This window comes from Sus scrofa, chromosome 13, assembly GCF_000003025.6.
Source record: "Sus scrofa isolate TJ Tabasco breed Duroc chromosome 13, Sscrofa11.1, whole genome shotgun sequence".
Lineage (NCBI taxonomy): Eukaryota > Metazoa > Chordata > Mammalia > Artiodactyla > Suidae > Sus > Sus scrofa.
The window spans coordinates 193,768,425-193,912,603 of record NC_010455.5 but is presented as its reverse complement, the minus strand read 5'-3'; the positions used below and the strand labels follow the sequence as shown (position 1 = coordinate 193,912,603).

The following is a 144,179-nucleotide window of genomic DNA, read 5'->3' as shown; positions in this document are numbered from 1 at the left end:
TTAAATATATGTATTTTATTTTCTAAAAAAAATAAATAATTCAAAGGTTTCCTTTTTCAAAAAAAAAAGCTCCCCTAACACCCCACTCCTGCCCCCTCCCCCTTGGCAACCACAAGTCTATTCTCCAAGTCCGTGATTTTCTTTTCTGTGGAAAGGTTCATTTGGGCCTTATATTACATTCCAGATATAAGTGATATCATATGGTATTTGTCTTTCCCTTTCTGACTTTTTTCACTCAGGATGACAGTCTCTAGTTCCATCCATGTTGCTGCAAATGGCATTATGTCATTATTTTTTATGGCTGAGTAGTATTCCATTTTGTATATATACCACATCTTCCTAATCCAATCATCTGTTGATGGACATTTGGGTTGTTTCCATGACTCAGCTATTGTGAATAGTGCTGCAGTGAACATGCAAGTGCATGTGTCTTTTTTAAGGAAAGTTTTGTATGGATATATGCCCAAGAGTGGGGTTGCTGGGTCATATGGAAGTTCTATATTTAGTTTTCTAAGGTACTTCCATACTATTCTCCATAGTGTTTGTAAAAGCATACATTCCCACCAAGAGGGCAGGAGGGTTCCCTTTTCTCCACACCCTCTCCAGCATTTGTTCTTTGTGGACTTATTAATAATGGACATTCTGACTGTTGTGGTGGTATCTCATGGTATTTTTGATTTGCATTTCTCTAATAATCAGGGATGTTGAGCATTTTTTTCATGTGCTCATTGGCCATCTGTATATCTTCCTTGGAGAATTTTCTATTCAGGTCTTTTGCCCATTTCTCCATTGGGTTGTTGGCTTTTTTGCTGTTGAGTTGTATAATTTGCTTATATATTCTAGAGATTAAGCCCTTGTCGGTTGCATGGTTTGAAACTATTTTCTCTTATTCTGTAAGTTGTCTTTTTGTTTTCTTTTTTGTTTCCTTGGCTGTGCAAAAGCTTGTCAGTTTGTTTAGGTCCCATCGGTTTATTTCTCCTTTTATTTCTGTTGCTTTGGGAGACTGACCTGAGAAAGTATTCATAAGGTTGATGCCAGAGAATGTTTTGCCTATATTCTCTTCCAGGAGTTTGATGGTGTCTTGTGTTATATTTAAGTCTTTAAGCCATTTTGAGTTTATTTTCATGCATTATGTGAGGGTGTGTTCTAGTTTCATTGATTTGCATGTAGCTGTCCAGGTTTCCCAACAATACTTGCTGAAAAGACTGTCTTTTTCCTATTTTGTGTTCTTGCCTCCCTTCTCAAAGATTTATCGACCATAGGTGTCTGGGTTTATTTCTGGGTTCTCTATTCTGTTCCATTGGTCTGTCTGTCTGTTTCAGTACCAGTACCACACTGTCTTGATGACTGTGGCTTTGCAATATTGCCTGAAGTCTGGGAGAGTTATGCTCCCTGCTAGGTTTTTGTTCCTCAGGATTGCTTTGGCAATTCCAGGTGTTGTGTGGTTCCATATAAATTTTTGGATTGTTTGTTCTATTTCTTAAAAAATGTCATGGGTAATTTGGTAGGGATCACATTAAATTTGCAGATTGCTTTAGGTAGTTTGACCAATTTAATGACATTGATTCTGCCAAAATGGAGTTTGGACTATCTTTCCATTTCTTCACATCTTTTTTAATTTCCTTGATGAATGTTTCATAGTTCTCAGCATATAAATCTTTCACTTCACTGGGCAAGTTTATTCCTAGGTATTTAATTTCTTGTGGTATGATTTAAAAGGCATTATATTTTTGTATTCTTTTTCTAATATTCCATAGTGAGTATGCAGAAATGCAACCAATTTCTGCATATTAATCTTGTATCTTGCTACTTTGCTGAATTTTTTGATCAGTTTGAGTAGTTTTTGTGTGGAGTCATTAGGGTTTTCTATCTATAATATCATGTCATCTTCATACAGTGACAACTTCACCTCTTCTCTTCCAAGTTGGATACTTTTTATTTCTTTTGTTTGTCTGATTGCTGTGACAAGGACTTCCAATACTATGCTGAATAAAAGTTGTGAGAGTGGGCATCTTTGTCTTGTTCCAGATTTTAGTGGGAAGGCTTTCAGCTTTTCTCCATTGAGTATTATATTTGCTATGGTTTGTCATAAATAGCTTTTATTTTGTTATGTTCCTTATATACCTGCTTTGGTAAGAGTTTTTATCATGAATGGATGTTAGACTTTGTCAAACGCTTTTTCTGCATCTATTGAGATGATTTTGTGGTTTTTGACTTTTCTTTTGTTAATGTGTTATATGGCATTGACTGATTTATGTATGTTGAACCATCCTTGTGAACCTGGGATGAATCCGACTTGGTCATAGTGTATGATTTTTTTATATGTGCTGGATTCAGGTGACTAAAATTTTGTTGAGAATTTTTGTGTTTATATTCATCTAAGTTATTGGCCTAAAATTTTCTTTTTTTGGTGGTGTCTTTGAAGGAAAGTAAGAAAATCTTGACTCTTCTTTTAAATAATGTGTTTGAGCCTAAATGACAAATAGGAAAAAGCAAGCAGATATAGGAAAGGTTTAACATACTCGGAAAACATAGAAACCATAAAGCAAAACTAAACATTACATTCACAAAAAATAAAAAGAAAAGGAAACAAGCATAAAATAGATGGAAATAATCCAAAGGGGGAAAAAAAAGGAACAAAGGACAAACATAAAAAAAATCAACTGGAAGACAAGATTTAGAATTGCATAAATACATATTTATCAATTATTACCTTAAATGTCAATGGTCTGAATGCTCCAGTCAGAAGATATAAAGTGACAGCTTGGATAAAAATCAATATCCTAAAATATGCTGTCTACAAGAGACTCACCCTAGGGGAAAGGACACATATAAATTGAAAGTGAGGAGATGGGAAAAGATAGTTCATGACAATGGACAAGACAGGAAAGCAGGAGTTGCAATACTCATATCAGACAAAATAGACTTCAAAATGAAGGCATAAAGACAGACAAAGAAGGACACTATGTAATGATAAAAGGATTCATTTAAGAAGATATTACGGAGTTCCCGTTGTGGCGCAGTGGTTAACGAATCCGACTAGGAACCATGAGGTTGCGGGTTCGGTCCCTGCCCTTGCTCAGTGGGTTAACGATCCGGCGTTGCCGTGAGCTGTGGTGTAGGTTGCAGACGCGGCTCGGATCCCGCGTTGCTGTGGCTCTGGCGTAGGCCGGTGGCTATAGCTCCGATTCAACCCCTAGCCTGGGAATCTCCATATGCCGTGGAAGCGGCCCAAGAAATAGCAGCAACAACAACAACAAAATGACAAAAGACAAAAAAAAAAAAAAAAAAAAAAAAAAGAAGATATTACAATCATCAATATATATGCCCCTAATACAAGAGCACTCAGATACATACAACAAATACTAACAGACATAAAAGGAGAAATTGATAGAAATACAATAATAGTAGGAGACTTTATCACCCCATTCACATCAATGGACAGATCCTTTAGACAGAAAATCAATGAGGCAACAGAGATCCTAAATGACAAAGTAGAAAATTTAGACTTCATTGACATTTTCAGGACATTACATCCAAAAAAATCAAAATATACATTCTTTTCAAGTGCACATGGAACATTCTCAAGAAATGACAACATACTGGGGCACAAAACTAAACTGAATAAATTTAAGAGTATAGAAATTATTTCAAGTATCTTCTCTGACCACAATGGTATGAAAGTAGAAATCAACCACAGGAAAAGAAATGAGCAAAAACTACATGGAGACTAAACAACATGCTACAAAAAAAAAAAGTCATGAGGAAATGAAAAAAGGAAATTAAAAAATACCTTGAGACAAATGATAATGAAGACAAAATTATTCAAAATCTATGGGATGCTGCAAAAGCCTTCCTTAGAGGGAAATTCATAACGACACAAGCCTTCCCCCCAAAAAAGAAGAAAAATCTCAAATCAACAACTTAACTCACCACCTAAATGCATTAGAAAAAGAAGACCAAACAAAACCTAAAGTCAGCAGAAGGAAGGAAATCATAAAGATCAGAGAGGAAATCAATAAAATAGAAATTCAAAAGAAGAGGAATAAATCACTAAAACCAAGAGCTGATTCTTTGAAAGGGTAAACAAAATTGACAAACCTCTGGCCAGACTCACAAGGAAGAGGAGAGAAAAAACCCAAATAAACAAAATAAGAGATGAAAAAGGAGAAATCTCAACAGATAATGTAGAAATACAAAAACCATGAGAATACTATGAACAATTATTTTTGACAACCTAAAGAAATAGACAATTTTCTAGAGACTTAATAGCCTGCCAAAACTGAATCAAGAAGAAATAGATCAACTGAACAGACTGATCAGCAGAAATGAAATTGAATATGTAATAAAAAAAAACACTTCTTATAAACAAAAAGGCCAGGACCAGATGGCCTCACAGGCAAATTCTACCAATCACACAAAGAACTTATACTCATTCTTCTTAAACTTTTCCAAAAGGTTGAAGAAGGAAGACTCTCAAAGGCATTCTATGAAGTCACCATCATCCTAAAACCCATAATACAGCCAATTTTAAACCTTCCCGGAACTTCTTTTACAGGACAATCCAGCTGACTTTAGGTTTTCTTTCTCTAAAAGAACTTCTCAAATAATTTTATCTTTCTCTATGTACCTGTATACAACATATGCACATGTAGAAGTACACACACACACACACACACCACACACACACACACACACCTTGCAACTATGATGAAAGGGTAAGTTTTCTAGAACCATGATGTAATCTTTTTTTCACTTATCGTCTACCTTTCTAAAAGTATGATAAATTACCTTTTATATGATAGGAACTGAGTAATACAAAAAAGAGTAATTCAGTAGATGACAGCCATCTGGAATATTGAAAGAGACTATAAGTGCAATATGTTCCACAGTTGTAGGAATGTAGGAACACTTAGTTGAAAGGTTCAAAAACAAGCTTGGAATAGAGATACAAATTGCAGTTTTAGAAATAATTAGATGATCTTTCTGTATAGTATGAATGTTCATGAAAGGCAGTAATGAGAAGAAAGTTGGGCTTGAATATAATATAATAGAATTTTATCAAAACAATATACAGGAAGATAGAATGTTATTTCAAAGAGAAAACAAACAGAAGGATGGTCAAATATTTGTTGTTTTCTCTGAATAAATTGTTTCAAAAGTATATAAATATATTTGGTAATTTTATTTTTTGTATGCTAGTTTATTGAATTTTGTAAATAAATAAAACATGCTATTTTGCACTAATTAAATTGAACTTTATTGCATGCAAAATGAAGGAAATATCATATGACAAATCCAAACCCTCAGACAATGATAGGAATGAGCTTCCTGATGTAAGAGATTCAAAGATTACATTTTAAATGTAGAAACATGGGTAGTCATTAGCTTTGAACATAATACCTGTTTTTCCATATAAAGACTGGTTCTTATACACAACAATTAAATAAATTCCAAAGAAAATTGACTTCATGCATGTTTGGAACTACCTTTAATAATAAAGTTATGGCTGATTGGTTCTATTATTAATAAGAGATTTTTTTTCAAAGACAGTGAAGCTCTTGTGTTGTGGTTTGCCACGCATTTAACTGAAAATGTAAAAATAAACTGATTTATTTGCAGTCTTCATTCTCAGAACATTTATTTCACTATTAAACCAAGTCTTCAACTCTTGACCTGATGAGTTACTATGGCAACACCTACAGTGGCTTTATTCAGCCTTCGATTGTCTGTGTTATCATTATGGATCCGGTCATGGCTTTGGAGGCTATAATGGTTCTGGCTGTCCCTCCCTCTATGGAGGAAATTACTGGTCCTTTAGATTTCTCTTTGATGATACCCTAAACTCCTAGATGCTGCATATAGTCATGTGCTTAACTCTGCTTGCATGTTCTTCTGCATCATAAGTCTCATATTTGATTTATCTTCTCTGGCTTGTAGCTAGTTATATGGCATCCAGTTACAAACAAATAAACAAAGCTGGGCACTGATTAAAGATAGTCATAAAGTTTTTATTCACTATACTAAGGTAGGGGAAAAGTTTTCATAGAAGTGAGCTGAATTCCAGTCTACACAGAAATGACAGCATATTTTAGAGAGAGAATTCGAGAATAAAGAAAAGGAATGAGCATAGTTTTGAACATGGATGAGCAGATGAATGGAAAAGTCCAAAAAGCAGGAAGAGAGGGTCAGAAAATGTGATTAGGCTATCTGAGTTTTTTCAGTGGTACTTATCAGAAGGAAAAACAACCTTTCAAATCTTTAGGGAAAAAAGGCACTTTTGCAAATTGTATCAGGCACCCTGATGAAGTTGGGCCCTTGTGCTCCTGTAGAGACTGAAGGCAATGCAAAACCGTGTAGGTACATCTCAAAGAGATTGCTCCTAGGTCCATGAGGAGACAGTCCTTGGTTGTAGAAGACACATCTGACAGAGAAGGGACTCACAATCACAACTTTTTAAAATAAATGCTTCTGAGAAAAAGTTATTTAGGGCCTAAGGTCAGCTTTTGGCTAGAACAAACTAACTTTTTTTGGCAGCATTGAATTTTCTCAGGCAGACACTTTAGGAAGACTGAGAGTTGCAGTTCCTAAAGGTCAAAGCTGAGACTTAGTTCAGAAGGAAGCTCAGATGAGCCTGAATAATGTTTGGTCAAGAAAAGAATTTTTGTCACAGGCAAGCCTACTGATGAGAATATGCACTCTTGAATGAACGCTAGTGCAAATTGTGTTAGAAGGATCTCATGCCTCAAACATCCTCATGGATTGCTCTATCAGGAAAGTGTTCTATCATCCCTTCATTGTCAAACACGGCTTAATCTTGGTGTCTCTACTATGTATTCTTTGATGATTAATAAGAAATGTCCTTAGATCTCATAGAAGAAAATGCTTTATTATTATTAATTCTTCTAGGTAAAGTTCCACGTACAATAAGCTTTAAATTACAGTAGAATTTTAAAAATTTTTATTATTTGATTCCTGTTTCATGTATTTCCTTTTTCTTTTTAGGGCCACACCTACAGCATATTGAAGTTTCCAGGCTAGGGGTCAAATTGGAGCTGAAGCTGCTGGCCTAAAACAAAGCCACTGCAAGGCCAGATCCAAGCCACATCTACAACCCATACCACAGCTCACGGCAACGCTGGATCTTTGACCCCTGAGCAAAGCCAGGAATCCAGCTTGCATCCTCATGAATACTAGTTGGGTTTACAACCCACTGAGCCACAATAGGAACTCCTCATATAATTTTTATTATAACTTTATTAAAATTTACTGGAAAATGTATTTATATTACTTATATATTCCTTAGGTATTTCTTCATTATTTTTTCCTTCTTTTGAATGATTTCTTTTTCTTCTGAGTGTCTATACTTTTCAAAACATAGGTCAAAGTCTGCTCCCTCCATTGACTCGAAGTATTTTCTTTATTATAATTACACTTTCCTCAATACTTGAGTATATTTTTATCTATACTTCTATCATTAAATGCATAAATGTTGACATCTATTCACATAAATTTTATTTTTCATTTATCTCCCAAATTGGAATGAAATGTGTTGAGATAGGACATACTTCTTTTTTAATTCCATTTAATTTAGTAGGCTCAGTACTTTTTTTCTACTGCATTATAATGACAATAGTAACTATTGGGATTACTAAAATTAACAAGCTAAAATCCAGTATTTTTAAAAGAATTAAATACTTTGAAATTTTTCAGGAGAGAAAATACATAGCAGGAAAATCAGTTTTAATATAATAAATTTTAATCTTAATATTGGATAAAAACTCTTCACAGATGTGAAGCCTCAGTTAAGTATTGCAAAATGTATCTCATCCTTGGCAAATAAGAAGGTTGAACGAAATAAGATGTGCTTATTAGCAAGAGAAGTAGTGTCCAGGCATGAGCAATGCAAAATATTCTGTATAATTATGGTATGGTATAACTTTCTTCATCAATAACTGCACCATAAAATTAGTAAACCTTTGGATCACATTATAAAGCCTTCCACAATCTGACACCGAAGCACCATCAAAGTATAGGTTCTACAAAGGTTAAAATCATAATTTTTATAAAAAGAGCTAGTAAGCATGCACAGTATTTTATTTTATGCATTAATCAGTAACCCAACAGAGGGGCAAATTTGATTCAAAAGAACACATGCAAAAATTGAGATATTTGTTATTAGCAAATAAAATAAATATTGAGATAACTAAGTTAGACAAAAATTACTAATTTGCAAATGGGAAATTTATAATTTTTGGTTTTTTCTAAACTCATGAAGAGTATCATCACAGTTTCTCAGTTTTACAGTTGGAGAATGCTGGGCCTTAATTCACTATTCAAATAAAATTTTATTGCACTAGAGAGTCAGATGACCCTCAGGTGAGCCATCCTGTGCCTGTATTAAAGGATGAGTACAGGGCACCCAGTTTCTATTCTGGCATGTAAAGATCTTGGAAGTCTTTGGACAAAGTGAGAATGATTTTTTTTTAGATTCTTAGGAGAACTAAAGTCACCAATAAAGCTACCACCCAAAATCTGGAGAGACAAGTATATGCAGAAAAATACAGCCACCCAAATCTGCTTACGTGGAGCAGAAACTGCACAATTCATAAGCTGATGGGAACACTTACATGGTAATGCTTTTGTGAATTTCTAGAGGCTGGGTGCAGAAGGGAGAAACTACTGGGAGAACAATGTGTGGAAGTCCTCACTTTTGGGGCTTTCCCTTCAAGAACCTCACCAAAATTTCACTGTGAAAACAAGAAAGATCCCTTCTTGATTCTGGATGGTATGGGGAAGAGTCTTCATAATGAAAGATGCCCAGAATTTTCTAGAGTAAAAAAAAAGACCTAATCTCCAGGAGAAAAAAAAAATAAAAGTAAAAAATAATAAATAAAAATAAAAACCTTGCCAGAGTGCAATTCTGAAACTTTACCCCAGGAGAGGGAATGAAATTCTCATGACTCCAGCTTCCTATACCCTTCTTATTGTACTGAAAATAGTGGAGGAAATACAAGAGTCAGGGCTTCAAGGAAATAGATGAGGAATGCTGCAATCAAGGAAGAGAGTGGGGGAAAAAAGCAGGAAGCTCTATAACTGAAGAAAAATTTAAGAAGGGTCATAGCACTAAGAGCAGTCCTTGTAAAAACTGAAATTTAATCAGAACTTTGTGGAATGGTCCATTTCCTCACATCTTACCACAAACTATTGTATTGAAGGGCTTCAATGTAATAAAGTGGATTCAAACTGAAAGAGGTATAAGACACAGATTCTCTCTGAGGAGGGATATATAGTAAAAACCAAGGTCTAAAGGGATGACAAAAAAAGGATGCTAGAGGAATCGGAAGACTCTGGCATCTGTAACTCCAGCAAACATTTAAAAAACCAATCCCTATGAAGATATAGTCATCAAAACAGTATGGTACTGGCACAAAACAGAAACATAGATCAATGGAACATGATAGAGAGACCAGAAATTATAAACCCCAAAACCTAGGGTCAACTAATCTATGACAAAGGAGGAAAGAATTTACAATGGAGAAAAGATAAACTCTTCAATAAGTGGTTCTGGGAAAACTGTGGACAGCTACATGTAAAATAATAAAATTAGAACACTCTGTAACACCATACATAAAAATAAACTCCAAATGAATTAAAGACCTAAGTGTAAGACCAAATACTATAATACTTTTAGAGGAAACCATAGGCTGAGAACTCTCTGACATAAACCGCAGCAATATTTTCTCAGATCTAACTCTGAGAGCAATGAAACTTTTAAAACAATAACAACAACAAATAGGACCTAATTAAATTTAAAACTTTTCACAGCAGAGGAAACCATAAACAAAACAAAAAGACAACCCACAGAATGGGAGAAAATATTTGCAAATGAAGAAACTGACAAGGGATTTAACTCCAAAATATACAAACACCTCTTTCAGCTCAATATCAAAAAAACAAACAACCCAGTCAAAAAATGCGCAGAAGATCTAAAAAAGCATTTCTCCAACCAATACATGATTTGGCCAAAAGCACAGGAAAAGATGCTCAACATTTCTGATTATTAGAGAAATGCAAATCAAAACTCCTATGAGCACCTTACACTAAGAGAATGGCCATCATTAAAAAGCCTACTAAAATAAATTCTAGAGAGAGTGAATAGAAAAAGGAACCTTCTTATGCTTGCTGGTGAAAATGTAAGTTGGTTGCAGCCACTATGGAAAGCAGTATGGATGTTCCTCAAAAAACTAAAATATATAACTACTATATGATCCACCAATATAATTCCTGGATGTCTATCCAGAGAAAACCACAATTCAAAAAGATATATGTACCCCAGTATTCATTGCATCACTATACATAATAGCCAAGACAAGAAAGCAACCTAAATATCCACTGACAGAAGAATGGATAAAGAAGATGTGGTACATATATGCAATGGAATATTACTCAGTCATAAAATAATGAAATAATGTCATTTGCCATATGGATGGACATAGATTTTCATACTGAAAGAAGTAAGTCAGGCAAAGACAAGTATCATATGATATCGCTTATATGTGGAATCTAAAAAAGGATACACAGGAACTCACTTGCATAACAGAAACAGACTCACAGATTTTAAAAAACTCATGGTTACCAAAGGGGCCAGGTGTGGGGGTGGGTAAGGGATGGACTGAGGGCTTGGGATTGGCATAGGCACACTGAGGTATATGGAATGATTGGTGAAAGGTGACCTGCTGGATAGCACAGAGACTCTACATAATATACTTTGATAATCCATGTGGGAAAGAGAGTGGATGTGTGTACATGTACAGCTGAATCACTATGTCGTACAGCTGAAATCACCATAACCTTGTAAATAAACTATACTTCAATAAAACATAAAAAAGCCCTTAGCCAGATTAGCATAAAATATAGGCCTTTGATAACATTACAAGCCTATTTCCCTCAATTCAGTCCTTATCAACTATTAAATCATGACTGACTTTCATCAGAGAATTGCAAGGAATGACTGAAGGCAAGAAAAACAAATTCTGAATAAAGCAATGACCTCAACCAGATTTCAATAAGACATAGATGGAATTAATAAACAAGAAATTTAAATAACTATGAACAATCATCAAGTATATTAATAGTAAAAATAGATGAGTAATCTAAGCAAAGGTAGAAACTTTAAGATGAGAACAAAAATAAATGATAGAAATAGAAAATATAGTAACAGAAATTAAGAGTGCCATTGCAAAGTTTATCAGGAAATTTAACACAACTTAAGGAAGAGTCAGTGAGCTTTAAGAAAGAAAATAGAAAACAACAACAACATGGAAAAAAAAATCCAACTAGTGTGGAATATTAAAATGTGTAATATAAGCATAATTGTAATATCCTATGAGAAGAAGAGAGTGAAATTGGAAATAAAATATTTGAAGTAATGATCAAAATAGTTGAAATTTCCAATATTATTAACACACCAATTTATAGATCCAGATCATTTGAGAATACACCAGAATAAAATAAACAAAGCAAAATAAACAATCAGCAAAAACTGCATTTCCAGGCATATCACCTTCAAATGCAGAAAGCTGAAAAGAGACAGAATTTTTTTTAGAAAAATAAAAGCATCTTACTTCTAAAGGAACAACATTATATATTACAGCGGGCTTCTCATCTGGAATTATGTATGCAAAAGAAGAGTAGTGTAAAGTATTAAAGTGTTGAAAAACCAATTAACCTAAAATTCTGTACCAGAAATCACCCTAAAAAATGGAAGAAAAATAAATATATTCTTAAAAACTGAAGGAATCCATTACAAGGAATCTACTCTCCAAGAAATGTTAAAAGGTTCATGCATAGAAAACATGATAAAGGAATTTGGATCTACCTAGAAAGGTAGAGTTGAAGAAAGAATGTAAAGGAAGAAGAATCAAACAAGATAAAATAAAATCTTTGCATTTCTTATCTTTAACTGATCCATAATGTAACTGTTCACTTAAAGCAATGATGGTAAAAATATATTGGATAAAATAGCTTATGGATAAATGGAATCTTATAGGAAACAGGAGAGGAAGATATAGAACACTCTGCTATTAGTTACCTATAGTACATGTGAAGTGGTAGTGTTATCTGAGTAATGACAATAAAGGCAAAAATAAACGAATGAGAACTAATTAAACTTAAAAGTTTTTGCCCAGCAAAGGAAACCTTAAACAAAACAAAAAAGACAACCCACAGAATGGGAGAAAATATTTTCAAATGAAGTGACTGACAAGAGATTAACCTCCAAAATTTATAAACACTACCTGCTGCTCAATACCAAAAGAACAAACAACCCCATCAAAAAATGGGCAGGAGCTCTAAAGAGGCAATTCTCCAAAGAAGACATAGAGATGACCAAAAAAACACATGAAAAGATGTTCAATGTCACTAATTATTAGAGAAGTACAAGTTAAAACTACCATGGGGTACCACTTTACACCAGCCAAAATGGCTATCGTCAAAAAGTCTACAACAATAAATGCTGGAGAGGGTGTGGAGGAAAGGGAACCCCCTTACACTGCTGGTGAAAACATAACTTGGTGCAACCACTATGGAAATCAGTATGGAGATTCCTCAAAAAACTAAAAATATAATTATCAATTGATCCAGCAATCCCACTCCTGGGCATCTATCCAGAGAAAATTGTAACTCGAAAAGATACACGTACTCAAGCATTCATTGCCACACTATATACGATAGTCATGACATGAAAGCATCCATCAACAGAGGGGTGGATAAAGATGTGGATACACAGTGGAATATTACTCAGCCATAAAAAGGAATGGAATAATAGCATTTTCTGCAACACAGACTGAACTAGAAATTATCGTACTAAGTGAAATTAGACAGTGAGATACAACTATGTTATGCTATCACTTATACGCAGAAACTAACAAAAGAATACAATGAACTTTGCAGAACAGAAACTGACTCACAGACTTTGAAGAACTTATGTTTACAAAAGGAGACAGGTTAGGGGGGATTGACTGGGGGTTTGGGATGGAAATGTTGTAAAACTGTGTTATAATAATATTGTATAACTATAAATATAATAACCTAAATGTCCATCGACAGAGGAGTGGATCAAGAAGATGTGGTACATATACACAATGGAATATTACTCAGACATTAAAATGAACAAAATACCAGCATTTTTAGCAACATGGATGGACTTAGAAATTATTATGCTAAGTGAAGTCAGCCATACAATGAGACACCAACATCAAATGCTTTCACTGACATGTGGAATCTGGAAAAAGGACAGACTGAACTTATTTGCAGAACAGATGCTGACTCACAGATATTGAAAAATTTATGGTCTCTGGAGGAGACAGTTTGTGTAGTGGAGGAATGTGCTTGGGTTGTGGAATGGAAATCCTGTGAAATTGGATTGTGATGATCATTACAGAACTACAGACGTGATAAATTCATTTGAGTAATAAAAAAAAATAGAATGGATAAGCAATGAGTTCCTACTGTATAGTACAAGGAACTATATCCAGTCTCTTGGGATAGAACACAATGGAAACTAGAATGATAAAGAGAATGTCACTATATATGTATTTTATATACACACACATATATATATATGACTGTGTCACTATGCTGTACAGCAGAAATTTGCACGACACTGTAAATTAACTATACTTTAATAAAACGTTTTTAAATGATAAATGGGAAAACAATGATGCTAAAGGAATTCCATTTTTAGTGCATTCTTAACAGATTTAGAGAAATTCTTTCAGAAATGTTTTTTCTCCTAGTAAATAGTTTGAGGTTTAAAGTTTAGGAAATCCTTATCTATATATACATGTTTTCAATGTGTTTAATGTATGTGTGTACATATATATCTTTATTTGTAACTATCAAGGATTCGGTCTTGCATATCTTTCTTTAAAATATTTGTATTTTATACTTTTGTATTTTTGTATTTTGTATTTTATTTTATAATTTCTTTTTTTTGTTGTTCCTACGGCCGCACCCATGGAGGTTCCCAGGCTAGGGGTCTAATCAGAGCTGTAGCCGCCGGCCTATGCAGAGCAACAGCAATGCCAAATCTGAGCCACATCTGTGATCTACACCACAGCTCAAGGCAATGCCAGATCCTTAACCCACTGAGCGAGGCCAGGGATCAACCCACACCCTCATGTTCCTAGTCAGATTCATTAACCACTGAGCCATGATGGGAACTTCAGTATTTTATTTTATAATTTCTTACTCTGTAGATTGAGTTGATCCTTTAAAAGGTATCTTTACATTTTTTTCAAATTTTTCACCTATGATTCTATTCTAGATTTATAAATTGGGTTTATTTTCTGAAAGAATTGGAGTAAAATTAATAATATTTCTTGTATTAATTAGAATTATTTAAGTAATTGCTAAACTTCATCAGTAAAAATACAGGCCAGGAATTTTCTTTGTTAGAAGTCTGATTTTTTTTCCTACATGTTTTATTTCCTTAACAGATATAATCTTTAATATTTTTATTTCCGTTTGTGTAATTTTAGTAAACAACTTATTTTGAAGCATTAATTGACTTCTTCCATGCAGTGTATTTCAGTATAGAAGTCAGAACAGAGCATTTGATCTCTATCTCATTTGGTATTAAGAAAGCCTTTGGAAAATCAGGGTCTGTCTTCTATTGCATTAGTTTTGTCTGGGATGAAACCAGTACTGTACAAATGTTTTGATCAATTGGTCGATATATTGACCAAGCTCAATAAAATCCGAAATTGAGACTGTAGAATAAAACAGTGATACGAAGTATATTGTGACTTTCTAAGTCATCATAATTATCTTGAAGCTATGTGAAAATCTCACCTCCAAAAAACTATGTTTCTAGTCACTAAGTAGCAGGTTCTCAAAAATGAAACAAGTGGATATCAGGGAGTGGGATATCAAACATTCCATTAATATTATGCGGAAACCCTTAGCAAATATTTAATTTGTTCATTCTTTGGTGATGCTAAATTTGAAAAATGTGTTCAAATTTTTAAAAAAATGACATTAGTGATATTCATAATTAATCTCTCAGAGAAATCACTATGACTCACATTGTCTACAACTTCTTCCCAGTTTCTTTTCAAGAAGATCAATAGAGCCATTTATTTTTCTTCAGCATGGTAACATAATCCTGGATGCCAGAAAGCAGTTCTAAATTGCCAGAATGCGCTCCTGAATTTTGTGAAGTTATTGCAAAGGAATGTTAGCATTTATTTAAATGGAGTGCCATCAGTTTTTGAGTAGCCTGAAAAATAGGGACAGGGAGCATTTATTTATGTTTTGGTTTTTTACCTTTCCTTTTCTAGGTCTTTTCAGTTTGGAAGTGCATTCTTTAAACAGCAAGATTTTAAATATTATCTCTTAAAAATGAAGAATTCTATGCTGGACATTTTAAACAAGATTGGTTCCATGTTTGCTTCAAACTGCACAAAATCAAATGGAATGTGTTTGTATTTCAATGTTTGTAGATATTTTACAACTTAGTGATTAAAATTTCCAATGAATAGTGGGTTTAGGAGTAAAATTAGTACCCCGCTTACCCCAAATAATAAGAAATAGTCATCATTATGAAAAGAATAAGGGCAGAAAATATTCACAGCAGAGAAATATTATCTTCACGGTGTTGTCAGCCACTTGCCTGGACTGCAGAGATTCTCAGAAGCCTAAATTGGTGGAGTTTATGCCAGTCCTTACGTTTAAATTGCCAGAATGCACTCCTGAACTTTGTGAAGTCTTTGAAGTTTCATATAATATTTCTTATTATAGACACAATTTAATCAGAGTCCTAATTGAGCTTAGAAATATATTTAAAAGCTTTATTGTGATGGAAAATTACTCGATGCGTATTAAACAAAACAAATAGCCAAAACATGTGGTTCATGAAATTTCTTCTGAGGATGAAAAATGAGGTAGGTCTTAATGATTTACCACACCCATAACTTAGGTTATAAAAACCTCTGCACAAGTGTTAAGATCCATTCTGAGGAAACACACCTTCAATAGCAAACCAAGCCTTTAACTCCGCACACCATAAGCTACTATAGCAACTACTGCAAAGGCCTAGGCTACAGCTCTGGATGCTTCGGTGGCCTGAACTATGGCTGTGGTTGTGGATGTGGCAAATTCCACAGACTGGACTATGACTGTGGCCAGAGAGGCAACTGATATGGCTTTGGCTATGGAAGATACAGACACAGCTGCTGTCACCCATTGGGTTGTAGAGGATATGGATTCTCCAGCTTCCACTAAAATTCTTACAAATCTAACATTTAGGTCTATGAGTAGACTTGCTAAATCTGACTTCAACCATTGGGATAACCATAATTATGCTAAGTCCATTTGTTTGCATCTAAGACTTTCAGTATGTTATAATTATGCAATTTTATATTCATGGTTATCTCTTTAGTTTCCCTAATAAAATCTCTTAATTTGAAACAATAAAGACAGATTTTGATTCATTTATTCTCAATTACAAGATAAACAACAAAGTATAAATACTACTCAAGTTTAAATGAATATTTTAATTAGCTTATTTATTTAAATATTTATGTCATAGACAGAAACATAAAAAGAACAATAACTTTAGATTAAAATGAACAATTAATCAAATATAACTATTAAATTATTTCCTTGATTTTAATTAGATAATACTTAACATTCATTTCAACATTAAAAAATTCAACTTTAAAAATTTTGAACTACATATCTATGATAACAAATAAAAAAGGATTTATGTTTTACATTTTATACAATTTTATTTATCAATGAAGTCCAAAATATATAAATAATCCACCCCTTCTTCCAAAATTTGTCCTTATTCAGAACTTTTGTGGTAAAAAAAGAACAGTGGTAGACTCCAAACTTCAACCATTGGGATAACCATAATTATGCTAAGTCCATTTGTCCATATTTTTAAAATACATTTCTTGATTATATATCTTTATTTTTCTGTTTCCTGTCATAAAATGGTTATTTTATAATCCTACTGAAAGCACTGCAAGTTAGTTAATTAAAACATATGTAGTATTAAAAATATAAATTGATTTAGATTTTTATTAGTTACTGTTCTTCTGTAGCACACAATGATATCTTCTTACTATCATCATCATCATGACATTAAAGCCTTTTACAATTATAAATGGAATGTAAACACCTAGTTATAACCAAGAAATAGATCACTCTGCAGCTTTACTTAGGGGGGATCATCAAAAGAGTTTTTTTTTGAGAGGGGTGACAATTTCAACCAATTAACACACACGGAAATGCACAGATTTATTATTGGTGTTTCTCATAGTGGATGTATGAATGGTACAATGTAAATATATAGGCTTTTCAAACTTTAAAAGCATATTCAGGTGATGGCATAAAGTGAAATTTGTTTGAGTTGGTGAAATCTAATAATATAAGAACAAGACAAAGTGATAGGTGAACAAAGTATTACAGATTGTGTAGAGCTGCCCCCTACAGTGCAGAAAAGGAAACTGCAAATGTTTAAATGACTTGCCTAGAGTTGGAAACACAAGTATCAGAACCAAGATCAAAAAACAGTTCAGGAGTTCCCGTCGTGGCGCAGTGGTTAACGAATCCGACTAGGAACCATGAGGTTGCGGGTTCGGTCCCTGCCCTTGCTCAGTGGGTTGACGATCAGGCGTTGCCGTGAGCTGTGGTGTAGGTTGCAGACTACGCTCTGATCCCGCGTTGCTGTGGCTCTGGCTACAGCTCCGATTCGACCCCTAGCCTGGGAACCTCCATATGCGGCGGGAGCGGCCCAAGAAATAGCAACAACAACAACAAAAAAAAAGTAGTTCATCTGAATCCTGGTGTTCTACTCCTTTCTGCTGGTTCTTTTCATTGTATATTTAAAAATTGTAATACTGTCTTGAAAGTTCTCATCATATTTTCATGAACAGCTATAATTTTATAGCTAAATTTTGGGGGATTAATTCCCTCAGATTAACTACCTTATTGTATTTTCTTTTACATTTTTATTGTTACAATTTTATTTTATTGTATATAATTTCCTACTTCTCATTTCTAATTTAGTTTTGCTTCAAGGCAAATGAAGAACGGATAATGTTAAAGCTCAGATCTCAAGATCATGGCTTTTTATTAGTTTTGTATTTGTTTAAATTATATGAATGAAGTTAGAAAAAAAAGATAAAACTCAGCCATTTCTGGTCACTTGTCCTATCAGATGTTTTTTTTTATAAAAAGGTCATGGTAGATAAAGTTTGGTAATTCCATTAAAAGAACTTTTACCCAAATAATTAAGCTCCATTTGAAAATATTCTATTCTTACAGAGGTTAATATCTTCATAAACTGAGGAAGGCGTTACAAAGTTGCAAAGAAAAACAATATTAAAAATAAATTAGAATGGAAAAATGCATATGTGGTACTTTTAGTTTAATATAATATTTTTGTAAGCTACATTTTCATATTATATTGACTCATGTCTGAGTTATAGGAATGTATAACAAAAGTTTCCTTTTTATGTAGGTAGAGCTATTACTTATATCAAGTGAAAGCACATTTTCTTCTTTTCTATCCATTATTAACAAATTTTTCAGAATGTATTTCAAAGAAAACTTTCTAAAAATGAAATGATGGAAAAAAACAATCATCGTTCAATCTATTTAGGGTCTGATAACTAAGCATAAGACACTATTTCTCTAAAGAAATATGTATTCCTCGTTTTTCAATGCATATTTCAATTTTGATTATTTTTTCACTTGGGAAAAATAAGACATATTTTTTCTATGTATTCTATAATATTGTAGTGTTGATATTTTACTGACAATGATCACTAACTCGCTTTATGCAAAACTCTCACATTTTATTCCTTGAAACTCTTTTGCTTTTTATTTGACTTTTGAAGTTTTCCATTTATACCTTGTTTAGTGTTCTGTCTAAGGGAATGCATTCTTCTCTATTCCAAACAAACAAAACTAGCCATTAATCACTCTTAACTTGATGTGGCTGAGTTATATGGACAAAATGTGATGTTTTTAATCCAGTCTGAATTGTTTGTGATTCAGTGTTTCAAAAGGATTCCTTGAGAATAGAAATTCAACTTACCAACTCTTTCTAGTTCAATGAGAAATAATGATACAGTATTTGGATGAAAGAGATATGGTGGGTTATTGTGTCCCGAAAAATTTAGCTTGCTATGGCATAGTCAGAGTTGCCGATTTTAGTAGTCACGATAGTTACTGTAATTTACTTATACTTTATTTATTAGCTCTATAGACAATTTTAATTCCCTATACTGCTCTTTAGAATTGACACATCCATTTTAAGAAATTCATCTTTGATAAAAGTACCTGGAAATCTTGCAAAAGTGTAGCCGTATGTTCACAGATCATGTAAATTAAATAAGTTTTGTGGCCCAAGTTAAGGGACAGGTGCTATTTGGAGATTAATCAAGTATAGGGTCAACCTCAGACCTCATTGACTAACTCAGTGAAGCATTCCAAGAAATCTAAACGAAATGGTCTCACATTGGAATTCCCTCTGTGGCACAGTGGGTTGAGAATCTGACTGCAGCAGCTCAGGTCCTTGAGAGGAGTGGTTCTATCCCTGGCCTGGCACAGTGGTTTAAAGGATCCAGTGTTGCTGCAGCTAAGGCCAGGATTTGGTTCTTGGCCTGGGAACTTCCACATGCCAAGGTTGTCATCATTAAAAAAAAAAAAAAAAAAAGTCTTCATGTAATATTTCTTCGTTCTATGTAATTTCAACATTGCATCTTAATTTTCAAAACTTTCAAGATTTTTTCATATTTAGGATACTCTTTAACTTTCAGAAGGCTCTAGGAGTTGTATGTTTTTAAAAATAAGAACTTTACAAACAATTAACAGGTTAGTAGGGAGTAGTTAGAAATTGCCTGAAGATAAACAAATATAGGACATACTCGTATAAACAAAAGGAAAGATATTATGGTGGATATGAAGAAGAGGTAAAAAGAAAGACATTTATTGGAACACCCAAAGGAAGACTGGGTTGGGGAGAAATATTTTTAACTTTAAGATTTTACCTGTTTGTTCATGGAAGGTAATGAGAGGGAAGGGAAGAATAATGGAAGATAAAGAAGGAATGAAAATAGAGATCATATATGGGTAATTGAAGAAGGATAAAGAAGGGAGAAATTGACTGGGTTGTGCAAAAACAGATGCAGACACAGTTTGCAGTTTTAGTAAGCTTTGAATAGAACCAATTATAGAGGAAGGTTTTAGGATTTGAATTGAAAATTGAACTGCTACTCTGATACTATTCTTTTGAGAGGAATTTTGTGCCATCAATTCCTGAAATTAATTTTTCCATGTTTTGCAACTGCAAAATTCTGAAGCTGTGTGCAAAAGTCAAAAATTTTAAAGCTTATTATGATCTAAATGCTAAAAATCAACATAGGCCTTCTTTCTTTAAATTTCAAAATTTTTCATATCTTCTGAATAGAGGCACTTTTTTCAGTCTTTACCCCAATAAATATAAGTGTTTTCTAAAAAAACATAGATTTAACATATGTAAATTGAATAAATATCTGTGAATTTAGTCGGGTATGGATAGGGCTATTCATTCAGTAGATGACAGAATGGAGGAAATGTTTAATTAAAAAAGGACTGTCATCAAGTACAAATGATGTAATACACCTGATAACAACAATTTAACTTAAATGTTGGAATGTACACATTTTGAAGAGTGAGGTATTTCTTCCCATAAAATCAAACCAACTGGCTCAAGGACATCCTAAATAGGAAGCTAAGTAAGCTGAACTATGTTAATGAAAATAAGGCCTCTCTCTGTGTCAGGAGACAGCAGGTTAATGAGTTATAACATTATAGCTAATATGCAGAATGACACATAGGAAGGCAATACACACAGTTTATCACATGTTCTGACCAGGGTGTATAAGCATCCTTCTCTTCAAGCTGACATCCATGCTTAGGATCTTGTGTTGAACAGCAAACCAAGCTCACAGCCCCCACCAGTCTGATACCATGAGCCATTATAGCAACAATTATGGGGGTTGGGCTTCGGCTATGGCGGCTTTGATGGCCTGGGCTTTGGTAATGTTTTGGATATGGCAGTTTCCAAAGACTTGGCTATGGCTGTGGCCATGGAAGCTATGGATATGGTTCTGGTTATGGAAACTTTGGATATGGCTACAATTGTTGCCCATCCTTCTGTGGAAAATATGAATTTTCCAGCTTCTAGTGAATTCTATCCTAGCAGCCCAACATTTGAGGCCATACAAGGATTTTATGGCTAAAATAGCTATACCAAACAAGATTACCCAGGATCAAACCAAGATCAAAAGTATTTAAAAATCTAAATTTTAGGAACTTTTATTATTTCATAATTGTCTACTTCTGATCTCTTAATGTCTCTTTTTTTAAAAATAATGATTTTTATTTTTTCCATTATAGCAGGTTTGCAGTGTTCTGTCAATTTTCTTTATTTGTGTTTTCCATAATTGTGGAATTTCTCTATTGCTTCTGCAATAAATTTTTCTAAGTTAAAACAGCGTCCATGCCTTCTATTTTGAAATTTAACTTAAAATATCAAAGTGGGGAGTTCCCGTTGTGGTGCAGTGGCTAACATATCCGACTAGGAACCATGAGGTTGTGGGTCCAATCCCTGCCCTTGCTCAGTGGGTTAAGGATCCGGCATTGTGGTGAGCTGTGGTGTAGGTCGCAGTCGTGGCTCAGATCACGCGTTGCTGTGGCTCTGGAGTAGGCTGGCAGCTATAGCTCCGATTAGACCCCTAGCCTGGGAACCTCCACATGCCACGGGAGTGGCCCAAGAAATGGCAAAAAGACAAAAAAAAAAAATATATCAAAGTGAACATTTGTTATTGAACCCAATTAACAATAAAAAAAAACTACTCCATGAATATCTAAATTAATAGGAAATCTTACGCTCGCCCATAGGGCTAAATAGATACACACAAACCACAGCACTTAGTTGAAATAAGATTTTTTTTCTCCAAACAATAAACCAGATCTTATTCAGTGCTTTTAGTTGCACAACATTGGTATTTAAATCTAGCACTGAGAGTAACTTTATATATTTTCATATCTAGAATAACATGGAGGATAAATATTTTACTATTTTGTTAAAAATGATTTTATTTAATGCTTTTATTGATAAGAAAACAGAGAGATAGAATAAAATGTATTTGAAAATATATACTCAAAAATTAACTTTTTGTGAATCTCAATCATGTTTTCCTCATGGTCTGCCACAGTGTGACATGACCTTGTTTTTCAATATTATAAGCACACTGAAATATTTTGCCATTTGCCAGGGAAACTGAGGGAGCAGTTTCCATTCCTGGCCTTGCTCAGTGAGTTAAGGATCTGGCATTGCCGTAAACTGTGGTGTAGGTCGCAGACACGGCTTGGATCTGGTGTTACTGTGATTGTGGCATAGGCCAGCCACTGTAGCTCTGATTCCACCCCTAGCCTGGGAACCTCCATATGCCACAGCATGACCTAAAAATAAATAAATTAATTAATTAATTAATTAAAAAATAAAAATCACTGTGGTGTAGCCGCAGATATGGCTCAGGATCCTACGTTGCTGTGGATGTGGCATAGGATAGCAGCTACAGCTCTGATTGGACTCCTAGCCTGGGAACTTCCATATGCTGTGGGTTCAGCCCTAAAAACAAAATTATTATTATTATTTATTCATTATTATTGTTGTTATTACAATGCATTTGAAAGCCTTAGACTTATTTACTGAATATGTAGATGGATTTACTCAGCCAGATACTATCCTTTTAGTCAATTCAGGAAAAATACTGTAGCTTCACAGTAAGTAGATCGAGGTAGGTGTGTTTAGGGTGACACCATTGGAGACCTATAATCTTTAGTTTGACTAAAACATAATTTTGAACGAAAATGTTTTACTCCCTAACTGGATAATAGTGTTAGAGCCTGAAGAAAGAAAGAAAAACAAAAATCAAAATAACTATTTGGAAAAACTATTTGGCATTCTTAGTAGAATAGAACTTTATCATATTATTATTATTTTTTATTGGTACATTATATTGATTTGTCTCAGAATAAAGAAGAGCTTAGAAGAGCTCCAACATTTACTTCCAGGGAAAAGCTGTTACTAGTCCAGAGTAAATGCATCACAGAATCATCAGCCTCACAACTGAGGGAAGATAATCTAGAATTAAATAGGCAGACTATGACATCATTAAACCTGTTTGATTTATTTCCAATTTTATGGCTTCCTATTGACTTAATGAGAATGAAATATTCAATTTAACAACGGTCTTAAGATGAACAATGAAAATGGAATAAATTCTGAAAAGAGCAGGCAAAGGGATTAAGAAATGACATGAGGTAGCCAAGAGTTTCTTAAGACAAAAAAGCATTAAAGATAAAATTAAAAACTGATAAACTGGAATTCTTTTTTAAAAAGAAATTTAAAAATTCTGTTCATATATAGACATCACTTTAAAAGTACATAAATCATCTAGAGAGAATTTTTTTTTTCCCTTAGCCATAGCATATGGAAATTCCTGGGCCAGGGACTAAATCTGAACCACAGCTTCAACCTACACCACAGCTGTGGCAATGCCAGATCCTTAAACCCAGTGGGCCACAGTGGGAACTCCAGAGATAATATTTCTAAAACATAGATCTGAAAAAATACTTATACCCAAGTACTCAACAAATCAGTACTCAAATATTACAAACTCAAGTAAAAATGAACAAATTACTTGAATCACCCCTTCAAAAAGTTTATCTACCTGATCAATAAACATACATAATGGTGCCTAATATTATTACTCATTAGTTAAAAGCTAAGTTAAAACAATACTCAGATATTACCACTTTCCCACAAGAATGATTATGTTAAATAAGCTGAAAATAACGTGTCAAAGATTTAGAGCAGCTGAAACTTACATTACTGGTGGGGATGTAAACCTCACAATTATTGCCGAAAATTATCGATAAGATTTACTAAAGCCGTTGTCGAAATCTAGAAGAATACTTATCTCTAGCGAGTGATATTGACAAAAAAGGAGTGATAGAGTCACTTTAGGCATTAGGACATACTTGGTATGGGTAGTGTATGTCTGGTTGCAAGAATTCATCAAATTTTACACTGAAATTTATATAAAATATAGTTCATTATTATGTTAAAAAAGAACCAAAGCAAATGAAATGAAGGTTATGGGTGTTCCTCTAAATTCAGAAAGCCATTTGCACGTATTCTTCCTTTAAATCTTTATTGTTTAGATGTGGTCACCGAGTTACTCATGCCTGTCAGAAGCAAAGAATTAATTCATCCTTTCAACACTTATTTGCGGTGTTCTTATTGCATGGTAGTTTTTGGCAGAGGTAAATAAATCCAGCTGGGAAAATGCATCATTTGAAAATTATTTATAAGACTAAAAGAACATGAACACTGCATTTGATGTTATGTAAAATTCATAACTTAAGGACTAGATCCAAATGTTAAGGGCATAACTAGAAGAAATTACAAAGGTTTAGGGTCAGCTTTGGCTATAAGTGGCTAACTTCTTAGGCGTGGCTGAGGGACTTTTGCTCTCAATTGTCTTTTTTCACCCCTTATTTTTTAACATTATATCTACAATTTGGAGATTCTGAAGATATTTCCAATGATAATGTTATCTTATTGAACTTGACAGAGCCCTTAGATTATATTTTCTTCTAAAATCTAAGATCTTAACAGACTTTTAATACCTTAGTGGAGATTAATATGGTATTTCCTGAGAAGAAGAGGGGAAAAAAAAGAACAGAACAGACAAAAGGAATACAATGGGAAAACTGTAGAGATACAATAAAAAAGAAGTGAAAGGGATTAACTACAGATTGAATGAAAATCGATGAGTGTCAAAGAGAAATTTTACATACTTTACAATTTTATCTAGCTACCATAGTCTAATGGCTAATGGGAGACTGAGGACAGGATGATGTTTTAAAAGATATTGTGACATTTCTATTAGAATGGCTGAATTTTAAAACTCTAACAGCAAATGCTGGCATGTTTGTGGAGGAACAGAAACTCATTTATTGTTGATGGCAATAAAAAATTTTACAGCAAATTTGGAAGACTGCCGAGACCAGCTCAGCAGGTTAGGGCTGGAGAATGGGTGCTGTGAAACTTAAGGAAAAAGTTAACATTAAACAAGACACAGAGGTATTTATCTTAATTAAAGGTGGGAATGGGAGACTCAAGGTCTCAAGGACCAAGAGCCCCACCTCAAGAAACCACACTGCTTTTATTGTGCTCTTTAGGATTACATCAAGTGAGGAGGGGGTTGTAGGTGCAGGATATAGGGTTTTTTTTTATTATTTTAAAAGTTTTTTTATTATTTTAAAAGTCACATATCTGGTAGATGGTTAAGCTTTTACTCTGACCTTTAGGAATTTAACAATCATTAGCATTTGAGGAAGACTGGCATTAGCTATCTATGCATAGCATCTAGAGAATCATCACTGTCCTATCTGTAGCAACACAGCATGCCTAGGTTTGCACCTTGGTTCTCTTTGCTAATTCATATTCTGCTAATGACTGCTCATAAACCAGTTGGGGTCATGAGGTTCCTCTTTCTCTTATTCTTAAGAGAACGTATCATGCTGTGTAAACCGTGTGCCTAGACCAGGACATCATGTCCTCATTCAGCTGACCATATGAATAACTTTTGCCTTTAGGTCTTTGTGCTTAAGCTTAAGTCATTTACCAGCACTGCGACTGTTTTTCGAGCAGGAATATGGAGTAAAGTAAAGCAGAACAAGATGGAGTTTTCAGCAAAGAGGCTAAGAAAATATTGTAGAAACATGTCTCCTGACAAAAGACAGACTGGCAGGGGTTTTTTGTTGTTGTTGTTTGGTTTTTTGCTCTTATAAAAAAGATCAAGGAATCATTCTCCTTGATATTTACCCAAATATGTTAAAAACTTATGTCCACACAAAAACCTGAACACAGATGTTTATAGAAATTTTTTTTTTTTTTGTCTTTTTGTCTTTTGTCGTTGTTGTTGTTGCTATTTCTTGGGCCGCTCCGCGGCATATGGAGGTTCCCAGGCTAGGGGTTGAATTGGAGCTGTAGCCACCGGCCTACGCCAGAGCCACAGCAATGCGGGATCTGAGCTGCATCTGCAACCTACACCACAGCTCACGGCAACGCCGGATCATTAATCCACTGAGCAAGGGCAGGGACCGAACCCGCAACCTCATGGTTCCTAGTCGGATTCGTTAACCACTGTGCCACGATGGGAACTCCAGATGTTTATAGAAATTTTAATTGTAATTGTCAAAACTTAGAAGCAATCAACAGCAATAAGTGAATGGATAAACAAACTGTAGTGCATCAGAGATGTAATATTACCCAGTGATAAAAGAAATGATCAAGTCACAGAAACATATGAAGGGATCATAAAAACTTATTGCTCAATGAAAGAATTCAATGTGAAATGGTTAAATACTGTATTATTCCAACTATGGTATTCTGGAAAAGAAAAACCAGGGAGACAATAAGAAGTTAGTGTTTGCAAGAGTCTGGGGAAAACGAGGTAAGACTAGGTGAAGCATAGAGAGTTTTTAGGGCAGTGAAACTATTCTGTATTATACTATAATAGAGATTAAAGACACACATTTGTCAAAATCCATAGATTAGTACAACACAGAGTGAACACTAATCTAAACTATATAGTGTAATTAGTTATATATCAATATTGGTTCATTAATTATACCTAATATACCATATTAATTCAAGATGTTTAATAATAGGGAAAATATGTACATGTGTGCATGTCTGCGGGGGGGGGGGTGGTGATTATATGAACTCTACACTTCCTGCTCCGTTTTTCTATGAAATTAGAACTATTCTAAAAACCAAGTCTATTAATAAAAAAAAACTCATATAATATGTTAGATATATGGGTGAAGAAATGGGAGGAGATGGTGATTGTAAATATGGGGAGGAAGATGTAATCTCTACTTTGGAAGCACCTTGGATAAATGTTATGCTAAAGAAGATGATCAGGATTCAAAAATATAATTTTAATATAGTTTTAAAATACAGCTACTTCTGAAATAAATCTTTTTTTTTTTTTTTTTTTTTTTTTGGCTTTTTGCCATTTCTTGGGCATAAGGAGGTTCCCAGGCTAGGGGTCTAATCGGAGCTGTAGCTGCCAGCCTACACCAGAGCCACAGCAACACGGGATCCGAGCTGTATCTGCGACCTATACCACAGCTCACCGCAACACCGGATCCTTAACCCACTGAGCAAGGGCAGGGATCGAACCCTCAACGTCATGGTTCCTAGTTGGATTCGTTAACCACTGTGCCACGACGGGAACTCCTGAAATAAATTTTTGATGACTGTGATTTGCCAGAAGTTTCTGAACAATTTCTTTCATGCTGGTCAAAGCCCATGGAAGTGTACAAAACAGAGAATGAAGAGTAACTATGATCTTACTTAATATTCATATATTAATATTTGCTCATCAATTGTAAACAAGGAAATTTTTTATTTTTCAAGTAGCATGAAAATAAAAAATTACGTCTGTTATGTTGGTCAATGCTCTACAATCAAAGAAAAATAGAATTTTTTTTCTAGAGTTCCTTACTAGTGTTCATAATATTCAAACTGATTCTTCCTGGCTCTCAAATGTTTTCGTTTTCTTATTTCTGAAAGAGATAATTCAGTTTTTTGGATAGAGCAATGCAATGCTTTAAAATGGTGTGACAAATTATAGATCTTTGAATTTGACAAATTTCTTTGATTTAATTTGTAAATGAAGTATAAAAAACAGAGATGAAGAAATGTTTAATTAAAAAACACATTATCAAATATGATTGCTACACCTAGCTATGAATTCTATTTGATGTCTGCTATGTCTAGACTTTGAAGATACAGAATCCCTTTTTGTAAAATGATGCACTAACTTTTTCAACCAGTTGTCTTGAGGTATAATTGACAAATATAATGGTGTATATTTAAAGTGTGAAAAGTGATGATTTGATAAAGCAATGCAATAAATCATAAGGAACACTCTAATTAGGCAACAAAGTGATCTCAAATATTTTAATGACCGTGAGGCCTTCTCCCTTTGTCAAGGGACAATGAATTAATGAGTCGTGTAAAGTATATGTAATAAAATAATGACATAAAAGAAGGGTATGCATGTGATTTATCACATACTCTGACCAGGGTATATAAGCATTCCTTTACACACTGACAATCACACTCGAGATCTTGTCTTGAACAGCAAAAACCAAACTCACCACCCAGCCTGACTACCAGGAGCCATTACAGCAACTGTTACAGAGGCCTGGGCTTTGGCTGTGGTAGCTTTATTAGCCTGAGCTTTGGTAATGGCTTTGGATATGGTGGTTTCCGCAGACTGGGCTGTGGCTGTGGACATGGAGGCTATGGATATGGCTCTGGTTATGGAAACTTTGGATATGGCTACCATTGCCATCCATTCTTCTATGGAAGATATGGATTTTCCAGCTTCTACTGAAATCCTACCCCAGGAGATCAATGTCTGAAATTACAGAGGCCTTCCAAATTTGATCTCAGTAACTGGACAACAAAGCTCACGCTGAAATTATTTCCACAAAATGTTGTTTCTCAGAATTTTGGACATTTTTCAATTGTCCCTATATCTCCATCATAATCCTAGAATCCTCTAATTTTGCTTTTATAACTGACTATCTGTTCACTTTCTAATTAAAATATCAAATTTGAAAACAAAATATGTTTTTGTCTTGTTTATGAAATTCAATTATGTGTAAATGATAATGACTTCAATCTATTCAATTGTCAATAATGTACAGTATCTCCTAGGCTTAGAATCTTTTTTTTTTTCATATACCTTACAAGCATCCATACAGATAAAAAGATAAAGACAAATAATTCTAGAATAAAATGATAAAAATTGAAACTATAATGATTTAATATTTTTCATATCTTTCTTTTATTTAGATAATATTCAGATTTAAGTCAACAAAAAAGCAATGTCAATTTAACATACCTTTATAAACATTTATCAAATACATGTTTTTTGTCTTTTTAGTGCCACACCCATGGCATATGGAAGTTTCTGGGCTAGGGGTCAAATTGGAGCTGTAGCTGCCAGCTTATGCCACAGCCACAGCAATGCAAGATCCAAGCCACGTCTGTGGCCTACACCAGAGTCCATGGCAACCAGCTCCCCGACCCACTGAGTGAGGTCAGGGACTGAACCTACGTCCTCATGGACACTAGTCAGATTCGTTTCCACCATGTCATAAAGGGAACTCCTGGTTTATTTTAATTGTTATTTCTATTGACTTGGGAGACTGACCTTTGTATGGTTGATGTCAGAGAATGTTTTGCCTGTGTTCTCTTCTAGGAGTATTATAGCGTCTTGTTCTATGTTTAAGTATTTAAGTAATTTTGAGTTAACTTTTGTACATGGTGTGAGGGTGTTTCTAGTTTAATTAATTTACACACAGCTGTCCAGTTTTCCCAGCACTACTTGCTGAAGAGACTTTTTCCTATTTTATATTCTTGCTCCCTTTTTCAAAGATAAATTGACCTTAGGTACCTGGGTTTATTTCTGGGCTCTCTATTCTGCTCCATTTGTCCATATGTCTGCTTTTGTACCAGTACAACACTGTCTTGATTACTGTAGCTTTGTAATGTTGTCTGAAGTCTGGGTGAGTTCTGCCTCCTGCTTGTTTTTATTTCTCAGGATTGCTTTGGCAATTCTGAGTTTTTGTGGTTCCATACAATTTTTTTTTATTTTTTATTCTAGTTCTGTGAAAAATGTCATGGGTAATTTGATAGGGTAATTTAAATTTGTAAATTGCTTTAGGTAGTATGACCACTCTAATGGCATTGATTTTGCCAAATCAGGAATGTGGGATATCTTTCCATTTCTTTGAATGCTCTTTAATTTCCTTGATTAGTGTTTTATGGTTCTTGACATACATCTTTCACCTCCTTGGTAAGTTTTATTTCTATGTATTTATTTCTTTGGTTGCTATTTTAAAAAGTATTGTTTTTTTTTTCTATTCTCTTTCTAATATATAATTGTTAGTATACAGAAATGCAACTGATTTCTGAAAATTAAGCTACTTTGCTGAATTTGTTGATCAGTTTGAATAGTTTTTGTGTGGCGTTTTTAAGGTTCTCCATATATAGCATCTTGTCCTCTGCATATAGTGACAATTTAACCTCCTCTCTTCCAGTTTGGATACATTTTATTTCTTTTGTTCATCTGATTGCTATGGCTAGGACTTCCAATACTATGTTGAATAAAAGTATTGAGAGTGGATGGCCTTGTCTTCCAGATTTTTGCTGGAAGTCCTTCAGCTTTTCTCCACTGAGCATTATATTAGCTGTGGGTTTGTCATAAATAGTTTTCATTATGGTAAGATATTTTCCCTCTAGACTCACTTTGTTACAAGTTTTTATCATGAATCAGTGTTGGATTTTGACAAATGCTTTTTCTGTATCTATTGAGATGATCATGTGGTTTTTGACCTTTCATTTGTTAATGTGGTGTATGATGTTGATTAATTTGTATACATTAAACCATCCTCATCAACTTGGGATGAATCTTACTTGATCATAGTGTATGATCTTTTTTATATGTTCTTGAATTCTGTTGTCTAAAATTTTCTTGAGAATTTTTGTATTTCATAGAATTCGCTTGTGAAGACATCTGCTCCTAGACTTTTGTTTATAGGGAGTGTTTTTATTACATATTCTATTTCATTTCTAGTGATCAATCTGTTTAAATGAACTATTTCTTCTTGATTCAGTTTTGGTGGGCTGTATGTCTCTAGAAAGTTGTCCATTTCTTCTAGTTTGTCAAATTTGTTGTCATATTCACAGTATTCTCCATGCTGGTTTTTTTTTTTTTTTTTAATATTTTTGCAGTAGCCATTGAGATTTCTCCTTTGTCACTTATTTTGTTTATTTGGGTTCTCTCTCTCTTCTTGGTGGGTCTTGGTGAGTCTTACCCTTTCAAAGAACCAGGTCTTGGTTTTATTGATATTTTCTATTGCTTTTTTTTTTTAATCTGTATTTTATTGAATTCCTCTCTGATTTTTATGATTTTCTTACTTCTGCTGACTTTAGTTTTTGTTTGTTCTTCTTTTTCTCATTCTTTTAGGTGGTAGGTTAGTTTCTTGATTTGAGAGGTTTTTTTTATTTTTGAGGAAGGCCTGTATTGGTATGAACATCCCTTTAAGAATTGTTTTTGTAGCATCCCATAGGGTTTGAATGGTTATGTTTTCATAGTTATCTGTCTCAAGGTATTTTTTTAATTTCCTTTTTGATTTCCCTGTTGACCCATTGGTTTTTATAATACGTTGCTTAATCTCCAGGTAGTCAGTTTTATCTAATTTATCTTCCTGGTGTTAATTTCAAGTTTAAAGCCATTGTGTTGAAAGAAGATGCTTGATAAAATTTCCATGCTCTTAAATTTGTTGAGATTAGTTTTGATCCCAATATGCGGTCAATCCTAGCTAGCATTCCATGTGCCCTTGAAAAGAATGTATAGTCTGGGTTTTTTGTGGGGTTTTTACTTTTTGATATAATATCCCGAAAACATCAATTAAGTCTAGTTGACCTATTTTGTCATTTAGGATTTCTTTTGCCTTACTGATTTTCTATCTTGGGGATATGTCCATTGATGTGAGTGGGGTATTAAAATCTCCTACTGTTATTGTACTCCCATAAATTTCTGCTTTTATGTCTGTTAGTATTTATTGTATATATTTGGGTGCTTCTATATTACGGGCATATATATTGACAAATAAATATCTTCTTGAATTGATCCTTTTATCATTAAATAATGCCCTCCTTTGTCTTTCTTTATGGCCTTTGTTTTGAAGTCTATTTTGTCTGATAAAAACATTATGATTCCCAATTTCTTGTGATTTCCATTTGCATGAAATGTCTTACTATGACTTCACTTTCAATTTATATGTGATTTTTGTCCCAACGTGAGTTTCCTGCAGGCAGCACATTGTAACTCTTTTTTTTTTTTTTTTAATCCATACGGTCATTATGTCTTTATTTATTTATTTTATTTTTTTGCCTTTCTTTTAGGGCTGCACCCACAACCTATGGAAGTTCCCAGGCTAGGGGTGGAATTGAAGCTGTAGCTGCTGGCCACAGCCAAATCATAGCAACTCAGGATTCAAGCCACATCTGCAACCTACCCCACAGCTGATGGCAATGCTGGATCCTTAACCCACTGAATGAGGCCAGGGATCAGACCCACATCTTCCTGGATAATATTTGGATTCATTACTGCTGAGCCACAAGAGAAACTCCTTACTATGTCTTTTGATTGGAGCATTCAGCCCATTGACATTTAAGGTAATTATCCATAAATATGTATCTATTGCCATTTTAAACCTTTTTTCCCCAGGTGATTTTATGATTCTCCTTTGGTTTTTTCTTTTTTTTTTTTTTTTTTTTGGTTGAATAATTTCCTTTTATTTTATGCTTGTGTCCTCTATTTGTTTTTGTGAAGGTATTTTCATTTTTTGTGATTGCCATGTTTCTCAAGTATGCTTACCCCTTCCTATATCTGCTTGCTTTAACCTGACAGTCATACAGGCTCAAACACATTTAAAAAATTCTGGATTTTCTTACTTTCCTTCTCCACATTTTATGATTATGATGTCCTTTTTTACACCTTACTGTTTATCCTTCTGCTGTTCTTGGTGTTTATTTTCGCTTTTACAAATAAGCGATTTTTTTTTCTTTTAGATCTGTATACTGGCTTATTTAAGTGATTACTTTCCAGTTTTGATTTCCTCCATCTTATACCTTCTTACTTCTTTCTTTTTAGAGGAGACCTTTCACTATTTCTTTTAAAATGTGTTTATTATTGTTGTATTCTTCTACTTTTTTTTTTTGATTGTTGTTGTTTTTGGAAAAATTCTTTATTTCTCCTATTTTAATCGATAATCTTGCTGGGTAGAGTATTCTAGGCTGGAAATTTTTCCCTTTTAGAACTTTGAATATATCTTGCCACTTTCTTCAGGCCTACAGTGTTTCTGTAGAGAAATCAGCATTTTGGGGGTTCCCTTATAATTATCTATTTGTTTTCCTGTTGCTGCCTTTAGAATCTTCTTATCTTTAACTATTGACATTTTTGTTCTAATATGTTTTGGTGTAGTTCTGTTTGTGCTCAACTTGTTTGGGGCCCTCTGTGCTTCCTGTATCTTGATATCTGTTTAATTTAGATTTGGAAAGTTTTAACCAAATTTTTTTATTGTTATTTCCCACAAAACACTTTTTTTTCCCCCACTGTATAGTATGGGGACCCAGTTACACATATATGTATACATAATTTTTTCTCCCATTGTCATGCTGCATTGTAAGTATCTAGACATATTCTCAGTGCTACACAGCAGGATCTCATTGTTAATCCATTCCAAAAGCAATAGTTTGCATCCATTAACCCCAAGCTCCCAATCCCTCCCACTTCCTCCCCCTCCTCCTTGGCAACCACAAGTCTATTCTCCAAGTCCATGATTTTTTCTTTTCTGTGGAAAGGTTCATTTGTACTGTATCTTAGATTCCAGATATAAGTGATATCATATGGTATTTGTCTTTCTCTTTCTGACTTACTTCACTCAGTATGAGAGTGTCTAGTTCCATCCATGTTGCTGAAAATGGCATTATTTTGTTCTTTTTTATGGTTGAGTAGTATTCCATTGTGTATATATACCACATCTTCTTAGTCCAGTCATCTGTTAATGGACATTTGGATTGTTTCCACGTCTTGGCTATTGTGAATAGAGCTGAAATGAACATGCAGGTGCATGTGATAGTGAAAATACAAAATTTCTTCAAATATATTTTCAATCCTCTTTTCTTTTTCTTCTCCTTCTGGAATCCCTAATATGCAGATTGGTCTGCTTTATATTCTCTCATAGATATCTTTATTGATTTCATGGTTTGTTTTTTTTTTTAATTTGATTTTCTGTCTGCTTTCCTGATTGGGGGATTTCCATTATTCTTTCTTTCAATTCATATTCATTCCTGAGCATTAGTCATTCTGCTCTGCAATGCTTTTAACTCAGCTTGTGTCTCTGCAAATGAATGTTCTATTTTTTCTTGGCTTTGCCTTATATTTCTAGTTCCTTTCTAAATTAATCTACATTATTGTTCATATTGACTCTTAATCCCTTTGGTATTTTCGCTATCTCCTTTTTAAAATCAGTGTCTGTTAGACTGCAGAGGTCTATTTCATCGTTTTCTTCTTCAAGGGAACTCTCCTATTCTTTTAACTGGGAATAGTTCCCGAGCTTCATCATTTTGCTTATATTTTTAATATTCTGTGAGTTTAAGGAAAACAACTACCCATATTTTTATTATTCTGTGAGTTCGAGGACTATTTATATGCAAGAGCATCCCTGCATATGTTGTGAGGGCTTACCATAGCTATATCTATCTCTATTTCTATCTCTGTCTCTATCATCTCTATCTCTATCTCTATCTATATATTTGCTTGAAGGCTGATTTTGTTTTGGATGCTTGCTGTCCCTTTCCTCAGTGTGTGCAGGCTGTTATCCCCTTGATAGGACATGTGCTGGTCTATGACCTGCATGTGCTTCTAGGGAGATGGAGGCAAATGGCAGGGCCTGTAGCTAGGCCCTCAACAGTGGCAAAGACCCATGGGGAGGTGACACAGGCAATTCCTGGTTGCTGGATACTGAGAAGGGACATAGACCCTCAGGGAAGTGTAAAGCAGAGCCCAGAGGCTTTGGCAGTTGCCCACAGCAGGGTGTGTGCATATCCAGGGAATCGAGGGCAACAGGTGGCATTCAGTTGCAGTGCCCTCCTCTGTGGCCACCCCTGAGGTGACTGGGGCCATGGGTGGTACCTGTTCATGGACTTCTGTTGATGGAAGGCATGACCATTTCTGGAATCTGAGATTGCTGTGCAGTTTCCCCCCACAGCCTATAGCCCACACAAGAGTTGCCCTGCTGCCTGAGAGCAAGCAGTGTGCACAAATATATTCCCACACCTCCTCTTCTTGCCTTCCCCAATAGTGGAACTTTGCTTCTCCTGTGGGCCCAGGCCTCCTCCCAAACTCCCTCTGCAGCCCACGGAGCACCCCTCCCTAATCCCTTCAGGCTGTCTCCACACAGCTAACCCTAGTTCTCCCCTCAGAACTAACCTCCAAAACCTGAGTCTCAGTGCCCAGCTCTTTCCTGAGTTTCTCTGGCTGTGGTGTCTGGGCTGGTGGTACCCATGGTCTATGTGATGCTGTCTATGCTTTGCCTTTTTCAGCCAGGCTTCTGTGCTTTTCTCTGAGGCTTTGAAGTTCCCCTCTATCCCTGCTGATTTCACCATCAATTAGGTGGCTTCCCAGGGTATGGATTCCTTTCCTCTTTCTTAGCTCCCTCTCAGGAGTGCTAATCCTATCCTGATTCCTTTATTCCTCTTCTCTCTCTCTCTCTCTTTCATTTTTGCTTTTTTACTACCCAGTTATGTGGAGGATTTTGGGAAGTCTAAGGTCTTCTGCCAGTATTCAGTAGATGTTCTGTGTGAATTGTTCTACATGTAGTTTTTTTTTTTTTTTTGATGTATTTGTGGGAGCAGGTGAGTGTCACATCTCTGCTCCTCTGTCATCTTGATCCCCACAAATTTTCTTGTATTAAGATTCATTCTTAGTAACTTTCAAATATGCAATACATTATCAACTGTAGTCGTCATGCTATACATCACCTCCCCGTGATGTATTTTGTAATTGGAAGTTTGTTCTTTTTGATCTTCTTTGTCCATTTTGCCTACTCTTCTAGCTCCCCTCTCTGCTGGCAGCTACCAATCTGTTCTCTGTACCCGTGAGGAGATATTTTGTTTAAATTGGTCAAAACTCACCAAATATTTTTGACTCAGTCAAATGGTAGTATCACAAACAGACATTAAATGGCAGATATGCTATGTAACTCATCTTGCAACTAAAAATAAAAAAAAAACAGAAAAATATTTGGCTTCTTTAGAGATATACTGGCTCTAGTAATATCATTAGCCTAATCTATGTGCAAAACACAGCCTCCTTCTTAAATGTACTTTCCTCAATCTTACAGGCAAATGGGGTGTCTTCAAAGTTTTGCTCAGTTTCCATGAACATAGTTGAAGTTATGGGGGATGTGGAAGAGGATCCCCTTCTTAAACAGAATTACTATTTTTATAACAGTTTATTGTTATAAAATACATAAAAAAGGAAACAAGTTCAATTTAGTTTTACCTAAATTTCATCTATATCTGTATATCTGTCCATTGTATCTATATATGGGTATCTATATTTATATAAGATCAAAGTCTCCATTTGAAATAGGCTTAATCTACATACGGAAATGTTTGCTCAGGCATTAATTATCACCTATCCTTTCAGTCAATTCAGTTCTGGGTGTTGCAGGGTCTCAAGATACAGAGCACAGGAGATACAGTTGTGTGGCCCAATTTGTTGCACAATTAATTAGATAATAGTTCCACAGTCTATTAGACATGCCCTGTAGTTCTAAAAATGAAAATAGCTAACAATGTCATTAGATTTAGAAGGATTATATATGACAGTCCTATTAAAATGCATTATCATATTTTATTGCATCCTATTTTATGATTTAATTAATTTTGTCTAAGTGAAGGAAAACGTTTTGAACTTATGGCGGGAGTGCCCTGAACTCCCAAATAAAGGTTACAATTTGGTCAATAGGAGGATATATTCCCATTACATCACACATCAACAGGGGATCTGAGCTTCACAACACATTGTCTTCTTGAGTAATAAAGAATTGTCCAAGTTTTGGGGTTCACTGAATTAACAACCAAAATTCACAAAAGAAATATATAGGACTTAATTTCAAAAATAATTAGTATCTGAAGAATATTATCAAGAATATTACCATTGTTTTATATTTTAACCTCCAAAAATCAAGAAAATATATTTGGTTCATATATTTCACATTCTTGTATCACAATTTTTTATTCTTAATTATGTATTTATATATTACTATTTTTTTCTTTGAAAATACATAAATAAATGATGGCATATTTCATTATTGAGCTTTTAAAAAATTTCATACAATCTATTGGATTTTTATCTCATGTGAACATAGCTATTTGCACTGGAAATAAAAACACAAATTAGCCCTTATCACAGTTGATCTAGCAGATTTATTTAATGATTCATCACAGAATTCTCAAACATAGATTTATTTGATGGTTGGACTTCAGAGAAAAAAATAGATTTGCCAACTCTTTTCTATTTCAGAATAAAAGAAATAAAGATGAAATAATTTTTGATAAAGGTAAAAACAAGATTTAACAGTAGAGTTGATTATTCCTTTGGGTTAAGTATTCCTTTAAAATCCAAAATCTATTTGAGTCCATAATTCATCTTAGAGGATTATTGTAAATTATGGCATGCACAATTTATTTTTTCAGTAATTAAAGAAATAGTTTTGTTTGGAGAAACAGTAAAAAAGTTCAGTTAGGAAAATGTATTATCAAAAATGTTATAAAATAAAAGCTTTAACTCAAGAAGATATTTCCACCCCCATGTCTATTGCAGCATTATTTATAATAGCCCAGATATGGAGTCAATCTAAATGCCAATAGACAGATAAGTGGAAAAAGAAAATGTGTTATTTATACAAAGTGAAATATTACTCAGCCATAAAAAGAGGGAAATTGTGCTACCTGCAACAACATAGATGGACTCTGAGGGCCTTGTGTTAAACAAAATAAGACAGAAAAAGACAAATTGTATGATGTCACTTTTACATGGAATTAGAAAATACAAGCAAAAGCAAGAGCTCATAGATAAGGAGAACAGATTGATGTTTAGCAGAGGCAGGGGTGAGGGGTGGGCAAAATGGGAGAAAAAGGTCAAATAGGACAGATTTCCAGTTATACAATAAATAAGTCATGGCGATGTAATGTGCAACATGGGGCCTATAGTTCATAATACCACAAGGCATATCTGAAAGTTGTTAAAGTAGTAAATCTTAATAGCTTCCATCACAGGGAAAATACCAAAAACTGATGATGGGTTTAACTTGGCATCATGATGGTCACACTGTGTATAGATATTGAATAGCAATATTGTACACCTGAAACTAATATAATAATATATGCTAACTGTATCTCAATGAAATATTATCTATAAACCTCAAAACTAATCAAAACAAAGCAACAATAACAAAATAAAACTGAATCCTCAGTAATACATTTAAAGTCATATAAATAAATATGTTGGTAAAGACCCAAGTCCAGCATATGGTCACCTTCAGTGGAGCTTGAACTTGGGTTGGGTTTACTATCTTCACAGAGTGAAAGGAAAAACTGAGGATGGCCAACTACCTCCATAACCTTGCCTACTACCTTAGTCTTTTTATCACTGCACATTCATTTCTGAAGATTTTTCAAGGAATCAGAATTTTAAGAGGCCCTATTCAAAAGAGTGTATGGTTTGAAGAGCATAGAAATATTTTTCTTTAATTTAATACCTTAATGAATAAGTAATTTCTTATGAATAAGTATTTGCCGATTGTCTGAGAGAAAATGAGGGGCTGGGACACAAAGAGTAGGTAAACAAAATAAAAGAACAAAAATATTATCATAACTTTAGAGATATAAGTAGAAGGATGAAATACTGGTTGGAAAAAGTGGGGAAGAACAAACGATTTAGGGGGTGTGAGCATGTTTTGAGAATAAACATAGAATGAAATTTAAGGAAAGATTTGATAAGAGAAATGACATATAGATTATGAAGAGGAGCAAAGTATAAAAAGGTAACTGTACAGCATGGAATCAAGATAATCTGCATTTTTAGATCATTTTCTAGGTATTAGCCATTCTGGAAAAGTGAATGATGTCATAAAGAGAATATTTTTTAACAGTTTTCAGACTGGTTGTAAAATGAGGTCGTTCCCTTAGTTAGTTTCTCGTTCCTAAAGTAAATTTTACCATGCTGATAAACTAAAAAGATGTTTTATAAGATGATATGTAAAATCGAAATGGTTTTCTGTGCGTGTGTGTGTGTGTACACATACAATTGGGAAATAAATTTGATATTTATTCTAAAAGTTCCTAGATTTATGAATGTTAACATTGATATGTGTATTTAAATCTAGATGGAATTAATACACAACAATTCAATGAATGCTATTAAAAAGAGAATGAGAAAATATTTAATGAGAAACACCATCAAATATGAGTAACGTAATATGCTTAGCAGTGAAGAATTCTATTCAGGGGATTTTTTATTTTGCGACTTTGATGACAGATTGTTTTTTTCAGTCTAACACTCTCCCAACTGAGCTACTTAGGCGCCCTTAGATTGTTTTCTTATTAAAAAAAGAATGTAATGAGTTCAAGGGAATTCTAACTAGACAGCTAAGCAAGCTCAACCATTTTAATAAATGTGTGCCTCTTTTTGCTGCCAGCAAAGAGATGAAAAATTTGCCTCAAGTACTGAATAATTTGGAATGATGCAAAAGAATGGCATCAAGTTTCACCACATGTTCAGCTCACATGAGCATCCCTCTACGCATGCTAGCATTCACACACAGGATCTTGAACAGCAAACTGAACTCACCAGCCCTGACACCATGAACCATTATAGCAACTATTATAGCGGCCTGGGTTTCCTCTATGGAGGCTATAGCCATGGCTGTGGATATGGCATCTTCCTCACATTGGGCTATGGCTGTGGCTGCAGAAGCTACAAACACAGCCCCCTTTGTGGAAGCTTCAGACATGGCTGCCATTACTGCTCATTGTGCTGTGGAGGATACGGATTCCCCAGCTTGTACTAAAATACCGCTCTAGTGACTTAACATTTGGCTAACATGAGTGGACTTGACACAAATGAGGTAACCCTGGGCCTATTTAGCAAGAGAAATTTAAGAATTTCAGAGATTTGGAGTTCCCATCGTGGTGCAGTGGTTGGCAAATTCGACTGGGAACTGTGAGGTTGTGGGTTCGATCCCTGGCCTTGCTTAGTGGGTTGAGGATCCGGTGTTGCAGTGAGCTGTGGTGCAGGCTGTAGACGCGGCTCAGATTCTGCGTTGCTATGGCTCTGGCCTAGGCCAGCAGCAACAACTCCAATTAGACTCCTAGCCTGGGAACCTCCATATGCCGCGGGTGCGGCCCTAGGAAAGGCAAAAAGACAAAAAAAAAAAAAAAAAAAAAAAAGAAAAGAAAAGAATTTCAGAGATTTTATTATTTGTAATCATGCCTTCCTCATGTCTCCTGGCATCTGTTAGTTTGGGCTAGTTAATGTTGAAAACTAATAAATGATCTAATTCAAAATAGAAAAAAATAGCTCTTTTGGGTTATTTGAAATCAGTTATGTGTGTATACCTACAAGTAATTTTGCCATCTGTCATTTAGAAATAAAAGGTTATCTTTTCTTATCTTCTTTAGATATAACTATTTATAGTTGCTAGCCATCTATATTATTAAAACTGTAGTCAGAATAAACTTTTATTCCACAAATCTTATAATACATATTGCTAAATTTTTAGAGAAAGTAAACTCTTGTTCTGTGAATCTTTGGATTACATGTTATCTTCCTTTATTCATAATCTTCTGTTTTCATCTAGTTTATGCATGTAAAACAAGACTGATTTTAATGACCTAAAAGTCATTGAAAAACTGAATAATAAAATGTACACTTTGGACATTCAAGTCATTTTATCTCCCTTGTCCTTTTATGGGAACACTACCTTTCATCTCCATCAGTATTAGACTGAAATATTTGTAATCCAGTAAGAACAATAAAGAAACAGAAATATCATTGGAAGTAAATCATGTTTACCTCCAATTGAACAAAAATGTTATTCAGTAATTTTTAAAAAATTACATAAAGAACTTCAATAAAACATTATCCCTTCAAAATGATCACTTTATTGCAATATAAGAAATAAGGAATATGATAGGAAAGATACCAGATTTCCTAAATTGTTATGCTAAAACTGAACATCTTCAAATAATAATATAAGCCTAATGATATTTTGTATAAGCTGGGCAAATTAAATTTTTAAAAAACAACAAAAATGAAATTGTAGAGTTAAAAACATGAAGAGAATGTTAAAACTCTGCAATGCAGTCTCATAATCTTGGAGAAAGGGTATCTCAGAATAAATAATTTTCCCTTGAAAATTAGTGATAAGACTAGGGTCCTAGGACCACGATACTATGTTGGCACTCTATGTATTTTTTCCTTGAAGCATGTCAAATAGACCATTTAAAAATTCTAGCCATGGTTAGAAGAAGAGCTAAATTACAACTGATTTTATGAAGATTGGTCCCTTTACTTAGACTAACACCCATGTTCTTTAGTGTTTTTATGGTCCTGAGGTAGAAAATTGTACTTAAATTTCTAGTGCGTTTTAAACATGAATCAACAAAGAGAAATGTTAAAACTCAACAAATCAAATAAAAACAAAACAGAAAACCCCATGATCTCTTCTTTAAATCAGTGCTGTCTAGGGGTTGTACCCAGCATCCTAGGGGGCTGAGCAGGGGAAATACAGCATTTACACTATTGAAGGATCAGACTCCGTAGTTTGACCCAGTAGAACAGGATTTCTATTTGCATTTCATTTGGCTAATATCTCCAAGGACAGTTTACATGGGGCTGACAAGTAGTAATCAATACAATTATTATTGCTGTTGACATTCTTAGCATAATCAATATTATCATAATTGTGTGTTAAGATTTTTTCGATCTGCATCTGAGGTAAGAGAAAATGTTTTGAATTTATAGCAAAAGACTTCTTTAGTTCCAGAAAAAAAATGTAAAAACATTTTTTACTCCTCAATCCATCAATATGAATAGAAGCATAGGTCATGAGTTAAAATTTTACTATAATATAGGGAATTATATTCAGTATCTTATAGTAACCTATAATGGAAAAGAATCTGAAAAAATAATATATATATATAATATATATAACTAAATCACTTTTCAGTTGAAACTAACAAATCATTGTAAATCAACTATACTTCATTAAAATTATAAAAAAATTAAAATTATCTATTTAAAAACAAAAAAAAAACCTTAAAAAACATAACAATCCAAATTTGCTTTTGCTCTACCAGTTGGATAGAAAAATAATTCCCAATGTGGCTTTTTCTTTTGTGCATGTAGGAAAAAAAATACAAACAGATTTATTCCATATTTTCATACTGTTTTTTCTTGCTTTTGCAGCTAATGGACATTTATAAAATATGCATACCATAGCCATGAGTTTTTTTTTCTTTGAAAACACATTTTATTTTTGTCTTTTGTCTTTTTAGAGCTGTACCCGTGGCATATGGAGGTTACCAGGCTAGGGGTCTAATCAGAGCTGTTGCCACTGCCCTATGCCAGGGCCACAACAATGCCAGATATGAGCCACAGCTCACGGCAAATCTGGATCCTTAACCCACTGAGCAAGGCCAGAGATTGAACCCACAACCTCATGGTTCCTAGTCAGATTAATTTCTGCTGCACCATGATGAGAACTCCTCTTTGAAAACACAGTTATTATTTATTTTTATTGAAGATTTTCATTTGTATCCGATATATTTCCATATGTAGAGTAGAGATAATCTTATACACTAAAAACAAACAAACAAACAAACAAACAAAAAACAAAACCCAGATCTTAATCATGGTCACATACTCCAACAGAACTATATAAGAGTGTGAAATCCTTAATGCTGTGTAATTTATTCATATTTACAAATGATTTGTTAAAATAAAAATATTATTTTTTTCAATTGGTTGATTTTCTGAAATGAGGAATTAGGGAACAAAATAAAAAAATTAGAGTAGTATGGAGATTAAAGGCTGATACTGGGTTAAATGTTACTCTGTAACCAGAAAGCCTATTGGAACTCATGTCACTCTTAAAATATTTCCTAGGATATCCAATGAATTTCTCAGGTTATAATATGTATATTCCTAGTTTTAATGTCCAAGTATAATTCGTTAAAAAATAGTGTTGCTAGGTTTGTTTAGACACTAGGGTCAGGTGACTGAACAAAACCATCAAAAAAATGTGTCATCCAATTATTACTTATAAATCTCAGCAAAAGTGATTAAGATGACATAATAGAACGACTGGAGCTCAACTTCTAATTACAACCAAATGCTGAGCAATGTTCAACCAAATAGACTGGAAACTTTCAAAAAGATATCCTACTCCAGAAGACAAAGTGGAGGCCACATCAAGAGGCAGGAGGGGCAATTATGTACTATAGGCAACCCCATACCTCCAGGGGGAAAGCTCCACAGACTAGAAAGTAGCTGTATCACAGGAGTAAGAGTTCTGAGCCCCAAGTCAAATCCCCATGCCTGGGGATCTGGCACTGGGAGAAAGAGCCCCTGGAGCATCTGGCATTGAAGACTAGTGGGGCTTGTGTGCAGGAGCTCCACAGGACTTGGGGAAATGGAGACCTCATTCTTGAAAGGCACACACAGACTTTCACATGTACTGGGTCCCAGGGCAAAGCAAAGTCTCCATAGGAATCTGGGTCGGACCTGACTGCAGTTCTTGGAGGATCTCCTGGGACAACAGGGCGTGATTGTGGTTTGTTGTGAAGGAAGGGCTTTGGAGGCAAAACTCTTGGGAATATTCATCAGTGTGCATTTCTCTGGAGGTGGCCATTTTGGGAAAACCTGGCCCCACATCAGCTCATTAGTGCTGAGAAGCCCCAGGCCAAACAACAATCCAGGTGGGATCACAGCCCCATCCATCAGTAAACAGGCTGCCTAAAGACCCACCAGGCATGAAGCTGCCTTTAATCTCACCCAGAGACAAAGCTCCACCTACCAGAGAGATAGGAATCAGCCCCACCTGCAAGTGGGCAGGCACCAGTCCCTCCCATCAAGAAGCCTACAGCAAGCCCCTGTACCAACTTCAGCCACAAGGGGGGCAGACACCAGAAGTAAGAGAGGATACAACTCTATTGTCTGCAAACAGGTCACCACCAAAAAACCTATAAAAATGGAAAGGCAGAGAACTACAACTCAGATAAGAGAGGAAGGAAAACAAAAAACAAAAAACAGAAAAACAGCTAAGTGATCAGGAGATTATCAGCCTCCAGGAAAACAACTTTAGACTATTGATGCTGAAGATGATGCAAGATATTGGAAATAAACTGGAGGCAAAGATGGATAATTTACAAGAAACACTGAGCAAAGAAATACAAGATATAAAACTTAAATAAGAAGAGATGCGAAATACAATAACTGAAATAAAAAATTCATTAGAAGCAACCAACAGCAGAATACAGGAGGCAGAAGGATGATAAGCATGGTAGAGGACAGACTAGTGGAAATCACTGATGCAGAACAGAAAAGAGATAAAAGATTGAAAAGAAATGAAGAAAGTCTCAGAGAACTCTGGGACAAGACTAAATGCATCAACATCCGTATTATAGGGGTGCCAGGAGGAGAAGAGAGAGAGAAAGGGACAGAAAAAGTATTTGAAGAGATAATAGCCAAAAACTTCCCTAACAGGGAAAAGGAACCACTCACTCAAATCCAGGAAGCACAATGAGTACCATATAAAATAAACCCAAGGAGGAATACCCTGAGATACATATTAATCAAATAACCAAAATTAAAGACAAAGAGAAAATATTGAAAGCAGCTAGGGAAAAGAAACAAATAACATACAAAGAAACCTGATAAGGTTATCAGAAGATTTTTCAGCATAAACTCTGCAGGCCAGGAAGGAGTGGCATGATATACTCAATGTGCTGAGAGGGAAAAAACCTCTAACCAAGATTATTTTACCCAGAAAGGCTCTCATTCAGATTTGAAGGAGAAATCAAGTTTTACAGATAAGCAAAAGCTAAGAGAAATCAGCAACTCTAAACCAATTTTACAACAAATACTAAAGGAAATTATCTAGGCAGAAATGAAAAGACCACAACCAGAAACAAAAATACCACAAATGACAAGGCTGACCAGTAAAGGCATATAAACAATAAAGATATGAAATCATCCATGCACAATTATGCTACCAAAATCAGAAATCATGAGAACAGGAGGGTATAAATGCAGGACACTGCAAATGTACTTGCAATTAAGAGACCAACAACTTAAAACAATCTCATATATATATATAGACTCATATCAAAACTGGAGGGTAACTGCAAACCAAAAATCTACAATTGATACACAAAGAAATAAGAAAAATCAACTCAAATACACACTAACCATAGTCATCAAACCACAAGAGGAGAGAACAAGAGAAAAAGGGAAGAAAAAGAGCAACAAAAACAAATCCAAAAGAGTTAACAAAATGGCAATAAGAGCATACATATCAGTAGTTACTTTAAATGTGATGGAATAAATGCCCCAACCAAGAGACATAAAATGGCTGAATGGATAAAAAAACAAGACCCATATCTATTCTCTCTTCAAGAGACCCATTTCACTTCTAAGGACACATACAAATGGAAAGTGAGAGGATGGAAGAAAATATTTCACCCCACTTACAGCAATGGACAGATCATCCAGACAGAAAATCAATAAGAAAACACAAGCCCTGAATAAAGCATTAGACCAGATGGACTTAACACATATTTATAGGACATTCCATCCAAAAGCAACAGAATACACATTCTTCTCAAGTGTACATGGAACATTCTCTAAGATTGATCACATCCTGGGCTACAAATCAAGCCTTTGTAACTTTAAGAAAACTGAAGTCATGTCAAGCATCTTTTCCAACCACAACACTATTTGACTGGAAATCAACAACAAGAACAAAAATGCAAAAGACACAAACACGTGGAGACCGAAAATATGCTACTAAACAACGAATAGATCACTGAAGAAATCAAGGGGGAAATTGAGAAATACCTAGAAGGAAATGACAACAAAGATATGACAATCCAAAACCTAGGGGATGCAGCAAAAGCCGTTCTAAGAGGAAAGTTTATAGCAATGCAAGCCTACCTCAGGAAACAAGAAAAAGTTCAAATAAACAAGCTAACTTTACTTCTAAAGCAGCTCAAGAGAGAAGAACAGACAAGATCTGAAGTTAGAGGGAATGAAATCATAAAGATCAGAGCAGAAATCAATGAAATAGAAATGAAGAAAACTATAGAAAAGGTCAATGAAACTAAAAGATGGTTCTTTGAAAAGATAAAATTGATAAACTCTTAGATTTATCAAGAAAAAAAAGATAGAGGACTCAAATCAATAAAATTAGAAATGAAAAAGAAATAACAATGGACATTACAGAAATACAAAGGATCATAAGAGACTACCATATGCAACTACACAACAACAAAATGAAAACCTAGAAGAAATGGACAAATTCTTAGAAAAGTACAATCTTCCAAGGCTAAACCAAGATGAAATAGAAAAGATGAATGGACTCATCACAAGTACTGAAATGAAACTGTGATTAAAAGACTTCCAACAAATAAAAGTACAGAACCACATAGCTTCACAGGCAAATTCTATCAAACATTTAGAGAAGAGCTAACAGCTATCCTTCAAAACTATTCCAAAAAGTCGCAGAGGAAGAGACACTCCCAAACTCATTCTATGAGGCCACCATCACCCTGATACCAAAACCAGACAAAAAATCACATAAAAAAAGAAAATTACAGGCCAATATCACTGATGAACATAGAGGCAAAAGTCCTCAACAAAATACTAGCAAACTGAATCCAACAATATATTAAAAGAATTGTATATCATGATCAAGTGGGATTTATCCCAGGGATGCAAGGATTCTTAAATATCTGCAAATCAATCAGTGTGATACACCACATTAACCAACTGAAGAATAAAAACAATATGATCCTCTGATAGATGCTAAAAAAGCCTTTGACAAAATCCAATACCCATTTCTGATAAAGTGGGCATAGAGGGAACCTACCTCACCGTAATAAAGGCCGTATATGACAAAACCAGAGCTAACATCATTCTCAATGGTGAAAAGCTGAAAGAATTCCCACTGAGAACAGGAACAAGACAAGGATATCCCAACTTTTGCCACTACTATTCAACATAGTTTTGGAGGTCCTAGCCATGGCAATCAGAAAAGAAAAAGAAATAGAAGGAATCCAAATTGTACAGGATGTAGTAAAACTATCACTATTTGCAGATGACATGATAATATACCTAGAAAATCCTAAAGACACTAGCAGAAAACTATTAGAACTCATCAGTGAATTTAGCAAAGTTGCAGAATACAAAATAAATACACAGAAATTGACTGCATTTCTATATACTAACAACAAAAGATCAGAAAATGACATTAGAGAAATAATCTCATTTACCAATGCATCAAAAAGAATAAAATACTTATGAATAAACCGACCTGAAGAGACAAAAGACCTGTACTCTGAAAACTATAAGACAGTGATGAAAGAAATCAAAGTTGACACAAACAGATGGAAAGACATACCATGCTCTTGTATTGGAAAAATCAATATCATCAAAATAACTATACTACCCAAGGCAATCTACACATTCAGTGCAATCCCTATCAAGTTACTAAGGACATTTTTCACAGAACTCAAACAAAATATTTTAAAGTTTGTTTGGAAGCACAAAAGACCCAGAATAGCCAAAGACATCCCAAGAAGGAAAAATGGTTATGGAGGAATCAGGCCCCCTGACTTCAGATTATACTACAAAGCTACAGTCACCAAAACCTTATGGTACTGGCAGAAAGACAGAAATATTGATCAGTGGAACAGGATAGAAAGCCCATAATTAAATCCTCACACTACAGTCAACTAAGGCTGCACTATGTGGTTTCAGGGGTTATGGACATGGCTTTTGTTATGGAGTCCACAGATATGGCTGATGCCACCAGCCACTGTGCTATGGAGGATATAGATTTTCTGGCTTCTCCTAAAGAAAATGCTGATATTGGATGCAGAGGAAAAAACCTCCAAATTTGTTTGGTCCTGTCTTATGCTTTTATCCTCAATATATCCATCCTATTGATAGCATTTATCAATGGTTATATTTCTCCTAAGAATATTTCTCCTATCTTTCTCCTATCTCTTAATTTACCTACTAAATGCATAGTTGATATGCATATACATTCTAGTTGATATCCTTATTTTACTTACTCTTTTGGACACCATTACCATGATACTGTCATCATTCTAGTAAGACCGTATGAAAAACTTGTATTTTGCTTTTGTCTAATAAATTGATTAATTAAAATATAAGTGGTTTTGTTCTTTTGGATGCTTTTAATTTTATTATTTTAACTTCTTCTTTTGCAACTGATACAAGTTACTTAAGAAGCAGTGAGGCCTGTGGTGACATGATATAGTAAGATGCAACTGTTTCTAGTTCACCACGTTATATAAGCATGAAAACACTTAGAGTATCAGGTTAACAATAACTGAAAATGAAATAATTTGTCCCTATTATTCACTTAGGATATCAGTCCCCTAGAATGTCCCTCAAATGTTCCCAGAATTATTAAGCATTGTGTTGTTCTCATATTTACATTCATGGGCATTCTTCTGTGTGACATTGCTGTTAGCTGGATATCTTCTTTTTTTCCCTAAGACTTTATTTTTAGAGCAATTTTATGTTCACAGAAAAACTGGAAAGAAGGTACTATGATTTCCACATACTCTCTGCTCCTACAAACTATCAACATCCCCTATCAGAGTGGTATATTGACTACAACGGATGAATCTGCATTGACATATCATAATCATTCGAAGTCCACACTTTACCTTAGGGTTCATTCTTGGTGTTGGACATGGTATGGGTTTGTACAAACACACAATGACATGTAGCCATCATTATAATATCACATAAAGTATTTTCACTGTCCTAAATATCTTCTGTGCTACTCTTATTCATTTCTCCCCCCACTGAACAGTACTTGGTACTACTGACCAGACACGCCTTTGCTTTTTTTCCAAACTTTTATTTCAGAGGAGGGAAAGGAGAAGATGGAGAAGTAACTCATTTCCTGGGAAGGAAATACATTTCTGTAGTTGGATCCTCTGACGACTATTGTCCCTTTAGGGCTGGTCCATCTAGCACTGCCAAGATGCACTGCCACCATGGGTGCAGTGTTCCACAGAAAATAGGAGTGGGAGATCTTTTCTGATTTCTTTTTGCACTCTATTTAAAGGCTCTTAATATTCTATACGTTTTTGCATGAATAGATAATGGTACTGTAGTAACAAAAATGCTTTATTGATGAGTCTATCATGGCTGCCAACTCTGGCTCCATTACTCAAGGTCAAGGAAACTGGTTGGCTCTTTTTTCCTTCAAGAAGTATTCTCTCCCAGAGAATTCCTAAGTTTCTCTAGAGGGACTTTCTTTTGGGCTTATTTCTTCATTCACCACTTGAACAAGTCTTTTGGAACAAAACCAGTGAACACAGTTTGAATCCTCCTCTCAAAAGCTATTTAGCCAACTTTTAAATGGCCAGAGCAGCCTCTTTCACTAGTTTGTCTGGTGTGACCAGACATGTCTGAATACAGGGAAATTCATAACTGGACACCTATTACTTATCTCTTGAGAAATTCTTTTTGTCTTTCTGTAAATCTAAAGAAAGAACATTAGCGTATAAAAATGGCTTACTGAAAAACTGTTACTTTTTCACTTATACTGTAGTTTAGATTTCAGATAAAAAAATCGAATATGGGAAGCAAAAGAAAAAAAATGAATGAAGAAGAAGAATTCATAGATCAAAGCCTCAGTGACTTACAAAAAAGATGCCTCATATCATGAGGGTGACCTGGGAACCAGAGCTGACATGCCCAAGTACTAGAAGACATCAATTCGAAGAATCTCCAGCAGATCCCCTTTGTATGCATTTAATGTTGCAAATGATATGTACTAAGCTTTATATTCAGATATAAAGCTTGGTGTGTTCTAAATCCCTGGGGTAAAAGAGGAGCGTTCCTCAGATAATTATTTTGTCTTTTAGCCAAAAAGGGAAGTGGGTTGATCCTTGCAGATTAATAATAATGATCTTGTTGGTTCCTGTTTTACAGGATTTATACCTTTGATTCTTTATTTTCTCTTGTCTAAATTTTATCAATATGTGAGCTGATTTGCATGTACTCTGATAAACTATAAAAAATGGGCCTTCTTGAGGACCATTACTTGGAACATATAGTATGTGATTGTTCAACTTAATTTTATCCAGACAGATAGTATCTCCTACCAGGTATGACCTTGTATACCATGTATATTTGGTTTAAACATTGGCCTTATTCAAAGGTGTATCTGCTTTTTGATCTGAACTGTCTAGATGCTGTTAAATTGGATTTGTACCCAAATGTAACTGGCGATTCTCCTGAATGTCATGTCTTTTAGAAGCACATTACAGAAGCTATGTTCATGTCCTTGGTTAGATGGTAAAATAATTACAATCTAGAAACAGGCAACATTTTAACATCGTGTTCACTAAATAGCTCTGCTGAGAGAATTTTGTTTATATCAGGTGTATCAGTAATGTGTTAGAACCTACATTTCGCCTGAATGTAAGCAGAGAAGAAATCTCTTGATTAAAAATAAGGTCCTTGGAGTTCCCGTCGTGGCTCAGTGGTTAACGAATCTGACTAGGAACCATGAGGTTGTGGGTTTGATCCCTGGCCTTGCTCAGTTGGGTTAAGGATCTGGTGTTTCCATGAGCTGTGGGGTAGATTGCAGACCCAGCTTGGATCCCACGTTGCTGTGGCTGTGGTGTAGGCCGGCAGCTGTAGCTCCAATTAGACCCCTAGCCTAGGAACCTCCATATGACACAGGAGCGGCTCTAGAAAAGGCAAAAAGACCAAAAAAAATAAATAAATAAATTTAAAAAATAAAAATAAGGTCCTAATTTTGAAGAAGGCATAATTGTGTTAGTTTTGTCCCTGGCATGCTAGTGAGTAGAGATGGCATAAGTTAAGATCCAAGATTAATGTTAAAGATAGAACTGGAGGGAGATTAATTTCTTTAATTGTGGATACAAAAAGGAAAACTTCTTAACACCCCTGAAAAGGGTTTTAGAGACATAATAATCACAATCACATCTCATTACAGCTCAAATTCGTCACAGCAATCTAAAGATAAAAATCAATGTAAAAATGTTTAATCAATGGAAAATGCTCTATAAATGTGAAAGGGCAGTTTAGTTTATATTTTACCATGAACATGTATAGAAGACAAATTTAGTATACCCGATCAATTTTCCAAGTCTAAATTAAAGGTTTTTAGAAATATATTCAGCATATATAATTGCTGGTCTCCAAATGTGGAGGACCAGGGTGAAGCTATGAATCAGCCTATAGCCATAGCTGTAAACTTGGAGATTCTGAGCCTTAGTAGTCTTATGTATTTGGTTATGTTCCTGCCAAGCATCTTGCTATGGGCTGTAGAAACCTTGTGGGTTCTATTTTCTAATTTGTTGCTAATGGTACCTTGATCCAAACAGCCACTCAGGTCAGAATTTGGAGATGCTTCCCATGTCTGTTCTTTCCCTTTTATATCCAATTGGTAACCATTTTGTTCTACCTATATAATATATGTATTTATTTTTGCCCATTTTCTGTCTCTTTTTTTGCATTTTATTTTATTTTTTAATATAATAATTTTTTTTTCCATTATAGCTCATTTACAGTGTTCTGTCAATTTTCTACTGTAGAGAATGGTGACCCAGTTACACAAACATATATATACATTCTTTTTTCTCACATTATCATGCTCCATCATAAGTGACCAGACATAGTTCCATTTTCTAAGGTCCACAGGCATCTTTCATCACTTGGACTATAACTATACAGTTTCATCTATTCTTAACAAATTTACAAGACTCAAAGCTTCCCCACATCCTTTTGGTCCTTTTTTTAAAAAGCCCATTATTTATAAAGGTTTCTTAAGCATGTTGGGATCACATATGCTACTATAATCAAGAAAATAATGCCTCTCCCAATGTGCTGATATGAAAAGAAAGCAAGGATAATTCAGTTAAAAATGAAATTGCCTTGGAGTTCCCATTGTGGCTCTGTGGTTAACAAATCCGACTAGGAACCATGAGGTTGTGGGTTTGATCCCTGGCCTCCCTCAGTGGGTTAAGGATCTGGCGTTGCCATGAGCTATGGTGTAGGTTGCAGATGTGGCTGGGATCCTGTGTTGCTGTGGCTCTGGTGTAGGCTGGTGGCTACAGCTCCGATTGGACCCCTAGCCTGGGAACCTCCATATGCCACAGGAGCTGCCCTAGAAAAGGCAAAAAGACAAAAAAAAAAAAGTGAAATGAAATTGCCTGGAGTTCCTGTTTTGGCTCAGTGGGTTAAGAACACAATATAGTGTCCATGAGGATGTGGGTTCCATCCATGGCCTCACTCAGTGGGTTAAGGATTCAGCATCTCCACAAGCTGCAGCATAGTTTGCAAATGTGCCTTGGATCCAGTGTTGCTATGGCAGGGGTGTAGGCCTGTAGCTGCAGCTCTAATTGACCCCTGGCCTGAGAACTTCCATATGCCACAGGGATGGCCCTAAAAGAAAAAAAATATCAATTTGCAGAAAACCATGAACCATGAAGTTAGTTCACCAGACATGAAGCTCAATAAACATTGACTGAATTAATATGTGATTACCTAAATAACCCATAATCCTTCTAAATAATTGCCTTTGTCCTAGCTCCTTCCTCTTCTCAGATGGAATGGTCTTCAATTTCTCTGGTGTGCTCTTATTTATCTCAAATCTCAAACTAAGTATTATGTCTGTGGGGATGTCTTCTCTTATTCCACAAGGATCCCAGCAGCATTGTGTACAAATGCGTTTCCTGACAACCTATTGAATTCTAGGTCCTTGTGTAGCTTTTCCTTCATAACACTTATCAGCAGTCAGTATTACGTATTTGCTTATTTATTGACAAGTTACTTGTCTTTCCCAGGGAAGGTTAACTCCATATGTTCAAGGACTTAATATATTTTACTTATGGTTGAATCCTTATTGTCTAGAGCAATACCTGATCCATTTAAAGCATTTCATATAATATGTACTGAATAAATCTCTATTAGCACTTATTATTTTTATATGTCACTTCATTAAATTAGAAGTCTTTTATTTATTTTTATTTTTATTTATATTTTTGCTTTTTAGGGCCACACCTATGGTTATGGAAGTTTCCAGGCTAGGAGTCTAATTGGAGCTGCAACTGCCAGTCTCCGCCACAGTCACAGCAACATAGGATCTGAGCCACATCTGTGACTACACCACAGCTCATGTTAATGCTGGATCCTTAACCCACTGGGCAAGGCCAGGGATCAAACCATGTCTTCATGGATACTAGTTGGGTTTGTTACCACTGAGCCACAACAGGAACTCCAGAAGTCCTTTATTTTTTAATTAAATTTATTTTTATTAGGGTATAGTTGATTTAGTGTTGAGTCAATTTCTGCTGTACAGCATAGTGACCCAGTCATATATATATGACTTTTTTCTCATATTATCTTCCATTATGTTCTATCCCAAGAGAGTGGATGTATTTCCCTCTGCTGTACAGTAGGACCTCATTGCTTATCCATTCTAAATTTGATAGCTTGCATCTACCAACCCCAATTTCCCCATCCATCCCACTTCCCCCTGACCCCTTGGCAACCACAATTCTGTTCTCTATTATAATAGTATGATTCTATTGATTAAAATGAAAAAATAAGTTTTTTAATTTTAAACATCACACTTCATAGATATTTATTAACCATTTACAATATGTTAGGCACTCTTCTTGGTACAAAGGCATAATTATAAGCCAATATTAATAAAAAGAATAATAATAATAACATTTATTGTATGCTTTCTTTTCCTGTCATTATCATACCCAAATTTAGAACCAACTAAAGACTGTTGGTTATAACAATGTACCCACATGCCACCATCACATTGATGTGTAAAAACCACCAACCTTGTTATTTTATAAAACAAAAAGTTTAATGTTCATCCATCTGAAAGTTGAGGGTAAGAGAGATGACCTTGCTGGGTTCACTCACATGGGTTTGATGTGGGTACGAGGGTACTTGGCTCTGCATCACACATCTTTCAACTGACACACCATTAATTCTGTCTCATTTTTATTAGCCAAAGCACCTTATATTGCTGAGCTAGGGGTCAGGTTTGGAGAACACAACAAAGTCATAAAACAAAGAAAGCAGATGAGAGAAAGAGCAAAACTTTGCATTCTATCATGGACTCCACTGCCTGCCCTCACCTTTAAGAAATACTTTTTCTGGAGTTCCCGTCGTGGCGCAGTGGTTAACGAATCCAACTAGGAACCATGAGGTTGCAGGTTCGATCCCTGGCCTTGCTCAGTGGGTTAAGGATCCAGTGTTGCTGTGAGCTGTGGTGTAGGTTGCAGACACGGCTCGGACCTTGCGTTGCTGTGGCTCTGGTGTAGGCCGGCGGCTACAGCTCTGATTAGACCCCTAGCCTGGGAACCTCCATATGCCGCTGGAGCAGCCCAAGAAATGGCAAAAAGGCAAATAAATAAATAAATAAAACCTTTCTTTAAAAAAAAAAAAGAAAAAAGAAATACTTTTTCTTAGGTAATGTCATCACTCAAAGCAATCAATGACCTCTTCCTGACAAATCAAGGACTCTCAAATCTATATCTCCAGGTTATAGGGATGCCAGATTAAAAAAAAAAAACAAAAAACAAAAAAAAGGACAATCTGTAAAATTTGATTTTCAGATTAACAAAAAAAATGCATTTTTAAAATAGAAATGTGCTAAAAAAAAGAGTTATTTGTCTGAAAATCAAATCTGACACTCTACATTTACTTGCATAATGTGGTATCTTTCTTAATCTGGCCTTCCTTCTGAGATTTTTCTGCTCAGAGAATGTCTCCAAATGTGTGTCTATGTAGGCAACCAAATCTCAACATGGTCTGACTAATAGGTTTTTCTGCTCACACACATACCCTTTCTCTCTTGAGACCCTTTGTTCCGACATTTCCTTTCACTAATACTCCAAAATTGAAAAATCAGTCACGAAAATCATTCTCAGTTTATCTCCTCTACCCATACATTGATTTATTTTAATTCTGCCATTTAAATCTTCCTAAAAGAGACCTTATCTTCATCACCAATTCTTCTTCCTTATTTGACATCTTTTCATGTCTTTTTCACAATGTTCTTGATTAAGGGTTTTCTTATCTCAATTTTTACTCCATTCACATCTTAAGATGTCATTCCCCTTCGCATCCATCTGGCTGGTTAGAAACCCAAAGTTTGAAGTCAGACTGCTTGGGCTACAATATCAATGTCAGTTACTTCGATGATATTGGGTAATCTATTTTACTACGTCGTCACATTTTTATCATCTGAAAATTGAAGATGATTTTATTGTTTTCCCTGTAATGTTGTGAGGATTAAATGAACTAGTGTTTGTAAAACACAAACAATGACCAGACACAGGGTAAGCAATAGATATTAACTCTAATAATTACCTTCAAATGTTCATTGCTGCATAATATTTTTTTCCACTTCATTCCATGGAAGTACCTCCACATCCAGTAAGGCCTAGCATATACAATCTAGTCTTAAATTATGGTCCAGAAAAAAAAATGTGTCCTGACTTATAGTCTTGTCATGCATTTTATTTTTTCTACAACAATCCTCATTGTATAATGTGATGTTTGCTTATCTTTCTCCCCTGCTCAATAGTGAGCTCCTTCATTGAAGTCTAGATTTACTATTTAATGAAGCTACATTGAAATTCATTACAGATTCATATAGTGAAAAATCTTTCTTTTTTTTACTCATTTCTATAATACTAGATGCCTATTATGGCTGTAATACTACATGGTTCTTAAACTTGATATTATTTTATTATAAGTTAAATTCCTTTATACTATATTTTCATGCTAAAATGATAACTGAAATAATTTGCTAAAAAGATTTGAATAGCCCATATAAAACACTGCAATGCTGCCCAGATAGGCAGTGAATGCACAACGCATGTGCAATAAATTATTAGAACCCCCATTCTAATAGTTATTTGTACCATACACAGAGACCTAAATCCAAGTTCTCTCTACCAGTCTACTCCAAGGCTCTGTTCAGAGATATTAGATATTAGTGCTATTTGCCAAGAGGGAAGTAATTAAAGGGAAGATTATTGAGCTATTATCACTGCCTTCATCATGCACTTTTCTTTCAGAGGTAAAGAATGTAAGAAGAAAGAGGATATATCTGACATAGTACTTGACTGAGAGAGATGGAAACCACTTGAAAAAACTAAATTTATTGAGAACATGAGTAACTCAAAAAAACCTCTTGGTAAACTGGCAGACCAGTTTAACCTCTATAGGGTCAAGGGATGCAGAGACATCTGGAATATCAGCCAAGCCAATGCCACCACAATAGTCTTTTGACAATATCACTTTTTTTTATTACTGTCATAGTTGAACCTACACTGTGGTTGGACCAGCCCTTGTTGTTCAGCAATAATCATCAGGAAAACCAGGAGACATGGTCAGCAATAACCATCAGGAAATTTTGGAGGAAAAAAAAAAAAAGGAGATTATTACTTATAGGCCCTGGAAATTACACAATATACCTGGGGGCCACACAGCGAGGCCAAGGGGAGTGCATGAGTCTGGGCTTCTGCTTTTACTGGGTATAGGTGAAGACCTAGGGCTTCATGGTCTCACTCTTTATTGGTGAAATTAATACATAAGAGCAAGAATTTAAAATGCAAGAAGAGCAAAAAAACAAATGGCCTAAATGGTCAGTCATTTAAATCAAAGAAGACTCTTAAAATAAAAGTTTCTTGGTCCCTATCTCGTCACGTAGCTGGCAATGTGTTTATTTGAGATAGCTTCTTTGAAGTGGGTGTCTCTTTGAAGTGGATGCTTGGGCAATCAAAGCTTAAGTCAGGCACTTGCTTTACAAAAAAGGAAAAAAAAAAAAAGCTGTCAAGGGGTTTACACTACACTGCGGTGAATATTTTAAAGATATGGTTAACGTCCACAATCAGTCTGCTTTAAGTCAAGCAGGTTACCAGTGTAATGCAGATGAATCTAAACCAATAGATATGAGATTTTTTTCTTTTTCTTTTTAGGGCCGCACCCATGGCATGCGGCGGTTCCCAGGCTAGGGGTGGAATTGGAGCTGTAGCCCCTGAGCAATGCCACAGCCACAGCAATGCCTGATCAGATCCGCATCTCCTTAACCCACTGAGTGAAGCCAGTGATAGAACCCGCATCCTCATGGATACTAATCGGGTTTGTTAACCACTGAGCCATGATGGGGAACTCCCTCAATTCAAGGTTTTAAAGCAAAAGCTAATGTTTCCCAAATAAGGAATTCTTCGAGACTGCAGTATCAATTCTTCTCTGAATTTCCAATCTGTCAGCCTTTCCTTCCTTTTAGAGGTTACCAGTCCCCACAATCATGTGAATAAATTCCCTAAATTATATAGGTATAATATACATATGAAATTATGTGTATATAATTTAATGTTTTATATATATATATACACACACATATGATTCCTCCAGTTTTCCAAAGGTGATGAAAACTTCCCTAAATTGAATCAAATCGAATCATCACTTAGACTTACGGTTATGACATGTGATCATGGTTAGAACTGTACATTTATTTCTTGGGGTTTTGAGAGGAGGACAGACTGTACATTACTCTCCACCTGTCATCTCTGGGACACTAGACACAAAAATGTTGAGAGGAAAAGGAAACAAGAGAAGAAGAAGACAAAAGACAAATCCAGAGCAAGAGATGGAGTATCAAGAGGGTGGGCTCACATGGAATGACACAGTGAGAGGCTGAGAACCCAGAAGACAGCATATGGTGAAGGGATCCTAAGAATAGATGTGACAGGGATGAGAGACGGTGACCAAAAGGAAATGTCTGAAAAACCATCAAAGATCAATCACCTCTATAAATATTATGCAGTAAGTTTTTACTCATTCTAAATGTGTTGTAGACAACACCATAAATTTGCATCTATCTTATTCCCCTTCCAGAGGGTTCTCTAAATCAGCCATTCAGGAAAGTGAAAAACAAACAGGATCTTGAGTCTCTTCCCTGAGTTCATATCCAACTCATGCAGTTGTACCTGTGATGCCTTTGAACATGTTATCACTTAGGCTCTCTATGCCATCTGTGAAATGAGTGTAACAATAGTATCTACTTCACCGGATGATTGCATTAAATGAATGAATACATATACAGTTTTGGTACATAATAAGTATGAAGAGACAGTAGTTGTCCTTACTGCTATTAATCCCACCAAGCTGTGAGATGTGTCTGTTCTGAACACTCAGTTGAAGTACTTTCAACCCTTTTATCAAGCTGGTTTTCAATAACGGTGAATAATGGTGGACATGACATTTACATAAAGTATCTTCTTACAGAGGATGTCAGAAGCAGTCATATATAATTAGTGAACAAAAATAATCTTTTAAAGTACAGTTGGGGTATTACTTCATGTCATAGAGTTAGTTTATGGGAATCTCAACCAGGATCAGATAAAAGCCACGGCTTTGAGGATGGAAAAAATTACCTCTAATAGGCACAAAGCTGATTAAAGGAATGCTAAAATAAAACATATTAACATGTAGGAGTTCCTTCCTTGCTGGAATCAAGGGAAAATTAAAGGGTTTAGGGGGGCTCAGATGCCATTTGAGATGTAAGGACTGTCAGCTTTACCAGCTCTACTTCTGAGGATATGTAAAGTCACTGTGCAGAGGGTAATATCTAAACCCATGGAACTCGGGCTTTTACTACCTATCTGAATTCACTGATGTAATAGAGTAAGCTGTGGTTATTGGCAAGCCAGTCTTCTACTTTTGCAATATACATCGTAACCTCAGTGGTTTAAGTCATAACACTCATTTTGGCTATGGTGGTGAAGACCTCTGAAAACAGGGTTAAATATTCTGGCCTCTGTCTGGTCGTGTAAGGTATATGTTCCCAGTAATGAATTCAATACCCATTAATAAGGTACTAACATGTTTGTCCCATCATTAGGACCTATTTCAATCATTTGTATACCAAGATCTTTAAAGCATGGCATTTTTTTCCTTAAACAATTTCACTGAGTGACTAGAATTTAATTGTCGCAGACTAAATCTCAACTTTGATACCTTATGAACCATGTTGCGATCTTCCAAGCTGCTCAATTTCTACCTTGATAAATTATATTTCTAAGGAAGGAAAGAGATTAAACTCATGAGATTTTCACGGCTAGATGAACCGTGATAACAGTATTCAAAAGATATTATTCTTCCAGAAGATTATTTCTTGTAAGAGATGTATTAAGTTTTGTTTATTTTAATGAAGGCATTTTGTTATTATGGACCATCTTTTATTTATTTATTTTAATTCTGGGTAGGAGAAAACATAGAAACACATAATATTTAAAATTTTAAAAAAGCAAATGTGTATATCGTATCAGGAGCAGTGTAGGATACTTGATGAAAAACTAAGTTTATAGCAATTAAAACCAGTCGGCCTAAGCAAATGATCAAATAAGTCAATTTTGCAACCTGTAGAGCAATAGTCAGGTGTTTTTAAAAATTTTCTTTGATATTTGTGGTGCATTAAATATTCAGTCTCTGGGTAAAACTAAAATCTATATTTATGACCAAAAAGGTAAGAAGAAATAGTCATTTAATCTTAAAGCATTAAATAAAGATTAATTTAAATACTTAATATTAAAGAACATCAAGATAATGACATCATATACAACCTATTTGACCCACTGATTGTACTAATTCTTCAGTTTAGAAAGTGAGTTTTACCTATAGCTCATTTAACTTTGTGGTTGTGGCTGTACAGTAACTTTTTAACATTTGCTTTGACCTCATTCCCAACATTAAGTTAAAATCATTTTCAATGACTCTGTGAAACATAATTTTTTTCTTTGTGGTTTCAATTTGAATCTAGTTGTTATTACTGTAAAAAAGCAATGATTTCTGTGTATCAAGCTTCTTGGGTGTTAACTGGGCCTTCTAAATGAGCAACAATTTCTTATTTTTTGTAATAACCTATGTTTTTCCCATAGATACATGATTATAATGCCTGGGTAAACACAAGGGTATTTTAAAGCCAATTGAAATGATATAGCAGTTGTAATTTTTTTTTTTTTTTTTTAGCTTTTAAGAAAAACATGTCTCTATTTCCTTCTAGAAATACTAATAAATAGTCTATGGTGTAATTAGTTGTAACTGTTATCTGTGGAATTAAGTTTTTTCAACATTTATTCCAAAGAATATCACAATGCAGGCATCAAGTATCATTTAAATGTCACGCTCACGTATTACATATGAAATACAACACTCACTTTCAGCATCTGTAAAATAAGGGTATTGTACCTATTTTATGACCAAGATACTTTAACATTCTATGATTCTGTTTTTACCATTACTTCTGATCAGAGGTTCTTTTGCATACTAAAACTTCATTTAGAAAAAAAACCAAATACTATATATAAATATATATATATATCTTGTTTAAGACAAATGCATAAGAATTCTCATTATTACTACCAATTATTAAAAACATATGTACTTTCATATATATTTCTTAGCATAATTTCATGAAATAATGATTTCTTGTCTCTATTAGTTGTCTGGTTATCTAATAGGTAGCCTATAAAATCTATCAGAAAACTGCTACAACTTTCAAGCCAAATATGTTTCCAGCTTTACATAAAGTAGTCATAAAAAACAAAACAAAACAAAACAAAACAAAACTGCTCTTTGGTGTTTACCGAAGAATCTAGTGAATTTTTAAATTCATGAATTGCAATAACTTGGGTTAACTGATTTTTATTTTTAAGACATTTTCTTACCCTTCATGCATTGGTTTTTATTGCTAAAAGTAAAACAAGTGAACATGTGCTTTTTGATGAGATGAGTTATTGTGCTTAGCAAGTAGTCTGGCTGGCCTCAGAATTAATCACCTGGGATAAATTAATTGGAATTTAATAAAAATTCCACCATTTAAGGCTGAATGATCTGCAATAACATGGATGAACCTGGAGTACATATGCTAAGAACAATAAAAACCAGACACAGAAAGGCAAATACTGCGTGATCCTACTTATGAAGAATCTAAAGACATCGAACTCATAGTAACAGAATAGAACAGCGATTCTGGGGGCTGGGGACTGGGAAAAATGGGGAGATGTTGGTCAAAGGACTTAAACTTTCAGTTATAAGGGGAAGTTCTGGAGGCAATACTCAGCCTGACGACTATGGCTAACGTTAATGCACTGTATACCTGAAATCTGCCGCAGAGTAAATTTCAAGGGTTCCCACCGCAAAACAGCAGCTACCTATGTGAGATGATGAATATGCTGGTTAATTTGATTATGATAATCATTTTAAAACATATATACATATTAAAACATCACATTGTACCCTTAAATAAATAATTTGTTTTCATTAACCATACCGCTTCAAACCTGGAATAAATCCACTATTTAAACATGCGATTTCACAGTAAATATTCTGTGTATGGGGAAAAGAAAGCAAGAAAGTCCCTCTACTTTATAAAATTCCTTAAGATTTTATTCCCTTCATTACAAGGCAATAGCTATCAATAGCACTCGTGGGCTCACCAGCTTTTTACTTGTTTACTTTCTTTCTTCATTATATTTTCTTTAGGTCATCTTATTTTATCACTGTCATCCAATTTTCCCACTCTTTCCTCTAAACATTTCCATTAAACATTTCTTCTACTGAAACAGACAAACAATTAATTCCTTTCCATGTTTGCCTCCTTAAATTCTTCCTACAGTATATCTCTAAATTAAATGGAAATAATAGAAAAGTATCAGAATCAACTAAAATATCCCTTGACCTACTAGACGGAAACTACAAATATTAAAAATAAATCTGATTTTTGAGTAAGTATCAATTGTGTGCTTGCACTGGAACAAATGCATATGCAGACTCTGAACTTCTTATATGTGAGACTGTTTCTTGAAGATCATTTAAAGTGAAATGTGTATTAATCCTTATGTGCATCAATATTAAGAGGAATGGATTCAATTTTGAATATGGCCGAAAGATTTTTAAGCATCTAACCTCAAAGCAGAAAAAACGAGAAAGAATTTTTTATGTAGTTGATAAAATATTAAAGTTGGTTGTTTCAGTCTGAGTATTCATCAGCTAGAGTTACTGAATTATGAAGACATAATTTTTTAACACATCTCCTTCCATATCATTTTTTCAAGTCTCTTAAGGAAGATAATTGAGTCAGTCTTTAGAAATCAAAATGAGAAGTGCAGAGAAAATAGAAATTAAATTGTTTTCCTTCTTGTCATACAAAGGTTGAGAAACAGTATGATAGCAGTAGCACTGTATATACCTGATTTTCTTAACCCATTCATCTACTGATGGACATTTCGTTTGCTCTTGTCTTGGCTATTGTGAAGAACGTTCAGTAAACATGGTAGTTCAGATACTGCCGTTTCTATTTTGAGTGAAAGGTACTGACGTTTCCACAGGTGACTTTCTAAAGTATTGACCTTTAAAAAAATGGGGAAAAATATAGTTGCCGAGAAGAAAAGATATGAGATTAGATAGCGTTAAAGATACTAAGAACTTTAGAAGTGGCAAGTGTAGCAATAGAAATATACAAAAAAGAAGGTAGCCATCACACATCCATTATCTAATTTCAGCCAATTACTTTGAAGACTTTATCTAAACTCTGAAAACATTATCTTCCTCATTGTAATGAAAAAGAAAATTGGATCAAACAGTGTAAGTGACTTGTCCAAGACCAAACAGTTAGGACGTGGTAAAGTTAGGACTTGAATCTGAATTCAAAACCCATGTTTGTTCTTTTTGCCATATTATCAGAAAGCAGACATTGGTAGCGATATTTGGGATAAACTGTGGACTGCGAGAGATGGTGACTTTGTAATTTTCACAAATTAATGTAGATCGAGCATTAATTGGTAAAACTCAACAGAGTTCCAGAAACCAGAAAAAATAGTGAAAATTAATTTTGCTTATGATGATGAGTTTTTGGTTTTTGATTGGCGCATACCTGATGAAAATTAAGAAAACTCTAGTATGAGCTAAATGTGAGCCGTTTTCTATAGCATTTTGTTTAAGTGTATCAAATTTAACACAAATTGACATAGATATTAATAACACTTTATATATAGCTGTTGAACAAGACCCATCATTTTAAGTAGAGGATGGGCAGAAAAGTCACTTTAACTGAGAAAAAGGCTCAGGATTGCCACAATGGGACTCAGTATAGTGGGATGTGGGTGAAGGAAGAACAACCATGTAGACAGCAGACTGATTTTATCTCATTCTCTCTTATCCTCTCTCTTTCATCATAGGAAATATAATGCCTCAAACTCTATCTGGTAACTTTTAAGGAAGGTAAATTTTGCAAAAATTCTTGTACGGAGAACAAGGCATTTTGTGGGAGATAGCCTAGGTTTTTGGAAGGACAAAATTTAAAAGGAGCGCAGATTCTCAAAAAAGGAAGTCTTCCCTTCACAGAACATTTTCTAAATGTGCAATATTGCCTAACACATAAACTCCAGCTTCTCTGTGCTAAGAGTGCTTGAGCGTTACTAGAAGGCAGATGATTTGAACAGCAGAAGTAACCTAACAAAATTTTAAAGAGTATATACACCAAATAATATATTTGAAAGCAAAAAAATCACGACTATAGAGAGAGTCTATTTGATTTTCTCAGGATTCAAGAGCCTCTAGAAATGCAGATCCACATCCTAAGGCAAAAAGAGTACAGTGGTAACTTTGTCCACAAGGGGGCGGGTCACCATTGTTTACACTCCTGGTTCTGAAATTTCTAATCATTTTCAGAGGTCTCTCATGCACCCCCTCTCTTCCCCATCATCTCATTGGTCATTTGGTTGTCTTTCAAGACTGTCCTTGGTCTCTTCTAATTTTATCCTGAAGCCCAAAGACCTGAAATTGACTGGTACTTTCCACTTCAAGAGTAACTTAAAGAACAATTTTGTCCAGATATATGCCCAAGAGTGGGATTGCTGGGTCATATGATAGTTCTAGGTATAGACATCTAAGGTACCTCCATACTGTTCTCCATAGTGGTTGTACCAGCTTACATTCCCACCAACAGGGCAGGAGGGTTCCCTTTTCTCCACACCCCCTCCAGCAATGGTTATTTATGGACTTATCAATGATGGCCATTCTGACTGGTGTGAGGTGGTGTCTCATGGTAGTTTTTATTTGCATTTTTGTAATAATAAGTGACGTTGAGCATTTTTCCATGTGCTTGTTGGCCATCTGTATATCTTCCTTGGAGAAATGTCTTTTCAGGTCTTTTGCCCATTTTTTAATTGGGTTGTTGGCTTTTTTGCTGTTGAGTTGTATAAGTTGTTTGTATATCTTAGAGATTAAGCCCTTGTCAGTTGTGTCATTTGAAACTATCATCTCCCATTCTGTAAGTTGTCTTTTTGTTTTCTTGTAGGTTTCCTTTGCTGTGCAAAAGCTTGGATAAAACTTTCCTTAAAAAAGACACATGCACCCGCATGTTCATTGCAGCTCTATTCACAATAGACAAGACATAGAAATAACCCAAATGTCCAATGACAGATGACTGGATTTGGACGATGCGGTATATATACACAATGGAATACTACTCAGCCATAAAAAGAGAACAAAATAATGCCATTTGCAGCAACATGGATGGAACTAGGGGCTCTCATGCTGAGTGAAGTAAGTCAGAAAGAGAAAGACAAATGCCATATGATATCACTTATATCTGGAATCTAAGATAGAGCACAAATGAACCTTTCCACAGAAAAGAAAATCATGGACTTGGAGAATAGACTTGTGGTTGCCAAGGGGGTGGGGGAGGGAGAGGGAGTGGGATGGATTGGGAGCTTGGGGTTAATAGATGCAGACTATTGCCTCTGGAATGGATCAGCAATGAGATCCCGCTGGATAGCACTGGGAACTATGTTATGATGGAGCATGTTTATGTGATAAAAAAGAAGATATACATGTGTGTGTAACTGGGTCACCATGCTGTACAGTAGAAAAAAGTATAATGTATTGGGAAAATTAAAAAAAAAAGAGTTATGTACAGGACAACTGAGGTCCCTTTTAAGATTGAAGTGAAAAACTCTTCAAACTTTTTTTATTTCTAAGCCTCAATTCTTTGTTCTATGAAGCCTGACACTTCTGTCGAGGTAGAAAATGACTGCAAGTTAGGATGAGCACAACCTAAGTCTCCATGACTTCTATGCTCTGGGTGGCTGTACTCCATCCCTAGTCTGCTGAGGCTCTTTTAGGCCTTACATAGAAAAATTCCTATTAAAATCAATGCCAGATCTGAATACTTAATATATAGGGAAAAAGTCCTTTAATACTGTCTAATGGCTCTTAAGAAACATATTCACTAGCAAAAATCCTTTCTTTTTAGTTATTAAAGAGTATATAGTTTTGAAAATATAATCATAACCTTTGGTGTACACAAGTGGCTACTACAATTTTTTGCCTTTGTTAACAGAAAGAAAAGGAGACTTTTCTCTCTGTACACACACACATACACAGACACTCAGAAACACCCACAACGTTATTACAATTTCAGGATATGTGGTGAATATAAAATTGAATAAAAACCTATTATTATTCTTTCTCGAGGAACTATTTCAGCATTTTAGTGTCTGGTGCACCAATATTCCAGAGAAAACTTTCTCAGCCAGTTGATTTTTTACCGTGTGAACCTAAAGGAAACAGAGGCTGTGTTTTGATGATAGAAAACATGATTTTCATTGTGTCTTGAGAGGCGCAGTCTTTGTAAGGTGAATCCCTCACACAGATCAGAGTTAAGCAACATAATGGGAAATAGCAGCTGACGTGGCTTCTGAGGTGTGTCATAAATCATATTCTACTTGCTCTCTGGAAATGTCTCTTCTGGCAATCACCTACGCATTTGAAGGTCAAGTGGAATACTTATCTCCTATTAAATTCAATGAAAGCTACGAAGCAAAGCCTAGTGGCTGTGTTGTGGTTTATTTCTCGAGGGACTCTGATAATTACAAATCAAAAAATCCTGGAGTGTTCTCATGATAGGAGGTTTTGGAATGAAATATACCAATGCACAAGTGTTGCTTAGCAACACGATTTTCCTAAGGAAAAGCCCCTTGTTGAACTTTTCAGAAAGTCCTCACTCTGAGTTTACCATATCCCAAATTTCTGTAGTGAAAATGTGAGAATTGGAAAAAAGGTACAACCAGTTTTTGACCCCACTGTTGATGCTAAACAAGTAAGGCTTATGCGTAATTTTGAGTATTTATTTACTCACACAATCATCCACATTTTTGGAACATCTGATATAAGCTAAGCGTGCACTCCAAATGTGATATCAATAGCCCTTGAGACTATCATCCACTGTCTCTTCAAGTAGTAGATTACAGGTAAAATGATTACCGTCTCATAGTATTTCCATATCTGTTAATGGCCATAAAACTACAAAGAAGAGCAATATCAAAGGATCTCTATTTAAAATATTATTTTGGGACTTCCCTTGTGGCTGAGCCATAACTACTCTGCAACAGCTCTGGTTTGATCCCTGGCCCTAGAACTTTCATATGCCACAGGTATGGCCACATATAAAAAAAAATATTATTTCTCCGGGGAGTATTCTTTGATTACATTAAGTCCAATGCAATGAATAAAAATGGAATTCCTAGTATATAATTTAAAAAACTGGGCTGGATATTGTATCGGATTCTGAATGAAGTTTATAGTCAAATGTAGGAAACAAGCATACACAAGTGCCCTGATGCAAGGAGAAAAATGGTTGCCATAATGTTTGTAACAATCTCATAAAGCAGAGGAACACGTTGGAGAGCAAGGAAGTTAAGAACAGGCTTAGAAATAGTCTAGCATTTCGACACATAAAAAAATAGAGCAAGGTTCTGAACAACAGCAGATGCATATAAAAGCCAGATGTAAGAGGAAATTGATGAATAATTTGGAGTGTGGCTAGAAATAAATTGGAAAATGTAGGTTGGAACCAAACTATAGATTATCATGGGAAAGAACTGTACTTGAAAAGATGAGTTTGGATTCAGACTGAGCTAAGAATCCTGGTTTAAAAAATTATTAGCCGTGTGTCCTTGGACACCTTATTTGTTTTCTCTGATTTCTGGTACCAACCCCACAGAGTTGTGAGAACAAAGTAAGATATTTCATGCAAAGACCAGCCCTCATATTTAAACAGCAATGAAAGCCAGACAGTTTATAAAAATGAGTACAAGAGCGCCACACATAAGGGTTCAGTGCATAGTATTTCAAATGGTATCTTAGGTTGGTTAGAGGCGTTAGTGTGTCCAATATATATAAATAGTCATCTTTAACAAAGAATTATACTCATATTTTTAAAAACGTAGAAACCTACCGATATTTTTTCACTTTTTATAGACACTAAGATTTAAGAAATATTTCATTTCTTTTAAATTTTACTTTATAATAGGAAAGAATTTAAAAGAAAGTGAACTGTAGAAAAGTGAGGATTAAATCCCAGGATAAAAGGAAATATCTCTACAGATTTAGTAGATTGTCCTGTAAGAGGCTGTGCTTATCGGATTAAAAAAAAAAAAATCAGAGTAGCAAGATATCTTTTAACTTTTCCACTTTAAAACCTTGAAAACTTGTTTAACTTAAAAAAAAAAACCAAACCACTGGTGGAGTTTCCTTGCGGTAAAGTCGGTAAAGGGTCCAGCATTGCCACTGCAGCGGTTCAGATTGCTGCTGTGAGGTAGCTTTGATCCCTGGCCTCTGAACTTCCACATGCCAGGGGCACAGCAAAAAGCAAAACAAACAAAAAAACCACACTGGGCCAATCACCATATGTCAGTTGAACAAAACTTTGTACAGTCACTGGCATAGAGATATCCCTCATAACTACTTACTGAATGAATAAATAACGATTGAATGATTGAATAAATGAATGCAGAACCAATTTGGATCACAATTTTTAAAATTCCGAAGTGAAGTAATGTATCAGAAATGCCAACAAATCGTTCTCAATCAATGTGTACTCTTACCATTGGCAAATCCCTGAACATCTTTCATGGGGTAATGATCGTATCTGAACTGGTGAACTGCCTTCTTAAGAAATTAATTCTCTTTCATCAATTAAATTCTGTTTTATTCAACGCAGAGGGTAGATTTAGGTGAAGCGTGATCAAACACAGAGAAGTTCTTGCAATGTTGCCTCACAAGAGTTCACACAGGCCGACTTAAGTGAGTACAATAGAAATAAAAAGAAATGGTTGTTATTCTGAAGATTTTAAAGATACAGACTAATCTGATTGGTTGTGAGTGAAAGTTAAAAGGATAAAAGTCAAACCAATACCAAGATTTTGAGTCATGGTTACTGAAGGAATGGTTTATATTAATAGAAATTAGAAGATATAACAATGAGTTCAAATTTAGCAAGCTGCATTTGAGATATTGATTGTTAATACAGATGGCAAGGAAGAGCTTAGGAATTAGTTGACATTAAAGATTTAGGAAAGGAAGTAGTTAAGTAGTTAAGATTTTGAATGCGAGTTTTTAATTATATACAAAATTGATAGTGAACTACATGAAAACAGATATAATCATCCTGGGAGGGAATATGGAGCTTAAACAAAAGAGAGAATGGCACTCCACCTTGTAAGAAGTCTGCACAAGTGGGCTAGATAGAAGGATTTGGGAATAGATAACTTAGGGTAAGGTGGATGGTGAGGGATCCAAATGATGCACAATTAAATAAATAGTTTCATGAAGAGTTCAAAGGAAGACAGGATTTCAAGGGAGTGTATAAAAATGGTGTCATGACACAGCTTAGAAAGTTTGAAGATACACTGAGTTTGATAATTAGCAGGGCACCGATGGCCATCACCTTATCATTTCAGCAGAGTGGACGTGGTGGCCAGCAAAGAGGAAGCAGGTGAAAATGAAGAGGAGACATCAAATACAGAATTTATTTGTACATGTCTATAAGAGCCACGGAGGTGAAAAATGGGGAGAAGATATGTCATTAGAACGGAGGCAGGGGAAGGGGCTCTGGCAAGCATATTTCATCAACATTTGTTTATTCATTCCCTGTTCCCATAATATATGTATTTCACTTTACACCACTTTTTATTTGTTACAAGTTGATGGGTTTTACTGTGATTTTTCTTGAATTTTTCGACAATCATGTTTTTTCTCCCAAATTATTTTCTTGAATGAGAATTAGGCTATTCTGGCTATATCTATGGCTATGGCCAATTACTTAGGAATCTAATAACACCGAAATGTTGTGTTCTTCCTCTGTAAAAGGTGAGAGGGAAGTCTAGTGTCATGAGAAGTGACTTCCCAATGTATGAGACTAAGACTAAAGTAATCCATTTAAAAATATTAGTTCCATGAACAGTATATATGGAAGGTGGTGGAAATGTCATGAGTTTTTAAAAAAATACCCTTTTTCTTCAAATATATGTTGCAATCTTTGTGACTTTATGTGTTTCTGAATGTGATGGATTCGTACAAATTATTTATGCATACTGCAGTCTCTCACCTAGTCTTTTGTGTAAAACTAACTCCAAATGAGGCTGCAGGTTACTGAGGACAGAAATTATCCTAATCATAATTTATTTGGTGTCATCAATATTTTAGATGGTTAAACTGCTGTGGCTTTGACTTTCTTGACTGATGCACTGATTGTTTGATTGACTCATTCATTCATTCAAACTCACTAAATAGTCCCTAGAGTTTTACTAAGTTTAAGGATCTGAACAGACATTTTTCCATTTGTTAACTTGTTAATGATGGCCATTCTGACTGGTGTAAGGTGGTACCTCAGAGTAGTTTTTATTTGCATTTCTCTAATAATTAGTGATATTGAGCATTTTTTCTTGTGCTTGTTGGCCGTCTGTATATCTTCGTTGGAGAAAGGTGTATTCAGATATTTTGCCCATTTTTCGACTGGGTCATTAGATTTTTGGCTGTTAAGTTGTATAAGTTGACTGTATATTTTAGAGATTAAGCCCTTGTCACTTGCAACATTTGAAACTATTTTCTCCCATTCCGCAGGTTGTCTTTTTTTCTTTTTTTTAATGGTTTCTTTGCTGTGCAAAACTTGTCAGTTTGATTAGGTCCCATAGGTTTATTTTTGCTTTTATTTCTGCTGCCTTGGGAAACTGACCTAAGAAAACATTTGTACAGTTGATGTCAGAGATTGCTTTGCCTATGTTCTCTTCTAAGAGTTTTATGGTGTCTGGTCTTTTATTTAAGTCTTTAGGCTATTCTGAGTTTATTTTTGTGCATGGTTTGAGGGTGGGTTCTAGTTTCATTGATTTATACGTGGCGGTCCATTTTTCCCAGCACCACCTGTTGAAGAGACTTTTTCTCATTTTATATTCTTGCCTCCTTCGTTGAAGATTAATTGACCATGGGTGTCTGGGCTTATTTCTTGGATCTCTATTCTGTTCCATTGGTCTGTATGTCTGTTTTGGTACCAGTACCACACTGTCTTGATGACTGTGGCTTTGTAAAATTGCCTGACATCTGGGAGAGTTATGCCTCCTGCTTGGTTTTTGTTCCTCAGGATTGCTTTGGCAATTCTGGGTCTTTTATGGTTCCATATAAATTTTTGGATTGTTTGTTGTAGTTCTGTGAAAAATGTCATGGGTAATTTGATAGGGATTACATTTACTCTGTAGATTGCATCATTAGCATGTCAACAAATAACAAATGCTGGAGAGGGTGTGGAGAAAAGGGAACACTCCTACACTGTTGGTGAGAAAGTAAACTGGTACAACCACTGTGGCAAACAGTATGGAGGTACTTCAGAAAACTAAATATAGACCATATGACCCAGAAATCCCACTCTTGGGCAAAACTTTCCTTGAAAAAGATACATGTACCTGTATTTCATTGCAGCACTATTCACAATAGCCAAGACATGAAAACAACCTAAATGTCCACCAGCAGATGAATGGATTAAAGATGTGGTACATATATATACACAGGATAATACTACTCAGCCATAAAGAAGAACAAAATAATGCCATGTGCAGCAACATGGATGGAAATAGAGACTCTCATACTAAGTGAAGTAAGTCAAAGAGAAAGACAAATGCCATATGATATCACTTATATCTGGAATCTAATATATGGCACAAATGAACCTTTCCACAGAAAAGAAACTCATGGACTTGGTGAACAGACTTGTATTTGCCAAGAGGGTTGGGGAGAGAGTGGGATGGACTGAAAGTTTAGGATTAATAGATGAAAACTATTGCATTTGGAGTGAATAAGCAATGGGATCCTGCTGTATAGCACAGGGAACTATATCTAGTCACTTGTGATGGAACATGATGGAGGATAATGTAAGAAAAATAATATATATATCATATATATATTAATAATATATATAATAATATATATATCATACATACATATGACTGGGTCAATTTGCTGTACAGCAGAAAATTGACAGAACACTGTAAGCCAACTATAATGGAAAAAATAATCATATGACCTTAAAAAAGTGAATAGACATTTTTCCAAAGAACACAAATAAATGGCCAACAAGGAGTTCCTGTCATGACTCAGAGGAAATGAATCTAACATCCATGAGGATGTAGCTTTGGCCTCACTCAGTGGGTTAAGGATTCACTGTTACCATGAGCTGTGATGCGGTTTGCAGATATAGCTTAGATCCCACATTGCCATGGCTGTAGTGTAGGCCAAAAGCTATAGCTCCTACTTGTCCTCTAGCCTGGGAACCTCCATAAGCTACAGGTGCAGCCCTAAATATAAAAAGACAAAAATAAAATAAAATAAAAAATATTCAACAAATATACAAAAAATTGCTCAAGAGCACTAACCATGAGGCAAATGCAAATGAAAAGTACAATGGGATATCACCTCACACTTGTTAGGATGGCTTTTATCAAGCAGATGTAATAAAATGTTGTTGCAAATGTGGAGAAAAGAGAAGCCATGCACACTGTTGGTGAGGATGTAAACTGTACAGTCATTATAGAAAATAGTGTGGAGGTTTCTCAAAAAAATTATTTTAAATAAGTATCATATGATCCAGCAATCTCTTTTCTAGATATATACCCAAGGGAAATTAAATCTGTAGCTCAAAATTTTATCTACACTCCCATGTTCATTGTGACATTGTTTGCAATAGCTATGCTATGGAAACAACCTAAGTGTCTTTTGATGGATAGAAGGGTAAAGATGTGATATATAAATATATAAACACACACATAAATATATATATACACTTTTTATAGATATATAATTATACATAAATGCATGTAAGTATATATTATATGTATATATATAGTATATATATAATCAGTTATGAGATAGAAGGGCGCCCTGCCATTTGCAACAATATAGATGAAACTAGAAAACATAGCAAGTGAAATTAGCCAAGCACAGAAAGACAAATACTACACGATCTCTCATATGTTGAATCTAAAGAATAAAAAGTCAAACTCGTGGAAAGTAGAGTGGTGGAGTGGAAGTTACCAGGGGTTGAGCATGGGGGAGAGATGGGAATATACTAGTCAAAAGGTACAATCCTTCATTTATAAGATGAATACGCTCTGGGGATCTAATGTAGTGCATGATGCTGTGTATTTAAAATTTACTAAGAGAGTAGACATCAAGCATTGTCACCATACCACACACACAAGATAATTCTGTGAAGTAATGTCTGCTTTAATTATCTTGATTGTGGCAAGGTTTTTGCAAAGTATATATATGTCAAATCATCATGTATACTTTAAATGTAAATACAATTTTATTTACAAATTATACCCAAATAAAGCTTAAAAAATAGACTGGTGCAGATGAGTCTGATCACAAAACCCAATTTTTTTCTCTAATCTAGGTCCATAACCTCATTAAGATAAGCCTAACTACTATATCTATAAGATGAGCATTCTGTTATTGTTTACCTTATTGGATGTTTCTGATGACTGAAGTAGATATTACATGCATTTAGCACAGTGTCTGTCTTGATGTAAACGACAGATCAGAAAACTTTCTGAAGTGTGCCAAATCTCCATTCATTTGTTCATTCATTCTAATATGCATCAGCAAATATTCTGGGAACACAGACTTGAGCCAGTGGTTTATAGGCACTGAGAGTGCAGGAGCAAACAAAGCAGACCCTTGTGGAACATGTGTCCAGTGTACAGTCTCATGTGGATTATCTGTGTTGTCTGTGGGGTGGAGCTATATATTTGCATATGTGAGAAAATGAGAAGAATTTTCCAGACTCTTTACATTCAATGATGAAGCTAATTATGTTTACAGATTCCCCTTTCTTTTAGTTAGCTCACAACAGAGTGATGGGAAGGCTCAGGGCAGAACTAGACGTAAGAAGGAGCCAGAGATGTAATATCACTTGGCCCAGGGCGCACCAGTTATCTAAGTCAGCCTAGATGCTAAAGCCCGCATTGGCATGAACCCCTCGGAGTATCACTGACTAGACCTGGTTATGACACTGGAATGTAAGCTCTCTGAAGTCAGGAATCTTCTCTGTCTTGCTCAACACTCTATACCTAGCATGCACCTGACCCATAAAGGGTTATATGAGGTTGACTAATTGCTGATGGATGTAGAAGCCCTTTCTGACTCAACTTGTTCTAGGATTCTACTTGCATATCTACCTCATTAATCGGATTCTAAGTATCTTAATGGTGAGAGGTGTGAATTTTTAGTTCTCTTGATTTCCCACAGTTCCTTTGAAGACACATGATATTTTCAAAAAGTTTCCAAGAAAGGTGGGTGGCAACTAGTTTAAAGTATAATTTTTCATCTGATGAAATTCTATTCTCAGACTCTTTTTAGAGGCCTACTCTTTAGGCATATGTTAGCTCAGTGTGCCCTAGATGCTTGGTCTTGGCACATATTCTAATTCAGTGTTTGAGAATTAATGACAACAATTATGTGAAACAATTACTTTAAAAAGATAAAGGATTTCTTAAAATGAATTATTTTATTAGAGTTACATAAGTAAGTCTTCCTCACCACCAATGCCCAGGAAATTCAGTTGAATGTTAATGCATATGACATATTCCTGCAGTTTCATTAAAGTGATAGATTCATCTAACTCATCATGTTTTGATGTCTATAAAGCACAAAGAGTTTGAAAACTCGGTCAAAGAGTATCTCAGACCACTCCCTAAAAACAAATTCATCAGCATCATTATCATCTGTCATTCCAGAAACTTCAATCACGTCTTTGGGGTCTTTAGCTTCTCTCCTTCAGTTCTTCCAAGCCACTTTATTCTCTTCCTTGTACCTTTCAAGAGCATTCCTAGATCCACAATGGCTGCCACAGCTCTTGGTGTAATGCCCTTGGCCACAAGTGTTGTGCTCAGCCTCTGTATTTCCAGGCAAGACTTTCTTCCTGTCTCATCCTTGACAAACACCTTATCCCAGATAGTGGGATTATAGAAGAGGACTTTATGATCTAAGCAGAGGATTCCCTGGGTCTTCATCCTTAAGTTATGACCACTTGTTACATCTCACCATGTAAGAGACTGGTCACCTTGTGACTGATTTGTAAGCTTCCAGGACCTATGGCTGAAGATGCAGGACTTACTAGTCAATGTGCTTGCCCTTTTGTTGGAATCCTTCTAGTTTTAAATATTAGTAACCTGAAAATTCTCCACTAGGAGGGCATTGTAATGCAACATCTTTGTGAAAGAAGTAAATAACTGTACCTTCCATAATGCAATAGATGATGTTCACAATGTAGTGTGTCTATATCAAAGTACTATATAAATGGTAAAACACTATACCACATTAAGCTTTGTTAAGACTTTTACTTGAAATAATTCAAATTTGAGTATCTACTTGATTAATATCCTTCTTGGATGACTAAAATAAATAGAGATACATGAGTTATTTTCAATTGATTCAAATTTTCATTAATATACATTCTTAACTATTATTTATCCCTTTTAGAATAATGCTCTGATTTTGTCCAAAATTATCAAGGGTTTTTAATTTCTTCTGAAAGGTAGTATCCAGAAATCTAAGATTTCTTCTACAAACATCTAGTGACCCATGGTAGAACCATTATTTAATAAGAATTTTTTTCTACTTACTTGGAGAGAAACAGTGAGCCTTTACATTAAAAATGGAAAATGTTTTAAATAGGTCCAATAGTAAGACATGGAATTAGCTGCTTTAAGAATTCCGATGTGGATAATCTTCACAACCAAAGTTTTCAATATATGAATTTTGTATCATTAGTGAGTCTCAAAATCTATTTATTGATGGCGACCAGTTCTTCTTTTAGTGAGAAGTGACAGAATAAAATGGGATGGGATGCGACGGGTAGAAGAGGAAAGTTTAAAGTTCTCATACATATATTTTTTCTGGAAGGGTGGTTTTTGAGAAAGAGTAAGACACACACACAAATAGAGAGAGAAAGAGGTCCTAAGGAAAAAGTGTTTCTCAGTGTAGGTCAGTGTTACACATATTTGAGTCTGATCTGACAATTGCCCCGTCTATATGGTGAAGACACTGGGATGGATGGTGTGGTCTCTCTTCTAGTAGAACTGATCTGGATACAGATTGATTGATTGATTCATTGATTCACTGATTTGTCTTTTTAGGGCCATACCCACAGCATACACCCTAGGTCCCAGGCTAGGGGTAGCATCTGAGCAGCAGCTGCTGGCCTAAGCACAGCCACAGCAATGCCAGGTCCAAGCCACATCTGCCGTCTATGCTGCAGCTGGAGGCAATGCCAGATCCTTAACCCACTGAGCAAGGCTAGGGATAGAACCTGCATCTTCATGGATACTAGTAGGGTTCTTAACTCCTGAGTCACAATGGAAACTCTGGGGTACGGTTTTAAAGACTCACATACATAGAAAGAGACATAGTAAAATTCCATTTTACCATTATAGTACCTGAAAACAGTTTTTTTCTTGTGCTAGATGGAGTCTGTTGTTTCTAATATACTTAAATGCACACATGCCAATTTTCTTTCTTTTTCTTTTTTTCTTTTTTTGCCTTTTTGTCTTTTTAGAGCCGCACCCATGGCACATGGAAATTCCCAGGCTGGGGCTGAATCAGAGCTGTAGCTTCGAGCCTATGCCATGGCCACTATTTTTTTTTTAAACTGCCATATAAATTGTTTGAAGGTAAGACCTATGTTCTTCATTTTGTCAACCCAAGGCCAGCACAATGACTGCTATCTAGCTGACATTCAGTGCTAAGTATCTACTGAAGAAATCTCCATATTTTAGGTCACGTAATTTAAAACTATTAAAACTAACAGCAGGAAGGATTTGTCTTTTTAGGGCCATACCTGCAGCATACACCCTAGGTCTCAGGCTAGGGGTAGCATCTGAGCAGCAGTTGTCTTCCACTGGATAATAATTTAATAAGTGTTTTTTATATAATTTCTCCTTTAATCCCTAGTTTAATACTGCCAAATACATGATCTTATCCAATTATATAAATGGAAACATTGATGTTAGAAGGTACGTCAACAAAAGTAACCAGGTTTTACCAGGAAAAAAATCACCCATGATAATAAAGTTAAAATGGAAAAAAAAAAATGAAAAAAAAGTTAAGTAGATGTCTCAAGAAGAATATGTGGAAACTGAGATGGGATCTTACGTTGTCCTTCCCGCATAAGTTAGCTCGGAGGATATTCAGACATCACTTTCTTGGTAAGTACTCTCCCTCTCTCAGTTACTTAGTCTTATTGGTTTCAGAAAACTCTTTTTAAAAAGGAAAACATTTTATTATTATTATTATTAGTCTTAGTCTTTTTAGGGCCACACCTGTGTCATATGGAAGTTCTCTGGCCAGGAGTCAGATTGGAACAACAGCTGCTGGCTCACGCGGCAGACACAGCAAACCAGATCCAAGCGGCTTCTGCAACCTATACCACAGCTCACAGCAATGCTGTATCTTAACCCATTGAGTTAAGACTAGGACCGAATCCATATCCTCATGGATACTAGTTGGATTCGTTACCACTGAGCCACAGCAGGAACTCCTGAAAACAGTGTATTCTTAATAGAGCTCATTTTATATATCAAATATAAAATGACAACATATATCAAAATGGTTGTACATGCAATAGAACCAGAAATGTAGGCAAGTAATGAGTAATTTTGTGTACCCATTGATATGGCAGGCATCTTTAGGGGTTGAGAGGAACAACAGACCAATCCAATAAATCCTAATTTCTCATAATAGAATTTATACAAAATTGTCCTATTTCATCATTTTTAAGGGGCTAGAATGAATTTACAACAATTGACCACTGTTTCACAGATGCCTGATATTATGATGTGAAGCAGTTTAGACTTTATCATTACAGACTTTCATCACTCTGCTTCAATAGGCAGCAAAGTGTTCTGCACATGACAGATGAAAGAGCAAAATTTAAATATTCCATATTCTTAATTTTCCATTAGTAATACTTTTTTGTGTTCCCGCTATAATTATGTAAAGTCCAACTGCTTAAGTGAATTTTATAATAGATAAGAAATCTCTAATTTAAGAGTATAGGAATGTGGTAGCCAAATGGGTAAACTGAGTATTCGTTGTATAATATGTAAGAAAGCCTACTCTTTGGTTGGATCTTCTGCATGAATACTCTTGTCTTTGTGCAGAGAGAATTTAAATAGAACCTCTCTTTCTGTGCAATAGTCAGTCAATTCAGTCCGTGGCTAGGGGACTTTCATGAGCCAAGGGTGTGACCATAAAAACAATAAAAATAATAAAATAAAACAAAACAAAATCAAACAGAACACAAAAACAACTAATACTCAAACTAACTCTTTGTGTTGTTTTATGGAGTATAAGAGTGTATTCTTGGAGTTCCCGTCATGGCGCAGTGGTTAACGAATCTGACTAGGAACCATGAGGTTGTAGGTTCAATCCCTGCCCTTGCTCAGTGGGTTAATGATCCGGCGTTGCCGTGAGCTGTGGTGTAGGTTGCAGACGCGGCTTGGATCCCGCGTTGCTGTGGCTCTGGCGTAGACCGGCAGCTACAGCTCCGATTCGACCCCTAGCCTGGGAACCTCCATATGCCGCGGGAGTGGCCCAAGAAATGGCAAAAAAAAAAAAAAAGAGTGTATTCTTATAATACATATAATTAAAAATGAAAACCCACAAAATTTAGACCACCACGTTTAAAAGTAACAAAAAAGTGAATAGATTTAGGATTATAATTTTTGCAACTAATTTTTATTCTGTCTACAATGAATTTTTGAATATCATGATTTTTTTTCAGCCAGCAAAAAAAGCCTAACAACAGAATTTGTATTAGCGGAGAGACATTGTTCAAAATGTCTTTTATCCCTTTATACACAAGCATGCTTAAAATTGCTATTAATGAGAAATATCTGCTGCTTGTGAGATGGAACATTCAGCTCCTTCGAGAGGAGTGCTTTGTCTGCAAAGTCTTCAGCTTTTCATCAGGAAGCATGACTGGTGTGCAGCATAAGTTATGCATCAGAAATACTGGAAAATAACAAACAGATTTTTGTCTATTAGGATAACGTCTGAGCTATGGAAGAAATCAAGGTAGTTTTCTACATTTGATAAATAATTTATATCCAAAGTGTTGTGCTCTCTTGAAAGAGGAGCGAATCAATAGCTAACATTTTATTAAATGAGACTCTGAAAGTAACAAATTAGGTAGAAGATACAATTCCTGTCCTGGGACTTCCTTTCCCACAAGTTGTCAAGAGTTGAAACAAAAGGATGTAGCCCACAAACTAAAAATATTTATAATACCCTTCTGGCCAGAATGATTCCAAATGACACAAAAATGAAAAAAAGAATTGTAAATATACCACAAATTAAGTATTGACTAAAACAATCAAATGCAATTCCTCATTTAAAAATTTGCTCCCCAAAATGCACATTAAATTGAGGTGACATTATGAAATTCTAAAATTGTTACTCAGAAGTTTCTATTGATCTCTAGTTTATTACATTGCATAATCTAAGTTTGTAAGGATGATATCTATCTTTCTAGTTCAAGCTCAAGCTTTTTTTCCAAGTGCAAAGGGCAAGTGAGTATCTTCATACATGCTCTTTGCATATTTCACTTGTCCCATTTCCTTTTGACTTTACCTGTTCAAATGTTCTAACTTGAGCTCTACTTTTCTGGGACAAGTCCTCCAATCTTCAGGCCTTGTTTTGTGATATTATATCAGTCTAACTCAAATTATAGTTATTTTTCAATATTTTTGATAACTGTGTATCAGTTCCATTACGTTATTACTTAAACGTGCATTCTCCAGAACCTAGCATAAATCCTGTCGTAGCAGAAACAAGTATTTGTTTACATGATCGTATTTTTTATTTTAAATATGAATCTCTTAGAGTAGCTGCTTGTTAGCATGCAATACTTGGTAGATACAGCTAAAGAAGTTCATAGTAAAGTACCCATGTGGGGAACTGAGTTGAAATGTTGAGATAGTAAGTCCTGTAATGCCAGCTTCAGAGCTTCAAAATGAAGAAATACAGCTTACGGTCAGTTTCATCACTGCTGGCAGCTACTAAAAGAGTTGAAGTCTTTTATTGTGGCGTACCCAGAATGAGTCAGACAAATTGAAGAAGCTCTCAGAATGTCTGAGAAATATGGAAGCAGTCTATAAGCCAGTCATTAGGCTCAACTGGTTTTGACTATTTGAAATAGAGTGAGAAGATAACCTAAGTCTTACTGTTACTTCCTGGTCTAAGGATAAGCAGAGTCGGTATGATCCCATCAGACAGTTTCGACATTCTAGAGTTGAGAAGCTTGTCACAAAGAATAGGTAACATAAATAAATAAATAAATAAATAAATAAATAATTTATGCAGAAAAAAATGCTGTTATCTTTTCTCTGTATGCAGTTGAACAGGTCATTACAATTGAAGTAGTTGTAAACATAATCACAACTGCCATGTTTCTGTGTAATTATAGGATAATATTTGCCAAATAAGTATTCATCATTATTTTAGATTTATGAAGTATAAACATATTGATTGGGCAGTCATCATTCCTAACACCTCATTGTAGCATGGGGTGATACACAGTTGCATTTTTATTGTCTGAGCCCTATCAAATGTGGAGTAGATCCCATGTTCAGAGTTAAGAACTATCCCAAACAGCTCAATCTCAGGATAGTCATCCAAATCCGTGGTTCTAAACACGGAATAATTTTACTACCAGGGGACATTTGTTAATATCTGAAGCTATATTTGATTGTCACAACTGGTGTAGTACTCCTGGCATCTAGTGGGAAGAGACCAGGATGCTGCTAAACATGGAACAACGCACAGAGCAGCCATTTTTTTTTTTTTTTTTTTGGTTGCTCCTCTAGCACATGTAAGTTACTAGGCCAAGGATGGAATACAAACTGCAGCAACAACTTACACCACAGCTGCAAAAATGCCTGATCCTTAACCCACTATCCCAGGCCAGGGTGCAAACATGCATCGATTCAGAGACAAAGCCAGATCCCTAAACCACTGCGCCACAGCAGAAACTCCCCAAGCATCTTTATCTTAATGAAGTAGTATCCATCCCAAATGTTAATATGTGCCCAAAGTCACAGAAACTGTGAAAAAAAAAAAAAAAACTTGTATAAAGGGCAGGAAACAAAGCAGAAAAGTAGAAAATGATGAAAGAAGGGCATGACCAAAGCAAATGTGTGAAGCAAACATGAAAAATGCGATGACAGACATAGCATAAGATGAGCAAATAGATTAGAAATGATCTTGGAAATAAATTCTCTGAACATTGCCCTCTGCCCTAATAAGTCTCTGGTGTACGGCTGGGTCAGAGTTGTATTCTTGGCAGAACTGCACGGAAGAGAACAGAGGGCTCATTAGCAGAAAAGAAATTATTTTTGTGAATACACATGGACATTTTAGGAAGAGGTTTAGTTATTCCAGTGAGTGATCATGAGACAGTGCTAGAAATCTCTTACAAATTGAACAGAAGAATCTGAGAAAGTGATCATAAAATGTATGAAAATAATTTTATAAACCAAGAGGAGATTACTTATAAGTAAAAGAATTAATTTACTCTTGCTTTAAATCTTGTGCAGTGATTTAAACTATTTTTTTATGAAATAGAAAATGGAACCCTTGGATGCTTAATTTTATGTGTCAGCTTGGTTAAGCTATGGTGCCCAGTTATTGATCAAATATGAGTCTTGCTGTTGTTGTAAAGGCATTTTGTAGATAAACTTGTCATTTACAACCAGTTGACTTAGTAAAGGAATTTGCTTTCAACAAAGTGGGTGGGGCCCATTCAATCATTAAGATTTTCAGATCAAAAACAGATGTTTCTCAGAGAAAAAGGAATTCTACCTATCTGAAGCATTCTGCCAGACTGCTTCCATGAACAGCGAAGTAAGTATGTATGTTTCCTTGGCCTAAGAGCAGATGGGTGCTAGCTGGGGAAAGCTGGGTGAGATGGATCACTGGGGTAGGGAGAGAAGCTAAGAAGAAGACATGGACATGTGTGCTGTCAGGGGAATGATTTGGTGCCGAAAGTCCCAAGGAGTCCAGTGAGGTGGTAAGAGGTGGTTTCTGCAAAATCTACCACCATCTCCACCAGAAAAGAGCCACCATTCAGGATTGGGTGATAGGTAAGAATGCTCAACAGCAAAGATAGAACCACTTAGAGGCACCAGATAAGTGAAAAGACTTTTTATGTTTCTTTTGAATGCCTCAGAATATCACCAGACAATCTGTTAATAAGCAAAATGACGTGTATCTGAACTTCTTGTAGTAAAAGGGAACATAATTGCGTGGTAAGATTTAGCTGTGTCTCCAAAGTCAGGTGTTAGAAGTGAGATCTAGGTGCAGATGGTTTCAGGGCACAGGATTTGTTGGAATTGGGCAAATTTATTAGCTGATGGTTTAGAATTGATGGTCATGGCAAAGGGAGGGTGCCGACATGAGTCTCTTGATAAGTTGTGTTGCTTAATTAGGGACTGATTTCAGACAATAGTCCATAGACTATTAAATCTAATAAAATAATCTACGGGAGTTTCTTGGAGCGTACAGGGAAAAATTCTATTGGTTTAATCTCACCTTTCCCCAGGAAAAGTTTTCTGAAACAACTAGGTCGTGTTGACACAGGTGGTCTAAAGAAGGTTGAGACAGATGGCCTCAGCTGTCACTTTCCTTCTCACATCCTTTCTTTTTGGCTTGAACAGAAGTCAGGAGCAATCACTGATGGAAGACAAGGAGAGCAGAGAGGGTAAATAAAATGACCAGGCCCCTCCAAGCCATCGTGCCTTATGGAATCCCATGACAGGCCTGAACCAAGGGAAAAGGGAGGAGCTTTAATATGGCTGTAAGACTGGTTTTTAATTTATATTGGGTTAGATTGAACCACTCATATAAAATAAAAATGTTTCATTATATCTTCCTGTGATTATAGATCTGGCCATGGTATTGTCCAGAAATTCGAGGAAGTTAGAGCCCTCAGGTCAAGTGTGAATGAAGCAATTTCCTAATTATGCCCTACTGGGTCCAGTCAGTTTAATACCTCAGTTGCATTTAAACTGAAAAGATGGCCATCCAATAATTCTTAATTCTTTCTCACACTCAGTTGCAGGCCTAGACTCTCACCCAACGTGTCCTATATCGTGTCTGATAGAGTCATTTCTTGATTAATAAAAGTAAAATAGGAGTTCCCATTATGACTCAGTGGTTAACGAATCCAACTAGGAACCACGAGATTTCGGGTTTGATCCCTGGCCTTGTTCAGTGGGTTAAGGATCCGGTGTTGCCGTGAGCTGTGGCGTAGGTCACAGACGAGGCTCGAATCCCGCGTTGCTGTGGCTGTGGCATAGGCCAGCGGCTACAGCTCTGATTCAATCCCTAGCCTGGGAACCTCCATACACCACAGGAGCCACCCTAGAAATGGCAAAAAGAAGACAAAAAAAAAAAAAAAAGTAAAATATATTGAACTTAATTCATGGAAAATTTTGCTTTTATTATTTTACCATTTGTCATGATTTCAGCTTGGCCAATGACTGAGCTTGGCAGGATACTCAGGAGGGCCCATCTTTATGACATGTGGGTGACTTACCAAAACTTCCTTGGAACGTCCCTGAAGATTATTCTAACCCAAGTTTCCTTCCTTCCCTCTCTCTTTCACTGAGTTCAGACCTGCATTGTTGTCTCATGGGTCTCCCAGAATTCTCCAGCTACTTTTCCATTTTTACTGGCAGATATTTTCCACAGCAAATATCTTTAATGTCAAATACTAGTTGTCAGTTATTTCTTGAAGGACTGCAACAAACACATTAGTCAACAAGATTTATTTTTTTATGTGAACTGGTCATTTACTCTTACTATTGTCAATTAAGAGTTTCATGTGATAACCTCACCCTTTTCTTCAAGCCCCTGTTCTTTTTGTTCCCACTGAAACATGTTTTTATCACTGGTTATGCTAGCTCAATGACAGTGAGCAAAAATGTGTATGTGTGAACTCTGTGAAGGCAGGGAATTTATGTCTTTACTTAACACAATGCCTGGTCTATAATTGGAACTTAATAAGTATTTTTCAATGAATGTCTTCCTAAAAACAAAATTTCTAGAGTAATTAGATGAAAAAATACACCAGTGAGTGCATATAAATCTTAAGACATTACGATATGCCATGTATTTAAATTCTTTAATCTTCTGTTTTCTATCCAGCAAAATATCAAGGAAACATATGAAAAAAGGAAACAACAGCAACAGACTATTTAGCTCATGAAGACAGTTGAAGATACAAAGTGTAACATATGAATAAAAAAACTGGAATGCCGTATTTTATTCTGGAGAAATAAGTTTATTTTAAATGCATTATCTATTTAAAATACATTTAAGTGAAAGAATCTTAGGAGAAAAATAGGAAAGGAATCTTAGAAAGAGAATAACAGGAGTTATTCTGAGCACTGGCATAGGAATAAAAATCCAAGTTATATCTCATACATTTGATTTAAAAATGATCACAAGCCAAGATTGCTTTGTCCACATTGACTCACATGCTTCCAGGAGAAGTGTGATGGTGAGTCCTGGTGAGGGAGGTAGTTAGTATTCACAGATGTTGGTGAGGCTCTATGTTAAACTTTCATAGAGTCCTGAAGACAGAACCATGAGGCAGGGAACTGGAGACATTAAGTAAATTGGTCAAAAGAGGCGAAAGCGAAAAGCTGGTTGGTAACAAGATGACTGGCAACTGCTGGGAGAAAGGTAAACTGGACGGTAAATGCTGGATCCACAGCCCAGAGATTGGAAGCCAGTATTTCCATCACCAAAAGACCCAAAGCCAATATTTCCAAGTCCTACAGATCCGATGGTGTTTGTTTGGCAGGGACTGCGGATGATGAAATTTCTCTGGCAGAAGCAGGACGTCTGGTAGGGTCTGGTCACATCACAGGGTGCCTAGAAGTTAGTGGGCTCAAAGTTCTCTTGATAGCCACCGCAGAGAGAGGAGCCCAGCTGGAAAGTGCTAGGGGAGTAGATTACATTGCTGGGGTAGAAATGTCCGTGGGTGGAAACTGGGTCCCCCAGAAAACCTCCAAGAGAGCGGGAAGAAAAGTTTTGGGAGCTGCAGTTGATAGTTTGTCAGAAGTTCTGGGTTCAGGTGAGTTGCGGAGGGAAGTTTGCGAGTGTGAATAAAAGTTACCTTCTACACCAGCCACTTATATACTCTAGCCATGCATTAATAGCATGTGCCCATTGTCATAGGAATGCTTAATTAGGCTCAGTCAAAATGAAATAAGTTAACCTTCAAAGACTTTCTTATGATGCAGACGTTTAAATGAAGGAATTTCATTAGTTTTTCAAAGCAGTTGTTCATGAAGCAAAAATGTTATTTCTCATTCGTCTAGCTTGAGTGAATGACTATAATTATACCCTATTTGTTCTTGAAAGTTTGGTGTTTTATTCATCCTATCCTTCAGAATATTGTATTGAATGGGTAACACAGTGAGGATTTTGTTATAGTTAAAGCTCTAAAAAGAACAGTAATGTAGAAAGAACAAGTGCCTATCCCGTGTAGACTTCACAGAAAAATCGAGTTAGAAAAACACATGGTTACAAATGATATGTATAATTTCAAATGACTCTGGATGGTATCAAAATGTATGATAATATGAAATAGAGAATAAATCTTTTTGAGACTGCTAATGGGGTAAGTGTATCAAATGGCATATGTTTTCTCCCTAGAGGACTAGTGTAAGTATTTTTCTAGACTATCCCAGAATTAATCATTGCTAAATGTAACTAGAGTAGTAGTGCCTGGGTGCAGAAAATGGCTTAAAATAACCGACTGGAATGGACAAATCTCTTAAGACCTCCATCTTCCAAAGCTGATATATTGCCCAATGAAAATGAACTGAAACTCATCCAATGAAGATCTTAGATTACTGGGTGAAAGTTTGAAGGGAAGATTCAGCTAAAAATCTAAAAATTTCCATCTTGGGGGCAATTGGAACATCTAATTAGGATATTGTAAATGGGATTCTGATGCAGTAGAGTACTGGATAATTGCTAAACTCGCTACCAAATTGCATACTTCAGGTGTCTGAACATTTCGAGTAGATAAGCTGGTCTTCAATCATGTTCTGTCTATCAGGAACATAGTTTGCCCTCTGTTCCTAAAATAAACAATTCTTATTATTAAGCTTTTTAATTATGAATAGAAAAAAAATTCTAGTAGATTCCAAACTGTCCTGTTTTATTTGTTAATAAAATATTGAATATCAGTACATCCAGATAAATATTTAATTCATCTAAATTGAATTTGCTTGCTTGTTTCAATGTCATCCACTCATATAAGTTATTTCTCTGGAAGAATATTCTATGAGATCAGATATTAAGTCATTTTGAACATTCTTTTCTCAACAAAATGGAGGGTTCTGCACCAAAACATTTTGTTCAGAAGTAGAAGAAAAATGCTTCTCCATGAAATTAACAAATCAAACATCCTAGAAACCACAGCAAGATAAACTTTCTCAATCTCTCCTTTTCTTCAAGGTGTCAGTCTTCATTGTCCTACTCCACAGGGGTGAATGGGCATCATAGAAAGGCAAACAAATGACCACTATTTTAGCAATTTTGTAATACTTGTCAGAAACACCTGAAAACAATTGAAGTCAAACTGATGTATGTTACTTTCTGAAGCTAAGGAAGAATCTACTTAAGATGACTCCTTTGGTCCAAATCTTTAAAGCAATTACCTTATAAACTTTCTTTAGAAAAAGCATTTTCTGTGGATTCCTTTTATTGGTACACATTGCCTCTGATTAAAGAGAGAAATACACTGGGCATTTTTCTCATGTTTTGTTCTTATTTTTAATGTTTTTTTTTCAGTCAGCATCTTAGATTAATAATTTCCAACATTCCAAAATAATATAAGGCAATTTATAATATTTAGCTCATTCTACAGTAGACACAGACACACACAGGAAAGAAAAGCTGGGATTGATTTTTATTAGCTGCACACAGTTTTAAGCAGGAGCATCAGAAATAAGGGGCTCTCAGTTAATACTTAACTAAAGCCATTAAATTGAGATCCGATTACAAAAATCCTCATATATCATCCATGTCACCTTAGCTGCTTCCTGATGGCACTATCCATTAGATAAACTTGCCACTTACTGCTCACAACCAATATATGTTTTTGTTTAAAAGAAATGACTTTGAGTAGATCAGTTAGTTAGCAACTTTTGCTATCCAGTTAGCAACTTTGCTATCCAGATGGCAACAGTCTAGACACAGATTGTGAAAGGGGTATCAATTATTTTTAATTAATCCAGCTTCCCTCAGCCCAGATGTTGTCTACCTCTAAAGCACTTCTCTGAGTGATCTGTTCAGTAACCTTTGGTAGAGATAGATGACTAATAACTTTGAAGATTCAACACTATTACCTAAATTCCAAGGCACAAACATGACTGCACTTTCCAGTTGTAAAGCCACAAAAAAAAACCCATCTGCATATGTATAACTATGATGATCTTTTCAATCTGATTAAAAAGAGGAAGGTAACTTGTTTTTATGAGCCATGTGGATGACACACCCGATGATAAGGGTACATAAATGTTCCACTCCAAGAAGTGGCATCCAGCCTCAGAACCTTCACACTACATATCACATCTTCTGTCACCATGTCCTACAACTGCTGCTCTGCAAACTTCTCTTCCCACTCCCTTGGGGACCTCCTGCACTACTCAGGTTCCTCCTGTGGCTCTGTCTACCCAAACAACCTGGTCTACAGCACCAACCTCTGCTCTCCAAGCACCTGCCAGGGTGGCTTCTCTGTCTGCAGTGACTGTCAGGAGACCTGCTCTGAACCCATCAGGTGCCAGGCATTCTGTGTGGTGTCCAGCCCCTGCTACCACCTGAGGACCTCAACATTCTTCAGTCCCTGCCAGAGGACTTTCTCTGGGTCTCTGGGCTTTGGCCCTAGTAACTTTGGATCTTTTGGTTGTGGTTCCCCATCTCTAGGCTTTAGGTCCAGTGGTTTCTAAGCACTGGGTTGTGGCCCTAAAGCTTTCTCATCCCTAAGCTGTAGATCCAACTTTTACCATCCCACCTACTTTTCTTCTAGGAGCTGCCAGTCTGCTTCTTTCCAACCAGCCTGTGGATCTGGCTTCTACTAGTTTTATATTTGAACACAGTCCCTACTCTATCTAGAAATTTAATGCAGTACCTACTATAGCAGTGCCTGTATTACCTATCGATCTTCTGTCCTACCATTAGCTTATAAATTTGACTTCTACTGTTATCTGCTATGGATTAAGGACAATATGAATACCAGTACCTGGAAATGTGCTCATTGAAGAAAGATGCCAAAATTGCTTTCTTGTCATTATATATACATACAATATTGAAACACATTTATTTCTGATTTATTCCTCCTAGTACTTCCCCTAATGTGGCTATTTCTAATTTTACTAGTAGAAAAAAATGTTGTTGAAAGTTTAAATAAAAATATGCTATATGACATCCACATATTTGCCTTAATACTAAGTGTTTACTTTGTGTCTTCAAAGCTACTTCCAAATATCTAGCTGGATATTTCTGTATCTTATATACATCATTTAATTTTTTTTTTTACTTTAAAAAGTAAAATTGCCCAGTGGCCTTTAGGTTTGGAAAAATTATTTCATCTTTTATGTTTACTCCATCTGTATGCCTTCATATGGTAAAACCTGAAAATACATTTTTAAGACTAAAAACAAAAAACTATAACTTTTTGGGAAGGTTAAAAACTTGAATATTTTTTATATCAAATAATTGCATGTTGTAAGAGATATTAAAATAACTACATGACATAATTTTGGGAGGAATATACTCATAAAATATATTCTAAACTATCTGACAAATTGGAGTGAGTATATTCAATAAGAAGTTAAGTGTTAGTGAATTAGTTTTGGTGAGAATTCCAATTCCTCCAGGTTTACTGGTATGTAAGAAATCAAGTCTCTAAATAAAATACCTAACACATTCCAATACTTATTATCAAGTGGTAGAAACCTTTCCCATATAATCTGTTCTGTAAATTTGATGAAGGCCCAATTGTTCCTGTTTTTTTTTTTTTTTTTTTTTTTTTTTTTTTTTTTTTGTTCTATTGACAGCATTTGTTCAGGGGAAAAAAAGAAAACAAAACTCAAAAACAACGCAAATGTTCTCTCATAACAAGATTCAAGGGAGTTCGCGTCGTGGCGCAGTGGTTAACGAATCCGACTAGGAACCATGAGGTTGAGGGTTCGGTCCCTGCCCTTGCTCAGTGGGCTAACGATCCGGTGTTGCCGTGAGCTGTGGTGTAGGTTGCAGACGCAGCTAGGATCCAGCATTGCTGTGGCTCTCGGATCCAGCGTTGCTGTGGCTCTGGCGTAGGCCAGTGGCTGCAGCTCCGATTCAACCCCTAGCCTGGGAACCTCCATATGCCACGGGAGCGGCCCAAGAAATAGCAAAAAAAAAAAAAAAAAAAAAAAAGATTCAAGTAAATATTTAGACAGCTGATAACATTTGAATCAGCAGTTCTGCTCCAAACTTCTAAACATGAAGTCAAGGACGATGTTGCTAAAGGTACAGATGACCTAGATTCTTACTCACAGAGTAACCATATGTCTTGGTTTATTCTATTTGTCTCAGCATCCAGTGCCATGTGGTAATTGTTTTGGTTTTTCACTTCGTATTTACAATGGATGAATATAATGAATTAACATAGGCAATGATTGGTTTTAGGAAACCTCTACTTTGCTTTTGCTATAATTTCATCTACTAGAGTACATGATTCATGTACAGCAGTTTTTACTTAATGTTAAATCTGAAAGAAGAAAAGCTGTATCCTGTCTTGTCTTTACTCATCCTCCCTGAACAAAATAGAACTGCTGCTTTTGTTGCAGGGCTCACTGAAAAACACATTACACTCAAATATGAGCGGTAGGACAGCTCAAAGTTTCAAATGTTGGTGGAGGGACATTTGTTGTTCCAATCTACACAGTACTGATATGGTTTTTTCCACCCCCTGCAAAATGAAATAATATACACCAGGCTACCAATAGGTGGAGATAATGTAATAGGGGGTTTAGAATTACTGATTAGATGTACATAAAATATGGGCATAAAATTGATGGTGGTACACAGCATATAAAGACTAATCTAAGTACTCTCGCTACAGTGGGTTGGCCGCATATTGTATTTTTTAAATCTATAATTATTTATTTTACTATTTGGGAATGCCTTTCTTCTTTACACTTTGCAAAAATAATTTTTAGGAGGAATAAGTTGAAACTAAAAGTCCATATTTAATGCAAAAGTTGATATTGAATTTCTATTTCTAAAGCAAGTTGATGGTGAATATATGACTTGTACAATAGTTTGATGACATTTCCTCTCCATCATGGGGGTCAAAAACATCACTTACCACATGAAAAGTGAAAGAGACAAATGCTGCTGAAGAAGTATCAGCATCTATTTCACAAGACAGCAATGTTAAGACAATCACTTCCAAAAATGATTATTTGTCATTACCAGTTGTAGAAGATATGTTACTATATCACTCTGATTCATATATTATGTTCAGGTCAAATAAATATTCTAAGTCACTTCACTCATGTAAAATCCAAAGGGTGTGTGTTTGTGGGGGGGTACAAGTAAAAACAAACAAATGAAGCAGTAGCTGATGATACTCCTAGTAGCGGAAGAAAAACCTCACTAAGGATTAATGAAGACAATATTATTTCAATATTGTTAAATGCATCAAATAGAAAATGAATTCATTCCAATAGCGGTTTGATTTCATCATCAAATCCAAGGAATCCATGTAAAGCTATTGAAAATTCAGATTACTTTATTTGATAATGCTAATATAAAAATCATTTTAAAACTTCAGCATCAAAGTTCAAATTATTGGTTTTCTCAGTAACAATAAAAATACAAATTTTGGTGAAGGACATCATGGTAAAAATAAAATAGGATTCCTATGGAGAGTCTTCAGTTGTAATTGCTGTGAACATATAACTCATAACTGGATCCAAACGTATTGTTATATTCTGCGAATCAAATTAGAAGCTGTTGTTTTACATTTTTATATATACACAGAGTAAGTTATTTTGGCACATTTTTTCTTACCTCATCAATCACCTCTTTCACCTCTGTATTACTGTTCTCCTATGCTTTTGTGCTGTTAATTGTTATGTTATTTGTACGTTATTTTACATAGCAAAGCACATGCGGGGAAATTATTTTGGTTTCTTGCTTGGGCTATACATTCTTCTGTGCTTGATTTCAACATCCTATGTTATGTTTGCATCCAACAGTACTACTTTTCTCAAGGACTTTCCCATGATTTTATCCTGATTTACCCCTTGTTCCTTCAGTCTGACTCACCAATATGGGAACGAAGTTTTCAGATTAGTGAGATATCACAGTTTGGCAATTTTACATTTTTTTTTTCCGAGAGAAAAGCTTGTAGGATTTACAGTTTTTGTGTTGGGGGAATTCAAAGAGATAATAAGAAATCTGTCAAGTCATATAAGAATCATCTTTATAACATTTAAAAAAAATTTTAACACTAAACTCATCATCTTCGTTTTTTTGGTTGCTGGTATTGAATTTGTGAAAGCGTGCATGTGAAAAAAAGTTTTTGGTTGTGTTTGTATTTTTATTTTACTATTTTTGTCCATAGTTTTGAGGAAAGGAACATTATGATGTAGCATTAATAATGATAATTAAAGTGAGTAATATAGGATGTGTCATAGAACTCAGGATTTCTAGCAGTATATTCCTGAGGGGTAATCACGTATTTCCCTTGGTCTATTATTAAATATTATCGTTCATGAAAATGCTTTCAAGAGAAATCAGCTCATCTTTCCTTAGCATTCTTCTTGTAAACTCTACATTTATATTATTTTTTCTCTTTATTATATCATGAGGCTAATGAAACTAGACCAATAGGAGCAGAACTCTGTTGAGATAAACAATTTCTATGGTACCAGAAGTACTCAGAGCTCTTGGTTAAACAGGGAGCTTTTTAAAAAAAAGTATATAAAAAATAACAAGAAAAATTGATTCGGGAGATCAGATTCTATTAGATCTTTGTTGTATAAACTTTGGCAAGCTTCTAATCCTTTTTGACTTTTTACTCCGTCTTATGGAACGGTCTATAAGCTATAATGTATGATTTTCTCAGAGATTTTTTTTTTCCACTATAGCTGGTTTACAGTGTTCTGTCACTTTTCTACTTATAGCAAGATGACCCAGTTAAACATACATACATCCACTCTTTTTTCACGTTATCATGCTCCATCATAAGTGACTAGACATAGTTCCCAGTGCTATACAGCAGGATCTCATTGCTTATCCATTCCAAAGGCAATGGTTTGCATCTACAAACACCCAATTCCCAATCCATCCCACTCCCTCCCCCTCCCCCTTAGCAACCACAAGTCTGTTCTCCATGTCCATGATTTTCTTTTCTCACAGAGATGTTTGAGCATTAAATGCAAGTGGTGTATCAGGTAACCCTTGTGCCCTGACTTATACCCTCATCCTCTCACCTAGGATTTCAGGCACAGCTATGGTGAACAAATTCATGAAGTCTTCAGCCCTCTTTGCACAGACAGTATCTCACCTTGAGCGTAGACAATATTTCTTTCACTTTCTACCTGGAAGTGGGAAGTCACAGCCAGGAAAACACAAGGAGCCCACCGTGAATATGGCTTTGCACAGTTAGTGAGGTGCTAAGAAGTTAGCACACACCTTGGACAACATTCCAGCAATGGGAGACAGAAGCTGATGGATAAGTGTGTCTCCCTGTGGATCAGATCCCAGGGTGGACAATTCCAAAAGTCATTCTATATATTTCTAAAATGGCCTTGAAGGATTGAGTCCCCATTGCTCATTGCAAAATCAGTTAAAAAATATATCCCCCCCCCAAAAAAAAAGGATTCCCTTTGTGGCTCAGTGGTTAACAAATCCGACTAGGAACCATGAGGTTGTGGGTTCGATCCCTGCCCTTGCTCAGTGGGTTAAGGATCCCACATTGCCATGAGCTGTGGTGTAGGTCGCAGACTCGGCTTGGATCCTGCGTTGTTGTGGCTCTGGTGTAGGCCGGCGGCTCCAGCTCTGATTCGACCCCTAGCCTGGGAACCTCCATATGCCACGGGAGTGGCTCAAGAAATGGCAAAATATATATATATCCCTTTGTTAGATTTTCTTCTTTCAATCTTTTACCTTCTGTAGTATCTCAAACTTTCTCCCTGGGTTCTTACACCTAATACACTGTCTTCAACACCAAGTTTTTTTTCTTTTCTTTCTTTCTTTCTTTTTTTTTTTTTTTTTTTTTTTTGCCACGTGGAAGTTCCCAGGCCAGGGATTGAACCTGTGCTACAGCAGATGACCCAAGTCACTGCAGTGACAACATGGAATCCGTAACCCCTAGGCCACCAGGGAATGCCAGCCTCCAAGTTCTTGACTTCAGCTCTTCTTTGGAGGAGAGAGGGATCCAGGCTAAGACTAATGGGTATAAATGTTTATTCATCACAGCTTGTGTGTGCTTCTCTCTTAGCTGATTCAGGTGGAACCTTAGAGAAGCACTAGGAGGTTATCTAACACCTCCTTAACCTAGTTACTCCCTACTTATACTCCCCATTTAAGATCATTGTAAATCATTTTACATGTTTGTAGGTAAAGCTTAAGAATATCTCACCCATGGCCAGGAAGGATCATGACACTTATACCAATGAACAGAGAGTAAAACATCTGTCCTAGATATTGCTTCAAGCTCATCTTTTCTCTTAGAGGAAAATCCACACTCAGATACTAGACTTTCAGGTATGTTTTTGGTCTCTGTATGGTTTTATCTCATAAATTACATTGTATTACTGTTGCCTGTATTTCTAGTTATGTACACATTTCTCTTTTTTCCATTATTAGCCAAAACTCATGTTTCCATTCTCAAGCAAGTGTCACTGATACTGAGACATACAAAATATGAACCTCCAGGAAATAATTACTTCCAGTAAGGAACATAGCCAATGACAATAGAAATTTGCTCAAATCTATCAAAATGTGTGTGTCCAAACCCAGTTTCAGAATCATATTGATCTTTACTTAAAATTCTCAAATATTTGAATTTAAAAATATGGGCAAATAATAATAGGATGAACAATATATTGGGGTGTCAGATGACATAAATTTATTAGATTAAAATTTTCATTTTCAATTGTTCTTCCATAAAAATCCAATAGCATATATATTTTATCAATAGTACAGATATTAGGACTTTATATTGAGTTATTCATTAAATTCAGCATCACTTGAAAGTTGATGATGATTTAGGAATAAAAGAATATGGCAAATAGTAAAAATGAAAATGGTGCCTGTAGAGGAGATACTTTAATTTCAATACTCAAAAGGATCTAGAGCCTCAACAAGTTGAAGGATAGAAACCAGATCCACAGGCTGGCCTGTAACATGATGAATGGCAGCTCCTGGAGGCAAAGTAGGTTGGACGGCAGAATCTCGATCCATGACTCAGAGAAGGGAAGACACAGATTCCATAACCTCGGGGTCTGAAGCTACTGGATTCACAGCCCACTGAGTAGCAGCTTCTAGATCCAGAGCTCAGGGAGCTGAAGCTATTGGACCTAAAGCCTAGAGATCCAGGGTAAGTTGACCAGAAGGGACTGCAGTGCATAGAGATCCTCGGACAGTAGCAGGACATCTGGCAAGGGCTGGAGACCACAAGGGAAGTCTGACACGTAGTAGGCTTACAGCAGTTCTCCTGGAAGCCACTATAGAGGGAGGGTCCTCGCTGGCAGGTGCTGGAGAGCAGAGGTCAGTGCTGTAGACCAGGTTGCTGGGGTAGGAAGAGCCACAGGAGGAGCCTGGGTAACATTGGTAACCCCTAAGGGAGCAGGAGGAGACGTTTCCAAAGTAGCACTGGGACATGTTGACAGGAGATGTGAGTTCAGCACAGTTACAGTGAGATGATTCTGAGTTTGAATGTCACTCCTGAATGGTGGCATTTATATACATTCAGCAACGGGTGTGGCACAGCACAGGGTCATGGTTCCTACATTAATTAGATTTCCTCTTTTGCACATGTGTTAACTCAGTAATCTGTGTAATTACAGTTGCATTCAAATAGTTTTCCCCATATTGTTTTTTTTTTTTTTTTTTTTTTTTTTTTTTGCTATTTCTTGGGCCGCTTTTGCGGCATATGGAGGTTCCCAGGCTAGGGGTCGAATCGGAGCTGTAGCCGCAGGCCTACGCCAGAGCCACAGCAATGCAGGATCCGAGCCGCGTCTGCGACCTACACCACAGCTCACGGCAACGCCGGATCCTCAACCCACTGAGCAAGGGCAGGGACCGAACCCGCAACCTCATGGATCCTAGTCGGATTCGTTAACCACTGCGCCACGACGGGAACTCCCCATATTGTTTTTATGGTGCTGTAATTTTGCTGTTAAAGCCAAAGCCAATGAACAACTGCTATGTCAGAAATGCTATGACTGTTTTGCATTAATTCACATCCCATCATGGCCAGGAAAGCAACATGACCTGGAAAGCCTTTTCTTTGGTTTATGCTAATCTGTTTTCTGTGTTATCTCCATTTGGTTTTGCTGGTGGATGTTTTCTTCCTAAAACAGGGGAATGAAATGAACATCAATATTCTTCTGGTACAATGGACCAGAAGCACAGTTTCCACCTAGATGAAAGCCTTTCTAAGTGATCCACCTTGTCAACATTCATTCTCATTCTCCAAAATCATGTGGTGGTAATCTGTTACAGTGGCAATAGAAAAATAGTCCACCAAGTGCTACAGTTACATAGCGTCTCTAATCTAATGAAGAAAGACCAAAAATAGAGACTGAGATAGAAATGGCTAAAAACCGAGAGATGCCTTTCTATGTATATAAAGGAAAAAAAAGGCTCAAAGGCCAGGAAGACCATCTCTATTTAGCAAAGAGGAAAACAGGAGCCTGATGAAAAGAAACAATTGAAAGGGAAAGACACAGAATATTCAGGAAGTTTTCTTTTTTTTTTTTTTCCTACTGCACTCAAATTATGATCTGTTTCATAATGCTTTTATAATTAAAATGTCCAAAATTAGCATATTTTATGAGTTTTGATAATCTGACCCTTTTATCACCTACATTTATAAATATCCAGGGTTCTGCTGTCTTAGATTATACTGTTTGTTCCATGCAATATCGACCTCCACCATTATTGTTCTTATTTTTTAAACTGAGATGTTTGTCCACAATTAAAAATTGAGATATTTTACACAAAATGTATCACTTAGGGCTGTGCCTCCAGTGGCTTCTGATTTGTAACTGCAGAGTCTCATCATTAAGTTATGAACAAATGGTTTTGATATGTGACATGTGTTTCCAACAGAATGTCATCCATAGTTGAAAGTTACAATGTTCAGCATCCACCTACTGCTCTTCTCCAAATTACCAGTCAACTATCACTAGCATACGGGGGGCCTTTCTTATTAATCATTTATGTATGAATCTCAATAAACAAAAGCCAATACTTTTTATATAAATATTACATTTAATCATTCTAAATTGTTATCTATTACCCACAAAATATGTTCTGGAGTATTATCCAACATAGATTAGAAGATTTTCAATTCTATATTTCTAAAAATACATTCACTGGACAAAGATATCATGGCTGCCTTTCTTAAATGTGCCATATGAAATAGAAAAGTACATTTTTCTCTGTAGTTTGGTCCTAGTAATTTTCCTTAGGGATTTTTCATTACAACTTTATAAGGCTGAGAAACATTGAAGATCTCTCAATAAACATATTAATGAGGCATCCAAGTAAGTGCTTTTCTTTATCTAGAAATGAAGATTGAGAACATGAATTCAAATGTAGTTTGTTTATGTGGGAGGTGATCACAGTAAACACCTGTAGGGTGTGGAACGATGAGACAGGGAATAGAAGGAAGTGGTACAGGCTGCATTACTAAGGCAGGCACCATGGTAGATAACCAGAGTTCAATTCTAGTGAAGAATTCCCTACGCAGGTGCTCTCTTGGCTTGCCCTTGCGAAGTGAAAAAGCCCTTAGGCAGATTTTTACACATGCCCCCTAGTGTCAGTCCTCAGGGGTACAGATGATTATCCAGGAAGTGTAGGGAGGGATTTGACAGCTTCTATTGGGGATGAGGTGTCATTTAGAAAAGTAAAGATACAATAAAAATGGAAAGGGTTAAGATAATTTCTCAAAGGATGAAATGGGATGAGGGAAGAGAAAGGTATGAATTCACGTGGTAAGTTTAGATCATATTGTAACACAGTATAAGGCACTGGAAGTAGTATGGAAATGGGAGACAGAGTTAGATAGAAAAGCTGGTACCCACAACTGCAGCATTTAAATTTTCTGATTTGTGGTGACATCTATTACCGCTTAAGCTACTCTAACAAACTTAAATGTTCACCTTCACTGTAGTTACTGTCTTATTATTTCTTCCTTTTCTGTTAGTGCCAGGTGTACAATAAAGTGGATCAGTAATACATATATACATATTCATTCTCAACATGCATTTATGGTTAAAAAAAAAAACAAAAACTCTCCAGAAAGTGGGTACAAAGGGAACCTATCTCAACATAATAAAGACTATAAATAACAAATCCACAATTACTATCATTCTCAGTGGTGAAAATATAAAAGAATTTCTGCTAGATCAGGGGAATAAGACAAGTATGCCCACTGTCACCACTTTTATTCAACATAGTTTTGAAGTCCTAGCCACAGCAATCAGAAAAGGAACAGAGATAAAAAGAATCCAAATAGGAAAAGAAGAAGTGAAACTCACTGTTTGAGGATGAGGTGATACTATACTTAATTAATACTAATAATTTACTCATTTATTTGAATAACTTTTATGTATTTTAAGCATGAATAAATATCAAATTTACATAAAATTAACAAGTTAACATTGCTTAAAATATTGAACCACTCCTTTAAATGAAAATAGAAAAGCTGGAGTTCCCGTCGTGGCGCAGTGGTTAACGAATCCGACTAGGAACCATGAGGTTGCGGGTTCGGTCCCTGCCCTTGCTCAGTGGGTTAACGATCTGGCGTTGCCGTGAGCTGTGGTGTAGGTTGCAGACGCAGCTCGGATCCCACGTTGCTGTGGCTCTGGCGTAGGCCGGTGGCTACAGCTCCGATTCAAGCCCTAGCCTGGGAACCTCCATATGCCGCGAAAGCAGCCCAAGAAATAGCAACAACAACAACAACAAAAAAAAAAAAGACAAAAGACAAAAAAAAAAAAAAAAAAAAAAACATATATATATATATATATATATATAAAAGAAAATAGAAAAGCTAGAGAATTAAAAAAAAAATCTGCTTGAAAACTTCAGAGAAATATCAGTGTTTCAGGGTCACAGAGATATTACATGCATCAGAACTGAAATCAAAAGAAGTGAGTCTACATCTGGGGTTGCTATTCACTTAAAATGAGATGCTGATTTTGAAAGCATCAGCTAAGAAAATGAATTTCTGTAAACTAACAGGGCCAGAGAAACTAAATTAAAATTTACCAAAGAGTTAGGACCATGGGAAATATTCCAGACTTTGGAGAACCAATTTCTAGAATTAAAATGAGCTGTTAATAGGTAGCTTCTTATAAGAACAGAAGCCCAGGTTGGAATCATCTCAATCCCTTATTTAGAGTAAGGGAATCTAGATTCTGGTATCCTTATGCTAGGAGCCTTCCAAAATTCATAAATAACTCTTTTCTGGAGGAAGGTAAAGACATCTAGGTTTTTAAAGTACATATGAAATGTCTATTGCTTCCTCAAAATATAACAAGGATATGGGAAAATAAGACCAAACAAAAGAAAACAGTGGAAAATAGAATCCAAAATATACAATTCACATAATGAACATGTCAAAAACAGGCATTAAAATAACTTATATGAAGAATTTAACCATAGGAAATAGGAAAATATTATCAAGGATAATTATGTTGAAAGAATTACAGATTGAGAACATTGACTTAAAAACATACAACATAGATTAGTAGTGTGTGGGTTTAATTCTGAGCTTAATATCCTGTTCCACTGATCTATACTTCTGTCTTTGTGCCAATACCATATGGTTTTGATGACTCTAGCTTTGTAGTATGGTCTGAAGTCAGGGAGCCTGATTCTTCCAGCTCCATTTTTCTTTCTCAGGATGGCTTTGGCTATTCTGGGTATTTTGTGCTTCCAAACAAATTTTAAGATATTTTGTTCTAGTTCTGTTAAAAATGTCCTTGGAATTTGATAGGGATTGAACTGAATCTGTAGATTGCCTTGAGTAGTATAGTCATTTTGATAATATTGAGTCTTCCAATCCAAGATCATGGTATATCTTTCCATCTGTTTGTGTCATCTTTGATTTCTTTCATCAGTGTCATATAGTTTTCAGAATACAGGTCTTTTGTCTCTTTAGGTCAGTTTATTCATAAGTATTTTATTCTTTTGATGTGATGGTAAATGGGATTGTTTCCCTAATATTGCTTTCTGATCTTTCATTGTTAGTATAGAGAAAAGGAATCAATTTCTGTTATTTATTTTGAATCCTGTGACTTTGCCAAATTCATTGATGAGCTCTAATAGTTTTCTGCTAGTGTCTTTAGGATTTTCTAGGTATAGTATCATGTCATCTGCAAATAGTGATAGTTTTCTTTCTTTCTTTCTGATATAGTCTAGTTTAAATTTTTACAAATTTGCAAAATAAAGCTGACTTTACAAACCTAATTGTTATGTTTTATTAGGAGATTAAACATTGTTGAACAGACAATTAATGAATTGGAAGATTGGGTAGAAGGAAATTTCCAAACTAAAGCATAAAGAGAGAAAAAGATTAAAAATAGAGAAAAGACTGTAAGAGGGAAATATAACACAGTCTCATAGTTTACTTTGCTTATAATTGATATCTCAGAAAATAACAGCCTATGATTGAGAATTTATCAAAATTGATGAAAGGCATCATCTCACATGTGAAATAGTAGTGAGGAAAATGAGTAGAGCTGGCCTACACATGAGAAGGCTGAAAATGGGTCCTAGCATACATTACCCAGAGATAGTCTGCAACAAATGATTCAAAACTAAACTCCCAAGTTGTTTTCTTTAATCATTAAATAATTGAAATAATTTTATTTGTTAAACGTGGTTGTTATGTACAATAGAGAATGTCTAGTCTGAATTCTTTACCATCCACAAAACATTTAGTTTAATTCTAAAAGTGTAGACAATATTCAATGTATTTGGATTTTCTGTATTTTTTTCTCTTCAGAATTTCCCCTTTGTATTATGAATCTTATTCTTCCTTTATTTTTAAAGCCAAAATTTAATGACTGACTCCCTTGCATTTAAGTAAGCATTTAGAATGTTTAATATGCAAAATAACAAAGTGTCTCTGGGTATTTTTTGACACACAAATTAAAGAAGTGTCAAGAAATTCCAAACACAATAAATCAATTTTTAAAAATGTGACTCAGGCCATCACACGCAAAAATGACAACCTGCAAAGAAAAATATACAAGTCTGCAATCACAACTAGAGATTTTAACACTCCTTTTCTCTTCTGATACAAATAGATGACAAACAAACACTAACAACATAGAAAATATTAACAACATTATTAGCAAATATGACCTAATTAATATGCATAAATATTTCGGCCAAAACTTCAGAATATTGATTCTTTTCAAGTTTCCACAGAAGATTACTAAAATAGATCATATCCTGACCATAGTGGTTTAAGCTAAGAGGCAATAGCAACAGGAAAAACAGAATTAACTAATAAATCCTTATGCATTTGAAAATTAAGCACTATGCTTCTAAACATTGCACTCACAAAGAAGAAAGCACAATAAAATGTGAAATAACAAAATTAAACTGTTTAAGTGGGAAAGCTCTAGTCTTAAATGTATACTTTTTAGAAGAATGGCTGAAAATAACTTAATTCATATCCATATTAAAGAGTGAAAATAATAAAATACATTAAGCCTAGATTAAACAAAAGTGTAAAATGATAGAACAGCAGAATTTACTGTTTAAAAAAACAAGTGGAAATTGAAAATCAGCTAAACCACATAGATTTCTTAGTAACAAATCAGCAAGACCTAGAAGAGATATAGTCTAGAGGGCAAAAGTCACTTTATAAATTACTGTGTCAGTACCAGTAATTCAAGAAACAGACACTGAGTTGTAATTAAAGGTACAAGAATTTTGGGGAGAGATGTCCATGTGAAAAGGATTTAGGGAGAGAGTGGAGAAGCCTAGGAGAGTTGTCAGACTTCCATACAAGTCAGACCAGAGTGAAGGAGACAGGGAAGGAAGTGCCCCAAGTAGCCACACAGATTAAGGATAGTTCTTCAAGGCCATTGGAAAATCCTCAGTTGTTGACCTTCAGAGGAGTCCTGTGTGTCTCAGGAACAAGCTTTTCTAATATCTCTGTTGTGCTGAGTCATTGCCTGGAAGCAGCCCCATGGAAAAGAAGTCACCCATGCCAATGAAGTGTTAGGTTGGGCCATAGCGTGTTGGGGCTCTTGGTTAGTCAAACCTCCTGTAGATGAAGATTTGAGAAGTAAATTCTTGGCACTGCCTCACATACAGATGAAAATTTGTTAAGACTACTTATCTCTCATCAGATATCACTGAATGTAAAAATTATTTTCTTCCCTCATCTCAATAATTCTTAGCTCTTCGATCATTTTCGTGAGGGCCCAAACTAGCCTGCCCTGTGACTCTGTCTTGGTTCTGTCCCTCACTGTCACTATGTCTCCAAATAATTGTCTAAGTTCCTCTCTGGTTGTAGCCATTACTAATATTCAGTTTGTCCTGGTTGATATTTTTCTTCTCCATTATATCTGAGACATGTGCAGTAATATAATATAATAGGTGGACAATAATTTTGAAGAATGAGAAAACATGGGGAAAAATAAGATTGGTATTTAGTAGCTTCCTCATTTAGGCCAAAGTTGTGTCTCTGATCCACTGATAAAGAAGAAAAATAATTTTATCTTATTCACCATTTGAGAAAAAAATGTTTGTTCATCATTGCCAGAAATAAAGCACCTGAAGACTATGACTAGAGGAAAAGGAGATATTTTTCTGACTATGATGGGATAAGCATTAATGTGAAATAGTCATAGAATTTCTAACATAGGTGTAGTTTATTGGCCTTGGCTATAACACCAAAGTTACAGCATCCATAAATCAAATAAGGGGAAAACTATTCCAACTGCAATTACAGTGATTACTGAGTTATACATGTGTCAATGACGGAGTACAAATATGTAAAAAATGATTCTGTATGTAACCACGCCTACTATTGAGAGTATATATATGCTCCTGTCCAGAAGGTGAAATCCAATTCAGAATCTTCTCCTTGTCACTCAACTGGACTCACACCTCCTCTTAGGATGTCCTACAGCTGCTGCTCCAGAAATTTCTCCTCTCACTCCCTTGGGGGCTACCAGTGCTACCCAGGCTCCTCCTGTGGCTCTTCCTACCCCAGTAACCTGGTCTACAGCACTGACCTCTGCTGTCCCAGCACCTGCCAGCAGGGATCCTTCCTCTATAGTGGCTGCCAGGAGACCTTCTGTAAGCCTACTAGGTGTCAGACTTCCCTTGTGGTCTCCAGCCCTTGTCAGATGTCCTGCTACCATCCAAGGACTTCCACACTGTGCAGTCCCTGCTGGACAACTTACCCTGTGTCTCTGGGCTTTGGTTCCAGCAGATGCAGCTCCCTGAATTCTGGATATAGAAGTTGCTGTGGATCCAGGGGCTTCAGACCCCTGGGTTATGGAATCTGTGACATCCCTTCCCTAGGCTGCAGATCCAGCTACTGGAACCCAATCAACTTTCCTTCCAGGGGTTTCCATTCATCTTGTTACTGGCCAATCTGTAGATAATGGCTTCTACTGATGAACTTATAGAAGAGCCAAACCCATATGAGTGATTCAGATTCTTTGCTGAGATTATCTGTCATCTTAAATTCACCATTGAATGTATTCTTATATTCTCCAGTCACCTGCCATTCTTTACGTCTCCAGCTCTCACTTGCTGGGTGATAGAGAGATTAACTCTGTCAACCTACAAAATTAATGAGAAATGCAAATTGCATTATTAATAGAATTTATGGTTTTCCACTTCTCCCAAAGATAAATGGAAAGTCAAATACTTTTATTTTAATAAACTCTTTATTCTGCTATCTAAATATGCTGTGAAAGTTGTTATTTATCAGTAATGTGTCAACTAGGATCTGTGTTGTCTTTGCTTCTATTAATGGGCTTTGGAATGTTCATGTTTGGGGGCTATGCACTAATTTTGGTTGAGCTTAGATATGTTTCCTTCTTTAAGCAAGAGTTTTCCCTGAATGCCTACAGTTTCTAGATACAGACTTTCTCTAAAAGAATGTCAAGAAATTTAAATATTTTTATTCACACAATAAACACGGACCATGTATCTCTAAAGACATTATGTATGAAAGTGGTTTAAGAGTATAGGAATAAAATTTAGACTATAATGAGGTCTGTTCACGAAGGATATTAAAATGAAAGACTAGTGTGTGGGTGTACATTTTTAGAAAAAGAGCACTACTGAGCTTTAGATAATCACAGTGAAGGAAATTTTCTCATTTTTTAATTGACTAAATCCCTGTACCACAATTACTATTTTCAATCTGCTCAAATTATCACCATTTGTATAAAAAGGCAGGCAACAAACTTAGATGGGAAGGAACTAGGCTCAGCAGGTGTGAAGTTGCACCTGGGTTCTTAGCCAACATACAAACTGAATCTAGTTGAAAATAAGAAAGCTTTACTATCAGCAAAAAAAGAATATTTCAATTGTATATTGAAATAAAACTGGATATCCTTTTTTATGCCATTTTTCTATCATATCTAAGTATTATAGAAAGTAAGGTACTAACATAGAGAGTATAATAATAACTAGAAATTTAATCTTCATATAGAACAAGTAATGCTTAAATATGTTTCCTAGTCTTTATTTTATAAGACTCTCAAACATCTCTAGAATTAGGAAATGGGATCAGAATTTGAGAAGCATAGCAAAAATCCTAGTCTTATAAGTATTTCTCAGTCTTCTCATCAGTTTCTTTTTATTTCCTCCACTACCAATGTGATATAACATAAAATAATAAAAAGTGCTGTATAGTTCATCATATCCAACTATTTATATTATAAAGGTGTAAAATGAAGCATAGAAGAGTTAAACAAAAATTCTAAATATTACACAGCAAGTTATTGTAGAGTTACAAAGTAAAACTACTTTATTCCATCCAACTCTACCATTCTCTGTTTTTTCCTTCTTTCACATGCCCCTTCTCTTTTTCATCTTCTTTTCTGCTCCTTATTCTGCTTCGTGTTTAGGAAATAGTTATGGTGCTTTTATATTTAAAGGAAAAAAAATTAAGGAATAATGACAAAATTGAGAAAAATTCATCAGCTATTGCATTATATTTAAATGGTAAACAGTAAATCCTTCTGTAAACCATCTTTCTCATGAATTTTAATGGTCCAAGTTAGTCACAAGCTTCTTATCTCCACCCAAAAGAAATAACAAAAATTCATACCTCAAAATGTAAGCAATAGCAGAGCACTCATGGGAAACAGCAGTAGTTTTTTTTGGCCAAGCTGATGTCTCCTCTGTTAATATCTCCTCTTTGAGATGTAAGAGTGGAACACTTTCTAACTTTTGGAATATACTAATGTCTCAATGTTTTATTATTGCTATAAAGTTATACCAAAAGTGCCTATATTTGTGCCTGAGCTGAAATCTTGCCATTATTACTCAGGAAATGGCACCATCCTCTGTTCCAAGTCTCTAGTACATTACAAATTTCTCAAGGTAAAGATTTTATTCTTTCTATATTTCAACAATTACAGTGTGGTGAATTGTATAGTGATCATCCATTTTGACCAACTGAAACCCAATCTATACAACTAAGAGCAGACAGACCACAATCATCTGGCTTATATCTAGTAGCTTCTGGATTCCAGATTCCTCCTGCTTTATGCTTTGAAAAGGCAAAACCAAAAGACAATGACTGGCTGAATGGATACAAAAACAAGACCCATATATATGCTGTCTTCAAGAGACGCACTACTTCTAGGGACACATACAAATGGAAAGTGAGAGGATGGAAGAAAATACTCCATGCAGATGGGAATCAAAAGAAAGCTGGAGTAGCAATACTCATACCAGACAAAATAGGCTTTAAAATGAAGAATATTTTAAGACACAAGGAAGCTCACTACATAATGATCAAAGACTCAATCCAAGAAGAAGATATAAGAATTTTAAATATCTAGGCATCCAATATAGGTTCACCACAATGTATAAGGCAACTGCTAACAACCTTAAAAGGACAAATCAACAATAACACAATAATAATGGGGGATTTTAACACCCCACTTACAGCTATGGACAGATCATCCAGACACAAAATCAATAAGAAAACACAGGCCCTGAATGAAGCATTAGATCAGATGGACTTAATGCATATTTATAGGACATTCTATCCAAAAGCAACAGAATACACATTCTTCTCAAATGCATATGGAACATTCTCTATGATTGTTCACATCCTGGGCTACAAATCCAACCTCAATAACTTTAAGAAAATTGAAATCATATCAAGCATCTTTTCCGACCACAATGCTATGTGACTGGAAATCAACGACAAGAAAAAAATTGCAAAAAAACACAAACACGTGGAGACTAAACATCATGCTACTAAACAACAAACGGATCACTGAAGAAATCAAAGAGGAAATTAAAAAATACCTAGAAGAAAATGACAACAAAGATATGACAATCCAAAACCTATGGGATGCAGCAGAAGAGGAGTTTATAGCAATACAAGCCTACCTCAGGAAACAAGAAAAAGCTCAAATAAACAAGCTAACTTTACATCTAAAGCAGCTCGAGAGAGAAGAACAGACAAGACCTGAAGTTAGTAGAAGGAAAGAAATCATAATGATCAGAGCAGAAATCAATGAAATAGAAATGAAGAAAACCATAGAAAAGATCAATGAAAATAACATCACAGACTGTGAACCAAGAGTCCCAAGCAGCTGCCCACAGACCTAAAGTTTCAGAAGCTCTCTATCATCTGTCTACCAACTTGTTTCCAGTTCTCAATTCCAAGAATAAATACACTCAATTTCCCAGGAAATTCTCTCATGAATCATTTCTAGGCACCTGATTTCAACAATTTCTATTCATTATTGATTATCTCATTAGTGATTATAGAGAACAGCTTTCTCCTCCCCATCTCTCTACCCCCATTTTTTTTTTATTTAGTTACAGCTCAGAACACCATTTTGTCAGTACTGTTATCTTCACAAAATTCTCATTAAACTTTTCTTTTTTTTGTCTGTTTCCATTTCTTGGGCCTCTCCCATGGCATATGGAGGTTCCCAGGCTAGGGGGTCTAATCAGAACTATAACTGTCAACCTGCAACAGAGCCACAACAATGCAGGATCCGAGCCATGTCTACAACCTACACCACAGCTCACGGCAACACCAGATGATCAACCCACTGAGCAAGGGCAGGGATCGAACCCACAACCTCATGGTTCCTAATCAGATTCATTAACCACTGCACCATGACGGGAACTCCTCATTAAACTTTTTCATTAAACATTTTCATGAGCAGATACTCTGCTATGAAAATATATTATTAAATATATTTTTAAATATAATTGTTTTATGTATTACTCCATAATGAAAAATATATTAAGAAAAATAGCATTCCTTGTTCTAATTGGACTAAAAGTCTAATAGAGAAAACAAATGCTAAATAAATAATGAACTGTGAATGAGTTCTTGATGTTATGATAAAATACATCAAGGGAACCTCACATTGTCTTAGAAATCAAGAAATTTCCCAGAGGAACAGGATTTGAAACACGTCTAAAGAATAAGAGGGCATAGATAGGTGGGGCTTACAGAGAAAGTGTTTTTAGGATCAAAGTCTTGAGATGTGCATTTTAAAACTGAAAGCCATTTTGTCTGGTCATTGAGGGGAAAGAAAACAATGACTTGAAATTAGGCCAGAGAGACTTTGGGGCCTTTATCTGCAGATATTTGTGTCTAATTCACAATAGCACTTTCTTCTAAAGACAGCAAGTGCTATTGAATGTTTTTAAGCAGAAGTGTAGGATTGTTACACATTGACCCATTTCCCTCCCCCCAGTTTTTAGTTCCTTAAATTTTAATTTTATTGAAAATACGTTTCCACTGTTGTAATTACTGTTGTAATTAAATCATTATTTGGTTAACCTTGCTAGATGGTAAGTTCAGAGAAATGGGAACCACATTTTTTTAAAAAATTTAAAATTTTCTTAATATAGAGAAATATATGAATGAATGCATTCTTCCTGGGAAAAATGTAATAGGATATTTGTTCACCATGCATTCCCAAGAACAGGGCTTAATGAATATTATTTTGAGAACTGACTGGTGTTGACAAGATGTTTGACAAGGTACTACTGAGGCATGACTAATAAAAAGTATGGGAGTTAAACTTGGGAGAGAACAAAGCTGTTATCTGTAATCGCTAAGAATAAATAAATAGAAATTGGTGAAATCAATTGCATGGAAATGACTCATGATGAGTTTCTTGGGAAACTGAATATATTAATCCCTAGAAGTAAGAACTACATGCTGGCTGGTTTAAAAAAAAAAAAAAAAAAAAACTGGGAATTCCTGGAAATAAAGTTGCTTAGGCAGCAGGAGCTTGGGAACTGAACCCTTGAATTCAAATTTCACAAAATCAGTGAGTGTTAACAGAAGGGCAAGGAATGCAGCAGGAGAAAATCAGAGCACTAGTAGCTACAGGATCTACGAGAGAGCTGATGGGAATCTGACAGAGAGCAGGGCAACTTTTGTAGGGCACTAAAGACCCAGGAGCATTATTGCTACACTATAGGGAGGAACTTATCTCCATCCTGATAGATTCAGAATATTGCAAAAGACTTGGGAGTAGAAGTTGAGTGTTTCTAGAACTGCTTTTCTATGGGATTGGGACAGTGTCTTGAGAAACAGAGAAACAAAAAATTTTATACTCTGATACTTACATCCTTAAATGAGACATTATTATATTTAACTTCAGCACTAGTTGTGATATTACAAATTTTCTGTTTCTAACATTGTAATTACTAGTTGTGTGTGAATACAACACTTTATTGCTGTATAATTATTATTGAATCTATCCTTGGTTTGTCTTTAAAAGAAAATTTGCTTTTTAACTAGAGTATTTCCAGAGAGAGAGAACCACTTTTGCATCTGAAATACTCAGGTAATTTTCGATTAGCAGAGATTGTCCCAACTTAGAAAAATGGGAATTTGCATGTAAGAACGAATTGGATTATAACGTTTTCAAAGATTTTGGAATTTATTTATTTTTGTTTGTTTGTTTTTTGTTTTTGTCTTTTTGCCATTTCTTGGGCCGCTCCCGCGGCATATGGAGGTTCCCAGGCTAGAGGTCGAATCGGAGCTGGAGCCACCAGCCTACGCCAGAGCCACAGCAACGCAGGATCCAAGCTGCGTCTGCGACCTACACCACAGCTCACGGCAACGCCAGATCCTTAACCCACTGAGCAAGGGCAGGGATCGAACCCGCAACCTCATGGTTCCTAGTCAGATTCGTTAACCACTGCGCCACGACGGGAACTCCGATTTTGGAATTTATGAAAAAAATATGGGTGCATTCATAGAGAAGCACCTGATGTTACCATTTCAATCTCCGTCAGGGAATGCCAAATAAAATGTTCTATATTTTCTTTCATTATTTTAATTTCTTGAGACTTCCCAGTAGCCATTTAGAAACCAAGAATATTTCCCAAGCAATCTAGTAGCAATGATAGTGATGATAATGGGAAGGAGGAGAGAGATATGGCTCTCTTGAAATTTCATTAAAATGATATTTGAGGAGCTCCCATGTGGCTCAGTGGTTAAGGATATGGTGTTGTCACTGCTGGGGCTTCAGTGGCGGGTTTGATTCCTGGCCCAGGAATTTCTATTTGCCATGGGGTTGGCCAAAAAATAAAATGAAAATTTGGAATTAGGAGTTCTGTCATTAGCCCTACTATTAACTTCATGGGAGACCTAGAAACAAACACTTCTAGGTCCCAAGTTCTCAGTTGTTCAGTTAGTAAGTTCAACTTGTGATACAGATACTTGTGTCTCTCATATTTTAGGCACTTAGGAAGAGAGTGGAACATCCTCATTTCCTTAAAGAAATATCATCTATGTCTATGATTCTCTTTGAGCCTCTTTTTTCTCATGTGCTAAAAGAACCCTGGAAATAATAAGTGAATTCCTCACAAGTCTGCTTGAGGATATAGTGAAATAATGCATAGGAAATTTCTTAAAAATCCCTTACATCTATAAAAAGATTGCATTTTATTTTTATGTTTGGTTCATTTACAAGTTGTATTTTTAGAAACTTATTATTTCCCGAAGTTTTATATATACATGCATACATATATATATATATATATATATATATTTGTATTTATATTGGCTTAGAAAGCAACCGTAAAAAAATCAAATAGCATTCAAATTCATGGTGTGATAGAACCAAAACAGACATATGGGCTACTCTAGGAGCTCATTTTCAGCTACTTTGAGTTTGAGACCTGGGAAGGCAGCAAGATGAAACCTATGCCTTTTTGAACCTAGACTCTTCTCACCTAGGTTCAGGAATAATCTCCTTACACACACTTATAGAAATGAATCAGACTGAAAGCTAATTGTTGAAATGTAAAATTCAGATCCTTTTGCCAACTACATAAGGGTAATTCCATTTTAGTTTCTGGAAGCTCACAGGCATTCTTTTCTCAATTTTCCAAATATACACTAGTCCTTCATTTATTTATTTTTTTAAATATGAACCAAACTCTATAAACTAAATTATTTCCTTGCTTTCTATATAACTAGTGTATATGCCAATTTCTGAAATTACCCCTCTGCAATACAGGCACATAATCAGTTGTTCATGAGTGAATTCAACTCTCCTCTGCTTCTTAGATTTACAGTAACAGAAAGTGGTGTTTTCAAACTGTCAACTTCCAGGCAATTACTATGTTAAGGTACTTAAAATTCTGAAGACATTAGTTAAGACCTTGCACACATTTAGGATTAGCCCATTCATAGTAGAATATTGATCTTTCATTTTAATCCCACATATATACAAGAGAACAAAATTAGAAAATGAACAGGTAATAAACCACCACATCATTTTTGGATTAAGGGGGTTTCTTACATTTAATTCATGTGAATTTCATTTTAAGGACAAAATCTATTTAAATAAATCCTATCACAAATCCTGGCATTAGACTTTAAATTTGGGTTATTGTTCAGGTTACTACTGGCAATATATTTTTAAAAGGTGAAAAATAAGTAAATACAAAATTAAAACTTACACTACAAAGTTTTAAATAAAAAGAACTTCATGTTTATATAACAATATCATTTGTAATAATTCAAACATCAAAGAAAAAAGAACAATAGAAATTGGAAAATATTATTATTATTTTTTTTTTTGTCTTTTTGCTATTTCTTTGGGCCGCTCCCACGGCATATGGAGGTTCACAGGCTAGGGGTCGAATCAGAGCTGGAGCCACCAGCCTACGCCAGAGCCACAGCAACGTGGGATCCGAGCCGCGTCTGCGACCTACACCACAGCTCACGGCAACGCCGGATCATTAACCCACTGAGCAAGGGCAGGGATCGAACCCACAACCTCATGGTTCCTCATCGGATTTGTTAACCACTGCACCATGAAGGGAACTCCGGAAAATATTTTTAAATGTGTGATAGTGATGATACAACCTAGAAAGTTAGAGATACAGTTGTTTAGAAGGAACATTTTTTATTTTAATGTATGTATAACAATTCAAGAAAGATTGAAATCAATTTTTCAGGACTTTAAATGAGGAAGTTAGAAAAAAAGTGTAATTTAATCCAAAAGTAATTTTTAGATAGAAATTATAAAGGTTAAAAAAAAGAAATTAATGAAATAGAAGTTAATATAAAACAAGAAAACCAACAAGGTCAAAAGTTATATTTTGTGAACATCAATAAAACCAAATATTTCAATTTTTAAAAAGAAATATTCTATAAGAAGTGACAAGTAGCTTCACAAAATTTACATAATAAATTTACATTTATTTGGAAAATATTTATTTTCCTATATTCCAAAGCAGAATTTAATTTTTTTTCCATTTTCTCCAGTAAGTGAGGTAAATATCTTAGCCTTCCTCAATTGCTTTTTCAAAACAGTCCTCATGGCAAACGTGAGTAATCACACGATGAGGAATGAGCACAATTATTCGTAGACAAAGTAGAAAGTTAATAAATTTGTTTCAAGGGGTACAGAATCTTAGCTCATATCCTCTGTACCAGAGAGCCTTTTGGCCTCATTCTCTCCCAGTGTATTTTCATCTCTAAATCCACATTTGTGTTACAGTGAATGATGGGAATTTCAGTTGAAGGAGACTTTCCAGGTACTCAGATCCTGGTCCACCCAGTTCCAATTTTGTATCGATTATTCTATACAGTGTAGGCTTCCAAGGGCAATTTATTAAAAAAATATATGAATTATTTGTCAACATTATAAAACTGTGCAATTTCAAAATATATGTCCTCTTTACTGTGGAAATATTGACTTTTGATTATTTTTGTTTGTTTCTAAGTCTGCATTCCTTAGATATGGATCCAGTTCTTTCTGATATGAGAAGTGTTATCCATAAATTATAGTACTTTTCCCACCGCAACCACTTCTAGATTGCTAATCAAATCAGTCAGAGTCAAGTTAATTATTTTATAGGTAATCTTTAAAGATTTTTTTCTGAAAATGTTTTCATTTTTCTTTATTTTTGAAGGATATTTTGAAATATTATAAAATTATTTTTTTTAAAAAATTTATTGTTATTTCCCCAATACAATTTTTTTTTCTACTGTACAGCATGGTCACCCAGTTACACATACATGTATACATTCTTTTTTCTCCCATTATCATGCTCCATCATAAGTGACTAGACATAGTTCTTAGTTCTACACAGCAGGATCTCATTGCTAATCCATTCCAAAGGCAATAGTCTGCATCTATTACCCCAAGCTTCCAATCCATCCCACTCCCTCCCCCTCCCCCTTGCCAATCTTTAACTTTCTGTTTGAAAATATCCATTAGTTTTTTTATGTCTATATTTCTTAAAATCCCCCTTATTTTATCAATTATACAATCTCTTTCTTAAATTGTTAACATATCCATTGTGGTCATTTTAGAGTTTTGTGTCAACTAATTCCAATATATGTATTCAATGTGAATTTTCTCACATTGACTGTTATTTTTTGATAGGAGTAATAACATTTATGTGCTTCTTGACATTTCTGTAAGATTTTATTGCATTACAGATATGGCATACAAAAGAACAGTGTATTTTGTGGTACAAATATTTATATTTTTATGCACATATGGTTGCTTTTATACAAAAGATTATATAATTGATACATATATACTTACATGTAGACATATGACAATATTTGGACAATGTTTTCATGGGACTGTAAGTCCTCATTTCTGCATGTTAGAAAGGTAAAGTCTTATCAGTAAGATTCCTCAAATAATAGAGTTAGGCAGGCATTGCCTCCAATTTTAATAAACTAAAGTTAGATTGAATCTCTAGTTTGCCTACATTTTGACCAGTTATGCTGCCATTCCCTAATATGAGCTCATTATTTTATTTTATTTCAGCTGGAAAGGATATTGGCCTATGGTTTTAGACTATTTTTGTTTGCCTTTGAATTCATTGAGTTTTGTTCATTTTAGTTGCTGTATTTTACAGTTTTCACATTTTCATTGTTATTTTTATATATTCTAGCACTCAGTCAAACTTCTTAAACTTGTATTTAATTTCATAAGAATAATAATCACAATTATTATTGTATGCATTTCTAATATGTTCATTATCTAGTTCTCCTGTAGACTTGTTTGCACTCTGTGTTGTCTCCTGTTTTGCTCATGTCTTGCCTTTTTTGTAGCATTGATACTTTTTAATCAATTACTATAAGTAATTTGAAGCTCCAGTTGGGTTTATTTGCAGAAGAATTTACTTGGGATGTACCACAGTGTTGTAAGATTGCAATCATTTTCATATCATCAAGATTGATGTCATTCAAAGGTTGACCTCAGTTCCTGTAAAAAAAATTCTTTTTGCTTACCATTAAAATTCTAATAGTGTATTTAAAATTCTAGATTGCTTCAAGTGCCTAGAATGTTTACCTGTTTTCCCAGCTTCTTAAAATGGGGATCTAAGTCTGTTCATTCACACTTTAGACCATTAACAATTTTGGGATTAGTGGACAATCTAGGAAGAAATCAGCACAAATACCAACATTTCTTTTGACTTAAAAACCTCTAAAAAAATCTGGTAATTCTTAACCTCATAGTTCCCCAGCATTTGTGTACAGATTACTTTATCCAGTTTTATTAGGGTTTTATGAGTAATTTGGACTACCTAGTCTGATGTTGACGAAAGTTATATTTGGTAAACAGTATCACATTACACTTCTTTATATAAGGATGGTTGGCAAAAATATTTATTTTTCAAAATATATGCAAAAATATTTAGAATAGACAAGAAATCTGGAGTGACAATTATCACTAGAAATCTGTTCTAGTAAATTTAATAGGTAGGTAGGAAACCTAGAATTAATGTATTTCAAATTTGAAACTTCAAAATGATAGGGCAATGTGCAGTCATTAGAAATACTAACACTATTTACCAAATTAACCTTCCATTCACTGCAATTAATTGCCCAAACGTTCCCTCAACATTCCAGGTAACATTATATATCTCCGGCTTTTCTATTCCATTTTTTTTCCCAAGCTTTCTCTATTCCATGCTATACTACTTATGTCTTGCTTTTTATAGTAGGCTCCATCTTTCAGGAAAAATGTGAACATCAATTTCCCTATAATATTGGGATCTTTGGCCAGATCTTGACTCCCTTTGAGCTTTTGTGAGCTTATACATATATATGTATATTTTGGCACACAAAATTTATATTCCTCTGAGTGCTATTTAAAATTCTAAAGAAATAATTACTTGAAAATCTCTTTGAACATTTATTTAACTCAACACAAAGATAACAACTTTTTATCATTTGGTTTGTCTCACTTTCCAAACTGTGTCTGATAGCAATGCATCATTTTCTGGAATTTGTGTCCTACAAAAGATTAGAGAATGACTATAAAAAATAAAAATAAAGGATATCCATTTTGCACTCACATCTTCTTGTGCTTCTCAGCCATATATAGTATGAGCCACTGGAGAACATAAGCTAAAAACCCACACATCCTGAAGCAAAGTCCTTCACATCAAGAATAATTGGCATCTTTCTTACATACAGTAAAGAAATTAATTTCATGGAAAAGTACTCCCTGGGATTCACAAATTTGGTCAGTTTTACCAACCAACTTTAGAGGAACTTTATGAAAGTTATTCAAACTTTATATTTAGTATTTTCCAAAAATATACAGCCACAAGTTAGATTTATATTTAATTTTAGTTTTATGTACAAACCTAGCATGTATCTAAATTTTATTCTCTCTCTGCATTCCATATTTAGCCACCAACTTTTGTGCTTTTCTTCTCCTGTGAAGAGGGATATAAGGACTCACATGGTTTAAAGAATGAGGCTTTTATAGCTCTTGAGATGTTAATTTATATTGTTTACATAAAAATGCAAAAAAAAAACCTTAAAGACCAAAACTTTTATTTTAAATACTTTAATCTCTAGGCTTCAAATGCTTGCTTTGGAAAGTGAACTAATCTTTTATGTATATAAACCCAATAAACAGTAAAAAAAAAAAAACTCCTGGCCAAAAATTGTAATAATAATAACAACGTATATGGATACTAGAATAAATGTGTTTATTTGCTTAAAATGATTAGATGGTATTAATTTTTGAAGGCTATCTAAAGTTGGATGATTTTCATCAGCAATGGAGCTATATAACCTAGTTTTTCATTCTGCAAGAACCATTCTATAAGCTAGAATATAAGCTTATAAAGTTTGATGAGCAGCTTGTCTTTGGAGGCAATGAAGAGAGTTGATTCTTGTGAGAATAAAATAGTTTGTATTTTGCAAAACGATCTGGGCATTCAATAAATTAATCTCTAAAAGTCAGATCCACAGACTGGCTGAAAACCAGAATAGGCTGGATGGCAGAATCTGGATCCAGGGCTCCAGTGTATGTGGAAGGGAAGCCAGTGTCTCCACGAAGCCACTGGATTTACAGGCCAATGAGTAGCAGCTTCTAAATCTGGATCTCAGGGAGCTATAGCTGCTAGATCTAAAGCCCAGAGGCCTAGGGTAAGTTGTTCTGCAGGGATTGTAGAGCATGGAGGACCTCTGGTTGTATGTAGCAGGACATCTGGCAGGGTCTGGATACCAAGTGGGACGTCTGGTACCTCCACTGTAGAGAGAGGAGGCCTGCTGGCAGGTGCTGAGAGAGCAGAGGTCAGTGCTGTAGACCAGATTGCTGGGGTAGAAAGAGCCACAGGAGGAGCATGGGTAGCACAGCTGTCCCTAAAGGGAGTGGGAGAAGTTTCCAGAGCAGGTGTTATAGGACATCTTAACAGAAGATATGAGTTCAGCTGAATTTGACAGAATATTCCGTGGTTCATTTCTACCTCCTGGACAGTGGCTTTTATATCCTCTCGGCAATAGGTGTTAACAGCTACAACGTCATCATTTTTATATTTCTACTCCCTCATTTACATAGTGTTATCTCAGTCACCATGTCTGTAATTGCAGCTGGATATTTTCCTACACGTTGTATTTATGGGTACCATAATAATTTTTGTTATAACACAGTTAATAAACTACTCTGATGAAACAGATGCTATGACCGTTCTTTAGTAATGACATTCTTGGCACCACCAGGAATGCCCTTCCTTTCCTTCCTGGTATACACTGCATGCATATCTGATTCTGGCTGGCTGGGCTATGCATTCCTTCTAAGGGTGGAGATTGAAATGGTATCATATTTCTTTTTTATTTGGTTAGAGACACTGCTCTGTCCTAAAGAGCCTTTTAAAGTCTGAATGTACCTGTGACTATTATTTTCTTCTCTCCAAAATTAATTTCCAAGTATTAAGTATTAATGCAAATATCTCATTTCTATTGGATAAGACCCAACAGAATTATAAATTGAGAGGAGTAAGTCTAGGAACAGAGGGGACCCTGATTGAGTATTTGGAAACAAGGTACAAGAGCAGTAAATTGGAACAGCTACAAATAGAGACCAATCTGAGCATTTCTGAGGAAAATAAAAGAATGAGTCTATTGAGGTGGGTTGAAATAAATAACAGAGGACAGAATGAAACATTCAGGTTTCTCCTTTACCTGATTTTATTTCAGGCCCCACCTGTGGCATATGGAAGTTCCGGAGGCTAGGGAACAAGTTGGAGCTGCAGCTGCAAGCCTACCCCACACCCACAGCAACATCAAATCCAAGTCACATCTGTGACCCATGCTGCAGCTTGCCCTAAAGCCAGATCCTTAACCCACGGAGCAAGACCAGGGACCAAACTTGCATCCTCACAGACACTGTATCAGGTTCTTAAAATGCTGAACAACAGCAGGAACTCTACCTTATTTTAAAACTATCATCAAGTCAAAACAACTCCAAATAGATGAATTTTAAAATGCATTTTGTCTTTTTGGTGTTTGTTTTTACAGTATATCCAGACGTCTTGCTCCACTAGAATAGCCCCAGGTAGACACTGCAGCCCCATCATGTTCTATCTTACATTTTCTTCCCTATTATCAAACATCCTCTTTCTTACTTAGACCATTTTCTTAAGATTATTTCTTCAGTGCAGGACACTTGAATATCTACTTTAAATGAGCTCTCTAAACTAAAAACCAAAGGACTTTCTTCAGGTACAAAGAAAATATTTTCAGAGAGAAACATAGAAATGAAGGAAAAATTAAAATATAAATATGTGGATAAACATAAATTATATTTGAATACAAACTTTACAAAAAATAATTGAAAAGATTTTTTGGTTTTAAAATATATATGGCATTAAAACGACTGAGGACAACAATATTTAAAAGGAGAATAATTGGATTTAAGTGTTCAAAGTCTCAGCATTATTGCTGAGCTTGTAAAATAATAACCTATTAAACAGAAATAAATCAGGAATGTATTAAAATTTCTAAGCAGATCTAAATTCAGTACAACAATGAGATATTACATTAAAATAGGGGAAATGAGAATATTAAAGATTTTGTTAATCATAAAAAAGCAAAAAAGGAAAGCAAAAGTAATCTAAAAATAGGTCAAATAATCATAAATTGTTAGACATAAATTCTTACATATATACATATGCACACCTATGTTCATATATATATACATATCTCTGTCTACATGAAACATAAAAGGAATAGAGTCCAGTACAAAGACTCAGAATGCCAGATAAGGTTTAAAAAGAACCACAATATCCTGGTTTAAAGGGTAAGCAATAAAAACGAAAGCACATAGAAATATTGAAAGAAATGAGATGGATCATCTAAAACAACCCAAAAGGAAGCTATTAATTTATTAATTTCAGCCATAGAAACTTCATGAGTGATAAAAAAATGATCATAATTTTTACAAAGATGCGAGTCTTCCATGAATATCACACTCACAATGCTAAGGATATGAAAGAAGAAAATAAAAACTAATAAGTGTATAGAACTTGGCCAACACCATTAGGAAAACTGATCAAATTAAATGTTGGATGCAGTGGAAAATGGTAGCTACAAAATCTCCAGATGTCAAATAAAAATACACATGTGCATGATCTGTCTTGGTTCTTTTCAGCTGCTATTACGGAATTACAAGGACTGGGTGGTTTATAAAATCATTAATTCCTTTCAGATTTGGAGGCTGGGAAGTTCAAGATCAAGGTGCCAGAACATTAGGTGCCTGATGAGACCCTCTCTTAGATGGCCCCACTTTCACCATAAATTTAATGATAGAAGGACCAAGAGTTATCTGGGCTTTCTTCTTCTAAGGAAGTCTCCATTTCATATTACCATCACTTTGGAAATTAAGAGTCAACATTTGAATTTAGGGAGCACAGAAACATCAGACCATAGCATAGTCCATGATTCAAAGAAAATATATCAACATGGAAAATAGAAATTTTCTTGATCTAAACAATATTGAATGGAAGTTGTTGTTGTGACTCAGTGGGTTAAGAATCTGACTAGTATCCATGAGGATGTGGGTTCGATCCCTGGCCTTGCTCAGTGGGTTAAAGGATCTGGTGTTGCCATGAGTTGTGGTGTAAGTCACAGATGCACCTGTGGCATAGTTCAGCAGCTGCAGCTTCAACTGGACCCATAGACTTGGAATTCCATACACCCAGGTGTGGCCCTAAAAAGTAAGTAAATAAATAAATAAATTGAATATAAAACACGAAAACTTACAGATTTCAGCGAATTCACTGCTTTGTGGGACTACTATGCTTGGAGGGACTCAACAATCCTGACTCAGCGTGAGGATGAGGGTTCGATCCCTGGCTTTGCTCAGTGGGTTAAGGATCCAGTGTTGTCGAAAACTGTAGTATATGTTGCAGACACAACTTGGATCCTGTGTTGTGGCTGTGCTGTAAGCCAGTGGCTTCATCCTCAATTGGACCCCTGGCCTGGTAGCCTGGAAACCTCCATATGACGCAGGTGCAGCCCTAAAATGCAGAAAAAAGAAAAAGAAAAACCTTGAAGTCAATGCATTTTCCTTAGGAATTCTCCCTTCTTCGGTCATGTCTTTTTCTACACTAATCTACAATCTCAGCAGTCTCCTATTTTTCCTCCTTCTCTAGTTATTCTTTTATAATAAGATGCAAATAACAAATATCATTTTAATGAAACTACAAACCCTCAGACCATTAACAAATGCAGCCCAGTTATTATATTGGTATAATGTATGCTTCCATAGATAGTACTTTTTTCCTAATAAATTGTTAATCCACATTTAAAAATATTGGGGAAGTTAAAACTAAAATGTTTGCTCTGAGCTATAGAACTAATGTCTTCCAAATATATGTTGGCAGATTTCCACCTCTCTTGTCTAACTAATTTTTTTTTTCAGATCTGTGGTTTGTGGAACCATTATATATTTTAGATTCTGCTTTTTTTAACCCAACTAATTGTTTTATTGGAGTTGCTTTTTAACTCAGCAACCATTCAAAGGATTCAAATTTGATGAATCATCTTAATGAGAGGAGAAGCATCAAAAGCCAAGACTTGGAATATTAAGATTGGTGCCACTAGATAGTGTCTTTTCTGTTCTTTATCTAGAAAATATTTCTATTCTATTCGCCCAAAATATACTGAGTCATTTGCATCCCAGAAAAATCAAAAATATGTCCATGGATGAGTTACCATAATCAAGAAAAAGTAACATTATTAAGAATGGGAGACGAATACAGCTCATATCTTAATGTCAGACTTTTTTCCCTATTGGCAGGTAAATACATTTTCCTTCTCAGCAACAGTCAACTTTCAGCGTATATTTTAGTGTCAGTCTGCTGGTGAGACATTCTCTCAGTTTACTGTTGTCCGAAATTATCTTCAGTTTTGAAGCACATATCTGCTGAGCATAGTATCCCAGTATGAAAATTACATTTTGAGAATTCTGAATGTTTCATTCAGTTATCTTTGTAACTAATTCATATTTCAGTCCTATTATTATTTTTAAAGGAAATCAACTTTCTTTCTCAAGTAACTTAGAAATGTTTCTCTTGTCCCTGGTGTTCTTCAGATTTAGGTATGTGTGGGTGTTATACTTTCTTTATTTATCCAACTTTTAGTTTGCAGCATTGATTTGACTTTGTTTTAGGAAAGTTTTAGCATTTCCTCCCTATTATATTTTTGTGAGGTCCCTTTGCATTGTTTCTCTTGATTCTTCCACACACACAGCAAGGACTTGGTGTGGGTGGTCTGGCAGGGGACTATTCCAGCTGGGAAGTGCTGCAGTGGCACCAAGATAGAGCCAGTGGTTTCCCCATGTAGGTATGGAGGCAGGAAAGCTCTCTAGGCAGGGGTGTATCTTCAGGACAGAAGCAGCTAAGGGTCAAAATCAAACTCAAGTCACAGCAGTGTATAACAAATCTTATTTACACCCTCAGAGAGAGAGAAGATCACCCTGGAGTAGGAACTTGCAGTTTATTAAAGCAAAAGTATGTTTTCAGAGAGAGAGAAAGAGTGCATGTGCCTATGCATGTGGGTAAAATGAGAGCCCACCTCCCTTTTACAATTCTTTTTATATCCCCACTCTGTGGACCTGAGCGGACATCCAATTTCTCCTGTCCCCAGCCCCCTACACCCTTCATAAGAGCTGAGTGTTTTTTGGTCTCTGTATGGGGCATATTGGATCTTCTGACTGGTTTCATGCAAGACCTTTATCTGCATGGGAAACAGGTTATATAGAGGCGAGGTGGGGAATGGGAATTTTCCTTCCCTTCCCTAGTAGGTATTGAGCTCCCCAAATTGCTTAAGGTCCGGGAAGTGCATTATAATGAGACATGGCCAGAAGCTTTTGGGTTAAATCTCCTTGAAGAGGACTTGAAGCCTGTAACATTTTCTCCTTCGTTCTCTCTCTTTTCTGTTTTTAGGACTTCAAATACATGTTTGTTAAATTTTTCCACTCTGATCCATATTCTCTTAAACTCTACTATCTATCTATCATTTTCTTCTCTCTCTATGCATTTGTTTAAATAAGTGGTTCTCAATAAGGAGAGATTCTTGTCTTCTGTCCCCCAGGGAATATTTGGAGATATTTGGAGAGAATTTTGATCGCATGACTGGGGAATTCTCTGATCTGCTTCAAGTATCCATTTCCTCCTATTTAAAATAACCTGAATTTTAAATATATACATTTGTCACAAATCTATTTGAGGTCCTAAAGAAATAATGAATAGCGTATTCTTTGAACTTTGAATTTAGCACTAATCATTTTTGTTTCTCAGTAAACTATTTAGCTTAGTCTCCTACGGTTTCATTAAATAATTGGCCCATGAAAGCTGAGAATGTTACCACAAGAATAAATACATCATTTCTCCAACTTTACATTGAGATTTGAAAGAAACAGTCAAGGCTGCTGGTATAAAGGGCTTTTTAGTTTCCATCTGTGCCGAGACCAGCTCAGCAGGATGGGGCTGAAGAATGAGTGCTGTGAAACTTAAGGAAAAAAGTTAACATAAAACAAGACACAGAGACATTTATCTTAAGTAATGGTGGGAACTGGGAGACTCAAGGTCTCAGGGAGCAAGAGCCCTGTCACAAGAAACCACACTGCTTTTATTGTGCTCTCTAGGATTACATCAAGTGAGGAGGGGGTTGTAGATGCAGGATATAGGGGTTTTTTTTTATTATTTTAAATGTTCTTTTATTATTTTAAAAGTCACATAGCTGGTAGATGGTTAAGCTTTTACTCTGATCTTTAGGCATTTAACAATCATTAGCATTTGAGTTAGCTATCTATGCATAGCATTTCAGAGAATCCTCACTGTGCTTCCACAAAGGGCATGCCCAGGTTTGCACCTTGGTTCTCTTTGCTAATGCATATTCTGCCAAGGACTGCTCATAAAGCACTTGGGCATGAGGGTCCTCTTTCTCATGTTCTTTAGAGGACATATCATACTTGTACAAATGGTGTGCCAATCTGCACAGGTCGTGCCTAGACCAGCGCATTATGTCCTCATTCAGCTGACCCTATGAATAATTTATGCCTTCAAGTCTTTGTTCTTAAGCTTAAGTCATTTACCAGCACTGTGACTGTTTTTCAAGCAGGAATATGGGGTAAAATAAAGCAGGACAAGATGGAGTTTTCAGCAAAGAGGCTAAGAAAATATTGTAGAAACATGTTTTGTGACACATCTATATTTAGCTTGGGCTTAGGAAGCATTGATATGGAATCACAGACTATACACTTCCCACTAAGAATCATTGTCCATATTTTCTCACAATATGGAAAAGTGTATTACATCAGAAACATGAATCTGGTCATTTTTTAACAATATATATTCAGTAAACTCAGAATTGATTTAATGCTCATGTACATTTTTAAATTTGTCTTTTATTTAGTTTTTCTTTCATTTATTACTCTTACTGTGTAAATCTAAATGTTTTTCTTATTCATGAAACTCCCCATGAATCTGTCAACTCACAGTTGCATCTTTTCTGTTTGCATAGATAAGACCCATGCTCTTTAAAAGAATCAAGATTAATCCTGATTCTGAGATTTTCATTCAAAAAAAACTCTAAGGCTTCAAAACATGGATGCCTAGTAACTATAGTTTAAATGGGAAAAAATCCATTATCCAAATAAATTAGATCAAATCTGTAATTTTTAGGCTTCCAAAATTTACTCCCACATGCATGCTGGGTTTTTATTTAGAGCCTGCTAAATCTAACTCAACACAAAGTCTGGTCAAAAATGTATAAATAATCATATAAAAATGTTTCAATGCCAGAATGAATTAGTTTGTTGGATTATCATCCTTTTATGTATTTTGTGCAGATAATAAATTACCATAAATTCCATTGGTAATGCTGATATTATACTTATTTTTGAAGTTAAGATCATTAAATTCAAGATTTAAGGAATCAGTCTGTTAGCCTGATGGAAAGAGATTGGGTAAGGAACTAGTGATCAAAGACTAAGATGATAGGTGCCAATGGAAATAATGAGCATGAACTTTGAGTAGGCATTTTGGTGACTTTGTTTAGAAAGTAGTGGAACTCAACAAATTGATCAGTAGAAGCCAGACACATAGGTAGGTGGGCTACAAGATGGCTAGATGCTCCTAGATTGAGTGGCAGAAACTGGGTACATGGCCCAAGGTAGGGAAGCAACAGACCCCATTAATTCAGGGGGTCTGAAGCCACAGATTCACAGTGAGTAGCAACTTCTGGATCCAGAGCTCAATGAGCTGCAGTTGCTGGACCTAAAGCCCAGAACTAGAGTAAGTTATCCAGCAGGGACTGTAGAGTATTTAGATCCTTGGACAGTAGCAGGATGCCTGGCAGGGACTGGACACCAGGTAGCTTGTCTGACACCTGGCAGGCTCATAGTGGGTCTCCTGGCAGTCACTGTAGAGAGATGAGCCCTGCTGGCAGGTGCTGAGAGAGCAGAGGTCAGTGTTATAGACCAGGTTGCTTGTATAGGAAGAGCCACAGGAGGAGGCTGGGTAGTTCAGGTGGTCCCCAGGGGAGCAGGAAGATAAGTTTACAGAGCAGCAGTTATAGGGCATCTCAATGGGAAATGTGAGTTCAGCAGAATTGCCCTGAAAATATACTGAAGTGTAAGGTCATCTTGTGGACTGAGTAATTTATATATTCTTGCCAACTGGTATGGAACAGTACTGGTTCAGTCCTCTCACCTTTGGACCCCTTCCCTGCATATATGTAATTCATTAATCTTCTCTGTAATTGTGGTTGACTAACTTCCTACTAATTGCATTTCTGGGTGCTATAATTTATTATAACATAAAGCCAACAACCATTTCTACAGAGAAATTCTAGGACAATTTGTTGGTAATCTTCATCCTGTCAAGCCCAGGAAAGCCCATTCTTTACTCCTTGGACCTGACTTCATGTATCGCTTTTCCAGCTTTGCTCTGGGATTTTTTCCTGTCACTTTTCTACTCTGTCAAGTGATCAGTGGCATAGCTTTGTTTTTTACAAGGATGCTTCTAATGATTGATTGTACTTGTCACTACTGATTCATATTCTTCAAATTTATTTTCCATCTATCACATATTATTATACAGTGCTTCTCACATCCAATGAAGAGAAGACAAACAACATATAATGAGAAATAGCTAGAAACAGACAGAAACCAGGCAAATATTTAAAGACAGAGCAACTTCAGGAGACTGAATTGGGTTGGAGTCACAAGAAAAGATTGATTTGGACCATGTGAAGAGGCAGTGGGGATAATGATGATAGTGTGAGAAACTGGGGAAAAGGATGAAAAAACAGAGATTTCAAGTATCTCTTCTACTTGCCTTGAGACTATGGAGTTAAATGTCATTTAAAACACACTGTTTGAAAGTGAATATAATTTATGTATTTTCTTATATTTGATATTATAAAAATTTTTAAAAACACAATCTGGAGTCTATATCCTAAAACAAGTCAGGTTCTCCTCTGCCTGGAATGTGAATGATTTTTGTGCCCTTTCCTGTAATTTCTTTCAAAAATATAAAATGTTTTTTCTTTTGTCACCCTGTTCTCCATTTTATTTTATTTTTTCTTCTGAATGATACAATAGCCGAGTGCTAATTTCCAGCGGTTTAATTACATCAGATAAGCTTGCCCTGAAAGAAGCACAGAAATTCTTTAGGCTGAAGGAAAATAATCTTAGAAAGAAAAATTACATTTTAAGAAAGAATAGAAAAAATGTTTGCTCATTGGATTTTCTAGGAAGCAAGCACTGAGACAGGAATTAAAGGAAACAATTTTGTAAGAGAGTAGCCCCTGTGAAGGATAAGTCACTCTACCACCTTGTTTTGTCATTGATAAGGGGCTGCCATGAAAAAACTTCACCTTAGAATCTGGGGCAGATCCAAAAGCAGCCAACAGGAAAAGGATGTCAGCCAACCTCACTTTCACAGCTGGTTAGCTACTCCTTTTATAAAGTGATGTGATGTGAGTTCCAGTGTACCTGTCAGATTCCACCATTTGCCACCTAGACATTCAGCTTATCAGGAGAGAGATTCCCCAGGGTCTCTCTCCCTGAGAGGAAATGTGTAAGAGTGAAGTCAGTGACATGAAACGCAGACCTTGTCACTGCATGTGATCCTAGAGCTGCAACAGGCACTCATTCTCTTCCTCCTTTACAATCCATTAGAAATTTGCCTCATCCTCAGTTACCACCTCTGTTGGTCTCAGTGGATCTGTTGGTGATATTACCCATATCCTTAAACCAGGAAGTTTTGAGAGCCATCCAAGTAGATCAGCTGAGCCCCACGTATATCCCCCCACCCACCCTCACTGTGTGACAGTAACCGTCTCACTACCTTCTAATCAGGGTCACCTACCCTTGGATTAGATGACATCTCTCTCTCTTTTGCCTGTTGATCCCTGAAACCAGGAACACAAAGTGCTCAGCCAGTAGCCATGACTGTAGTTCAATGAGGCCCGTGTTATGTCCTTTAGTAAGTCTGTCTTGAGACCAGAACTTGAAAACTCCCACTGCAGAAATAAGAATCAAAAAGTTCTTAAATTGGTCATTGGAAATAACAGTAAGTTGATATTTGCAACCCAGTTTTGAGAGTATTGCCTCCATTTTCCAAGAAAATTTCAGCTTTGCTGTCACTGGGACAATTTAACACAATATTGGACACATAACTTCAGGGTCCTATGGGTTTTTGGTTTGTTTAAAGTTTTATTGAAATATAGTTGATTTACAGAGTTGTGATTTCTGCTCTACTACAAAGTGATTCAGTTATACCTATACATGTATCCATTCTTTTTCAAATTCCTTTTCCCATATAGATTATCACAGAATATTGGTTAGAGTCCCCTGTGCTGTGCAGCAGGTCTCCATTGGCCAATCATCTGATATACAATATAACTTGTGGATCCCACTTCTTGCTGTCTCTTCTATGAAGTGGATACCCTGATTGGATGCTGCATTGTAAGGAATTCCATGCAGACGGATTAGGTTTTTCATTAGTTCCTGAATAATGGTGCTGCTGAGGCTGACAGCAGAGGTTTACTGTCAAAAGGTGTTTGAAGATGAACCACTCATCATTTCAGGGCAGGAAGGGGTCATGTTCAACTTGGAACCAAGTGACCAGTTAGTGTCCCTGAGGAATAGTAAAATACTGGGGGTTTAGCCTCAGCCTCCATTGCTGACAGATGGAACACTTGCTGTGGCATTAATTATATCAGACTTGTACATGGTAGCTTATGTTTTTGGAGGCATTCATGGCCTCTGTGGTGGTCACAGGCTCATCTTGCCAGCATTGTGGAGACTGTTATCAAAGACAAGAGACATCAACTAAAAAAGTCATTTTGTCTACTTGATTTTTTAGTCCCTCTTCCATGGTAGATGCATTGTGGTGGGCGTTAGGAAGAAATGATCTTCACACTTTGGACCTCTTTCATATGTCCACTCACATGTCTCTCAACCAATTTTATGTTTTTAATATTCTAATATTCCCCCTTCCAGGTCTTTAGCTTGTCAGGTGCCGAGACCTGCTCAGCAGGATGGGGCTGAAGAACGGGTGCTGTGGAACTTAAGGAAAAAACCAACACAAAACAAAACACCAACACAAAGCAAAACACAGAGACAGACCTGGTGGACTCAAGGTCTCTAGAACCAAGAGCCCTGCCTCAAGAAACCACACCGCTTTTATTTTACTCTTTTGATGAGATCACATGAGGAGGGGCTATGGGTGGATAATCAAGCAAGATTGGAAAAACATGTCTCACATCGCCCCCTTTTTGTTTTTGCAGGAGAACAAAAATAGATCTTGCAACTTCTTTTCTTCATTACTTCTTAAATATCTCGCTTTGTGCATCTGTAGACAGAACACAAGTCCAAGTCAAGTCTCACATGGAACTCCTCAGGCTTCAGCTGTGCCCAGACTGACCAGTTTCCAGGGGTGGCCAGAGCACCATCGTCAGCACTTTCTGACGATGGTGAAGGGAGTCTCTGGAACTTGACCATGAGGGGATTCTCGAGGAGCTGCACAGCCTCCCAGGTGTCCATGTCAGCCATGGATGCAGACCTCCTGACCATGATGTGGTAGCAGAGGATGGTTCCACAGGGCAATAACTGTAACCTTTGCAGCAGTTGGGGTCTATGTGACCCTTAATTTACAAATGTTAACCAATAGCCACATCAAAGAATGTATCAAAGCCCGTATTCTCAATCCCCACCCCTGAGTTGGAGACTCTAACTGTGGGAAAAGGGGCGACAGGCGCTCTAACTTTTTCCTGCTGAAAAGGGGCATCGTTAGGGAAAGCAGTTAGGTCTCCACTCATGGGATGGTCAAGTGGGCCTTGATACATTACTTTGGATACCCCTTCTATCAACATTTGAACATTGATGGCACTTAAGATGTAATGAAGCAAGAAATACAATTCATTATACAGGGTCTGAATAAAAGGATCAAGATCACAATGAATATGGTGAAAGAAACATTTTCACCAGGAGGAGGAGGTCAGCTGGTTCCACAGGGCAGCTCCAAAAGCTGGAGCTGGATAGGACAGCTCATGTATCTACTGTTGAAGATCTAGCAGGGAATGAGACACATTCTGTGAACAATTAGGAATACAACATTTAGATTTTATAATAGCAAGGCCTCAGTTAAGGAAATGCAGAAACCTTGGTTAGGCTCCATTGGCATATATTCCCCCCTCTTTTTAAAATTTTTTTATTTTATTATTTTTTATTTTGGGGGCATTATATTAACCATGGTCTGTGAAATAACAGATTGTGAACTGAAAGGAAATAATATATTGTTCAGAGTAACCTGATACTTTCCATGAGCTTCTGCATTAATTGCCAGCTTTTAATACTAATAAAAGAAAAGCTTTACATTTGACTGACATACACTATCATTTTGCTAAAATGTGAGGGATTGCTGAGTAGTTATGTTGTGAGCCACATGGAAGTCCTCCATTGCCATGTGAATTGAGGCTTTAACCTCTTGCAAAATATCTCTTTCTAAAAGATGAGTTGCACTCTGGAACTATCAGGCATTGAGAATGGATTCCCAGTCACAACTCAAAGGTTGTGTAAAAATTTTGTAGCCGGCTTGCCAGAAACATGAATATGGCAGATTCATGAGGGAAGGACCCAGGATTGGAGAGAAGGACTGAAAAGTGGCTCCGTATTCAGGAGGAAGTCAATAGGCTGTCTTCCTACATTTAGAGTCACCCAGGGCTCCTGAGTGGTGATAAGGACAGGAGCCGTTATGGAAATGGCCCGCCAGTCCTGATCCTGGGCCTGAGGGGTCAACCACAGAGACCTTCGTCTTCAGGGGCAGTCCCTCCTCCAGCGATCTCCCCAACATATGGGGCACAGCTGCATCTAAGGGCATTCCCATTTAATGGATCCCTCTTTTCCACAGAGGAAACAGGCTCTGGGCATAGGTCTCTGCCCTAGTCCTCTCACCTTGAAAACTCCCAGTTTGACTCCCTGTAGCACCATAACTAGAGCCTCAACCTTTTCTCTGTCTCTCTTCTTGTTCTCCTTTCATTCTTCCTGGCCCCAATTATAACATATTTGAGTTGCTACTCTGAGGAGGTGCTCCAGGTCCTGATTAGAGCCAAAAGCCAATTTTTAGAGCTTTCTCCATATATCTGGCACCAATTGAGCTATGAATTTATCCTTAGGAATTATTTGGCCTTCCATTGTTTCTGGGTTCCTTGGTATATGTTTTCTCAATGTCTTTCTGAGTCTTTCTAAGAAAGTTGATGGACTCTCTTGTTCCCCTAGTAAACCTCCAATAGTTTTTAATGGGCTTTACTTGTGAGGCTTTTAATCCCTCTCTTATACAAGTAACAAAATGATTTCTATGCCAATTGTGGTTATCTCCTTCATCAACAAACCAACTGGGATCACTCATAGAAACCACCTGACACCCTGTGGGGAATCTTGTTCTATCTCTTCTAACCTGCCTCTGGCATTTGTAGCATCATTCCCTTCATCTGTCCCAGCTTTGATTTGAGCAGTTTCAAAGACATTATGTATATATATTTTTTTTCATTTTTTTCTATTTTTTCTTTTTATTCTTGTTGGCCTGATTGGCTGGAGACTGTCCAAGAGAGTAATTCATTAACAGAACACAGAGGTTGATGGCTCATACAGACAGAAATCGGCTTCCCCTTAGGGGACCAATCCCATACATTTCCATAGGAACCATTAAGCAGTATGACCCCCTCCATAGCCCTGCATATATTCCAATGAATTTGATTTTTCATTCTCTTGAAGGTACATAAAGTCCTGTCAGGCATCCCCATATTAACTGGTTCCACCTGATGGTAAGTGACACTCCAGCCTGTAACTATTTGGAGTGAGAGGCTTTAAATTAGCCATTGCTTAGGCTAACATTGCGGCCTTGAAGGACTCTGTCCCCACTCCCTGACAGGCCTTAATATATTCAGCAATATTAGCTTTTTCTTTTAAAAATCCTATGGCCTTTTTGCAATCAGTATTTACATTTTCATATGCTAACAATTGGAAAATAGTATCAGACACCTCAGAGTTAGTAATTTGTCATTTTAATGCCTCTTATAAATGAGCCAGAAATTCAGTATAAGGTTCCTTTGGGCCTTGTAGTATCTTTTGAAAAGAAGTATTTATTTGACCCTTAGATTCAATTTTATCCCATGCCATCAAGCAACATTGCCTAATCTGTTCAATAGCTAAATCATTCATTCTCATTTGATCTTGAAGATTACTCCAAGGAACAATCCCTAACATCTGTTCCATTGTAATTGGAAGATTTTGAGCCTGATTACAATTAGCAGTAGTTTGGGCATGGTCTTGCCACCAAGACTTAAATTGTAAATATTCACTAGGTGATAGCACAGCATGGGTTAAGTTATGCCAATCAGCAGGAATCATACAATTTCCTTCAGCTACTCCCTGCATGATTCTTTTTGTAAAAGGAGAATTAACACCATAGTTTTGAATGGCTTGTTTTAATTCTTTAAGAATTTTAAAAGGAAAGGGCTCATGAATGAACTCATAAACTCCATCAGAGTTAGTGGGATCAATGCCTGGAACTGCTGTCTCCCTGACAGTTACTGGAAAGGCTAAACGTATGGCATCCAAATCGCCTTCCTTTCAAGCCTGTAATATCCCCTGTTGAATGGATGATAGATGGTGTTCAGGGATAATGCTCATTTTCTTTGCAACCCTAGAAGTAGAGGCTTGATGAGTCCTCATCACCTCACTCCTAATAGGAGGCAATTGAGGAATATCAGAATCAACAATTGGAGCTGAAGGCTCAGGAGCCAAATATTCTCTATGATAATTTTGTTCAGGGACTGCATATTTAGGTTCCTCCAACAAAGGTGCAACTCCCCTTCTTCCCCTCTAAGTCCTTCGTGGTCTTTTTTTTTTTTTTTTTTTTTTTTTTTTTTTTTTTTTTTTTGTCTTTTTGCTATTTCTTTGGGCCGCTCCCGCGGCATATGGAGGTTCCCAGACTAGGGGTTGAATAGGAGCTGTGGCCACCGGCCTACACCAGGGCCATAGCAACGCTGGATCCGAGCCGCGTCTGCAACCTACACCACAGCTCACGGCAACGCCGGATCGTTAACCCACTGAGCAAGGGCAGGGATTGAACCCGCAACCTCATGGTTCCTAGTCGGATTCGTTAACCACTGCGCCACGACGGGAACTCCCCCTTCGTGGTCTTTAAAGGTTCTAAAACGGATTTAATTAAGCTCCAGGTACTCCAAATAAACACAGGAACTGAAACACCCTCATCATGCAATATCCTAAGTTCCATTCCTATGCTTTCTCATATCTTTCAATCTAACATTTCTAATTTGAGAAACCAATCACAACATTTCTCAATAGTCTGAAAAAGTTCCAAAAGCTTACTTTCACTTATTTTTGCACCCCCTTTTTTAAGGAGTTGTCTTAACAAACAAATGTAAGGACTATAGTTTCCTGCAATTACCTTATTTCCCATTTTATCCCATAAATACCTGAGAGAGGGAACGTATCCAAAGGATTTTTTTAGCGTGGCCATACAAAATTTCTCCCTTCTTCTCAGAGCTCCACAGCACTTACAATGAATAAAAATTCTTGCTGTAGTCACAGTCCTTCATTCTTCGCACCTGCCTGTTTGCCCGCCACACGTTGGATGCCACTTGCCAAGACCAGCTTAGCAGGATGGGGCTGAAGAATGGGTGCTGTGGAACTTAAGGAAAAAACCAACACAAAACAAAACAGAGATAGTAAAGGTGGGAACCAGGGGACTCAAAGTTTGTAGAACCAAGAGCCCTGCTGCAAGAAACCACACCGCTTTTATTTTACTCTTTTGATGAGATCACATGAGGAGGGGCTATGAGTGGATAATCAAGCAAGAAGATTGGAAAAACATGTCTCACAACAGATGATCAAGAAGATTGGAAAAACATGTCTCGTGACAGTCAGGTCAATTGCCACTGTCTAGGAACTGGGGTGGTGGGGGGAACAACCATATTTTTCTTTTTATACAAAGTGGATAATCAGGTGCTGGACATAAAATTCTACCCATGGAAAAAATATTTTTCTCACCACAGTGTTCAAAGTTATCCATGCAATGAGGCAACCCATTTGCAAGCTTAGCTTAGGCTTTTCCACTCCTTCTTCAGCTGGTCATTTGAAATGCCCAACATGAATACACATGTGATCTGAGAAAGGAGTGGTGGTACAATGCTAGTCAGTGACACGGGGGTCTGGGTTTTTGCTCATGTTTCCTGCTTTCTTGTTCTGCTAATGCTCATTTCCCATAGGAGCTATTTCCATCTTACGGTGGATTTTGCTGAGTCTTTCTGAGTTTATGACTTTGCGGTTTTGACAGAAAACAGCTTTTGATGGACAGCTGCAAAGGCATGGTCACTTGTCTCACGGTCAAGTTTTGTTTTTCTTCCAGACCTAAGTAGTATCCCAGCATCTGATTTTCCAAAGGCATGTTAATTTTCCACTGAAGATTATAAAGTTTTGTGCTCAACTTTATTTGCCTGCATTGTTATATTCCCAGAGGTTTGTAATAAAATCCATGTTGCAGTTTTATTTTATTTTTTTCAGTATGACAGATGTTACCAATACCATATGGTCTGTCAGATTGTTTGGCCCAACCAGTGTGGTTGCTTGCATCTGATCCTTTTCTGTTCCTGGACTAAAGGAATCTGTCTATATCAACCAGAGAGGTATTTCTACCTGGGGAGGATGTTTGTTCCAGGACCCAAAAAAAGCCTAGCAGGCACTCTGCTTCTTTATTTGTAGTAGGGGATAAAACAGTTTGTTATATATTTTGTATTATGTTACATATTAAACATTAATATAATTTGAATAAAATAAGGGGATATAGTGATAGACTATTTTACATACTATTTTACATACGGTTTATTTTTTACAGAATTTAAGAGCATGTAACCAGGTAGAAGATAGAGTGAAAGTGATGAAGCAGAAAGCTATTTTAACAGTATGAATAAGAGGAGATGAATCCTAAGATTAATGGGGTCCAAAACTCAAGATATCCAAAAAATGAAGTAGAGACCTAATATCATCTCTAGCCTGATTTTCCATTACAAAGCCACACAAATTTTAATTTGATTTTCAGTAATTCCCTGAACATAAGTACCTTTGTACCTCTCTGCTTTGTACATTTTACTTCATCTTCTCAAAATTCTCTTTATTCCCTCCCACACTGCATGTGTCTTCATTCCTTATATTAGTCCTTCTCTATCATAAAATCCTGGATCTTGGTTTCATTATAAGACTGGGACCTATAGTGAACACATGATCCTCTTTGACTCTTCATTTCCTCAAGTGTAAAATAACTAAGTTCATAAATTGTGTGTTTCTCATGATTCTTAGAGCGATTTCAGAAATAATAAATGTAGGAAAATTTTTCCAACATTGCTCTTTATCTCTGTGTAAAGGTACTGTCTTTTTTGTTGTTTACTTTAGAACTTATGTTACCCCTCTTAGAGCTATATTGCTTTCTGAAATATTTGACATATAAAATATCAGAAGGGACATATAAAACATGGAAAGAAGGGATGAGATGTTCCTTTGAAAAACAAAGGAAACAATAATTTCTGATGACATGAAAGACTTGATTTTTCCAGCCATGTTTAGTTTCAATCTTGGATATTGAAACTCTACATATCATGAACCCAATTAATTCTCACCAAAATAACTCACTTCCTCTTTCCACCTGTGAAGATATTACATACAAATTACTCAGTGAGAAGAAGGGAGATAGATCTTTAGGCCACCCAATCCTGAAGCAAAGAAAGCACTTTAAACTAATGTACAATCTATCCATGTAACCTAAAATTTTTCCTCACTTGGTTGTATTTTCCAAGTTCTTTGTTTTTCTCCTTCTTCCATCAAAACATCAAGGCCTCACATCCTTCAAAATGTGCTCTACACCTATCCTGAGATTATTATTCACATAAACTCTAGGCATACAATGCAAGGATAACAGAAATTAGCCATTTGAAGAAGAGAATGTTTAATAAATTAGTTTAAATTCACCAATATTAGATTTCCAAAGTTTGCTCCACTCCCAGAGGTAAATTTTAACTGAAATGCACCCCCACCAAAAAAAGCAAAATAACCCAAATCTTAGCCAGTTAAAACAATAAAATTAGCAGCATATTTGGAAGCCAGAATTAACGTTTATTACATAATATTCATTTGATTTTTTATCTATTTTATGAATAAAATACAGAACAGGAATTACACTAATTCATTAGCATTAATCATTGTTAACATGAATTCACCAATTTGTCTAATAATATATTTCATTCATTTTACTAATCCATTAATTCATCCAATAAAATTAATCATTTAGTTCAATATCTATTGCAGACAGTTTTTTGTTTGTTTGTTTTGGTTAGTATCTTATGACTGGAAAAAAGTGAAGAGCCATTGTCTTTCCTGAAGATTATGAAGATGATAGATGCTCTGTTTAGAGGTTGGACATATGGCTCAAAACATCTGAATTCTCAACAAGCTGATCTGTGGAAGCCAGATCCACAGCTTGGTCTGTAACATGGTGACTGGCAGCTCCTAGAGACAAGGCGGGTTGGATAGCAGGATCCAGATCCAAGCCTCAGGGAAGGGAAACCACAGACTCTATAAGCCAGAGGTCTGAAGCCACTGGATCCACAGCCCAGTGAGTAACAGCTTCTGGATCCATAGCCCAGGGAGCAGCTTCTGCTGGACCTAGAGCCCAGAGACCCAGCATAAGTTGTCCAGCAGGGACTGTAGAATGTGGAGGTCCTTGGGCGGTGGCAGGATTTCTGGCAGGGAATGGTCACCACAGGAGATGTCTGACACCTGATGGGCTCACGTCGTCGGATCTTTTGACAGCCTTTATAGAGAGAGGAACCCAGCTGGCAGGTGCTGGGAGAGCAGAGACCAGTGCTGTAGACCAGGTTTCTGGGGTAGGAAGAGACACATGAGGAGCCTGAGTAGCGCAGATGGTCCCCAAGGAAGCAGGAGGAGAAGTTTCTAAAACAACAGTTGTAGGACATCTTGAGAGGAGATGTGAGTTCAGCTGAGTGACAAGGAAGAGATTTTGAGGTTTAATGTCACCTCCTGGACTGGGGTGTTTTTATACTCTCAGACATGGGTGTGGTATTCTACACAGTCACCTTTCTCATGCTTGTAATCTCTCATTCCCATATGTGTAATTCAATATTTTCTGTAATTGCAGATGAAAGATTCCTTTCATCTCATATTCATGGGTGAATTCACCATGTTGTTAAAGCACTAAGCTAATGACCTATTCCAATGTCACAAATTCTATGACTTCATGTCATTACTGCCATCTCATCCCGACCAGGAAATCCCCTAGGAGAAGAGGAGCCAAGATTCTTTGTGCATTTATTTGACTGTATATTGGCTAGGGGAATACTTAGTTGTAAAGAAAAAGGATTACCCAAGTGTATATATTTTTTCTTTGTGGAATAGATACATCCTATTTGCCACTAATCATCTTCTTTTCTCTAAATTTATTTAACTGTCTAAAATTATTTTTACATATTTTATTGTATATGGCTTCTCAAATTTTTGTAGATATGAAAGTAGATAAGATAAACTGGATGAAGAATGTGGTGTATCACAGAAAAAAAAAACAGTACAAGTGTTTAGAGGCAAAATGATTCAAGACATCTAACAGAGACTCATGGGATATTCATTTATACATATGTGAAAAGATTCAATGGTCAAATACTCTTGAGGCAAGAGGAGATAACTAGTGACTCTAAGGGATTTTCCAGCTCTGTAATTAAAATGAAAAAGTTTAATATCAATACACTCTATACTTTTGTATGTAGATTATCCCTTGTGCCATCTATCTTTAAAATTAAGAGGCCTTTCTCTTCTATAACAAGTCCCACACACACACACATATGTACATATTTATATATACGCACAGGCATGCACTCACCCCTTATTTCAGGATTCTATTTGAAATTTGTTTAATCATTTTTTTAAGTTATTTCCCCAATACATTTTTTTCTACTGTATAGCATGGTCACCCGATACACATACATGTACATATTCTATTTTCTCCCATTATCATGCTCCATCATAAGTGATTAGACATAGTTCCCAGTGCTAAATAGCAGGATCTCATTGCTAATCCATTCCAAAGCAATACTTTGTATCCATTAACCCCAAGCTCCCAGGCCATCCCACTCCCTCCCTCTCCCCCTTGGCAACCACAAGTCTATTCTCCAAGTCCATGACGTTTTCTTTTCTGTGGAAAGGTTCATTTGTGCTGTATCTTAGATTCCAGATATAAGCAATATCATATGGTATTTGTCTTTCCCTTTCTGACTTAACTTCACTCAGGATGAGAGTCTCTAGTTCCATCCATGTTGCTGCAAATGGCATTATTTCATTCTTTTTTTATGGCTGAGTAGTATTCCATTGTGCGTATATACACCACATCTTCCTAACCTAATAGCCTGTCAATGGACATTTGGGTTGTTTCCATGTCTTGGCTATTGTGAATAGTGCTGCAAGGAACATGCGGGTGCATGCGTCTTTTTTAAGGAAAGTTTTGTCTAGATATATGCCCAAGAGTGGGATTCCTGGGTCATATGGTAGTTCTATGTATAGATTTCTAAGCTATCTCCATACTGATCTCCATAGTGGTTGTACCAGTTTACACTCCCACCAACGATGCAGGAGGGTTCCCTTTTCTCCACACCCCCTCCACATCCACTTGTTATTTGTAGACTTATTAATAATGGACATTCTGACTGGTGTGAGGTGGTATCTCATGGTAGTGCTGATTTGCATTTCTCTAATAGTCAGGAACGTTGTGCATTTTTTCATGTGTTCGTTGGCCATCTGTACATCTTCCTTGGAGAATTATCTATTCAGGTCTTTTGCCCATTTTTCAATTGGGTTGTTGGCTTTTTTGCTGTTGAGTTGTACAAGTTGCTTGTATATTCTAGATATTAAGCCCTTGTCAGTTGCATCATTTGAAACTATTTTCTCCCATTCTATAAGTTGTCTTTTTGTTTTCTTTTTGGTTTCCTTTGCTGTGCAAAAGCTTGTCAGTTTGATTAGGTCCCATTGGTTTATTTTTGCTTTTATTTCTGTTGCTTTGGAGACTGATCTGAGAAAACATTTGTAAGGGGAATGTCAGAGAATGTTCTGCCTATGTTCTCTTCCAGGAGTTTGATTGTGTCTTGTGTTATATTTAAGTCTTTTAGCCATTTCGAGTTTATTTTGCTGCATGGTGTGAGGGTGTGTTCTAGTTTCATTGATTTGCATGTAGCTGTCCAGGTTTCCTAGCAATTCTTGCTGAAAAGACTGTCTTTTTCCTATTTTATGTTCCTGCCTCCTTTGTCAAAGATTAATTGACCTTAGGTGTCTGGGTTTATTTCTGGGTTCTCTATTCTGTTCCATTAGTCTTTACGTCTGTTTTGGTACCAGTACCACACTGTCTTGATGACTGTGGCTTTGTAATATTGCCTGAAGTCTGGGAGAGTTATGCCTCCTGCTTGATTTTTGTTCTTCAGAATTGCTTTGGCAATGCTGGGTCTTTTATGATGCAACTGACAAGGGCTTAATATCTAGAATATACAAGCAACTTGTACAACTCAACAGCAAAAAAGCCAACAACCCAATTGAAAAATGGGCAAAAGACCTGAATAGATAATTCTCCAAGGAAGATGTACAGATGGCCAACGAACACATGAAAAAATGCACAACGTTCCTGACTATTAGAGAAATGCAAATCAGCACTACCATGAGATACCACCTCACACCAGTCAGAATGTCCATTATTAATAAGTCTACAAATAACAAGTGGATGTGGAGGGGGTGTGGAGAAAAGGGAACCCTCCTGCATCGTTGGTGGGAGTGTAAACTGGTACAACCACTATGGAGATCAGTATGGAGATAGCTTAGAAATCTATACATAGAACTACCATATGACCCAGGAATCCCACTCTTGGGCATATATCTAGACAAAACTTTCCTTAAAAAAGACGCATGCACCCGCATGTTCCTTGCAGCACTATTCACAATAGCCAAGACATGGAAACAACCCAAATGTCCATTGACAGGCTATTAGGTTAGGAAGATGTGGTGTATATACGCACAATGGAATACTACTCAGCCATAAAAAAAGAATGAAATAATGCCATTTGCAGCAACATGGATGGAACTAGAGACTCTCATCCTGAGTGAAGTTAAGTCAGAAAGGGAAAGACAAATACCATATGATATTGCTTATATCTGGAATCTAAGATACAGCACAAATGAACCTTTCCACAGAAAAGAAAACGTCATGGACTTGGAGAATAGACTTGTGGTTGCCAAGGGGGAGAGGGAGGGAGTGGGATGGCCTGGGAGCTTGGGGTTAATGGATACAAAGTATTGCTTTGGAATGGATTAGCAATGAGATCCTGCTATTTAGCACTGGGAACTATGTCTAATCACTTATGATGGAGCATGATAATGGGAGAAAATAGAATATGTACATGTATGTGTATCGGGTGACCATGCTATACAGTAGAAAAAAATGTATTGGGGAAATAATAATAAAAAAAGTAAAGAAAACTTAATTAAATTCTAAAGCAATAAGAAATCAATATGGACATATATGAAAAAAAAAAAAAAAACAAAGTGGGAAACACTACTGAGACATGAGGAAACAGAGACAGAGGTAAACAGAAGGACAAATCTGTCAGGATTTTCTTTTACTCCAGTGGACAACCTATGGATATTCTACTTTTAAGTCAACCAAATCAAAATTGTTTCAAAATTAACTCAATTCATTTTTTTTTGTAGGTGCATTTATACTTGTAAAATGTTCTAGAGTTTACCCTCCCATAATCTGTCTAAATCCCATCACATCTCCAGCATTATTCTAAGGGCAAAGTAGTGACATCTAGGCCACCATAGCCCAGGTGAGCAGCAGGTTCCTCCAAGCCTCCCTGGAGAAGTGTCAAGGGAGCTTTGGACAAAGTCATGGAAAAGAACCCTCAAGAGGCCCCTGACAATTAAACTACATTAGGTTAAATCTGCCTCCGTCTTTGCCTTAGATGCTCTGCTCAAGATGCCTGAGCATGTGCTTGTGATGGTTTCTTTGAACTCCTGGGGACCTATATGGAGTGCCCACATCTCTGCCCAAGATACTTTCCATGACAATGTTCTCTACAGGGCTCTAGCCTAACTTGTGATTATTACATTGCTGTAATTTGTTGTTGTTTTTGTTATTTGTCTCCGATCCTCTTTAACTCCAAGTTAAAATAATAGGAACATCTCTGACAGATTTATTATATTCTAGAATACATTTCTAAATTCCTGGCAATTTAAAGAGAAATGCACTGATATAGCATACACCAATGGTCAAATATGTGTTATTAGGAACTTAAGAAATATAATGTCATGGTTTATGGCACTGAGTTGAAACTTTATTTGATAAAAACATGATAAAATTATACCATATATTTTTAAATTATCAAATTTTACTCAATGTATGAATATTTTTATTGCAACTTAAAAAAAGAAAGCTTTATCCAGGATTTTTATAATTCAAAGGAATGATGAAATAGCCACACATACATCAAATAGCTACTTTTGAAAAGTTTATCTTATGATCTTCTAAATTTTGTTTTTTTGTTTTGTTTTGTTTTGTTTTTCCTGTGGGCTCTTAGCCACTGGGATAAAAATCTTAGCTCTTGGAGTTCCCTTTGTGGCTCAGCGGTAGTGAACCCAACTAGTATCCATGAGAATGCCAGATTCAATCCCTGGTCCCACTCAGTGGGTTAAGGATCTGGCATTGTCCTGAGCTGTGGTATAGTTTGCAGATGTGTCTCAGATCTGGTGTTGCTGTGGTGTAGGCCGGCAGCTGCAGTTCCTATTTGACACCTAGTCTTTGGACTTCCATATGCCATGGATGCTGCCCTTAAAAAAAAAAAAAATGAAAAAAAGAAAAGAAAAAAAATCAATCTTAGGTTGTGCAATGTTGTAAAGACCATGCACTTCTCAAATCTCCTGTTTTCCAAAGAACTTCTTGAAAATAGTTTCTTTTTAAAATTTTTTTTATTAATGATTTTGTTTTTCCATTATAGTTGGTTTGCAGTGTTCTGTGAATTTTCTACTGTACAGCAAGGTGACCCAGTCACACACATATATATATACATTCTTTTTCTCACATTATCCTCCATCATGCTCCATTATAAGTGACTAGATAGAGTTCCCAGTGCTCTACAGCAGGATCTCATTGCTTATCCATTCCAAATGTAATAGTTTGCATCTATTAACCCCAGTTTCTCAGTCCATCCCACTCCCTCCCCCTCCCCTTGGCAACCATAAGTCTGTTCTCCAAGTTCATGAGTTTCTTTTCTGTGGAGAGGTTTCCATTTGTGCCATATATTAGATTCCAGATATAAGTGATATCATATGGCATTTGTCTTTGCTTTTCTGACTTGCTTCACTTAATATGAGAGTCTAAAAGGACAAAATAATGCCATTTGCAGCAACATGGAAATAGTTCATTACAAGTAAGAGTGGCTTTTTACTGACCGGAGGCAGGACCAGTGTTAATGAAAATAATCAAATCAGCAAAATTTGTCTATGATGACCCAACTTTCTGGCCTTTTTCCCAAGCATGCAGTGATGACCTTCTCTTCTCTGTATACCTCTAACCCTCTTCCAATCAAGGTGGTAATCAATGATACCAGCTGAAATAATGTATCACACACAAACTCTCAGGTCCTCTGTTAAACCCAGGCCTTGCAGCTTCATTTATGGCCCACATGCAAGTCTCCATAGGATTTTTATTAAACTCCAGATGAGTTGCCAACATTTAAAAGTCAAAAGAATTCACACAAAATGTGGATTCAGCACTTAGAAAATTTCTGAAAATCAGGTGGCACTAGGCTCCCTTCCTTCCCTTTGCATGGAACTGAATACAAGCTGCTCAGTTCACATGGGATGTGCTTCTTCTAATTCCCAACCACTCCAACCACTCCTCTAATTTCAGTTACCATTAGTCATCAAGACTGCACTACTATTCTGCTGTATTAATTAATTCCATTAACATAAATAGGAGAATGAACAATGAATTAGAGGCTTTGGTTTTTCAGGCAATGCGTGAAAACAAATTCCCCTGTGCCCTTGAAGGATATTCTTTCATGTATAATAGGAAAATATGTATCTGCATTGATGGACTGGAATATTAAAAAAAAAATTAATTATGGAGTTCCCATCATGGCTACATGGTAACGAACATGACTAGAATCCATGAGGACACAGGTTTGATCCCTGGCCTTGCTCAGTGGGTTAATGATGGGGCATTGCCATGAGCTGTGGTGTAGGATGCAGATGTGTCTAGGATCTGGCATTGCTATGGCTGTGGAATAAACTAGGGGTTACAGCTCTGATTTGACCCCTAACCTGGGAATGTCCATATGCCTCAGGTGTGCCCCCCCCAAAAAAAAGTCAATTATGAAACAAATCACAAGCCACTTACATTATGAGTTGGTTTTAATGTATTTGACAAAGATTAAATCAGAGGCTTCTCACTGATGAATATGCAACAAACCAACCTGAAAATAAATAAAAATTTAAAAAGCTGCAGACTGTTCTACATGTCATTCAGATGTACCACTATTGTTAAATTAAAGCTTTAACATCTAACCAGAAGTCCATAGGAAATGCTCATAGATCTGTGAAGTCATTTTACTGCCTGACAAGTGTAACCACTTTTGTACAGGAATTGTCTTCCCAGGAACATAAAGCACAACATTAAAAAGAGAGAAAAGAAAATCTACTCTCCGTTTATAACATCATAATTCTATTGTAATGGGCAGTTCCTGCTAATAATATGTTGTACCCATTCTTCTTCCTCCACAAATATAATTCTGTTATGAATGCTACTGTTTGGGAATGTTGAAGATGGATTTAGTAGCATTAATATCCATCCTGCAAGATTTAGCATCTTAGGGACTGAACAAAGGCTGTGTGTCACCATCCAGTGACACTATGCAGATGGCCTCATGATAACTAGAAATGACTCACTATAAATATGGTAGAGAACAGCAATTTTGACTATGATAGCTACAATGGGAAAGCAGAATTAAATGGACTTTGTAGTTAAAAAAATCAGATGGATTTCATTCTGAATGCATAAGTAGAACTGAAACAGCCCATGACATATAGCAGATATTCCATAAATATATATTGATTGACAGAAAATGGAATTTAGACAGTAGATACCTTATAAAATGAAGCATGGAAGGTTATACAAATATTAGCCACTTTTTGTTTGTATTTTTTCTTTGATTGTGTAGAAAAGTGAAGGTTGACTGTATTGATTAGCAGATTTGAAAGTTTTTCCACTCAGAAGTCTTGGGTCAGATAAAGACCCATGGGCTTGGGTTTACTCAACTTGCATCAAGTCATGGACTAGTGGAAAGTAGTGAGATGGAAGAAAGAGAACATGCTAGAAGACCTGTATACAGATAGAGCACCTTTTCTCTTCTGCCTCATTGAGGTTTGGCTTCTACTTGATCCTGGGGTGTCACCATCTTTTGCCTCATTTATTTTTTCCCAAAATCTTTGCTGATTGAAGGCATGATGAGTTGCATACAGAAGGCAGCTGCATATTTACTCTGCATTAATTCATCTAACTTCTGGAAGGTAACATAGGTAAGCTTTAGTGAGCTTTCTGTTCATGAACTCGCTTCATCTCCAGAAGGAGGGGTAGGTAGATTGGTGGCGGCAGATATGGGTGGGATATATGTGGAGAGGAGAATAAGAAAAAAATGCTAAAGAGGACGAGCTTATTCCAAGATGCTTCTGGATTTTCAGAGGTTTAAAGGAGGGATACTTGAGGTTTCTTTGTTTCCTAGGCTCATTCACCCTTGTAATTAGGCAGGAGCCCTAAGATGGGAATGGAACCAGCTTTTCTCTGGAGTGAACCTTGTTTTGTAGGGTTAAGTTGGCACTGAGGAGTTAAGATTCTTGTTTTGGAGTTCCCGTCGTGGCGCAGTGGTTAACGAATCCAACTAGGAACCATGAGGTTGCGGGTTCGATCCCTGGCCTTGCTCAGTGGGTTAACGATCCGGCGTTGCCGTGAGCTGTGGTGTAGGTTGCAGACGCGGCTCGGATCCCATGTTGCTGTGGCTCTGGCGTAGGCCGGCGGCTACAGCTCCGATTGGACCCCTAGCCTGGGAGCCTCCATATGCCGCGGCAGCGGCCCTAGAAATGGCAAAAGACAAAAAAAAAAAAAAAAAAAAAAAAAAAAAAATTCTTATTTTGTCTTTCTTGCTTAACCTTAAGTGTGAACTGCTTAATTATTTTTATATTCCCATTGCAGTGCTCAAATTCTATGATGCTAAAACTTGGTTCTGGCAACATTGCTAGTGCACAGAGAGTTCTGTAAGAGGCAAAGTAGACTAAGGTTTTGATGAGAGCAATTAAAAGGCTATAAAACATAGTTTAGAAGTTCTTGTCATAGCACAGTGGAAACGAATTCAACTAGGAACCATGAGGTTGCAGGTTCAATCCCTGGCCTCACTCAGTGGGTTAAGGATCAGGCGTTGCCATGAGCTGTGGTGTAGGTCGAAGATGTGGCTCTGGCGTTGCTGTGGCTGTGGTGTAGGCCAGCAGCTGCAGCTCTGATTCGACCCCTAGCCTGGGAACCTTCATATACTGCAAGTGTGGCCCTAAAAAGACAAAAAGACAAAAAAAAAAAAAAAGGAGTTCCCGTGATGGCTCAGTGGTTAACGAATCCGACTAGGAACCATGAGGTTGCGGGTTCGATCCCTGGCCTTGCTCAGTGGGTTAAGGATCCGGTGTTGCCGTGAACTGTGGTATAGGTTGCAGACTCGGCTGGGATCCCATGTTGCTGTGGTTCTGGCATAGGCTGGCGGCTACAGCTCCGATTCGACCCCTATTCTGGGAACCTCCATATGCCAAGGGAGTGGTCCAAGAAATGGCAAAAAAAAAAAAAAAAAAAAAAACCCACAGTTCAATCCATTTTTTTCTAGGAGAGTGTTTCGCACAGGGTTCCACATCTTCTCCAGCATTTACTATGTGTAGACTTTCTTAATGGTAGTTATTCTGACTGGTATGAGATGATATCTCATTGTAGTTTTGATCTGCATTTCTCTAATAATTGCCATGTTGAGCATCTTTTCAGGTGCCTGTCGGCCATCTGCATGTCTTTGGAGGAAAAATCTATTTAGGTCTTCTGTCCATTTTTTGGTCGGGTTTTTTGGGAATTTTTTGATAGTAAGCTGTATGAGTTTTTCTTTTTTTTTTTTATTGTTATTTCCCCAATACAATTTTTTTCCTACTGTACAGCACAGTGACCCAGTTACACATACATGTATACATGGACTTCCTGTATGAGTTGTTTGTGTATTTTAGAAATGCATCCTCAGAGTTCCTGTCCTGGCTCAGTGGTTAATAAATCCAACTAGGAACCATAAGGTTGCAGGTTCCATCCCTGGCCTCACTCAGTGGGTTAAGGATCTGGCGTTGCCATGAGCTGTGGTGTAGGTCACAGACGTGGCTTGGATCCCGCCTTGCTGTAGCTCTGGTGTAGGCTGCTGGCTACAGCTCCGATTGAACCCCTGGCCTGGGAACCTCCATATGCTGCGGGTGCAGCCCTAGAAAAGACAAAAAGATTAAAAAAAAAAAAAAAAAAAAAAAAAGAAGTTCATCCTCTTTCGTCACCTCTCAATCTGCCTGATTGGAAAAACCTAGATGAAGAGGATGTCCTTTCCTCAGTTCCTGGTTACCCATGAGCTTTCAGTCATGTTTATTACAAAGATGAATACCAGCATTCTTAGCAATGTTTTTATTACTTTGACAATTGAAAATATGTAATTATTGCTTCATGAACTGAGATTTTGCTGCAAGTTTCCTCAAGAAAAAGGAACACAAGATCATGGGGTCTTGTCAATGCGAAATGTCAGAGAGTGGGAGGTGGCAGGGAGCCCTGCTGTGTTGCATGGTGATTATTGGATTATTGGCCATGAAAATAGCCACCTGCCTTCTATAAATGAGAAAGGAATGATTGGTGCCTCTTAAGTAAATGAATAAAACATTCAGCTATCTCCGTGCAGGGGGGAAATTAATTTCATTTTAACTAGAGAACTGAATAGTGAGACCTTGGAGGACTTTACCAGGATGTTTTCTTCATATATCACACCCAGGGGTAAAAGTTTATAAAGTTCTTTAGGAGAAAATTTACTTACTTTAATTCCTCACCAAATCCAAAGAAAGCTGAAATTAGGAAACTATATCTGATTAACTTTGTAAAGTGCCTCTTTTTTTTTCT

General features: G+C 36.0%; 3 protein-coding genes and 1 long non-coding RNA gene across 5 annotated transcripts; 1 reads left to right on the top strand and 3 right to left on the bottom strand.

Moving 5' to 3' along the window:
- Positions 93,970–122,915, bottom strand: LOC100625168 (keratin-associated protein 13-1-like). Its single transcript, XM_013990183.2, is given in 3 exon segments — positions 93,970–94,367; positions 94,370–94,544; positions 122,685–122,915. Coding segments are annotated over 3 exon segments (804 nt in total).
- On the top strand, positions 101,936–102,475 carry LOC100625768 (keratin-associated protein 13-1-like). Its single transcript, XM_005657139.2, has one exon. It carries the CDS (start codon positions 101,984–101,986, stop codon positions 102,473–102,475), a length of 492 nt encoding a protein of 163 aa, XP_005657196.2. The 5' UTR covers positions 101,936–101,983.
- Positions 123,434–130,741, bottom strand: LOC110256473. 2 transcript variants are annotated; one of them, XR_002338029.1, is made up of 4 exons: positions 130,342–130,741; positions 126,106–126,194; positions 124,707–124,860; positions 123,434–123,983 (listed from the first exon to the last, which is right to left on the bottom strand). It is a non-coding gene; the product is annotated as an uncharacterized LOC110256473 (long non-coding RNA). The 2 variants fall into 2 exon arrangements; XR_002338028.1 differs by lacking the exons at positions 123,434–123,983; positions 124,707–124,860 and having other exon boundaries at positions 125,962–126,194.
- Positions 133,227–134,233, bottom strand: LOC100625858 (keratin-associated protein 13-2-like). Its single transcript, XM_003358913.5, has one exon. It carries the CDS (start codon positions 133,888–133,890, stop codon positions 133,360–133,362), a length of 531 nt encoding a protein of 176 aa, XP_003358961.3. The 5' UTR covers positions 133,891–134,233; the 3' UTR covers positions 133,227–133,359.

What these genes read in the sequence shown, in the direction of transcription:
- LOC100625768 (XM_005657139.2), top strand. Translation starts at nt 101,984, where the DNA reads ATGTCCTACAGCTGCTGCTCCAGAAATTTCTCCTCTCACTCCCTTGGG.
- LOC100625858 (XM_003358913.5), bottom strand. Translation starts at nt 133,890, where the DNA reads ATGTCCTACAACTGTTGTTTTAGAAACTTCTCCTCCTGCTTCCTTGGG.